This window comes from Cloeon dipterum, chromosome 4, assembly GCF_949628265.1.
Source record: "Cloeon dipterum chromosome 4, ieCloDipt1.1, whole genome shotgun sequence".
NCBI classification, from domain to species: domain Eukaryota; kingdom Metazoa; phylum Arthropoda; class Insecta; order Ephemeroptera; family Baetidae; genus Cloeon; species Cloeon dipterum.
This window is the reverse complement of record NC_088789.1, coordinates 22,549,589-22,692,424: the sequence shown is the minus strand read 5'-3', so window position 1 is coordinate 22,692,424 and position 142,836 is coordinate 22,549,589. Positions and strand designations below refer to the sequence as shown.

At 38.5% G+C, this 142,836-nt stretch overlaps 6 protein-coding genes and 2 long non-coding RNA genes across 11 annotated transcripts; 6 read left to right on the top strand and 2 right to left on the bottom strand.

Annotated features, from left to right (window-relative positions):
• Positions 1 to 15,831: 15,831 nt before the first annotated feature.
• On the bottom strand, positions 15,832 to 16,062 carry LOC135944399 (uncharacterized). Its single transcript, XR_010575327.1, has 2 exons — positions 15,996 to 16,062; positions 15,832 to 15,950 (listed from the first exon to the last, which is right to left on the bottom strand). It is a non-coding gene; the product is annotated as an uncharacterized LOC135944399 (long non-coding RNA).
• Positions 16,063 to 35,265: 19,203 nt separating this feature from the next.
• Positions 35,266 to 41,188, top strand: LOC135942808 (solute carrier organic anion transporter family member 74D-like). The gene is given in 12 exon segments (XM_065489127.1): positions 35,266 to 35,449; positions 35,452 to 35,766; positions 36,699 to 36,929; positions 37,321 to 37,542; positions 37,827 to 38,123; positions 38,742 to 38,906; positions 38,962 to 39,157; positions 39,447 to 39,591; positions 39,647 to 39,951; positions 40,317 to 40,420; positions 40,481 to 40,582; positions 40,643 to 41,188. Coding segments are annotated over 12 exon segments (2,373 nt in total). The 5' UTR covers positions 35,266 to 35,349; the 3' UTR covers positions 40,834 to 41,188.
• Positions 41,189 to 45,282: 4,094 nt separating this feature from the next.
• LOC135942447 (solute carrier organic anion transporter family member 74D-like) lies at positions 45,283 to 48,408 on the top strand. Its single transcript, XM_065488566.1, has 10 exons — positions 45,283 to 45,289; positions 45,378 to 45,599; positions 45,654 to 45,944; positions 46,577 to 46,741; positions 46,827 to 47,022; positions 47,118 to 47,256; positions 47,472 to 47,656; positions 47,800 to 47,903; positions 47,958 to 48,059; positions 48,116 to 48,408. The coding sequence occupies exons 1-10, from the start codon at positions 45,283 to 45,285 to the stop codon at positions 48,391 to 48,393; spliced, it is 1,689 nt and encodes a 562-aa protein (XP_065344638.1). The 3' UTR covers positions 48,394 to 48,408.
• Positions 48,409 to 51,584: 3,176 nt separating this feature from the next.
• On the top strand, positions 51,585 to 57,920 carry LOC135943157 (solute carrier organic anion transporter family member 74D-like). 2 transcript variants are annotated; one of them, XR_010575168.1, is made up of 12 exons: positions 51,585 to 51,729; positions 52,293 to 52,495; positions 53,145 to 53,615; positions 54,336 to 54,626; positions 54,687 to 54,851; positions 55,563 to 55,755; positions 55,820 to 55,976; positions 56,039 to 56,238; positions 56,991 to 57,094; positions 57,150 to 57,251; positions 57,366 to 57,571; positions 57,632 to 57,920. XR_010575168.1 is itself a non-coding variant. In XM_065489585.1 (11 exons), exons 2-11 carry the CDS (start codon positions 52,303 to 52,305, stop codon positions 57,488 to 57,490), a joined length of 2,001 nt encoding a protein of 666 aa, XP_065345657.1. In that variant the 5' UTR covers positions 51,585 to 51,729; positions 52,293 to 52,302; the 3' UTR covers positions 57,491 to 57,606. The 2 variants fall into 2 exon arrangements, 1 of the variants encoding a protein (XP_065345657.1); XM_065489585.1 differs by lacking the exon at positions 57,632 to 57,920 and having other exon boundaries at positions 57,366 to 57,606.
• A 12,299-nt stretch (positions 57,921 to 70,219) lies between these two features.
• LOC135942012 (uncharacterized) lies at positions 70,220 to 70,805 on the top strand. The gene is made up of 4 exons (XR_010575039.1): positions 70,220 to 70,361; positions 70,411 to 70,498; positions 70,561 to 70,642; positions 70,687 to 70,805. It is a non-coding gene; the product is annotated as an uncharacterized LOC135942012 (long non-coding RNA).
• Positions 70,806 to 71,014: 209 nt separating this feature from the next.
• On the top strand, positions 71,015 to 72,967 carry LOC135943660 (uncharacterized). Its single transcript, XM_065490309.1, has 8 exons — positions 71,015 to 71,117; positions 71,168 to 71,270; positions 71,330 to 71,568; positions 71,620 to 71,679; positions 72,076 to 72,106; positions 72,327 to 72,394; positions 72,449 to 72,569; positions 72,631 to 72,967. Exons 2-8 carry the CDS (start codon positions 71,210 to 71,212, stop codon positions 72,915 to 72,917), a joined length of 867 nt encoding a protein of 288 aa, XP_065346381.1. The 5' UTR covers positions 71,015 to 71,117; positions 71,168 to 71,209; the 3' UTR covers positions 72,918 to 72,967.
• Positions 72,968 to 84,081: 11,114 nt separating this feature from the next.
• On the top strand, positions 84,082 to 133,530 carry LOC135944793 (RNA-binding protein 24-like). Its single transcript, XM_065491994.1, has 5 exons — positions 84,082 to 84,678; positions 100,947 to 101,085; positions 113,471 to 113,528; positions 126,268 to 126,470; positions 129,409 to 133,530. Exons 1-5 carry the CDS (start codon positions 84,307 to 84,309, stop codon positions 129,543 to 129,545), a joined length of 909 nt encoding a protein of 302 aa, XP_065348066.1. The 5' UTR covers positions 84,082 to 84,306; the 3' UTR covers positions 129,546 to 133,530.
• Positions 133,531 to 135,170: 1,640 nt separating this feature from the next.
• LOC135942648 (zinc finger protein 574-like) lies at positions 135,171 to 137,617 on the bottom strand. 3 transcript variants are annotated; one of them, XM_065488896.1, is made up of 5 exons: positions 137,364 to 137,617; positions 136,859 to 137,095; positions 136,577 to 136,653; positions 136,285 to 136,517; positions 135,171 to 136,087 (listed from the first exon to the last, which is right to left on the bottom strand). In XM_065488896.1, exons 2-5 carry the CDS (start codon positions 137,086 to 137,088, stop codon positions 135,416 to 135,418), a joined length of 1,212 nt encoding a protein of 403 aa, XP_065344968.1. In that variant the 5' UTR covers positions 137,089 to 137,095; positions 137,364 to 137,617; the 3' UTR covers positions 135,171 to 135,415. The 3 variants fall into 3 exon arrangements, with proteins under 3 accessions (XP_065344968.1, XP_065344969.1, XP_065344970.1); XM_065488897.1 differs by having other exon boundaries at positions 136,577 to 136,650; XM_065488898.1 differs by having other exon boundaries at positions 136,859 to 137,082.
• Between the last annotated feature and the right edge of the window lie 5,219 nt (positions 137,618 to 142,836).

Here is a 142,836-nt window from a genome sequence, read left to right as displayed (position 1 = left end):
ACTCTACAGCTAAGCTTGAAATTTGACCATTTTTGTCCAAATAATTCTAGTGTTTTAAAAATTTTGGTAAAAATTCACCTGCATTTTTTACAGGTCAAGTAAACTGAAAAATAAAAGATATTGTCTTCCTAAACGACCAAAAAGAAATAAATAAGAAAAAGATTTCCTTGGTTGAGCAAAACAGCTCTCTGTGCGTTGAAGATTTCGATTTGATTTTCATGTTGAATGCCGTGAGAGTTGAGTTTTAAACTTCCGATTATTTTATGCTAAAAATTTGATTGTATGAACATACTAGATGGATTTTAAATTAAAATGCCTTTCTTCATTTGATGATTAGTTTTATTTCGTGCTTTCCTTGTTTTTTTTTTTATTTTTGGTATTGGAATTGTCCTAAATTGAATTACAAACCAAATTTGTTGTTATGTTCTGCCTGTCTAAATTGAACAAATTAATAGTTTAATTTTAGTACTGAAGCACAGCATTCGAACAATTTAGCATCTTTGAATTTTACTAGCTAACATTTCCATAAATTTCATTGCAGGATAAATTTAAAATTTTATCTGCATTTCTACAGTAGGTGCGCGTAAACGCAAATCGCGTAGGACCTGCTTCTCCTTCTAATATATACATTGGATTTTAAACTCTCTACTGCGGTCCCCCTTTATTTTATTATTATACAAATCTATGTTCCATTTATTCTAAACTACGCAACGTTTTAACGTCATCTAATTATGCGGATATAAATATTATAAAATTTGCTATTCTTGCAATCACAACTTTTTTGAACTCAATTATTTTTTAAATTAAATTTTAAGCATTAAAAATATCTCACCTTCTTAGCATGCATGATTAGAAAGATAGTATTGTTTATATTACTTAATTTAAATATATACAGTAATCATTAAGGCATACTGTTACGCAGAACAGAATAATTGCGTTTGATGACATAATGACAACTTGTGAGCCGATTTTCAAATGCTTTTTCTCCTGAAAACCATTTTCAGAAGCGCCTAGTAATTATTTTTTTTCGACGAAGAAACGCTGACACTATCCTCTGACTTGCTTGAGATAAAGAAAACACGAAGGTATACATTGACGTCAAAGCATTTTATTATCTTCGCCAGAAAGTAAGCGAGCATGCGGGTGTGTCGATTATTTAAAAAAATGTTCTAATTTTGATCGCTTTGGTGAACGTAAAAGCAAAACTTTCCTTTGAAAGCCACGCATCAACCTGTCGCGCGGCAATATATTTTAATGATAAGAAAATAAGGTGACATTCAGCAAGTATGGTCACTTTTGTAGCGATTTGCGTGATGTTTCCCTACAAATCAAAAGGAGTGGAGTTGAATTTATAAATTTTTCTTGACAAGTCTCATTTCTCATTTTAATCAGAACATTATATTTTAAAAGTCTGCGGCTCTCACATATTTATGTGTTTAATTATTTAAGTGTTAACGAGTGGACACGACTTATAATTTTTATTCTAAAAAAAGAATATAGTTTTGATCAAAGTAAATAATTATTTCCGACAGAGAAAATTCAAAATTTCCACAGCATAGCTCAGTTCTCAATTCAGAAATTCCCGAAATTTTCAAATTCTTTACAAAATAGTGCACTATTTTCGCATCTATATGGACGAGTCCGTAGCTTCCTCTTCGATTAATCTTAATTGACCTCCCCGCGAGTTGCGAGAATGAAAAGTCTACAACAGCACACTTGAATGGTCACGAAGAAAAGCTCTATATATATTTGAAGGGCGTGCCTCTCATTACCCACGAGCCTCCCCTATGCGTCGTACTTTGACTTTCTTTTTCTGCAAAAGTAGGGTCCGCGTGTGCCCCTGGGCCATTTCCTGCCCCCAGTACGGCAGAGCCGCTTGAGCCGTTAATTCGATAATAAAGGTGTGAATTGGATATGAATTTCTACCAAACTGGAGTCGTCGTTATATTCATGCCCGCACTCGGGTGAGTTTTATTGTGTGATTATGCTAATGATTAATTGATTTTTGTACCGTCAAGGGCGTCAAGTGGCTGAGGGTTGCAACGCTTGAGGCGGTTTTCCAAAAAAACCATATTCGATTGAGGCAGCTGAATGATATATGCAGATTTACTAAAATGTCACAATATAGCTTGTTCATAAATATATATAGCATTTCCTTTGTACAAACTGTTTAAGAAAAATGAACAATTTTTTCTTTAAATCGCACGGTGAAAATGAATTTAATTTTTTCCTCTGGAATTTTCGTTGGATAGAAAGCAAAATTTAATGCTTAAATAGCTTCTAATCGTAAGAAGGGAACTATTTAAATAGATCTATTTTTTAGTAAAACGTTTTCAAGTTCTCTTTGTTTTTTAAAACTTTCTTTCTTATGCACAAAAAAAACTATTTTGACTGAGCACGCTGATCAAAAATAATTTCCAGACTCTAAAGTTAATTGAAACCGTGGGAAAATTTTCTGCTTTTGCAGACGGATTTTGACGTTCAGGTGGCTTTAAACAGCATTTGAAGGCCTAAAATTGATTTGAAGCTCAGAAAAAGACGATCTTTTAAATTTCTCAGCTCGAATAATATTTTTGGAATTAAATGGACTTTTCGTATATCTTTTGCCGATAATTTAGAGGGGTTTGCCTTCTTAGAAACCACTCATTCACTGTTAATGACAGTTTAATACGGCATCAAAGAATATTTAGACGGTTTAAAGTGCTGCCCAAAAAGCTGAAAACTTTTCATTTCATAAAAAAGCATCAAGTCATTTTAATGTCAGAGCCCCATGATTTTTACTAATTTAATAGCTTGCGAGTGAAAAAGTGCACGTGTGAAGGCTGCTGAAAGCGGAGAGGCAAACGCCAAAAATGAAAATAGTTAAGAATCAATGAGGCGTCAAATCCAAGCGACGAAAATCTGCGACAAAAAGCGGTCAATCTGGGTGATTTTTTTTCTCTCTCTCAGCAGTGAAATTCGGCGGCGGCGGCTAGACGACGAGTGAGTCGCTTTGTCGGCAATTGTGCGGTGCCGAGTGCCCCTCGGGGCCGATCGAAATGTTCACGGTCCAGTAATCGGCCGGCAGCGCACAAGCCGAGGAGGCTGGAAAAAGGCTTTTTTGCGCCCGCACGATGGGCTTGGCTTGGCTGTTCACCGGTGGAGATGAGAGGAGGTGCTCAGTGAGCCGCAGATTATAGCTGATGATCTGAAACAACAGGTTATAAAGGATGTCATGTCATCCAACTGCTCTGTCATCGCGCGCAACCATTATAAATATCAAAGAAAATGCGCTCGCCGCGTCTCTCTGCGCTTTTCTTCTACATGTGTACCTTTTTTATTTTCTTTCTACTCGCGGGGGGATGTGCAAAACGGTGCAGCTGCAAATTAATCCTTCCTTTTTTCTCGTGTAATTATTTACTCTCTGAGACCTTGACAAATTTAATCATTAATATAAACTTATTTTACTGCTCTTAAATATATAATTAAAGAGGATGCATAACTGAATACTCCCTGTTGTGCAGAGTTACTCCAACTATACAACACTCCTTGTATAATAATAAACTTGTTACCAGTCGTTAAACATTTAGCAAAATCCAAAATTCAATAAAGAGATCACTGTCTACCTTCTTGAAACCTTTTTCATTTTATAGCAAAGGGGTTCTCGGTCAAAAAACGTATATTTTTAAGAGCTTTGTAAAGTAGGGATTAGTACCCGACAGTCATGTTAACCTCTAACGCAGCTCTTATGCCGCTTAGTTCAAATTGTTGTTTTTTTTTTCAAAAAATAAACAAACACTAAAGGTAAAGCCTGCGTGTTCTGAGTGGACGGTTGACTAGATAGGGGCTGATATTTTGTTCTTCTCACGATTATTTGGTGGAACTAAAATTGCTATCACAATACAATCCGACAAACAACCAACAATTGTGCTGCTAAGAAATCAATCATTTGACAAAAGGATAATATCGAGATTAGGGTCCGACAATTCAGAAAATGACCACCATGACCATACAAAATACATTTCATTGAGGATTGACATCGGCTCGTATAATCTCTCACTCTCCATCATTCTACTTGAAAAACCACTACTTATGGAAGTATATGTTATGTAGAGTTCACAATCCATCACAATCCCCTAATTTAATGGTTTGCTTTGAACATATCGATTTCGACCGGATTCAACCGGAATTTAATGTTTTCCCTAGGCGTATTGTTAACAATGGTGTGAGGTTGGAAGGGCATAAATCTTCTTTTAGCTGAACAACGATGATTTCGAGACAGATCAGTCAGTGCTCGGCCAGCCGCTCCAAAGGAAAAAAATATTTGAAGCAGATTTTTATGAAGGATAAAGTAGTTAAACGTTGTGCAACCACAATAGATGGCTATCACCACCCCCGAATCGAGCCATGCGAGAATACCGTGAGAGCTCAATTCATACGTGGCTTACCTCACGATTTAATTAGAGAAAATTAATGAAAATAATAATGTCTCAAAATTTCTCCTACAGCTGCCAACCTTCAGCCATTTTTCTCAACAAATTTCTTATTTGTTATTTAAAATATGGGTGTTTAATGGCTATCCTTTTTATATAAATACAATAATATGTAAGAAATTGGGTGGCTTAGAATGAATCAATTGCAGAGAAAATAATGTGGTGTTTGTCCTCTGAAATTAGTGCAGTCGGACTTTTCAACTTTATGAATGGTCATTGATCGAGTTCTCTGCTGCTACACACGTAGCATGAATTTTGTTTTGATGATGAAATATTGGTAAAGGGGCCTGCAGAGCTGAAACAGCGAGCTGTATTGTACGGAAGCGTGGGATATTATTTCCTCTGCCATTGATTTACTCGATGAGTCTTATTGTGGCGTACAACACATTTTCAAAGTCCTGTAATTTAATTAAATTGTTTCGTCACACTTCTAATTAACTTCTAATAAATTTTGATTCTTTCCCTAAAACAAAAGACTTGATGAGCTTATTGTTTTTTTCGATTATTTAGTAAAAATTATTGCTTTTGCTGGGATAAAATTATTGGTGATTCCTGGCAATGAAATGTGATTATGCATAATTATTTTTTCAAAGTGCCAACTAAAGTTCGCAGAGTTCAGAATTAGAGGGCCTTTCAAACAAAACATCAACAAAAATAGACCTCCCCCAACGTGAAAATGTTTATCTCAATTAACTATTATTGCCATTCCTTCCTCCGGAAAAAATTATTTTTAACAATGTCACATCCGTTTTTCACGTCCCCCGATCGAGTACCTATAAATAAATTTGCTCCGTACGTTTGCTGCGTCTGTATGTACCGCGCGGCGCAATAATTTCGTTCGTCAGCGAGTGCACATCCTCTGTGAGCCGCGCGGCTCCGCGACCAACAAACAGCTGCCCCGCAAAAAACTGCCGCGCGAGAGATGAATGGAAATATTTTGCCCGCTTTCATCTGCAATTCAGATTCGCGAGAGAGAGCAACTAGCGACGAATTATTGCCGCCGATCAATGGGAATCGTCTCCGACTTGTTTCTCATTGTGCTCTGACGGGAGCACATTATACGCGTATTTTGATTCACTCTGTCATCTCTCGCGCAGATCGAGATCATTTTGCTGCGTGTCTGGATAGAAAGAGAGAGAGAGATATATGTGCACGTCCGTCGCCAACGAGACGCGCCACTCGTTACTTTCTTGCCGTATTCTTGCTACTTAGTGTAATTATGTCCGCAAATATGCGCTGCCAGTCTTGATCTTAACAATTTAAATGAAATCGCTTGCAAATTTAACATTTATAGACAGGGTTCGCTAATTTTGCAATGCGCAAAAATGCACCACTGTTTTTTGCGCAAAAAAAAAACAGCTGGAAAAAACACCGGTTTTGTGTTTTTCGAATTTAACCCCAAAGAGGTCACAATTCGTGCCGAAAAATTAATAAATTTTGGAAAATTACGATGAGAGTGTTAAAATTGTTGCCAACGCCAACACTATTTCAGATTCTATAAATTTGTATTAAATCTTTTAATGCGTTTTTATGTTAATAAAGCAGGGCACATACGACAAAAGTTGTATTTCTTTAATTTTCAACGTATTTTATAGATTCAATGGTATGCTTGGATTTTATTTGCAAGAAAATCGCTTAAAATTAATAACAATCCCTTTAATATTGCTTCAAATCCGTCTAAAAGGAGCCCAGAGCGGTTTGAAATTTGAAAATAGTCGTCTATTTTGTCTCAAAGGCGCCTTTTTCGTTGAAAAGCTGTTTAATTTCCATTCCTACTCATAACTATAAATCAAAAAATCTCTTTTTGATGAACCAGTTTGTATTTATGAACTATTCATTCGGTCTTTCCCCAGACCCAGCACTATGTGATTGATTGTTGGCTCTTAACTTCTTTCGAAAAGTAAGTAGTCTCTCTTGTTGAGAATCGCAACGGGGTCGTTTACAAGCCCGCTGACAATGAGCCGCACGCGCATCTCGAAATCACTTTGGCGAGAGAGAATGAGAGAGGTCGGGTGAAGTCGGTTGCTATTATTATTACGAGGTGGAATGCTGGTGCCGTGGGGTGAGCAAGAAGCTAAACGCGGGGATTATCTGCCCGCGGCCGTCTTACCTTGGCTGCCGCTTTGCCAAAAGGCACGCAGACTGTATTTATTTAAAATGGCATTTTATTATAACCAGAAGAGCCAGGCTGCTGCTGCTGCCGCCGCTGCTGACGAGAGTGGCGAGAAGAACGGCTGCCGAGAGACGTGACCTTCCTCAATCCGGCCGCTATCAGACAGAAAACACGCCAATTATCATTTCTGGCCACCGGCAAATGCCGGCAGAGAAGGATGACAGCGCCTCTCCGATGCAACGCCAGATGGGATCGCAATTTGCTAAGCGTAATTATTTATTGTGCAGCCTTTCAAACATTTTTTGCCCGCTGCGCCTCTCCTGCGGAATGTCCAGCACTTGACATTTTGTATTAACCAGCTTTTTCTCTCGTGTGATCTTGACTCTGCTAATTAGAGTTAAAGCCAACATTTTTTTGTCCATATGAATCACGTCCAACTGGTTAAATACAAGTATTTACTTTCTTCATATTTAAAGTGCTCAAATTTTTGATACAGCATTTAAACAAAAAAAGTTCACAAGTGATTTCAGATGGCATTGTGCTCCAAAAACGATATTAAGTGTGACTCAAGGGTCTCAAAATTGTGTGATTTCTACTTTTTCATGGTATAAATCGGAAAAATTCTGATAAACAATTAATATAACCGTGGTTAATTTTTGCACATTGCAAAATTGGCTATCAGCAGGGTTCGTAAATCCCCAAATTTTTCCGAAACATTATCATTTTTATTGAAGATCAAAATTTCTCACGATGGATGACCAAAAATAGGGATTATTTAAGATCAGTAAAAAGGCCACTGGTTTCACTAAGAGACCAAGAATATTAACAGGCATCGTAATTTTCCAGAATTTCTGATTTTTGGCGCGAAATGTGGCCTTTTTGGGGTTAAATTTGGAAAAATGCGGAAATGCCCAAAACTGGCGGTATTTTCCAGTTGGCTTTTCGCGCAATAAACTAGTACTGCATTTTTGCGCATTGCAAAAGTAGAGAACCCTGCTTATCCGACCAAATTTAAACATTAATTTAAATGAAAACACAAAATAAATGGGTCCCCAGTGAATTCTTTCTGCTGTATAAGTAGAACATTTTATTTAATTCCCTTCTCGCTTGCATAACGTCGCAAGAATCACCATACTTTGGATGAATTAAGCGCCAAGAGCAAGTTATAAGAAGACCGCACTGATTTGCATGAAGAGTCTAATCCGAAAAGTGGCCCCGTCTTGCTTTATAAGTGCGTCCTTGGCAGCCGAGAGCGACATCGACGGCTAATCCGCGTTTCTTTTAATCCACGCGTGTAATTGTAAATTAAGAAGAGAAGGAGGCAGTGCTTGCTTGATGGCAGTGAGTCATGTCCCTGCTAGCTCTCAAAAGAGGCTCAATTTGTGCTTCTTAAGCGGGTCTCAGGGGACGGGTAGTGAGGGGGAATAATCTGGCACTAGAGATTTGATTAAGCAAAAGGGGGATAAATAAACTGTCGCCCTCCCGTCCGTCCGTTCGCCCCAGTTCCCGTTCCCATAGTATTCGCGAGAGCAGCACGCACGCACTTAATACTTCAAAAGCGAGACGAGCGCACCTCTGCGGCCTCAACAACCAGCTCTCCGATGTTGCGGAACAAACTGATTTTTCTTGTTTGCAAATAATTTGATTTCCGGCATAAAATGTATCATTTAGAATATTGTTAGAGCATAACTTTCTCATCTCACAGGCGAGAACTACGCACTGACATTGATGATTATTAAATAGCGGATTATTTTTACATGTTCAGATGACCCATTGAATTCGAAAACATGCAAGTAAAAAAATTAACGTTCTAATTACAATACAAAATTAATTAGAAAAAACATCTCTGGTTCACTTCATATTTTTTCTCGTGATTTCTATTTAAATGATATTTTTTGTGAAATTTTATTGAAATCATAAAGCTGAAGAAACCAAAAAATTCGATGTTTTACTTCTGTACAACCCCACTATATATTAAAATTTATTTTAAATCGAGAACAACATGGTTAAAACAATTTCAGATTGTTATTCGAGACCATTTAAGCATAAACTTGCTCTGAAAAAGCTGATGAAGCAGGTGAAGTTTTAATTTCAGTGATTTCTTGGGCAATTTGTTGAACATAATAAATATATTTACTCATCGATTAGAACCTTATTTTTGCTATTCCCATTTTTAATATTTTTGGAGCAATGCCTTCTGCACTGCACGAGGGCACGGACCAACCTTGGTTCAATCAAAACGAAAAAATTAAAAAAAAAATTGCAAATTTCAGGAATTTGAAGCTCTTTCCCGATCTCACACAGTTTTTAGGCAAAAATATATTTTACATCAGTAAATATCCACTTGGAAGAAACAGATATATGCAAATTAGCACTGCTATTCAATTTTCATAAACAATAATCTCTTTAACTTTCAAATAAATTTGGCTTTTTACACAGAACGTGTGGAATATAATTTGTAAGCAACGTCCCTTTGCGCGAGCACAACAAGATTTTATTGAATTCTCAATAATTTGAAATTTGTCGTGTGTGTGGGAAAAGCACACATGGTGCATAAAATTGCGGGAGCCATTAAATTTGGGTCTCGGGGAAGCAGAGAATTCGCCCGAGTGCAATTTAAAATAACGCTGCTGCTGCTGGCTGCTGCTGCGGGCCGAGAGGAGCGAGCGGCTGGCTGTTTAGCAGTTTGAAATGTGGCTCGATCGCGGGTGGATTTCAAGTGTCATATAAAAAGCAAATGGTTTTCTCCGCTCGCTTATTGTTTCGGAGTAAGATTCGAGCGAGTGAGAGAGCGAATTTGAATAAAGAAGAGATAAGTTACGCCGCGAGCACGTTGGAAAATGGGAATATGGTGAATATATTTTACGGGCGCGTGTGCGCGAAAAACGAAGAGCAGCAGGTATTGAGGATAATTTAAGACGGCCTCATGCAAATTTGCTCGATTCAATTCCGAGTCGCACTTTTTAGGAGCACTGTAAACACGCAACGAGTTCTGTGCACATGGGAATTTTTAAAGTAAATTTTCTGCTTGCAGAAAAATTACGGGTTTGATATCATCCTCTGGTTTGTAATGAATCAATAAACAAAATATTCATTAAATTGTTGGGGTTTTGAATTTCTGGTCAATGAGGCCGAGAATATGGCCTTCTATTAGTTTGTTTTGATGGTAATTTTCGTCAAAATTTAGGACCAAAATAGTCAGGATCTTTGCCTAAAATAAATCAAAGTCTGCTTTAGAAATAAAAACAGCAACTTGTTCAGATTTTCATGTTAATTAAATATTCTCTAGAACGAATGTTGAGCTTACAAGATTTTTGTAACATTTAATTTAAATTTTGAATTGTGTGAAGCGTAAGAAAAAGTGCAACTTACAAAAGATACATGTTTTCAGATTTAAAATTTAAATGTCACAAACTTGAGAAATAAATTGTTTTTAATATTTTCCTCATAAAGGTATCAGCACTACACAATTAGTAGATACGCGTGTTTCTACTTGTCTTCCAGAACGCTAGGAAATAATGGTCTCGAATTTCTCAGGTTATATGACAAAATTTCTCAATGTTTCGTAAGAAATTAGGATTTTCTATACCGTAAAAATGCATTTAACAAAGTTTAAAAATTGACACTCACCTTCAAAATAACTGTAAATCCCAACAAAGCTTAAGCAATACATCTTTGAATCTTTCTTAAATTCGTGCCAGTAAAAATTGTTGACAAACCAAATCCGAATTGCTCGCTGCCGGAGATGAGACTCTAAAGCAAAATTTTCGTATTACACACAGGGAAATATTTCTAGCGGCTTGGCCGTGTTTTTGATATTAATAAAGTGATTTGGCCGCACACAAAAGTGACCGTTGAATGCGTGTGTGTCGCGCTAAGCCTTTACAGGCATAAACACATTCAGCATTAAACTCTTTATGCGAGCAGTTTTGAATCTGTGCTGTGCTGAAAGTAGGCAGCCTGTCGAGCGCAGAGAGCCTCTCTGCGCTCTGATCAAAGGAAGACACGCAAAGATTATTATAAGCCTTTAAAACGAGCTCTCTCTCTCTCATACACACACAATCACAACCGATATTACACGCGTCTATATTAATGCGAACGCCAAGTTGATGCTTTCGCCGTGCGTCGCAAACTGCAAACTCCCGTTCGCTCTACGGGAAGTGCAAAATGCAATTTTATTTTTGTGGTTAGAACATTTAAATCTGAATTAGTTAAGAGGAAAACGTATCAATTTAATACTATCGAATGAAATTTAGTGAAGATACTATTTAATAGTCGTAACTACAATATTCGCCTTTAAATAAATTTAAATTAAATAGTAATTCAATAAAATTACTAATAAATAATTTGATTGTTATAACAATATGGAATGTAAATTATCATTAATTTTGAACAAACAATATTGTTTAAAATAATAGAAAATTTAAAAAATGTGTTTGTTGAAATGCGATTGAGCTCTTGTTCAATTTATTTAATTCGTAGAATTTTACTCTACCGTTTCTCCTATGTCCGAAATACTTATATCAGAGTTTTACAATGTAGCACTGCCCTCGCTAAAACTAAAGCCTGCAGCAGAGTAAAACATAACGCGCGCTCTGTGGGTATCAGACAAATTTGCGGCTGACGCCCGTTCGGAACGGGGTGGAGCAAGGCCTCTTTTCAATTCGGGACTGTCTTTGTTTTATAATGAATGAGGCAGGTTGCCGCTAAAAGGCCTGTCCTCTTGCTGACTGAGCTCGCTTTATTCTCGTTCAGATTCGAAAGTGAAAGCTGATGCGCCAGTGACGGAACACTGACACGTATGCAGCTCTCAAGACGTAAAAGCCACGCGGGTTGCATAGGAGGAGTCCAACAAGGCGTCCAATGCATACATAATCAGCTATATTTATTTTTAATTTCCTTAAAATATTTAAAATTTAAGAAGTAATTTTATTTTCAGTGGCAAATCAACCAGAATAAAGTCTTGCTATTGATTTACCATTAAAAGTTAATAAAAAATGAACATTAGTTCTTAAAAATTGAATTTTTCTAGTTCAATACATTCTTCTTAAATTTTAGTTTTTTTTAAATCATTATTTCATAAAATTTAACATAAACATTGCTATAAACTTTTTCCTAAATAATAATACTTAACTTTTTAACTAAACTTTATTTTTCTAGACGTACTGAATGCAATCATACATTTTGAGTTAAATAACTTGTTTATAAATATTTAAAGCGCCCAAAGAAGTATTTATTTATCTGTATGATAAATAATCTATCCTTCTATTGGGTTCTATTAAAATTAATGAAATGATAAATATTTCAGCAATCCTTAATGTATATTGGCAATCGAAGAACATTTCATTTAATTTGTATATTAAATCGAGCACGGAAACTAGTAGTTAATTGTGCATATCCAAGCATTACAATGGCAGAAAGTTTTAAAAAGGCGCGGATTGATTCGATTCCAAGTGCACCAAAGTAACGAACTTTACTCGGAGAAGAACTACGGGCGCGCTAAGTGTTGAAAGGGTTGGAGCGAGAGGGTGCACGCGGCGGGCGAAAAACGGAAAGGTTTTCTGATCTTGAGAGCACTGATGGAATTAGGCGGCGTGTGTTCCGACTTTGTGCTGCTAATTGAGTTGCTCGCGCGCCGTCTTAAAGATATGGATGGCGAGCGCGTATCACCCCCACGCAAATTGAGTCAGCAATGAATCGAATTATAAACAGCAATTAATTTTGCTGCCGTTCTCCGAAGCCAAATCGAGTTGCAGCCAGCAGCCAGCCAGCCTCTTGCCTGCTCTGCTAATTGCCTTGCCGCGCTGCAGAGCTAATTTCCGGTTTGTCCCCCGCTGCTGACCACCGCATGCACGGATATCTCTGCTCTGCTCTGCTCCACTCTGCACCTGCGCCCAGACGCTTTGCTTGATTTCTCCCCTCGTCAACGTAATGCGTTTATTTTTCTCTTTACAAAGAAAACCCCGCATGCCATGCTTTTATTATCCAACGGTTACAATTTTGACATAAACCACAAGTGACACACGTCAAATTTTCCTATTTAAGAGTTTGTTATTACGTATCGGAGGCTACCATACAAACTTTATAAAATTCTTCTACCGTTGCTTGACCTCGAAAACTCTGTTTAGGCTTTAGGCAACCGTGATTTTGTTGTCCTACTGCCGTTTCTTCCAGCACCAACAGACCCGCCAATTTGCTTTTTCTCGTTGCATGATACGCGTGCGCGTGTCTTCCCTTCACAGAGTCCAATCGTCAGTAAGAATTAAGCTTAAAACCATCTAAAATCGAATAATTACGTCTAACAAAAAAACTTAAAGTCGAGTTTTTCCAAAAATTTTAATTTCAGGTGGAAACTTTAATCCCCAAAATCGTCTAGTTTTCACTAATTTGGAGAGCAGGAAAGGTGATTGAAGTGGCAAATTTTAAACTAATTAATTAAGAAAATATAACTACAAATGCATCAAATTTGATCAATAACGCACTGCTCTTGTTTGTTAAAACACTCAGACTCTTTTTAATTTTAAATGCTGAAGAAGCATTATTCAAAACAATGGTCGATAGCATATTTAATTATTTATTTATTAGATTCAAGATGTTCGGAGATCACTCTCAATTGCGAATTTCTGTAATTCCTACTTAGAACTTGCCATTTGTCAATTTTAATAATTATATCAGTTTTGGAAGATATTTCTTTATACTAATTTAGAAAAATGTTTGTATGATATTTCGTACCTTAGATCCAAACAAAAATAAATTACTTAAAAGGGGGAATATAAAATTTGCCTTTTTACTGGTCGTCTAATATTTCGAAAAGAAAAAAAATAAAGTGAAAAACGTTAACAACTACCTTAATCGACTAAGACAAAGTCTAAAACTGACTATTTTGCTAGGAAAATTTCTAAAAAAATTTGCAAATTAAATTTGTCAAAAACCTGTTTTACAATAGTTTTTGTAAATTTGTTTCTCTAAACAAAACTAATTAGAAAAACGTGAAACTTTAAGTTTTATTTAAATTTTGTATTATTAATTAGGAAATATTATATGGTGCGTATTAAATTTTATTTAAAAATTTTCATTAATTTTAAATTTTTACTTCATTTTAAGCCTGTTTTAAGAAAATAAAAGTTAACTAAATTATTATTGATTTTGAATTAATGAATAAATACATTCACCACTTCAATGACATGATAATTAATTTTAATCAAGATTTTAGGGTCGAAGTAGAGGATTTTATTAACTTATCAAAAGAAAATAGCTCCCTTAACAGACACATAATAACACCAACTAGCACGTTATGCCACATACAATATTTTATCAGTCGTTTTCTTTCAATTTCTAAAACGTCTACATGGCTGATGCAAAAAAATTGCTTCTCATTTAGGGGATACTCATTTTGTGATTCCTCCCCCCGGTCGCGTAACGCGTTTACTCCGGCTTTTTAGATACTCAAGTTGGTTGATGTAAAAATAAAAGGAGCAGTTGCCCGCCGCCGCAGAAATTAAGAAAGCAAAAAGAGAGCGTTTTTAATTTAGACGCTTCTTATCAAAGGGGCTACTTATTATAATATTTTTCTTTCCACCGGGCGAATTATTTTCTCCGCCTTTGACTGGCGCGCGTATAATTTGCGTTTTGCGGCCGCAGACCAACACACAGCATCTGATTTATTTTTTCTTCTCTCTGTGTTGGAGTAAGAAGCTGCGCTGCTCAAATTAGTGTGTTTCTGCGGGACGGACGCATTCCCAGGGGTCCTGATAGCGCGCGGAGGTGTACTCTGCTCTCGTCGGCAAATACCCGCGCAAAAAGCCGGAGGAAAGCTGCTGCTGCTGTTGCTGCGAGCATCATCTTTGCTCTGCTTGCACACCGTCTAATTACCTAATTGGCCGCGCGCGCTTTGATTATCAGCCAGCAATTGATCACATTTTGCCGATTGTTTGTTTGCTCTCCTCCCTGCGCGCTTGTTGATTCGCCATAAAAACAAAACTCCCTGAGAGGGTGTGTTTATCTACGGAGTAATGTGTATTACGTACAGTGCTTCTCTTGATATAATTTATCAAAACCATTTTACTTTGATCACTGACGCATGGCACATTTGCAAAAGTGTTACTAATGGAAAGTATTTTTGGTATTAATTTTTGAAATTCACTTGGAATGAAGAGAGTTTTAGGTCTTCAATAATTTGTTACGTTTTATAACTAGATTGGAAAATTTAATTTTAAAACTTGACTTTTAAATTTCTTTTTTAGCAGTTCTGACCTTTTACCAGCGTTAATTTCAATTTAATTGGTCTGGAATGTCACTATTGTTGAATTAATAGCATGGTTTAGCCATTAAACCAAAGGTTTGGTTTAAAATATTTTAATATCAATTTTCAAAAGATGATGAAATTTAATCATAAAACTTATGCACTCAAATGGATCAAATATGAAAATAGTTTGAAATGTTTCAGTATAAAATCTTTTAAAATGTTCAATCAGAAACGAACCAAGGTAAAATTATTTTCTCTGTGCATTTGATCTGGTTTCAACAGTTTTTATTTTTTTTAATTAATGTCGAGAACAGTGTAAATATGCTTGTTACTTTAATATTACTTTAAACACATCGAATTTGGCAACTACAAGAGATAAGAAAAATTTTATTAATTAGAAATTTTTAAAATTTAAATTAAATATTACACAAATAAAAGGAAAATTGACAAAAATAAGTCAAAAAGATGTCAATTAAATATTAAAAAAGACCAGTGCTGAAACACTGGACTTGCTAATTTCACACATTTCTAAAAATAATTTCAGCTTGTACTTGTTGTCCTGTAAATATCCACTAATTTTGTGAACTGTTAAAAAGAATCAAAATAAAAAAATTCAATCCCGGAAATTTTCACTAATTTAGCCGGTCGAATTTTGTTTGATCCAATTTTTACCTTTTTTGAAGGTTTTAAACAAACTCTTTAGACTTGGAATGAAGTGAATAGTCTTGAGAACAGTTCAAAACACTCAAAATTATATTATTTGTTTTTGTTTTACGGTCCTGTGACGATGGAAAGCTAAAAAAGATGTCAGTAAAAATTTGCATCAAATACAAGTACAATTTTTAAACATACAATTTTAGATTCAATTTTTGGTTCTATCATCAAAACCACATGACAATCCGATTAATTTGCGGAATGGGTTTGCATTTGGATGGCGGGAGTGTATCAATTTGAGCAGGTGGTGAGAGGTTAGCGTGAGGCCAGGACGAAACAAGTGGAGATGAGTTGAAAACAAATAAACTGTGCTGTGCTGCTGCAAAGCGAGCGAAAATGATAAACGCGCGCAGAGGGCCTGAATGATCTGCTGTGCACGCGCGCAGGCTGCTCTGCGAAAGCTCGTCTAAACAGCCTTTGATAAAACACAATTAATTACGGGAGCACTCACAGCGGCGTAATCAAATTGACCCTGCCGCCGCCGAGCGCGTGGGTGGCTTGCTGGGTGGGTGGCCGGGTGGGTCGACCCGAGCGCCAATAGCCGCCTCTCATCTCCGCCAGTGCAAATAGGGCATCCATCGGCCGCTCTGTTGATGCTGATGCTGTTGCAGGTGACTTTACTCCGCTCGTCAAAGCGGACGAGCCTCTGGTCATCTCGCCTCTTGAAAAGACGCGCCCGTTAGTGTATTTGTGTAAACTCTCATCCCCGGGTTCACCCTTCTCAAATCGACTCGCTTTTCTGGCTCCTACAACCGAAATAATATCACATATAGAGGGGAAGGAGAGATATATGGAATTATTTTCAATCAAGATAATGAAGATTTCCATTTTGAGACGTAAAATCATAAATAAAATTTGCTAAGAATTTAAAAATGCTGCGATTTGTTAGAGAATAATGTTTATTTTAAAAAATGGTTCATAAATAATGTAAATCAGGTAAACAACAAAAAACCCGCGAGATTATAAGCTAAAAACATCTCCAAATATCATATATCACGATTTAAAATCTGGCTATAGCATACGCCTTATGGAGTGAGGGAAACTGTGCCGCCGAACAGTCGTTCAGCGCGGGTGGCATAATATCCGTTTCATTTTGGCCGATGCCCCGGACAAAGTCGTGTAATAAACATTGCGTCAAACTAGCGAGGCAATCAATTCACACATTTATTTTTTCCTTTTTTCCCCAAACTGAGCTTTTGAGTTGGGCATTAATTCTTTCATCCATGAAATTGAGTTCTATTAGCTGTGATGCTGAAACTTGTGGGAAAGAAATATAGAAATAGTCGTCATTTCCGACGCAAAAAATGGTCTTAAATATCAAGCTTTGATTAAAAGTCAAATTTTCTTAAATATTTACAGTGCTTTTTGACAATATTTTTGGCAGATTTTGACTACACTCGTCGAGTTCTATCCAACGGCGTTTTTAATCTTTTGTTTAAACTCTCTGTTTTAAAATAAATTAATATTTCAAGTAGGGAGACAGTCCTCACCGTTTGAAACGTACATTCTAACTTTGCAACAAATTTTCTAGCAAAAAACTACAGTATATTTTGGCTTTAACTGAATCTTTTGAAAATGTTTTTTGCATTGTCAAAGAGGGATTCAATCTTATTTAATTAGCCATTTCAGTGCACCCCGTTTCAGATTTTTGCAGAATTTGAAATGGGGTGCAGAGTCGCGTCGTGAGCCAGCAGCCGCCTATATTAGGCGAGCCGCCGCAGCCGCCACGAGATTTAGGCGGCTAGGCCGGTTTAGCCAACAGCCGACAAAAATTGGGTGGCTCAGACCTCTATCCGTATATTCTTCGATTTTATGGCTTAGCGTACTTAAACTTCTTGTTTGTCTCCTCAAAAATTAAAAGTTTTTTAGCTGTTATTCTGTTTTGCAAGTCTCATCACGGTTGATTATGCGCTCCAACCCTTTCACGAAATGCATTGCCAATTATGCGTATTCGCGCTGAGCCGCCGATTATTTGGTTTTGCACTTAGGCGAGACAACACGCGCGCGCCTACCTAATGCGGCACACCTGGCGCAAATCTTGGCAGCGCTCGGCCAAGCGTAATTAATGCTAACGCGCGCGTGTCGCGGGTTGCATACACACGCACTTATCCTCGGTGCTAATCAGAATTGCCGGCGTTGGTTCGCACCACGCCGCACCGCACCGCACCGAACGCCGACACGGAAGAGCAGAGGCGGGAACGGAGGCTAATATTATAATAAGAGGGCAAAGTTGAGAGATGAGGAGAGCGGCGGGCGCGGGCCAAACTGCTAAGTAAGAAGCAAATAATCTTCTCAACACCGCAAAATCCCTGCTCGCAGCAAGCGTCTTAGTGCTGTACACTCGACTGGTTAACACACCTGTCTTCATTCCTCGCCGCGCGCGCTCTCGCTACTTTCTTCCTCGCCCCTTTTCTTATACGTCGTGCACCATATAAAATTAAATCCTCCGCCCGGCCCGCCTGCGCTTCTGCACTGCTGCGCTGCTTCATACACAGTTATTTGTTTATCGCACGGAGCGAGAAAGCAACACGATGATACGTCCCGTGGAGGAAAAAAAGCTCGGCTCTAATTAAGAAGATTTGAATTCCGGCTGCTTTCATTGCTCTCTCGCTCTCTCTACATACACGTTGAATTCAATTCTCACTGCTGTATGCGCGCGTCTAATTCGCAATCTGCTCGCTGATAATAAACAAAAACACGCTGAAAGAGAGGATATTCTATTTATTCGTTGTGCTCGCGCGCCAGTGAGACTTAATTCCTCTCCTTCCCTTTCTCTGTATTTGCGCCGGGTATTAATTTATTTATGCAAACGCGCGCTCTCATACACACGTACATGCGTAGGCTTCATCTCTTTCATTAGAGCAGCGCGAGTATTAATCGCAAAATTTCGCTGAACCTATAATTGCAAATTTTTGTATAATCAGATTAAAATTATATTCTACAAAGACCTAATTGTGATCAATATGATGTTGAAGAAAACATATTGGGCTAATAATTCATCAAGCATATTAATTAGAGTAAATTATCACTGATCAATTTGGAAGTCGCTCTGATTCTGTGCGAGGAGCTGAATATAAAGTGGAATGATACAGGGCAACAATTGAAAATTATTTGAATTGTTTGATGCCATAAACAATGGATCGATAAACAATTTGTTCAACAATTTGCAATAATAAAAAAGGACCTTCCTACTGTAAAAATTCAAATTTTGCCCATTTTCTCCAAAATTTACAGTGCTTGAACATATTTTCTTGGCATATTCCAATCCCTCTCGTCCAACGGAGTATGCCAGTTATTGGGGAAACTCTTGGTTTTGAAATTAAATCGGATTTCAAGTAAGGAGACAACCATTACCATTTGAAAGGCACGGTAACTTTCCAGCCAATTTTCTCAAAAAAAATACAGCGCTCCTTAGGTCAATTTAGGCTTTAACTGAATCCTAAGGGATGAGTTTATGCATTGGCAACAAGCATTTTCCAGGCTTTTGCAGTATCATTCCTCTTTAAAGTGGATCGATGCAGGGCCACTAAAATTCTTAGAATTGTTGGCAACAATGAGAAGTTGATTTAAAAAAAAATGTTCTTCAATGTGCAAAAATCAGAAAAGTACATGCCTAGTTAAACATACAGTTAAAATTGAAATTTTTGTCAATTTTTGCCAACATTTAAATCACTTGACCAAATTTTAGAGGCAAATTTTGATTATTATGGCCGATATCTATCCAACGGAGTCTGGCACTTTTTGGAGAATCTCTATACAAGTTTTGAAATAAACTAATTTTTCCGTCCTCATCTTTTGATTGCTAACTTTGCAGCCACTTTTTTAAGAATTTACCGTGCAATTTTTTGAGAACACGGATTTTCCGGGGCTTTGCAATATCGATCTTCTTAAAGGGAAATTTTGCGTAGAAATAAGCCAAATTCCTCGTTTCCGTGTTATGCTTACAATTAGTTCACTGTTGCAACACTGCAGACCTCATCAACTGTAACTACTATTCTTCAAAACCAAAAAACCAAATTCATGCTATTGAAACCATCCTACTGCGCTTCAAACGAGAAGAGATACGAGTGACGATGTCATGTCAGCCTTACCATTATGTACGATTGAACCCTCCCTCTGAAAAATTCACAAACTTCTTTGAACTCTTTTGACGGTCGCAACTGTTGTCCTCATCAAAAACAATTGTTTGTACGTTTGTCCTATACAAGAATATAGTTTTAAAATGCAAAATAATATATTTTTTTAATTCATATATCAATTTGATGAAATTAATCATCAATGGAGAACGGAGAATCTTCGGCAAACCAGCAAGACAGCATTAATTGGAATTATTGGAAACTATAGTTACACATGTTCTCGAGACAATTTTCGTTATCATCGTTAAAAACGTTATGTTTTTTAAAATGTTACCACCTTTAAATCCAAGTGAGGACTGTGTTTTTTCGGAAAACAGTTTACACAAAAATGCCGTAAACACCGTTTTGTTAACTGTACATGTTTTTTTTTTTTGTAAATATATATTTGACATTTTTATTATTAGATTTTTCATGAACTCTGTAGATATGGAGTCTCTTTCACCAAAATCAAACTAAATAACCCAAAAAGAAACAAACACCTTTAATTTTTAAAATGAGATAAAATGCAGAAGAAATTTGCTCTTTTACATAAACTATTTTCTCTTGCCTCTCTATTCCAATAGCAACGGTTGACATCACAAGAAGAGTTTTAGTTCGACGAAGCATCGCGAGAGATTAAGCAACGTTGCCTCTTAAGAACAGAGGCTTGAATTTTTCCTTGGCGTGACGCACGTGTCCGGGAAGCATTTTTCTCATTTCGCAGTTAATCCTCCACCTTGCTGGATGGGAGTGAATTGTAAACAGAGCGCTCGCTGTTTCTCACTCAGCCGGCCGCGTCTCAATTTAAAAGTGGGTGTTAGATCTGCTCTCTTTCTTCTCTTGAGACGCTCATAATAATGAACTCTTTCGTTCGCCCCATGCATAAATGAGAAACGGCGGAGCGGGATTTTCGTGCGAATGCGCTTCCCAATCAGCGCTGAGCAAATTTAAAAATACGCCGCGTGAAATTGATGAGCAACCGAAATTAAGTGCCGCCTGCCCCTTCCTTTCATTTTAGCAGAGGTGCGCTGCTGCGAATTTTTATTCCCTTACTCGCTGCCGGCTTAATTGCCTCAGTCAGATCGAACCTCCGCCGTTTTAATGCATAGTAATTTGTCCTGTTTTTCTAATCTCCCCGCCATTTCTCTCCAAGCACGCACTTTGCTCAATTAGTTTTTACGTGAATTCTAAAATTAAACTGTCTGCCGACTAGCGATATTTTTATTTTATCGCGTTACCAATTTCCTCTCTAATGGGGTGATCTCAGTCAGCAATGGTTCTAAGAGAATTTGCCGCGTGGTATTTATTTTCAAATAATTATGAGTGATCTCCCACAGTTTGCTTCCAACCTTGAAATAAATCTTTCATTATTAGAAGCTGTTTATATTGGAAGTTGTCAGTTTAAAGAGGAATGATACTGCAAAAGCCTGGAAAATGCTTGTTGCCAATGCATAACCTCGCCCCTTAAGATTCAGTTAAAGCCTTAATTGACCTAAGAAGCACTGTAATTTTTTGAGAAAATTGGCTGGAAAGTTACCGTGCTGTTCAAATGGTAATGGCTGTCTCCTTATTTGAAATCCGATTTAATTTCGAAACCAAGACTTTCCCCAATAAGTGTCATACACCGTTGGACAGATCTCAACGAGAGGAATCGGAATATGCCAAGAAAATATGTTCAAGCACTGTAAATTTTGGAGAAAATTGGCAAAATTTGAATTTTTATTGTAGGAAGGTCCTTTTTTATTATTGCAAATTGTTGAACAAATTGTTAATCGATCAATTGTTTATGGCATCCAACAATTCAAATAATTTTCAATTGTTGCCCAGTATCATTCCACTTTAAAAAAACGTGTCAATTATAAATTTCAAGTTCTAAGAGTCACAGTAGTTACAAAAATTACGCACCGTTCGACTCTTTTTCAAATTCCATGTTGTGTAAGAGTGGTAAACACTCAAATGAGTTGCGCAATGTGGCTTACACAATAAAAAATCGCTAAATTTTACACTTTTAACCCTTCAGAGAGAGTACCATCAAAATTGCAGCGATAATTTGTATTTCGGGTCAGTAAACTGCCCTCAGTTAGATTTTATTTTGGTTGCTATCTCACTATATAGCCTTATAAGCTGGCATGTTGTTATGAAATTTTCAGGGGATGTGTCTGAGGGTGTGTTAATGAAAGTGCAAATACTATACCAACCCCTAACTCACCCCTTCAAATGCTACACCTCCTAAAATGCGATTTTTTCCTCTTTCTTGAGAAACATGAAATTAATATATAGGCTATTTAAGTCAAAACTGACTCTAAATTCAAATTCCATTCTTCTTTCAATCATACCATCTCCGACAACTTATTGCAGCCCCCAAACACAAGCAAATACCAATTCAGATAAAAAATAATTCAATTTTCTCACATTGATTTTTGTGTTTGAACTATGTAAACAAAATTCAATATACCCTAAATTTAGCAACCCCCATCTCCCCTTCCTCTTCTGTTTTCGTCCCCTAATTGCATATTATCAAAATTTTCTGATGATTGGCTGTGGAATGATCAATGAATCAAAACATGACGTTAGAAAGAATCTTTTTGTGTCAGGCTGACTCTTACCCCAAAAAGGACACTAAACAACCCCTTCACACTGGGACATCTATACCTAAAAGCGCATTCAATCCAGTGTCCTCCCGAACGCAAATTTCATTATCGTTCATAACGTGTGTACAAAATAAAAAAAAACAATGTCAAAACTCTTTGACTTCGAGATCAATACAGACAAAAACTCAATTAAAAAGGTTAAAAAATCATAGTTGAAACTAGTATTTAATTTTGTTTCCAGTTAAATATTTATCTCCGGAAGAAAAGCAGGTAATCTGCCGTTTATTTCTTGGTAGATTGCAGGATGCCTTTGCACGAGAGTCTTTGTGGCAGGCAATTTTCTTATTGTTAAACACAGATGCTGCACAGGTTGCATAGCTGCAAAGCAGCTTTTTGGCTTACCACATTGCGCTGCTTTTATTATTTTCCGTTTTCATTTTGATCCGCGTGACCCCGTTCGGCGTCAAAAATGTTGAGCAAAAATTCTGCTACTTGTTCAGAGAAACAAATCACGTATCATCCGCAGTGCAAAGATGGGTCTCTCGGTGGCGAAGAGCGGGCGTCGAAAGAATCGCTTCTAATTCTCATTTGATATGCCGAGCTGCAGGAGAAGTATTAAAAAGAAGAGGAGCGCGAGAGAGAGAAAAAGAGCAAAAGACGGTGCGCGCGCGGCGTATATGCAAAAGAGGTCGTCATCTTAATGAGAGAATATAATACAGCGTATTAAGAGGTTGTTAAAAATTAAGATCATAAAAAGATCGCTCGCCCTGCATGTTGTAAGACTTCATTTAATGAGAAACTCTCAGGCGGGCGAGCCATAGAAATTTTTCTTTGAGCAAAGGAAGGCGACCAGCATCAGCAGCCCTTTTATTTTTACCACCCTCTTTCTTTGCTCTTTCTCGGCTCTCCAATCAAGACTTAAACCTCGATACGCGCTCGTCGCTAATAGCTTAATACCCGCGACGACGCTATTTTTTACCATTTCCATGGAGGGGCACGCAGCATTTTTAATCTGTCGGCGATTACGCGCCGAATTAATCTCCTCTGCTCGAGAGAGCGCGCGGCACAGAGTGCTTGTTTACAATGAAGGAGCCGCCGCGTGACCCCGCCCGCCCGCCCACCCGGCCTGGAGGCTCGCACCCTGCCCTGGCAGCGCCCCTCGCTACACTCGCCATGCAAGCGGCGACGATTTTTCATTATACGTGATCTGATACTCAACTCCGGGCTTCCGCACCTCCTTCAGCACCAACCAACGCCAGCCATCCTCGCCTCTCTTAACGAGGTGCTTTCTTTTAAAACCTTTTCTCATCTGCATAGCCATTATATTTTCGGTGATAAATTTGCAACCGAGATTTTGCTTTTAAGCCCACCGAGAGAGGCGGAAAACTTGCAGTTTTGAGATGCTCTCATTATATTGCTGGAGACCAAATCATGGATAACAATATTTAAGGAACAAAAAAGAAGGTTATTTGTTAAATCAAAATTAATGAAAGGCATAACCCGCTCTCTTGAGTACGAGAGCTTTTTATTTAATTTTGTCCAAGCAGACCAATTTTCCCTGTTAGCTGACCATCTTGAATTAATTTCTACTCGGAGTAGAGACATTCATCCATTTTAAAATAAAACAATTTACTTCTAGTTTGATGAAATGCCGTCAATTTCAGTTTCAGTTAACTGCTACAGCCCTTCTCAATGACACAAAAAAGTTGTAAAACTTTTTTTCTGCAAAATGTTGGAGTATTTTCTGCTCATTTTGGTTTCTAAATAAAATTTTGGAAATTTGGCCCAGGATTTTTGACTTTAACAAATGTTTTCCATGACATGTGAAATATTTTTTGAACGTTTCAGAGTGATGTACTTTTTTTAGATATTCCTCTGCAAACCCCGAAAAATCAAGATTTTTCAACTAATTTCATTCGTTGCAGATATTTTCAACCCCTATTATTGGGTTCTGACCATCAGATTTGCAAAACGAACGAGAAATTCAAAGCACACTTCATTTTTTAGATTGCACCACTGAGATGTTGAGGTCTGAAAGTTGTACACAATTTTGTCCTGTAAACCCGTGAAGATGAATAAATATTAGGTTGAAAAATGTTTCTCATGCAATCTGCTATTTGAGACTGACTTCTGGTGTAAATATTTTCGACCTAATACCATTTGTGCACTCAGACCTTTGATATTTAATTGCTTTTGTGATATTTTGGACAATATGATTTAAAACAAAATTGAGAAACGCAATACTTTATCTCTTTGTTGCTTTCTTTAAGATGCACATTTAACTCCTTTCATCAATCCTATCATCAAACGAATAGCAAATTTAAGGTGTCGGTCATTTGTCATTTTGAGCCTTGTTTATATTTTTTCTTTTTGTAGCTTTTAAAACAACTATACTGTCATTTCTTAAAAAACTTCGATGCCCCTCAAAAGGAGTCCTATAAAGGCACTTATTTTGAAAGTTTGGGAGCTTTTCCAAGGAAATTTAATTTGAAACTTAAAAAATATGACTCATGTATTTAATGTAATAAATAAACATCATCTACAAAATCTTGCATTACACCAGTTGTACAAGCCCTTAGTTTGAAGCCGCCTATAGATGGCATCATACCATATACTTTCGTAATAAATTTAATTTTAAGGCACTTTCGCTGCGATTTCAGACTCAATCCTGCCACTGTGCATTCATCACTTGCTATGTTTTCTTTTGGCGTGCTGAAAACCAAAATCGGTTAAGCCAACCGCCGTAGAATCGTGAAAACTATTTTTTGAAGTATAAAATCTTTTCCAGCGTTTCTACGGCGAAAGACTGGACTGATTTTGATTTTCAGCATGTCAAAAGAAAAAATTTTAGCTGAAGAATGCACTGTAGCATGATTGAGCCTGCAATGGTAGCGGGAGTGCAATAAAACTAATTTTATTATGAAAATATTACGGTGGTGCCATCAGTTGGCAGCTTCGAACACTAAGGGCTCATGCAACTGATGTATTAAGTAGTGTCAAACTGTCAGCTGTCGATTTAAGTTATTTTTTTGTTGAAAATAGACCATCATGATTGTGGGTTTCATTGTTTTATGGCAGTTGCCGCCGCCAAGATTGCGCACAGTAAAATTTCTCGGGTCAATGTATTTTTATCTCACAATTATGGCCTTCAAAATAAATCCTACCACCAGTATTGCAATATCGCAATATCAGAAGACGGCAAACACTTTAGTTTTTATTTAGTTGTTTTGGTTTGCCTCTGTAACTTATTATATAACATATGATCCAACAAAGAAACTGTTTTTTTATCAGACGCACACATGGGGAGAAAAACACACACATGAAATTTCGTGAAGAATAGAAAAGCTTTACTACCTTGAAATTTATTTCGCATCTTTTTACTTCTGCCAAAGAGAATGTCCCTATAGCTTTTAAACACATTCTAAACTGGGAAATAATTTAATGATAATTTGTCATTAAAGCCTGTCTGATTTGAAAGCAGTTCAGCGTCCTAAAGGAGCACAAAAAATTTCCTATCAAGGTTTTTTCGTGTCATAAGAAGCATAATTTAACCCTTTAAAATATTTTTGAGTTATGGATGGTATTTTTGGCTTGTGGAATTTTTGTAAGGTGGAAAGAATGAGTGGTAGGTTTTTATCATATATTTAATTAGTTGTTTAATTTTTATTGTACTTATGACTTTGAGTAATTAAGTCTTTAACGTCCATTGTGATTAAAAATGAAACTAATTGTAAGTGCTGCAGTATTAAATGTTTCTTTCGCAGGTAAAACAATCCTGTTAACGCCTGAGTGGCCAGACACATGAAATATTTTTTATTTTCTGGCTTCCAAGCCCTTTGAATTTTTATGAGGCAAGCAATAAGCTAAAACCCAACTTCGTGCCATTCCAATTATTCTCGTTTTAGAGGCAACAACAGAAGAAATAAAATCCTCTCGACAAGAGCAAATTAATCTGCTGTGCTGAATGAAATAAGCGATCGGGCCATTTAACAAAATGTGCGTCTGGTTGATCGCATGCTTGCTGCGACTGGAGCCGATTTTATTTACCCTCTTAATTATTCGGTCCGAAGACGCGGAGGACGCAATTATTCTTAATGCTAAGAAGCAGGCTTTTGCTTTTCCGAATCATTCCTCCGGCGAAATAAAATAAAGAAGAAGAAAGCCAGAAAGGATTAAGTGCTGGCGGGGCTTCTCTCCGCTCTTGATGAGCGAATGCAAAAAAGCGTCTCCTCTGCGCTGCTGCGGTCTTGCTGAAAAGAGAGCAGAGAACCGCGCGCGCACACGCGGCTGGTATTAAAAATGCTGCTCCTTTGCATCGGGGTTTCTTTATTTTACTCCCTTCATGCCAAAAATAATACGACACTTTAATCTCGTCAGTTTCAATGCGGAAAATAAATGAAACGCTCGCTCTTTCTCGGCGCTTGATACCCCTCATCATTAACAACATCGCGTGGAATAATAAAAATTACGCCTTAGAAAAAGGAAGGCTCTCGCTGCTCTGCCCTGCTCCTCTCGTGCGAGCGCGCGGGCAAAGTTAAATCTTTGTTCAGAAAATGATGGAAGCAAAATAAAGTCAAGTTAAAGTCCTCCTTTAGAAAACGTGGACAGAATAAAGCCCGGCGCCCGCTTCTCGCCAACTTAAGCCTTTTTTCTTGAGCGCCGCGCGCGCGCCCGCTCGCTCGTTCCTATTGTCATTATAATTTAAACGCCGCGTACAGTTTTACGATGTCAAACCGAGCGTGATGCCTTAAAATACTCTGCGAGGCTAGTGCGTATCGAAGAATTCCACCAAAACGTACGTTACCTATAATTATTCGGTTTTATTTTAGTACTCCTACGTTATTTTTTTAAGAAATGCCAAAGGGCAAACTCAAACTTCCTGATTTGTGTCACGACATGTTTTCCAGAAATTCATGTTATATTTTAGCGATTGCTCTCAGAAATCCGATTTACGAAATTCACTCCTAAAGAGTTTGGATATTTGGCAAAAAAATACAGAGTTTGCACAGTTGTCCGTCCCACTTTTCCGAAAATAAAACAAAAACAAGAAATTTCCCGTTCTTTCCAGATGACTTATATGATGTGAAATATTTTCTAAAATTCTTTACAAATTACCAGGACAATTTAGGTCAAAAGTCCAATCATAGGCCATATCTGAACATGGAAATGACTCGGTTTGGCTTTAGAAAAAGTTTACATTCGTTAAATTTTAAAGTGTTTTTAGTGTTTTAAAGAAGGTTAGTTATTGGGTGGATTGTGAAGATTTGTTTCTAGATTCTTAACTGGTTTCTCGTTTTGTTGTTCTGATTTGAAATTGAGAAAGTCGATATCTAGTAGGAATTTAACACAAATATTTTGAAGAATTACGAAGCACGGAAGGAATCATCAAATTGCGGTGTATTACGAAATATGTATTTCAGAACAGCACGTGTAAACAAAAAGTCCGAGCAAGTTTCAGTCTAGATTGCACCCAGGTTAAATATACCAGACCAATTCTGAATAAATATTATTGTTAGCCCTTCTTTTTAACTGCAATATCATTGCAATGAAATTCGTTCCATTTTAATTGAATCTCCTAGATAAGAGAAACAAACAGCAAATACACGGTGCACTGCATGTGTGCGTAATGAGAGAATCAGTTTCAAAATAGCCTGAATAGATAGATTCCCCTTTATATACACTGAAAATATTTAGTAGTGAAGCACAAGTCTAAGATTTTTGAGACAATTTTGAGAAATATTTTATCAACAAAATGATGAGAAAAGCACCGATTTCCACAATTCTACAGGTTTTATTTTAAAAAAAACCTAATTCTAACCTTACTAGTAGAATACACATTATTTAAAAAGATAGTGAGTCATTTTGACCTCAAGATGAGTCAAAATGTATGTCGGCTTTCAGAGATTTCACTTTCAATCTTATGGCAGGTGAAGAGAGGCGCTAAAATAACCAAAATGGCATGCATTTTTCTCTTATTTAAAGCTATGTCAAAAGAGGTCTGAATTGACGTATTTCAGCTACTTTTAAGTTAAATTCAAGACTATTTTAACTGTTTTAAATCTGACGGTATGTAGATGAAAAGGGGAGTAAAAGTAACGATTTCTTTTTAATCCTGAGAAAAAACACTACTTTACTGTTTTAAATTATATTGTTTGAGCAATGACTAGCACGAAGTACTTGAGGAAAAAACAACACCCTTTAATCGTGCCGTCCACTGTTCGCAAAATTTTAAATTCTAACGATATGTTCATCATATATGTATGGAAAATATTTGGTAAAAACCCGAAACTTCTCGTGCGATTTTGTATAATGTAAAATGATTAATATTCATAAAATATTTTAAGATTGTAAATTGACGTATTTTAAGAGTCGCCCTTGTAAACATTGACTAAGAAAAAGTATTAAAACTAAACTTTGAATTAACATTTCTAATTTTTTTAGTGTGGTTTTCATAAGAAAGTCGCCAGATATTATTTTGAAGTTTGAGTTTATTTTAACTATCCCCTTTGGCATCAACAGTAAAATTATTTCAATTGACAAGACGAGTAAAAAGCCCGATATTTTTTCTTCTCCACTTTTTTGTCAATAAAAAACAAATTATACTTTGTCAAAATCTCTGTTCCATTCAGGAGATTTAAAAAAGCGAGTGAAGAAATGTCTTCTTTATCAAGTCAATTTCATTTCATGACATTTCAAGGCCAAAGTTGTGTAAATATTTTTTATTTTTCTTGTGCCTCTGGTGACTGGTGAGTCCACCGGTGCATTTGGGATTAATTTTGCAAGTGCAATAAATTTCGAGCATGCGGTGCATCCGAACTGTGTTGACATGCCTGCTTTGTTGTGTATTTAATTGTTCAAAAAATACAATCGGCCGAGCAAACGGCACGAACGTCCTACAAACGTCGACTGCCTGCCATTATCAAGGGACGGCGTTGCCCTTGCGAATGTGCAAACGCACACATGGCAAATCCCTGAATCTACACCCGCGGCCGGCGCGCGAGAGCAGAGTGCGCGCGACAGCAGCCGACCGCGGCCATAAATAAATCTTTTCGCGCTCTCTAGCCGAAAGAACAGATAAATCTGGAGCACTAGAGCGCAAAAATCGCTTGCGTGCCCTATCACACACTGATGAAATATCTGAATTTATCGCAGTTTGGACAACGCAGGAGGAGAAGAGCGCGCGGCACTCTGTTGCTCTCTCAACGGATATGCCAACTTAAAACCAATGATTTATTACGCAATCGAGAGATAAGAGGAGTTAAAAATCGACTTTTTATATTTTGTAGACTTTCTTCGTGCATGTAATATATCGAAATATATTATAAGAATGTGTCATCAGTGGTTTCTTCACTCCAAACATATAACACGACATTTCATGTGTATAAATATCGTCAGTGGAATAGTCTTTCACCAAATTTGTGTATGAACGAGAATTCAAGTGCGTTTAAGAAGAAAATTGAAGAAGCAATATTATCAAGCTACCATGAATCATTACTTCCTTCCAAATGTTGTTCCTACATAATTGTATCATTACTTTATGGATGTGTGCTGCTTTGGGGCAGAGTTGCCCTGTCAGCCCATAATAAACTTAATTTTGAAACTAAATAGCTCAAAGTAAACATTCTGTCATATGTCCTTTTCTTTTCACTTAAAGATTTAATTTTCCAAGCAATGCTAGGTAAATTTGGACGGCAATAGATCGCAAATTTGTAAGTGGCAATTGATTTTGCTATCAAGAGTTGGGGAAATTCTATTTTTTAGTTTGAAGCTTGGGAAACAGATCGTTCCCTGGTTTCTCAAAAACCTCTGAAGGTGAAATACTATAAAAATAAAAAATAAAGGCTGGAACTCTTCATCAAGTCATCTTGAAATTTTCATCACTCAACTTATACCTTTTAATCTTTAACAACTGTTCACTTTTCAACAAAGACTCTTTTCAGAAAAAGCTTAAAATAATCATCACCTTTCGTGACCTTTTTCAGAAAATTCAATTTTCAAAGGTGATATATAGCCACCTCTGATTTATTGATTTTCAAGAAAAGTACACAGACTAGTTTCATAGTGACAATAACAAAATTTGTGTGGTAGTCGTAGTTAAAAGCCACTCTGTTTGTGTATGACCTTTAAATAAAAATGTACCTAGCGCGTGGCGTAGATGAAATCAAAATGTTCATGTCCTGCTTTATTTAGCACACTAAGTGAAGCCAAACTGAATCATTTGAGTTATAGTAAAACCTTTATGGTCTGACCCAGGTGTAACCCTGAGCTTTAAAAAATTGTCCAAAATCACCCTCCAAAATTCTGCTCCTCCAATTTTAGTTAAATGCAAAAAAGGAATGCACCGCTTGATAATTACTCGGATGGGGCTGAATTTCAATAAATTATTTTTTTAATATATTTAAACCTCAAATCTTGGACTATAATAGTTGCTTTTTGCAGTGCGGCATGTTGAAATCAACTTGAGATTAACTATTTTGAAAATAAAATAAAATTTTACTGCCTATAGTAAGCGGACCAAAATATACGATTTGATTTGAAATCTTTGTTTTGCTCTCACACTGTCCATATTTTCTCATGCTTTCGTTCTAAAAATTAAGTTTTTTCTGATGGTTCTCTATTTATTTTTTGGCTCTCTAAAGGATTAAATGGACTCGATAAACTTATCTCATAATTTTTGTGAATTCTAGCTATGGATTGATGAAAAAAATATATTTTTGCTTAATTTACGTTTTAAAACAATATTAAATTTATTAATCTATCTATATCTTTAAAACAACATTGCATTGGAATAAAAATCATAAACATCGCCCTCTTTCATATCTTATAAAAAATATTTTAGCAGGAAACTCAGTCTAAAAGGTAAAATTTCCGGCCGTAAAAACCCCGACAAAAAGGCTGGTTGATAGCAACGCAGATTCAGCTTTACAAACCCCGCAAATACACGGAAAATGAAATATACATCTGCAGTGCAAGAGAGGCGGCGGTGGCTGCCGAGGAAAAAATGGTACTCGTGTCGTATCTGCTAATTGAGGTCTTCTGAGCAATTAAATTGAGCAGAGACAACATCTTAATAACGCTAATGGATTGCCACACGCCAGTTTGCAAGAAACTCTCGCAGGGAAAATAATATCAGCAGCAGCAGCAAACTGCGGCTCTCCCATATTTTGATACCGCACCAGGGAGCGTGTGTAAGCGAACGTACGTATTTCGCGTTGGCGGAGAAGAGCAAAGCAAGGCGCGTATTTCATGCAACGAGAACGCCGCCGCTATGCCGCCTGGCAAAAAAGCAGCCGAGTTCAGAGAGAAAGAAACTATGGCGGAGCGAGACATGCTTTTGGCATCGTAGCAAATGAAAGAGCAGCTTCCAGTGATTTATTTGTCCTTTGCCTTAGCCAAAAGAAAATCTCTGTGCAAAGCAATAAAACACACGCCATCTCTTCCTCACCGCAAGAGGAAAAATCGTTCTCGCCCGCAGATGATATTTGTTTAGCCAAGTACGTAGAGCGAAATTTATGTTCAGCATTATTTCAGGTTGCAATTGCAACTATAAATATATAAATAAAAAAATGTTTTGAGCACTCTACTATTCTTTCAGAGAGCAGGGTGATTTCTTTTGTACATGGAGGATGACTCGCGTTGTTTGCAAATTTCAGTATTGAAGCTGAGTTAAATTTACTATTTTTTAATAAAAATAAATTAATACAAGCATATATGATTAAATAAATTGTTTATTTTAATTTCTATACTTGCTGAGAGTGATAGGTGACTTTCAACAAAATTACATGGCCTGTTATCATAGGACACTCCAAATATTTTCTGGCAGTAGCAGGGCAGTCTCAATTCTCCATTAGTGCTCAAAGCTGTCAACAGATAGCGCCATCAATTGTTAGAAATTTCGGGTAATTCACTAGTTCAGTGAGCCCTTTGTGTTCCAAGCCAAGCCAACAGATAAAGCCACCGTATACTTTATATTTTTAAGGCACTTTCACTGCGACTTCAGACTCAATCTTGCCACTGAGCATTCTTCACTTAATATGTTTTCTTTTGACGTTCTAAAAACCAAACTCGGTTAAGCTATAACCGCCGTAGAATCACGAAAAACAAAATTTGTTTAAATACAAATCTTTTCCAATGGCTGGATTGATTTTTGTTTTCAGCACGTCTAAAGAAATACTTCTAGAAGCAGAATGCACCGCAATAGGGTTGAGCCTTAAATCAAAGCAGAAGTTTTTAATCGAAATAAACAACTGGCGCCATCTATTGGGGGATTCAAACACTAAGGACTTACGCAACTGGTGAATTCCGCAGCAATTTTAGTGCATTCTTGGCATGAAAATATTTCATTTTATAGAGCTGAAAACTAAAATCAGTTCAGCAAATTGCAGTATAAAAATTGAAATTAATTTTCAAGACAAAAAATACTACCGTTTCTTCCTTCATCATAACCTGAACCGATTTTGGTTTCCAACACACGTCAAATGGAATCTTTTCACGACAAGAATCTAATCTGAGATTGGGGTAGACGTAAAAGAAAATTTAAAATCAGCGGTGGTGCCACCTGTAGGCGGCTCCGAACATTAAGATATTTTTAACTCACCACCTGCAAAAACCCGTAGTGTTTGAAGCTGCCAACAGAGGGCGCCACCACATATTTACAATTTTAATGCACCTACGTAAGTTTGATTTAGGACTCAATCCTGCTGCTGCTGTGCATTCTGAAAACAAAAATGACATGAAAAATCTGACGTTCCTACCGCAATTGGCTGGCCTGATTTTTGTTTTCAACACATCAAAAGAAATCATTTTAAGCTTAGCGAGAGCATAGTTGAAGGGTTGAATCTGAAATTGCAGCAGATCTGTATGAAAATCGTGAGTAATTGTTGGTTTTTAACACTTGTTAGGGGTTTACGCAAATGAAAATTGTGGATATCAGAGCCACACATGAATCAAATTAATGTGTCAACCTCTAAATTGACAAATTAAAATTTTTGCAGGAATTAAAGCGACATTTTTAAGAATCAAAAGCTCCAAAATTGCTATTTAAATTCAGCTTGACGTCAGTGGTGGAATTTTCTAGGTGACTGATTCAATCAAAGGGTCTGCAAGTCGAGTTGTGAGGCGCGCGGACACACGCGCAGTGCATTCAACTTGGGCTGCCGTGCGCGCTGTGTTTGGTGAGCTAACATCAGACTCCGGGAGATTACAGAGACTGGTGTGGTTCAAGGGTCACACGTCGGCTGAGATATGCGCAACGAACAATTTAGTTCACGCTTTAATACAAATAAAACACAGCAGCCACGGTGCCAATTTCGACGCAGCTTTTATATGCGCTGTCCAGTCGCCGACCTTCGCCACCGATCTACTCAGACACAATGGGAGCGTCTACATAGATGCAACAACCACCACTCCTTGTCACTCAAGAATATAATTTCATATTTTATATTAATTGATTGGAGGTCGAATCAATCCCGATCGGACCGCGGACTGGTGGTTTCACAATTTTTGTGAGATCTGATATCGGAAACGGCTATAATGATATAATTAATATCTTTCCTCCTATTTAGCGGTTAAAGGGGATTGATACAAGGTTAGGAATTGAATATTATTTTAATTTGTTTTGCTACAATGGGCAGTTGATCAATTTTTTAATTTTTAAAAAATTTTCTACAGCGAAATAACTAAAGGAGGACCTTGCTTTAGTTTAAAATCCCATTTTCTCCGAAATCTACCATAATTTCTTTGCAGATTTTGATTCCTTTTGTCTATCTATCTAATGGTGAATGATAATTTTTGGGGAAACTTCTTTTTGTGAAATAAAATAAGATTTCAAGTATTAAGTATTTGAAAATCACTTCAAACCTTCAGTCACTTTTCAAAAAATATAAATAAACTAATTAGATAATTTTTGTTTTAATTTAATTCTAATGGATTAGAAAGCATTGGCAACAAGGATTTATCAGCGCTTTGCATGCAGCATCAATCCTCTTTAACCACGAGAAACTGAATAGAGTTGCAATGAACTTGATCTATTGAGAAAGCTCGTCGGTTTCAAAGCAGACGGCACGAGAGCCTAACATCCTCCAGATTGGGACTGCTAGCTCCACGTGCTGCAGAAAAATCGCCCGCGCAATTGTACGTGAAGGTGCGTGAAAACAAGTTTATCAATTCCGCAAACAAAAGACGCAGTTGGAAGCGAGTGAGTGAAGTGCAGTCGCTACCGCACACAAACATTACAATGCACCCCCATAGCTAGGAGCAATGAATGAAAAATTGATGCATCTTTCAAGGCTGGAGTATTTTAAACGCTGCATCGAGAGATAGGAAAATCTTTGCTTGTTATGTAATTATGTAAATATGTGTAAGGTCCTGTTTGATCTCGTGTGAACGAAAGAAAAATACTTTCTTGCCTCCGGAACCCTGAGAAAAGTAACGACTCACAGGCGAATCCTTCTTGTTATTCTAATTAAAAAACAAATTATTGACTTGACATATTGATGTAATTAATGAAAGAGAAATAGATACATAATGTTAAATTAAAAAAAAATATAAATTTTAACTCAAATTATTCCAATTTTCTTACAAATACAAATCGCTTGACAAATAAGCTGAAAACAAATAACATATTTATTTGTCACAAAACAATATTTATTTAGGTTAATGTTGTAAACAAAGTATGTTTTTATAGATTCATGAATTAGTTTTGCGTCTCATTTTGATTAAATTGTCGAGTCTTTTTTAAATATGTAGCAAAAAAATCAATTGCACATTTTCTGTACAGAAAAAGCTCGAGTAATTAAAATATTATTTTAAATCAACAAGGAAAAAGGTTTATTCTTGTTAGTAATGTCCCATTAAAGTAAGTAATTATCGATTCCATTTAGAAAAAACATATTTTTCAGCTGGCCAAGGAGGTTTTTTTTACCATCACTGATTTTTCTGGCATTTGATTTCATTGTTTTCGAAAATTGTTTCCCCAACAGTTCGTGCTGCTAACAGTCTCCGCAGAATTTCAGCCTAGAATCCGCGAGCCAGCTCGGGTGCCTTGGGTTAATAGGCGCGGGCGCTGCGTCACCCGACGGCGTATTTATGTGCGTGCAATATGGATTGTTATCTGAAGCGGAGATTGTCCTCTGAAGATAGAAAGATACACGTCGAGGCGCAGAGCGGAGGCTGGGGAGCAGTTGTCGACGCAGCACGCTGCTTTTTGGCCGGTGGCTTGGAAATTGGCGCTCATCAGGCATGAAGTCGCCCCCCAAGATGCAGCAGCAGGAGCAGGACCAGGAGCAACAACAGCCCTGGCTGGCCGACGACGACGCCGAGGACGCCGAAGCCGACACCCGCTGCGGCATCGGGCCGTGCAAGAGGCTCGAGTTCTTCAACAAGTATTTCGCCAATAAAAACACGTTCATCTTAGTGTACGGAGTGCTCGGCTGCATTTACGGGTCCACCTACGCCTACTCGAACGCGACCCTTTCCACCATAGAAAAGAGATTTAAGATTCCCAGCAAAGTCACAGGTAGGTGCACCTAAGTGAAAACAAAAAATATTTGTTTGTTTTTTTTCGTTTATCTCGAGGGAAGAGACAAGAAAATAATGAATTATCACAAAGTGCAATAATGATACATGTTTTCGATTGTGTGATCTCTTTCGTTTAATTTTTTTTTAAGTTTTGTCGGTTTGTTTGCTTGTGGTCAAACATTAATAAAATGACTTAAAGCGTATATTTCACATTATCAGTAAAGCTTTTAAAAGCAACGCGACGTATCATAATGTAAATATAAAACTAAAACCTTTACGATGTTAAATAGGAAAATAAGTCTCTATAGATGAAATGTCTATAATATATAGAGCTTTTTATTGTTTGAGCAGTTTTTTTTTTTTAAAAAAATAAAAAATGCAAGGAAAAGTATGCTTATCTGGCACAGACATTAAAAAATATTTGTAACACTTGCCCTACCAATTTTGAAAAATATTTGTTTCTGATTCCATCTGTTTTCCTTATTTATAATCCTTAAAGTGGTTGGTACTTTATTTCATAAATCCCTTTGCAAGCATAATTCGATTTTTTTACTTGAATTCAACATTTTAATTGCAATGAAAAATAGAGTAATACAAATCTTCTTTTGTAATAACCCTCATCAGGAAAATAAGAATGAAAAAACGATCCTTTTCTCCAGACTCACACTATTTTTTATTTTATTTTTTAATTAAAAAAATACAACCTTATGTCCCGAACGCAATTATGCAATTAAGCACTTTCATTGTTGAAACCGCACGAGCATCCACCCGCGACCTTGTAATTCTATATCTTGGTATTGCAGGACGTCGCGCAAATAATTATATATGCACGATCAGGTGCAGCAAAATGATATTGTTTGCAGTTGAAAAGCACTCACGTCTGGACGGCTGTAAACAAATTTAAGCTATAACCCGACTCTCGACTTTTAGGTGTGATATCAGTGGGAAATGATATCAGTTCACTGTTTGTTGCTGGCCTGCTTGGCTACTACGCCGGCAAAGGTCACAGGCCAAGGTGGATGGCCGTGGGCATCTTTTGTGTGGCCATGTTCTGTTTCATCACCCTGCTGCCACACCTAATCTGGGGTCCTGGCGAGGACGCCCTCGGCCTCACCCTTGAGGAAGGCGGAGTCGGCGACTCAACAGACTATGACGTCCAATGTGAGGATTACAATACGCATTATAAAGTTAAATTTTAATAAATAATTACTAGCTATTTATATATATTTCATTTGCTATCAATAAAACAAATTTTATTTAAATATTTAAGATCAAGATAACGATATCATGCAGTAGTAAGATAGCTAAACTCCTTTATTTATTTGTCCTGTTTCTCTAAAAATATGTCGTGTTTCACAATAATGGATTGTTTACAAAGACAATAGGTTATCTTAATAATTTAAAATATCATTTACACAACACTTTCAGCTTGGAATTACTATTATACAAGCATTGTTTTCCAGCTGAATTCAAGAAGCTATAGCAACAAATAATTTCCATCCTTAGATCCATGAATTAAGAGATTGCATATTTACAAACAAATAATTTTCAGTAATCATGAAACGCAAAACCCTCTGTCGGGCGGGTTTGAACGACAGCTTGGCGGGCGCTGAATGCTACACGCCGGGAAACACGGAAGAGAGCGGCATCGCGCCGGCCTTCCTGCTCTTCCTGGCGCAGTTCATCTCGGGCATCGGCGGCTCCCTTTACTATACGCTGGGCACCTCGTACATGGACGACAACATCAAGAGGTCGAAAACGCCGGCCCTCGTCAGTAAGCTTGGCCTTTTTTACCCCTTTGATCGAGATTAAAAAGTATGCATGGATGTGCAAAATATATTATACAATTGGTTTGGTATAAAATTAAGACATCGTTGGATTTTTGCAATCAAAGAAGTGCAGGAAATTGTGACGTAATCACTAAACTCTCATTTTATTTTAAATCAAGGAAATCGGGGAACATATCCTTTTCAATTCCAGTCACGATTTTCTGGCTTTTAAAAGCCTATTTCGATAATTCAAATTTTTTGAAGTAAAATATAATGTGAATTTTCGCAGGCGTGACCTACTTCATGAAGATGCTGGGTCCGGCAGTGGGCTACTCGCTCGCCTCGTTCTTCCTCAAAGTGTACATCGCGCCCGATTTGACCCCGAGCATCACCAACACGGACCCCAGGTGGCTGGGGGCCTGGTGGGCCGGCTGGGCCGTGCTCGGCAGCCTGCTCTTGGTGATGGCCTTCCTCATCTCCATGTTTCCGCAGACCATGCCCCGCACGATCATCCGGCGCCGCGAGGCCAGGGCCAGGGGCGAAAAGGTCGAGCAGAGCGCCAGCAGTGAAAAAGCATCGCTCTCGGGTAAGGCGAACTTATCTTTCTGTCTATTTATTTTTATTTGTAATTAATGAATTAATATTTAAATGAGTATGATAAATCCTCAGAAACAAGATCAATAAGATAAAATATTATTTATGATTTTGATAAAATGTACCTTTCTATATAAATAAATTTAAAATACAATTGCAATCAAGCACTGCAAAAGAACACGGACCAAAAAGTATAAAAAAATTGGAAAAAAATATCTAAAAGCAAATAAATAAAGTGTTCCGGTTTGAGAAGTTTAAAAATCAACTTAAATCGATTAATCCTAAATTTATTTTCATCATGATTTGGGAAACAGAATTTATCCCACTGGAAATAGTTTTGAAATTTTTTAAGACAGAGGTGTGTGTGTGGCACGAAGTTGACGGCACTCTTGGGAGACATCACACTGTTTCTTTTTTTTATAACATTTTTACAATTAACTGTGAGTGATATCAATTGTTTTTTACGGTTGAGGAGGCAAATTCATTGGTTTCTCCAGTGGGTTATTATTTTGCCTTGCTGGTCAAACAGCTGTTTTTTCTAAATAGAAAATGATTCATAACAAGTTTTTCTTGTTAACATGTCGAATTAATAAGCCAATTTTGCCCGCAGACATGATCGACACCGTGAAACGACTTCTGAAAAACAAGATCTACATGTGCAACACTCTAGCAGCAATATTCTACATGTTCGGCTTCATGCCGTTTTGGATGTACACGCCAAAATACATTGAAGTGCAGTACAGAGTGTCTGCAGCAAGGGCCAGCTTCTTCACTGGTAAAAATCCCCAGGCGCAAAAGAAAAATAATTACATTATATAAACTCATTTAAGGTTCCGTTGGACTCGTCTTCTCCGCGTTTGGGATCTTGATATCGGGATTCGTGATCACGAAATTCAAGCCGAGCGCCCGATGTCTCGCCTTGTGGAACGTGTTCGTTTCCATTATCGCGGTGTGCGCGACGATAACCTACCCCTTCCTCGGCTGCAACGAGAGCGACTTGCAAAGCAGGCAGATGGTGCTGCACAAGTAGGTGACATTGTGAATCGTGCTCAAATTCATTGCATTGCAAATTATTTTTGCGAGTTTTTTTATCGCAATTTAGCGCATTTTCCCAAAACAGCGGTGCATTTTATTGTAATCATTTAATTCTAGACAGCTAAAAATTCAATTTCAGTGCCATTGGTTTCACAAATCATTAATTTTTCAGCATTTAATAGAATTTTATAAATTCCTTTCGTTTTAATTTTCTTTTTTTACAAAATTGGAGAGCCCAACGTGTCCTTCGTGATTTTAACAATCACGTTGTTATTGCTAGGGATGAAGTGCAACAGGCGTGCAACCTGAATTGCGACTGCGACTTCGTCAAATACTCTCCAGTCTGCTCCGAGGACGGGCAGACCACCTTCATTTCGGCTTGCCACGCCGGTTGCAGAGATTTTGTGATGGAAGATAACAAAAAAGTAGGGTTGGAAATCTTAAATTATAAATAATAATAATAAATTGCCCATTTTACAGATTTTCACCGACTGCTCTTGCATCCCATCGCCGATCGGAGCAGCGGCTTTTCAACTCAGCGAGGACTCGATTGAAGTGTCCAACTTTTCCGTCCAGGACCTTGCGTCCAACAACGACTCGGTGTTGACCACGAGCACACCGAGCTCAATCCTCAGCAATCTGCCTCAATTTATGGGTGGAAGAGCCTTTTCAGGACCTTGTCCTGTCGACTGCACCTTTATGTTTTACTCCTACATCGCCCTGGTGTGCCTCCTAAAGTTCACGGGAGCGTCTGGCAGGACCAGCAACTTTTTGGTTTCAGTCAGGTAGCGACGGGAAAAATTATACTCAATTTTTGTTAAAACGAAAACTTGGTCTTGAGTTTTCATTGGAAGAATTTTTTTATTTATATATATATATAACATTGAATTTTCAGATTAGAAAGGTAGCCAACCTTGAGTAATTGTGTTTTTTTCTGAACGAAGGTTAAATGAATGAGGGAAGTAATATTTTTAAATAATATTGACCAATTTAAATGTGGGTGCAAGACATATTAAGGTATTTAAGTTTGCAATCTGGGAATTTAAATTATAAAAAATCATGATTCTCTAAAAATTATCTCGGATGATTAAATAATACTGTCAATTTGTTTTTCGCTCTTTGATATAATAAATAAAACAATGTTTTTCAGGTGTGTATCAGAAAGAGACAAGGCGACGTCACTAGGTTTCGGAATGATGCTATTTAGCTTCTTCGTGTTCATTCCTTCTCCGATCATTTTCGGTTACATAATCGGTAAGTTGCACATTATCTGCACTAGGAGGGGTCACCGTTATTTATTTGCCTTGCCAACAGACAGCACGTGTGTCGTGTGGGGCAAGACGTGCACTCGGAAGGGCAACTGCTGGCTCTACGAGGGAGAGTCGATGCGCTTCATCATGAATTTCACGGCCGCAGGTGCGAACGTCGCGCCGAAAAAAATATCCATTCATCATTCTTATTCACTTCTTCTTTCAGTGTTTGTCGCGATTGGAACGTTGTTCGACGTCGGCACGTGGTACTACGTGAAAAATCTGCAAATCTTCGAGGCCAACCGGGACGAAAACATGGGCACAAAAGAGGAGCGGGAGCTGATTAATGTACAAAGGGCTGATAATGGAGAGCTCGCCAAGCCAATAAGTGCCGCCGACCACGCGGATAGCGAGTGAAGCGAGTACCAATTTACGAGGGAAAACACCCGTTCGTGATCGATTTCTCAACACACTTCCGTGATGCCCGCAGTGAGGAAATAAAAAAAGAAGAAAATTCGCTAATTCGCATATTTTTTCTCACTGACATATGATTCGAAGTGTAAGGAAAGTGCTCAGTACTTGGTAGCTGGATAAGAAGAAACATTCTAAACACGGGAAAACACGCTCAGTTGCTCTCGTCAGTATTTTGACCGGATAATTTGATTGTGATAAGATTTTTGTGCCTCGTATCTTTATACAAATTTAAAATAGTGTTGTTGTTAATTATTACCAACGTATTGTAAAATATACCCAAAATAAAATATACATCGTACTTGTGTTTAATAATTATTTAGGATGCAGGGTTGTATACCAAGGCAATAATAATCAGATCTTGATGCTTTTAACTTGTTGGAAAAATACACTGTTTACTCCATTTTCCGTCGGGACAAAGTTTACTCTTCATTACAATTTCTTCAGAGATATATTTTACGAAAGGTTGTTTAGGTCCGAAAATTGTTAAACGCAGACAAGGTTGAACAACCTCCAGCCGAAACAAATAAACAGGCAAAGCGAGGCATTTTAAATTCTGATAATACGCTGTGTTAAAAGCTTCATGTTACCATTTTCAGCGCGAAATTTTAATCAGGAAAACATCCGGTGCGTATTTCATAGCAATTAATGCACTTAATTAAAACAAACTATATTTACCACTTTCTTTTAATATATATGTATTAAATAATTCCAGATTTTCCATCTAATCTTAGTTTATTTTTGTTTAAATATTTACAAGAAGCAAAAAAGTATGCAACGTATGTTTTTTCAAAAATTATTCATTCATGCCTTGAATTCATTAAAAAAATACAATTTGTCTCAGTTTATTCTAAAATATTAATAATGGAGGATGAAAATACAAATTTGTTAAATAGAAGAAGACACACTAATTCTAAACTGATTATTATATTAAAATTAGTTAAAATGCGTTTAAAGTCGCTTCTATTAGTGTTACCAGATCATTGAAAATGAGCCCTTTTAAATAGAAAATAATAAAAATCTATTTAATTTAGCAATCTCGCCTGTTGCATCCTACGGTATTGAAGCTATTTGGTCTCATTTAAATTTAAATGATTTCAATAAATTAGAAAGTGCTAAATCTAGATTCTTTAAAAAGGCACTGGGCGTTGATAAACGAATGCGTTCGAGATTGGTTTATGAACTTGTACAGACCGACCTATTCGTTAATGAGCTAAAATCAAAATTCTCTCTCACTTGTTCCGAAGCTTTTGTCAAGTTTGTAAGTAATATGAATATTAAAAAGCAAAATATTGATCCAAATTTCTATTATACTCCCGCAATGTTAAATACCGATTGGAAGAAAACGAATTGTAAGGATCGTTCCATGTTAACCAGATATTCATTTCATGGGTATCATTTTCTTATTTGCACAAATTCTTGTTTTCACCTGGATGTTACCGACAAATGTAAATGTAGTTATTGTAATGCTGATCTGTATAGTATGTACCACATTCTTGATTGTCCTTTAAAACCTTTGACTTTAACCAAAGCTGCCTCATATAAATGCTGGAAATAGTTGTACGCCGTTGGCGTTTAATAAATATTCTATTCTAATAAAAATCTCAATATTTGCTATCAAAAGAAACCAGTCACATACTAAAAGGGAAAAATACAATTTAAGAGGGGATAAAACAAACCATATATGAGAGTAATATTTAAACGTTTTTGAACAAATACGCGCAGCCCAAAAATAGCTAAAAGAGATAAATGAAATAAATATTGTTGGTTTTCAAAGATACTTTGGTGTCAATAACCTGGATCAACATTTTTTGGGAGTTAATTTCAGTGTCATTGCCTGTAAATAAACAACACAAATGCTTTTGCCAAATTTTCAACAAAAATATTTATTCAATGGTTCGTGTCAGTTCAGTCAGTTGATAAATTTTGTAACTGCTGGGTAAATTATAAGTAAATACCAAATGTAGGTGGTAATCTAACGAGTATTTGGATACTCGTTAAATGTATTTGATAAAATGTATTCTTTTCGCCATCTGTCAGAGTGATTGAGAAATATTTGTGTCTGCGTCAATATGTGAATTCGTGAAATTGGTGTAAGCCGGCAGGGAGCTTGTGCTCAGCAGAAGGAGAGCGCGACTGGCTGTGTCCACTCCCAGTTGTTGGAGCCGACCCTTAAATAACATTTTTTCTGTATCCCACTTAATCATGCTAGCATAATAGGAAAGCGACCGATCGCGTTTCGTTCCTGTAAAACGCAAAAAAACACAGCTTCAATTTTATTCTATTGTTAGATAATTGTTTTTGTTATTTTAGTGGAAATGTACAAAAACATCAGAAAATTATCCCTTCAAACTATTTCAGGTAATGGAAAGGGGAGTAAGCCAGCGAGATCAGTCGTCATAGATACGCCTAAGCACGTATAGCTATTTGAGCATTTCGAGTCTCAAAATCAACCACCTTTTGTTACCCTGATCACAAAGCGATCCTGGAAACGCGACTGCCTCTGAATGTAGCGATTCAATAACGTCTGGTCCCAAGCGCCTGCTTTTCAAATATATATGAAAGGGATAATCGGCTGGCCACCTGTAGGGCGGCTGCCTTAATACTGCCCGATATTTTTTCCCCTCATCACATAGAAAAATATAAGTTCTCTCTTACATTTTGACAGCGTGGGTGGGGTGGCTGCATGTTACTTCCACATATAAGCAGCCGATACAGTCAGTCGGACACGAAACCTCTCAGTATCGGCATTGTGTTTGATCCAGGTGGACTTGTTGTTCCGTGCAAAGCAAACTGAAAAATTCTCGAAAAACTCTGTAAGTGCGTGTGAAGAAATCAAGCCGATTATTTTAGCGATGCTGCTAACAGAGGGAAAGAACACGCTCTGCGGATTGGGACCGTGTTTTACGTCCAGATGGCTCACCAAAAAATTCGCCAACATTACCGCGTTCATGTGCGTATACTTGCTACTCATCGTGTTTTCGGATGCCGCTTTCAGCTACCCACATTCAATCAACACGACCATAGAGAAGAGGTACAAAATTTCGAGCGGAGTCATAGGTATTTACCATCTTAATCAATATATAATATTTGCTAGAACACATAGAAAAATAACTTGTCTCGCGCAGATACCTTTTTTAAAGGTACAGACGAAACAAACTGTTTGTTCGAAGCCAATAATCTAAATAATGTGAGTGCTGATAAACGTTTTTATAAATTGACCGGTTGAATAAAAGGGAAATTTCAATTTAAATATTTAATAGATCCAGATAGAGGCCGAAAGGTACAAGAAAATCAATAGAGGAAAAGGTCTAGGGTGTCACATGTTGGATAAATGAATCTCAATAATGTTCTCGTTAAGCAACATTGCGTGCATTCAGTAGGTGGATGGGTGACCGCCTGCATGCCGGCTGCATTTCTCTAGACTTGCTGGTTTGCACCTTCCCAGAATGCGGGATTTAACATCACGGGACGAATGCCTAGCGTTTCTAAAAGTCCTCGGTGCGGAGGCAAGTGGCCCTTCAGTGGGCCTGGTGCGCCCATGTTATCCGTTCGCGGTGAAATTGGGACCCGGGTTTCAGAGCATTCGTGCTAGTGCAGTGTGCGCTCTTCCCGCTCCGAGGACAGGGATAAAAAAGCAAAAAAAAAGAACAAGTTTCGGTAAATTTTTGCATAAATTCATCTTGTCAAAAATTAAATAAATTCACTTTGTTTTGACCCATTATCCCAGATCTATGAATTTTTCCTATCGTCATAAGAAAAATGTACACATTGCACTTACAAAAACAAACAGACAATAACCACAGCAATCTGAGGCACGCTTTGTACTCGCCGTGGCACTCAATCTAAACATTTTCTTTTGCCTTTTCTTACCACTTAATTGAATTCCAAAAGGAAATTACATCGTTTAGATTTTATTTTAAATAACATAACTTGAAAATGAAATTTAAATTGTCGAATGGCTCTGAAGCTCTGCGCTGGTTAACTAAAGGGTAAACAGCCAGAGAAATTATGAAAGAATTAATGTAATGACCCACGATCTAGATATTATTTTGCTCTCAGAATTTCTGAAATTCAAAGCCATTCGAAAATTTCGTAACGTTATACATTTTTTAAAAATATATATTATTTTTTTGTGGCAGATTTGGCAAAGTTATTTTTAAAATTTCAGGAGCTATAACGGGGTTTAATGACGTGGTGGCATCGTTTTGCGCTATCTTTGGTACGTACTACATAAGCAATCGACACCGGCCTCGATGGATTGGCATAGGAACTTTAATTGTGGCCATTCACTGTTTCGTCAATTTTCTGCCGGCTTACATCTGGGGGCCTGGCCAAGACGCGGAGAGTCTCACCGAGGAGCATTTCAACTCATCTATCTCTAACTCTAACAACATGCAAAGTAAGCTAAATATTTTTGTCTCAATACAAATTTTATCATTTTTTTTTATTAATTATTTTTGCATTTTGCTTAAAATTCGTCATTCCAGCGTCGCTGAAGAGTAACACGCTTTGTCGTCCTGGGTTGAACGACAGTTTGCTAGGAGCGGAATGCAGTTCAGACTCGCAAGATTCCGGTGGCTGGATCACACCATTGCATGTCTTTTTCCTCGCACAGTTTATCAATGGGCTTGGCAGCTTTTCTCTCTACACCCTAGGCAACTCGTATTTGGACGACAATTGCGAAAAAGCCACGTTGCCAATATTACTCGGTAAATGATATGATGTGTCTCAATTTGAAAAGCGTTTAACCCATTATTTTGTAGCAATCACTAACGCTGTGAGACCAGCCGCACCAATGCTTGGAGGCATTATCACCAAATTCTGCTTAAGCACGTTCGTCAGCCTAGAACTAACGCCAATCATCACCCCTTCGGACTCGCGGTGGATCGGTGCCTGGTGGATGGGATGGCTTATTCTTGGCTTCTCCTTGCTTTTCGTCGCCGTGCTAATCTCCATGTTCCCAGAGACTTTGCCCACCATGGCCGGACGACAACAGAATGTCTTAGTTGAGAGCAGAGATACGGCCGAAGCGTCAGAGGAAAGAAACCTTAAGGGTAAGCATTGCTGTGCACAAAAAAAATCCTAAAACTCCAGCCAACTGCACTTTGACATTTTTAATTATTTTCTTTCAACCTCTATATCCTTGATGGTTCAACTCTGAGAGAGTTGCGAGTTTTCTTTGCTGTAAATTCACCAGTTGCATAAGCCATCAGTGTTCAAAGCCGCCAACAGATGGCGCCACCGTGTACTTTCATATTAAATTTAGTTTTAAGGCACTTCCGCTACGATTTCAGACTCAATCCTGACGCTGTACATCCTTCACTCAATATTTTTTCTTTTAACGTTCTGGAAAACAAAATCAGTCAAGCCATTTGTCGCAGAAACGTTGGAAAAGATTTTTTATTTCAAAATTTTTTTTTCAAAACTGCACGGCGATTTTGGCTCAACCGAATTTGGTTTTCAGCACGTCAAAAGAAAAAATATTAAGTGAAGAATGCACAGTGGCAGGATTGAGTCTTAAATCGCAGCGGAAGTGCCTTAAAATTAAATTTATTATGAAAGTATACGGTGGCGCTATCTGTTGATGGCTTCAAACACTAATGGCTAATATACAACTGGTGTATTGATTTCAATATTGGTTTCCTTCATTGCTGATTGAGTAACTCGAACAATATTTTTCTTTCAGACTTTTGGAAAACTCTCAAACGATTACTCTCCAACAAAGCCGCCTTGTATAGCATGCTATCCATGGTCTTGTATGTGAGCGGAATTCTAGTTCCTGCGTCGTACATGGTAAAAAATTATGAAGCTCAGTACAGGATCCCTGCTGAAAATGCCGGTTTTTACTATAGTAAGAAATTTTTACAACGCGTTGTTCTTTCTTAAAAATTTCAAAGTCAAATCGGATCTTAATCCGGTCTAATTTGTAATTACAGTGATTTCGACAAGTCTACCCTCAATGATTAGCGTTATACTTTCCGGGCTAGTAATGTCCACATTCAAGCCTAGCGCCCGCTTTGTTGCTCTCTGGGGCATGATGGCGACTGCGTTTTCCTTGGTTGCTTCTTCCGTCTATCCCTCTCTGGGCTGCCATCAAACAGACTTGCAGATGCAGAAGATCGATTCACACTCGTAAGCATAAAAAAAATAAATATGCAACCTGCGAAGCGTAGCAGCGTTGCCTGCTGCAGACTGGTTTTTTAATCATGGCTGTTTGGCGTCGACAGACGAAATCCATACCTCGCTGAATGTAATTGCGACTTCGTGAAATTTTCTCCGGTGTGCCACGAGGCTAACCAAACCAGTTTCGTTTCGGCCTGCCACGCCGGCTGCCGAGATTTCGTGACTGAAGGAGAAAAGATCAAGGTGAGATCAATTTTATTGCAATAAATTTTCAAGTGATCTTTGGAATTGCTAAACGTGCTGCAATTGTTAAAATAGGGGGATGTTTTCCCTCTGGATACTAAAAATTGGATATATTTGGTTTTAATTTCACGTTTCTGTAGTTCTAGATTTTGTACCACCTGAGGGACCTAATACTTATAGCCTTTTGGCATCGCAATAAACCTTTTTTGCTTCAGGAGTACACGCAGTGCTTCAATCTAGTAACTCAACCCTCGGCTGAGATTGAACTCGAACACACAGTTTCTCCAGGATTGTGCCGACCAGACTGTGAGGACAAGTGGATGCTGAACTTATGGCTCACAGCTGCTATTGCATTTGTGACCAGTTCTTCCAGGACCGGCCAAACGTTGACTATACTGAGGTACAGTTTTTATTTTGAGCTCCATTTTAATTAAGTCAGCATGGATAATATATTTAGAATGTAAAGAAACGTTTGGTAATTACTTAATTAATCTGCACATGAAAGCTTCCAGAAATTCAGAAATGCGTGTGTTAATTTTGCAGATGCGTTAAAGCGCGAGACAAGGAAATGGCCCTCAGCTTGGTGATAGCGCTTATACACATCCTACCGATGACCCTAGCACCTTATGCCTTTGGCAAATTAATCGGTTAGTAGCGATAGTTTCAGTCGTGGCTGTTAATTTGACCATAATTTTTTACAGACGGAACATGCATCATGTGGGAGAAGACATGCTCAGGACTTGGAAATTGCTGGCTCCACCACACCGAGGACATGAGATATAGCTTTTACAGTTTGGTGATAGGTAGAAGAGCTTTCTTATGTCTTACAATTTTAAATATTAATTTGATCTTTTTGTAGTATTTCTGATGTTGCAACTCATCTTCGACTTCTTCGTGTTTTGCAACGTGGAGGATGTGAAAATTTTTGATGACGAGGAAGAAGATGACAAATCAGTCGACGGGGATCAAAATAGAAACGAAGTACTTGGACATGCGTTGACTGACAGTGACGGCTCCGCCGAACTTGAAGAATTTGCCGCTGACACTAGAAACTCCCAAGTCGAACAGAACGAGTCCCGTGAAAATGGATTCTCACGTGATGAACATAATCAAGTGTCCTTTGTTAGGGAAATCTAAATCTCAATAGGACAATTCCACAGACGATGAAATCTGGCAATTTTGACCATCACTATAATGGTGCTTAATGCTCAGTTCTTATGTTCCTTTTATTAGTTTTAGTTAAGAGATTTTTATTTTTTTTAAGTCAATCTTTACATTTTTGAGGCGTGCAAGAAAGACTTTTGGAAATTTTGTAAATGGATGACGCTCTTATTGATATTGGTCTGTAATTAGTTGGATCATCTTTATCCTCTTTCTTAAAAACTGGGATAGTTTTGGACAATTTCATGTTTTCAGGGAATCTCCCTTGGTGAAAAGATACGTTTATCAAATGGGTTAGCGGTTTTACAACAAATAACGCGATCCTTTTCAAGACTGGTGTTTTTAAGACATTGACAAAACTTCTTTGTAGCTTAAATCGTGTTGGGGGGTTTTACATCGAAAGCAGTGCTGGTTGAATGAACAATTTATCTACCACGAAAGTGTACAATTTTTACATTTTTTTAAAAATGTAAAAAAGAATAAAACATGTTTGACATAAAAAGTTAGTGTTTTTATCAAATGGTATTCCAGAAATGGTAAAGTGTAAAATGAATTAGGCAATACAGCCGTTCGATCGTCACACTCGAGTGATGCTGTTTGTTTTTACTTGTCTGTTGGTGACAAAAGGCTTCAGTTCTGGTTAACCATTGCAGAGGTGACAAATTATTCAAGATTTTTTAAATATTTTTTAAAAAACGGAGTGTGAATAAACTCTTTGTAAATTTCTTAAAAAAGAGGGATATCAAGAATTCAAACAAAATCTTTTATTTATTAAATTTTAAGATTTTCAAGCTCCGCCTGAATTTGAAAGAATTACCGACTGATGTAATAAAAAAACTGAGGAATTCAGATATCATAGTTAATAAGGCGTGAGGGATGGATTCCTAAGGAAATTCGTCGGCTGCTCGTTCACCGTGGAGAACAAATCCTCCATAAATTTGGCCGTAAGCCGGTGGAGGAGCTGGAATTGGGCAGCATCCAGCATCCAAGCGGCGGCGGCGGTGACAAAGGGGTAGGTGGGTGGAGGGCGATCAGCCCCCGCGCCGAGAGCCGAGAGCGGCGTGCAGCTACACCCCTATGTGCGCGCGTTCGCCGCTTCCACTTTTCTTTTATCGATTCGCCGGGCGGGCGTTCGCGGAGAACGCGCGCGGAGGCCCGGCTCATGCGGGTTGCGTTGATCCAGGCGCACATTGGCTGCCGAGATGAGCCAATCCTCAATCTGCGCCCGGATTAGCACTCGTCGGATTTGAGCTTAGTCCGCCCGGCAGACCGCATTGGTCGATCCGCGCCCGCGATTACTCGGAAAGCCAAACCCTTTCCCAGATTTTCCTTCTTATTCGCCCGAGCGGCTGCGGATGAGGCAGAAAATCAATAAGTGTAAGGCTCGGCCGGCAACCCGCCGCCGCGGCCGGCACGACGAATCTCGACTCAAACCAAACACAGCGCGACTCTTCCGCCCCGAATCGATGCAGCTGCTTTTCAGCGGAATTTTCCGCGCATTTCAAAGAATGAATGAGGCCTACAAATACAATGACGGTATTTTTCTCGACCCGACAATAAGAGCTGCCAGGCTGAAACGGCGAAAACACCATGGAAACCGAGGCAAATAAAGCGGATCAGGGTGAAGATATTTTTCTGAATTCCAATTATTTTGGCTCCAGACACTCGTACAGCGCTCGATGCGTGCGCTCTTTCCTTTGTTAAATACTAGACTGACCGAGGTACATATTTGCTGTGTATGCGAATGCTGATGGATATCAATAGGAATTGATGGAATCATGGGAACGCCCGCTTTACAAGCCAACCGAGACCAACAATATAAAGAACGTAAAGAACACTTTGCATTGTTGGATATAACGGCTATAACGAAAGAAATTCATTGACTTTATTGTTTGTTTAAATTAACATCAGTTTATATGTGTGTCTTTCATGATTGTGCAATTTAGATTTTGCCGATTAATTTTGAAAAAATGAAATTATTTTTCTCTCTATTTGGTTTCCTGTCTAACGGTGTGCGAATTGGATTATGACACCCTTTTGTCAACATAAATCCTGATTTTCCTTAAAGAGATAGTGCTTTTAAATAAAGTACAAACTTTCGAGTTGATCTTCTCGCAAATTTTAACGGTAATCTGGGAAAATTTCAGCTATTACCATTTTTTAGAGAGTATTTCAATAAATTAAAGAAAAAGGATTTTTCAAATATTTCTGTACAGCTTTTATTAAATTCAAAGATCCCACCTAGTAAAAATAGTTCTTAAAGGGAGAGATAAAAAGCCAATATATCGGATTAGTAGTTTCAGCGGAAGACCATAAACTTAAACTCGTAAAAATTAGAAAACATGCAGACATTGGCCTAATTAATTTTTAATTCTAAGTCTTCCATGGCAGGCTCCTAAAGATAAAAGTGAGTTAAGCTAAAATGTAAATCGACGATTGGCTTCTAAGCTTATGAGGCCTGCGGGCCAAAACATCTGCTGTACAGTACAAAAGCGTGTGTTATTTAACTTTTTCTTCCATAAGAATTTATTCACTTTGCTTTGTTATTCCATCTTTAAAAGCCATTCGTAAAATTTTTCATAAAATGGCTTGCGTATATTTTGTTAAATTAGTATTTAGAATAGAACATTATCACTAATTCAATTAAATGTTGAAGTCTCTGTATCCTAGTGGAGAGAAAGGTTTGAAATTATTTTTAATATTGTTTTAGACGTTCTAATTTATGCTGCAGTAAATGGTAACCTTTTTACTTTAATTCATGATTTTTATGAAACGAATTTTTCTGAACAAAAAGGTGCTCTAACAATTTTATACGATCTTGTAGCAATAATGTTTGATAAATATCATAGACTCATTTTTATCAGGTTTAAAAGGTTTTCAAAATTAAAAAAATTAAGTGGCTCAAATCAGACAACCTGAGAAGCAAATAATTATACATCAAAGAGTTACATAATTCGTTGGTGTTGGGTAACCCACATTTGTGTATAAACTAAATTTAGAAATCCAAGATTGTAGACGTTGATAATCGAAGGGAGCGATAACAGCGTGCAACCGAATATAATAAAATAATGTTCCCAAAGCGACTGCATGCACGCGCAGCTTATCTATTCTATTAGCGAACAAATCTCTCGTGTGTGCTTGTCTATAAGCGTCATAAAAGACAAGTCTTTATATCATTAGCGATGGGTCGGTCATTTGGCACACTCGCTCAGTATCAGCCGCGGTCGTCCGACGTTGAGTGGTCTTGATTCGCGCGGAGCTGCATTCTCTGCTCTCTTTATCGCTGCCCCAACTCTGACGACACCTTTTAAAGTAAGCTTTTTCACCTGCAAATACACAAATTATTTTTTCCACACCCCCAGAAACAGAATTGAAAGAAAATATTATAGGGTCAATAATTTTCAAATTTTGTTAAATTCCTTGGAGCACACCTTCATTTTTTATTCATTTCATTTCTCCCTTTTTCAAAACAATTTGTTGTGAAGAAATTATTTGATATTATTATAAGCTTAACTAAGCAATATTATTGCTTCGCAAATTATAATTTTTATCATATATTAAAAAATATTTACTTAAAGGGATTGATTCCTTCATGTCAGTCAACGTTTACACTGTTTGAATATGTGTTTTCAATCAACCATCCAGTATTTGATGCGTAATTAATATAGAAATGTGCGATTCAAGAGCACACATGACACTCATCGTGTTGAGTTTATCAGTAGAATGACGGACTCTGTCGAAAGCATACAAACAATCCACCCGTACCATCAGCGCCTTTGTTCAATTATTGATTTTTAGCCTTTGCCTCGAGCTTATCAACACGCGGGCCTCGCATTCCATCGCTTCCGCGCACTTTAATTGAGATTTGCTCGCAGATTTTAGGGGATGCCGGCGCAACATGCCACTTCTTGCGGTTGGTGGTTCTGCAGACCGCGATGGTTGCAAGGGTTCGCCACCACTAAAACTTTTTTGGTGGTCTTCGGCCTCCTGGGCACTGTCCAGACCATGTCCTACGTTTACTTCGTGGCCACACTCACCACCATGGAGAGGAGGTTCAAGATCCCCAGCAAGACGACCGGTAACTTTTTTATTTAATTGCGTTGTCTATTTTATACTATTTTTCTGTGATGTCCTCAAATCGCACTTTGATTTACAAGATAATTTTTATCTTTTTTCGCTGCAAAATCAGACGATCCAACAAATAGATTATGTAACCATTTATCATAATATCAATAGCCCGCAAAATCAGAACTATTTGAAAATATCTTAAAATTTTTTGAGTTGTAAAATATTTATTTAAAAAAAAACTGGATAAAATAGAATTATTTTCAAGATGTACAGCCAGCATTGAATAATAATTCAAAAATTCATCCAAACATGGAACATTAACATAAATAATATTTATTTGTTTGTTTTTTACAATTTAATTTAAAATCAAAAGATTAAAAATAAATAATATTGTGAAAAAATCTAATTCTATTTTAAATTTAATTATCTTACTTACACTAAAACTTTTTGATTAGTCTTAATTTAAAAATTCCCTTTCTTGCATAAAATTTTAAATTTATAAAAGATTACAAATAATACAACAAACTGAGTTGAACGAAAATAATCATTTTGAAAATAACCTTTTTGTCGTTTGAAAATTAATTTATTCAACACTAGAATTAATTTGAGCTGATGTTCAATCATACAATGGTTTATCTACAACGTGAACTGAATGGCAGGGCTGATGCTGAGCGGCAACGAGATCAGCCAGATCCTTTTGTCACTGGTCTTGACCTACTTTGGGGGCCGCGGCAACCGTCCGCGCTGGATCGCGGCTGGGGTGGCCATCTCGGCTTTGTCGTGCTTCATCCTGGCCTTGCCGCACCTGGTCTACGGGCCCGGCAGGTCGGCCCTGGCGCTGACCAAGGAGTTCCACGGCGAGGTGAACAATACGTACCTGCAGAGCAGCATCATCGCGCTGACCAGCCCCATCTGCGGCACCGCGTTCTCCGAGCGACAAACGCAGATCGAGCAGAGTTGCACCTCCGAGGACGAGAACAACAGCACTGACGGCAATTATTCGCTTGTGCCCATCCTGCTTGTCTTCCTCTCGCAGTTTGTGCTCGGCATCGGCTCCACGCTCTACTGGGCCCTCGGACAAATCTACCTCGACGACAATGCGGGCAAAGCGAAAACGCCGCTCTTTTTAGGTACGATAATAAGTGATTAAAATTTATTTTATATTATAGTTTTTGACCTTATGAGCTATTATTTTTTAAGTTGATTTTTAGCCAAGCCCAAATTTGTCCTAAAAATATTTTGCTCGTTTTAGAATAATCATTTTTTCTGCAGTATAATTAAATATTTTAAATTCTAAGATATTTTTTCATGTGCTTTCTCTGATCAGAAAAAAATAAATGTTTTACTTGCACCTAATGAATGAACATTAAAAAAAAATATGCTTGTTGTAGAAAAATGTTTAGTGAAAGACACCAAATTTGAGTCAACTTTTTTTCTTGTCACTTTCATCGAATTTGGAGTTAATTTATTTGAAACTACGTCCTTTTGGACTAGCTCCAAACATAAATTGATGGGTAATGAGATCTCATTTTTCTGATCTTCCTAGTCCTTTTTAAGGGGATTTCAAGCATTCAAGGCCTGCTACAGTGCAAAAAGCGCTGTAAAAATTAATTAATTCCTTTAAGACGAAGGGTGGATGAGGGATGAAAAGGGTAGAGATTTGCCTCCCTGAAACCTTTTTGGCTCGTTAGGGGGAGTTAAACGGTATGCTGTTTTTGCATTTCTCGCGTTTTTCAATTTTCACCACAAATAAGCCAGATTTTGCTGACACCACCCTTTTAATATTATTTATTTAATAATTTTTAAAATAAATTCTGTCATCATATTTTAACTGATTTGTATAAATTTAGGTTTGACCCTGGCTCTGCGTACCCTGGGCCCGGCGTTCGGCTTCGTCATCGCGTTCGGCTGCCTGAACATCTACATCGACCCGTTCGTGACGCCGACCATCAGCATGTCGGACCCGCGCTGGCTGGGCGCCTGGTGGCTCGGCTGGATCTTCCTCGGCGTCATGATGCTCGTGTTCGCGGTGCTGATCTCACTTTTCCCGCACGAACTGCCGCCCAAGGCGAGCAAGAAGGGCAGCAAGCTGCAGGCGCCCCTGCTGACACAGCGAGAGCCCGAGAAACCAGGTTTCAAAGGTGATGCGACAACTTTCTTGTTTTATTTTGATTTTTGACAGTCGTTTGCTAACTGCGCAGAATTCCCGAGGGCTCTGAAGCGGATTTTAAGCAACAAGCTGCTGATGACAAACATTGCGTCTTCCACTTTTTACATTCTTGGGGCTTCGGGTTACATCACCTATGTCACCAAGTACATGGAAGTGCAGTACAACAAAACGGCTGCCAACGCCGGAATACTTGCAGGTACGTCAGCCTCTTTAACAGTTAAAAATATTTTTGGTTATAATTCCACATGTTAATGAATTTAATTTACAAATAATGGCTCAAGATATGTTGGAAATTAATTCAGCTTTAAAATATGCTCTATGAGGGAAGTATTGAAATAATTCTAAATTATTTAATTGTTATTCTCTTATATAATACTTTAATTATTTTATTTCTGACCATAGGGGATGTGAAATCAAGACGATTGATTTTTTTTCTGAGGTTTTAGCCAATCAAATGAGCAAGAATAATGCAATTTTAAGAAATTTAAACCACACCTGAAACGGTCTAAAACTGCATATACTTTCTAGAGGTGTCTAAAAATCGACCAAAGCCATTTTATAAGCATTAAGTCCAAGGAAAAGTGCATAATTATTGTTTTGCGTTGGGAAATTTTTCTCATGATCTATTTAGTATAGAATTTTGATCGGTATTCTAGTCAACAAATTTTGTTCCCGTGATGGTTGAAAAACATTTTAGCTTGTGCATTTCAAAATGGCAATTTAGATTGAAACTTAAATTTTTTCGAATGTGCCATTTTCATCAAAACACACGTGTACATTTATTTATAAAAAATATCTAAATTTCAAAGCTTCATTGACCAATAGAAAAACATTTGGCTCAGTCATTTTGCTAATACTTTACAATACAGCTCGATTAATCCTATCTTTATCTCAATTTTGTTTCAAGGCACATCTGGGCTGCTCGCGATGACCCTCGGCTTCCTCGTGTCCGGATACGTCATTTCAAAATTCCAGCCAAGGGCTAAATACGTCCTCGGCTGGAACGTGGTTACCGGTCTCACGTACATTTTAGCAGAAATTTCATTCATTTTTATCGGCTGCCCGGACGTCTTAGTCCAAGGCTTCAATACATTTGGCGAGTGAGTAAACAAAAACAAAATTAATCTGGGTGGTGGATAATATTAACCTCTCGTCGCATTTCAGGCCGTTCAATCTGACTTCCGAGTGCAACGCGGCGTGCAGCTGCCCCGACAACCTGCATTTCTCGCCGATTTGCATAAACGAAACCACCTTTTTCTCAGCCTGCCATGCTGGCTGCCAAAATATATTCGAGGGGCCAGAGGGAACAAATCGGAATGTTGTGAGTTGACACTCAGATTTTAGTTTTTTATGGGATTTTTATTAAACCCTCGTGATTTTCAGACCTTTTCCCAATGCTCGTGCGCCGCGTCCAGTTTTTTAAAGCAGTTTACAGATTCTGAAAGTTTCGGCGATTTGCTGGCAACCGAAGGAACGTGCATTCCCGAGTGCCCCAACATGTTCCTTTGGTTCCTCATTGGAACCTACATCATGCACATGATCGGAAGTTCAGGCAAGGTCGGAAATATTCTAGTCAATTTCAGGTAAGAACCAAAATATTTCGCAGTTTAATTTTTAATTTACTCTTATTAATTGTTAGGAAAAATTTTTTGTTTTATATGTTAAAGTAAAAATTTTACATCCAAGTAGTATGCTTTAATAATTTACTAAATTTATGATTTGATTAAAAAATAATTGTGAATTATTGGCTTCTTCCCTTTACTGAATAACACTCTTTTTCATATCGTTACCCTGATTTGATTCTCATTTTAACTCAGGATTGAGCTTAAAGAGGAATGATACTGGAAAAGCCTGGAAAATGCTTGTTGCCAATGCATAAACTCATCCCTTAGGATTCAGTTAAAGCCTAAATTGACCTAAGGAGCACTTTAATTTTTTGAGAAAATCAACTGGAAAGTTACCGTGCTTTTCAAATGGTAATGGCTGTCTCTTTACTTGATATCCGATTTAATTTCAAAACCAAGAGTTTCCCCAATAAGTGGCATACACCGTTGGACAGATCTCGACGAGAGGAATCGGAATATGCCAAGAAAATATGTTCAAGCACTGTAAATTTTGGAGAAAATTGGCAAAATTTGAATTTTTACTGTAGGAAGGTCATTTTTTTACTATTGCAAATTGTTGAACAAATTGTTTATCGGTCAATTGTTTAAGGCATCCAACAATTTAGATAATTTTCAATTGTTGCCCAGTATCATTCCACTTTAATGTATGTATAATATGTTGTAACAGACGGTATGTTTTATTTTGTCCCAATCTAAATTTGCCACTTCAGATGCGTAGATCCCATAGACAAGGCGTTCGCACAAGGTCTGGCGTTGGTGGTGATCAGCCTTTTTGCATTTATCCCAGGGCCGATTATATTCGGAGCTCTAATTGGTAAATAACGAGTGATTATTCACGTGACAAAGAAGTCTGAATTCTCGTTTGATAGACGCTTCCTGTTTGATTTGGGACCAGTCGTGCGGCAAGAAGGGCAACTGCGCCCTTTATCAAAGGTCCTTCTACAGATATTACATGAACGTCGGCGCAGCAGGTAAAATATTTCTGATTCAACTAGGAATTATTATTTATTTTTACATATTTACAAAGAGATAATTTTGGAAATATTGTAATGCAAACAATTTCATAACAATTTCTGTTTCAACAGCAATAACGAGCATAGCTGTGGTGCTCGACGTGGTGGTGTGTTACATGGGGAGAGATCTGGATTTATACGGAGAAGAGGAAGAGGAGCAGCCGCAGCACAAGAGACAAATTCACCGAAAGGCATAGCACTCAACCTTTTTTGTTACACTTTGTTTTTATCGTTTATGAGTAAAATGCGGTGAAGCATTTGAAACGCGAGGATCTCAGGTTGGCACAATAAATAGTCAGTTTATTTTCTCAAATACTCGCTGCCCTTTCATTTGTCAGCGGGAAAGTCGAGCAATTGCACGCTGATTATGTCTTCAGAGCGGAGGATGGCCTGCGGAAGCACGCCGAGCGCCGTTTGCAAATTGGACACGCAAAAGTTTTGCACATCTCGGTCACAACCCTTCAGCTCCGCACGCACCACCGTTTTCTCCAGCATTGTGAATTCACACTTTTGACCTACAACACAAAAACAGTGTTTTTTATTTTATATGGAAGGAGAAATTGGAAATTTAAATTATATATTCAAAATTTTTGTTAATTTAAAAATAAAGCTGGAAATAAATCCCCACTGGTATTTATGATTAATTTTAATTATTAAATCCAATTAAATCTTATAGATGGTAATTTCCTATGAAAAACATAAAATAATTATGACAATTTAATCATTTTACAAAAAGAAATTATTTAAAATGAATGTGAATTACTGCTTAAACGGAAATTGATGCAACCTGCAACACACTACTGCACTACATTATCTCATCGCGTTCTAATGCTTGTTTCGAACAAGTTCTGCCCTCTGCCGACGGAAATTTTAAATGTCATAGGGGTGTAGTAGTTCTGGCATTTAACGCGTTAGCGACAGCACCACACTGGTAGTTTTGTTTGATAATTTAACATTATACAATTTATATTTCGAGCCGATTAAAAAGATTAAATGGTTTTAATTTATTCTTACCAACGAGTGCAGTCATTATTCGAAGGAATCTTTCCCTCATCTCAGTGCGAAGCTTCTGAATTGCTTCAGAATTGTCTTCTTTTGGCGCCTCCGTTTCCATGCTGCGTCCGTCTGACAATAACAAACACAAACCCACTTTCGAGCCGGCTTATTTGATTTTTGGCGCGAAACAAGCTTGCCATAAGTTTTAAATAGGATAAATATTGGAGTTGTTGTTCAAACGATTTTTAAAGCAAAGTAACTATTCAAGTATTCAAGCAAACAATCGTACACTCCGATATACCAATTATAAGTTTGAATGCGGAATTAGTGGTGAAACATCGCTTTAATAATGTGGTATAACGCTCAATCAGTTCGGATAAAAATGTGTCTAGTAATCTTTTCATCATAAATTGTCATAAGAATCTAGGCAAATAATTATAATTTTAATTTGGCTGCATCATTTTAATTTTTTGACCAACATATATTTTTTTACTCCATTTATAGAGCTATCAAATTTGGTTCTCATTTGTTCAAATTTGTTTGGCCCGTTTTAAGAGCTTAATATTCTTTTGTCGGCACATGAAAAGTTGGAAAACTGTCTCTCTTATCAAAATTAATAGCTTACTTGATTTTTTTAAATAAAGTCTTTTGTGTGATCATCTTTGTGTTTATAGTGCAAGACATTCAAACCCAAGGTTATGCTATTGCTATTGTTCAAAATGTTTGTAGGTAAATTCACAATAAAAATATGTGACTGGCATTCTGCAGGTTTTGTTCACTCGGCTTAAAATTCCAGAAATTCCAAAAGATTCTTCGAAGGTATATAGGATCAGGAGTTGCCGGAAAAAATGTTTTTCAGGACCACCCTGTCGGAAACCTATTTCACACGCTATTTGATGATTGAATAACAATGCACATCCTGCGTGTCCAATTGAACATTTGGGTGGCAGAGGGAGGCAAAACAACCCTATATGTCATGTGAATCATTCCCCACCGGACAGAAGCATTTGACCTGAGCTTATAGGGGAGGTTTGTGAGATATTTCCGCATTCTTTTCTCATTCATCTTTTAGCCTCCGAGCAGCGCGTTTCGATTTTTGAATATCTCTCTTCAATTTATATCTCAAGATGATGAAATCTTGCGTTTTGCTCTTCGCGATGTCCTTACTGACCCTTGCAGCAACCATGCCTACTGGTGAGAAAGGTGTGTCCTTTATAACAATTCTCTAGTTAAATTTAAGAGTATAATTGAAACATAATTAACTTAAAGTTATTGAGTTGTGTGACAATTAGAATGATCTGGATGGGCTTCAGGGTGATCTTGCGCGGCTTTGTAATTATTATATGTTGTAAAGTATTTGGGTTTTAGAAACAAACTTATTTTAAACTATTATTGATCTCAGTCAGGAAGGAGCAATTCGTTTTTTTTTTCTAAGGGAACGCGAGGTCAATTTGTCACGCAATTTGTCGCAATTTTATGTAAAAATTTCTAAAAATGAGAAAACATGCCATAAAATTAATTCATTTGATTATAAATATATATGGGGGAAAACATATATTTTCCTATATTTAATTTTATAAAAGAGGTCGAGTTCTAAGTTGTAGACTGTTTTTCCTGAGCTTCAAATTCCAATCGTAGCGGTATGAGTATGAACTGCGCAATTTTAAGCCATATTAAATCCTCACAATGGGAAAATTCGTCCCAAACAGTCTAAATTGTTAGAATATCTAATGAAAAATTCATAATTATGTTCCAAGTCGGGAAATTTTTCTAGAGATTGTTTTTTTTTGTAAAACTTATTATTAAGAAATAATATTTTTGATAGGTTTTCCACAAGGGAGGCAGTAAAACATGTTATTTTTTGAACTATTTTATAGTTTTGCATTTTTATCTACTGTGTTCTGAATGTGGGAAGGTGCGGAGCATAGTTATTTGCTCTGCTGATCCGCAATAAAATCACTTTGAATCTAAAGCAATCTACATCGGCTCAGATACAGTTTTGTTTCACCAAGCATCAGTCTCAATACAGTCAATTTTTTGCGGGAAATCTTTCTAAAATCACAACACGTTAATTATGAGTAGTCAGGCCCAGATGGCCCATCGGACGCACCGGGCAATTCCCCGGTGGGCCGCGCGGTCCACGTGCGCCGCTATACCGGCCAACCAAAACTCGCAGTTTCTAAAAAAAGGAGTTATTCAAATTTATTTATTTTAGCAACTCCAAATCTTAGGTTCTAAACATCAGAATTGCTAAAATTACCTCGCCTCGACCTCCACTTTAGGGGGTGCATACCCCCATTCAATTTCAACCCCATTGATAAGATTTTGATAGATGAAATTTATTCATGCTTCCTCTGGGCTTAAAAATATTTTAAATTACCAAAAACTGCTTCTGTCTATCTTCTCTCTAACTAAAACAGAAAAACATTTTTAAACTAAATTCAAATTTTAATACAAAAATGATCCATAGCTTAAACATGTTTTACTTTTTTCGATGGGGGTTGAAGTAATAACTTATGGGTGGAGGGTTCAGCTGGTCAGGGGAGGTCGAAACGAGTCCAATGGTGGGTAGTTTTTGTAACACTGATGGTTAAAACCCGAGATTTGGAGTTGCGAAAATAACAAAATTTGAAAACTTCCTATTTTGCGATTTAATCGGTAAAATATTCGATACCAGTCCGGCTCAGTGAGTATTATGGACAACTATAAGTGACCATTAACTTAAAATTATGAATTGAGGACCAGCAGTACCAGAATCTAGAAAAAACAGTTGCATCAATGCAATTATTTTTAGCTTAACATTCCGCTTTATCCCGTGTTTTGGATATGTATTATTTTTTTGTTTTGCATGTCCGTTTTTATTTAATTAAAACACCGGACTTAACGTCATTATACATTTTTGCGAAGTCACAATTTGATTGATTCTGGGTTGTTTGACCCACTTGCATATCATTTTGACGAGTCGTCCTTGTGGATTTATGAGTATTATTGAGAAAGTGTGTCAACTCACTATTATTATTTTTATTTGCTGGATTGCACCTTTCCAGCAAGTGACTATTTTAAGGGGCAGGGTGAAGTGATCTCACGGAATCTAAATTTTAGAATGCATTTTAAGCTGATTTAAAGTCAAAATATTTTTTTATCTAATCTTAATTTATGCAACTTTTATGTTATATGTGTAATTATTTATTGTGTTTAGTTAGATAATTTTGTTTTATTAACTCTTATCTTATTTCAGATATTCCGCTTGCGGATTTGTTGAAGAATTTGCAAGATGCTATTGCTGCAAATATGTCGTGCGCAGAGCTTTCAAATACAATCGACAAGTACAGTCTCAAAGCCAAGAACGGGGAAGTGTTTGTAGATCTTACTGAATTCATAGCGGTACGCTTCCACTTCTTTTACTGAATTTTCAGATATAGTTAAAATGACATGAGCGTGCGAAATAAACAAAGTAGCAGTCCATGATTATTTTACCTAAATTTGAATGAATTTGAAACACATATGCGTATTGTACGTGACACAACATATTGAATTAATTAAAATTTTATCATTCACAGAATTTCAATAAGAAATGCCACTCTGATGATGACAGTGAAAATTTGCAAGAAAGTAAGGGCCTAACTTAATTTAATTCAACAAGTGAAATTTTACTTACAAATTTTTTCGTGTTGCAGATACCGAACGGTCTAGAACAGAACAAGATTTGGATGAGATTATATTGGCTTCGTATTTGGGTTTATTTTTTCAAATAGAGACATTGGTAAGAAAAACTTCAAAAGATCATTCAATTCTTGAAATTTAACTCTTAATCTAGTCTTAATATTTTAGTAAAAAATATTTTTTTAAAGTTAACGTTAAAACGTTAGCTAAAATGATTTTTTCTCATATGACATACTTTTGAAACATTTTTTTATATCAGAATGCGTAATGCAGTAGAGATTTCACGATCGTATTTTTAATTCATTTTTTCGTAAATAAATCATTTTTATTACCGAATAAGCATAGCGTCAGCCTATTTTTGAACTGAATTTTTTTTTTATAATTTTCATGCATTACAGTGCATTATTTAACAAATTTTGAGCAAATTATGTTATTAAGTTACAACGTGCGTTTCATTATGTAATTTTACTTCTATTTTTCAGGCAGAGTTCGAGGAGTTCTTAGAAGGTGAGAAAAAACATGTTGTGGTGTTATTAAATATTTTTAATTTACAAAACAATGAAAAGGTGTCGAAGTCAAATTAAATACTAACAACTGTAAATTAATTTTTGTTATTGAAATTAATATTTTAATAAAGCCCCTGTAAAATTTGAAAAAAAGACATCAATTTCACTCTATTTTTTTATTGCAGAATTCTATGATGGACCTAAAAATTATGCTCCTACGTTAACTAATAAGACATCACAACCTGGCTCTTTCGGAAATTTCGTGGTAAAGGTGGTAAGTAAAAATTTCACTGTCTGTTAAACGTGAAATCCAATACAATACTTTCCCAACGAGTGCAAAAGATATTAAAGTAATTCCATTTTTTATTTTTAGGTGGAAAATGTGACGGAAATGTGGACGGCCGTGACGAACTTCTTTACGTCAGACTAAACATCAATAATCACGGAAGAAGTGATGTAAGAAAGGAATAAAAACAACTTATTTGCGTTGCAGCAGAGACTACTTTACTGTATATTTTTTAACGTTTTAACCTAGTTCATTTTGTCTTTGAAATGCGTCTCCCCTATTCTAAACTAAGAAGCATTGTTGATACTCCTTAAATTTCACAGTCAGTTTCGTGAATTACTGTTTGAATCTCAATGACAAACACACTGCTTTCCCTCTGACTGGCTGTATCAAATTTCATCATTAGCCGAAAAGTAATAAAAATGCAACGTAATCGCATCTATTGTGACAGGCATTCTGCAGGTTCTGTTCACTCTGAATGATTTTCTATTGAAACGGCTCGATTTAACTAAAAACTTCCAGTGATTATCCTTTTCAATTAATCGTCAATCCATTTATCTCTAAAATTGCCTCTGAAAAGTACAATATAAAACATCAGTTAAACATGAATTTTTATGAAATATATAAAAAAACGCGAAGGAAACAATGAATGAAAAATAAAACCGTCTAAATTGACAAAAACCGACTAATTTCCTCTTAGAAATCGTCTAAAATGCACAGCCCTAGTCATATGAATCTAGGCAAAATAAATATAATTTGAATTTGGCTGCATCATTTTAATTTTTTGATCAACATAAAATTCTTTACTCCATTTATATTTTTTTAATCCCTGTCCGAGGACCGGGAAGGGCGCACACTGCACTAGCACGAATGCTGAACACCGCGAACGGATTGAATGGGCGCCCCAGGCCCCACAGGGACCCAGCCCATGCACTCAAGGGCCACTTGCCTCCGCACCGAGGACTGCATTGAAACGCTAGACATTCGTCCCGTGAAGCCAAATCACGCATGCTGGAAAGGTGCAAACCAGCAAGTAGCTAGTCGGCGCCGGTGCGCCTCCCAGCCCGTTGAGCAATTTGAGCAATTCGAGTCACTAAACTAACCACTTTTTGCCATCTCTGACATTGGGTAGCCAGTATTAGATCTCCCAACTGCTCAAATACCTCCCATTGCTTTGACACTCCTGAGAATGCCTTAAAAATGCGAGCCAACGGTGTTGTTATAGAGCTATTAAATATAGCTCTCATTTGTTGAAATTTTTTCGGCCCGTTTTAAGAACTTTTTCTTTTGTCGGCTCATGAAAAGTTGGTAAACAGTCTCTTTTATAAAAAAAAATTAATGGCTTACATGCTGTGTTTTTAAAAATAAAGTCCTTTGTGTTTTCGTATTTTTTGTATCTTTGTATTTTTAGTGCAAGACATTCAAACCCAGGTTATGCTATTGTACAGTGAATTCACAAGGAAAATATGTGACAGGCATTCTGCAGGTTATGTTCACTCGGCTTTAAATTAGTCACTCATTGTCAGCAGAATTTCAAAAGATTCTTGGAAGGTATGGGATAAGGGGCTGCTGGAAATTTTATTTTTCAGGACCACCCTGTCGGAAACCTATTTTACACGCTATTGGATGATTGAACAACAATGCACATCCTGCGTGTCCAACTGTGCAGTTGGGTGGAGGGGTGCAAAACAACCCTAAATGTCACGTGTATCATCCCCCACTGGCCAGAATCATTTGACCTGAGCTATTGGAGGCCGTGAGCTGTTTCCTTATTCCTTTCTCATTCATCTTTTAGCCTCCGAGCAGTGCGTTTCGATTTTTAAATATCTCTCTTCATTTTATATCTCAAGATGATGAAATCTTGCGCATTGCTTTTCGCGATGTCCTTACTGACCCTTGCAGCAACCATGCCTACTGGTGAGTCTTTTATAACAATTCTCTAGTTTTATTTAAGAGTATAATTGAAACATTAATTAAATTAAAGTCATTGAGTTGTGTGAAAATTAGAATGATCTGGGTGGGCTTCAGGGTGATCTTGCGCGGCTTTGTAATTTTAAAGTAGTTGGATTTTAGAAACAAATATATTTTAAAATATTATTAACCTCAGTCAGGAAGAGGCAACAGTGAACGCATTCGCTTTTTCACCCAGAGTAAATGTGAAGTTTTCGTCACGTGTCGCAATTTTGTGTTAGATTTTCTAAAAATGAGAAAATATGCCATACAATTAATTCATTTGATTATATATATGGGGAAATACTTTTATTTTCCAATATATAATTATATAAAATAGGTCGAGTTCTGAATTATAGACTGTTTTTTCTGAGCTTCAAATTCCAATCGTTGCGGTATGAGTATGAACTGCGCAATTTTAAGCCATGTTAAATCCTCACAATAGAAAAATTCATCCCAAACAGTCTAAATTGGCAGAAAATCTAAGGAAAAATTGATAATTATCATGTTTCAAGTCGGGAAATTTCATGATAATTTCTTTTGGTAAAATTTATAATTAAGAAATAAAAATTTTTTGATCGGTTTACCACATGGAAGGCAGTAAAAAATGTACACGTGTTATTTTTTGAACTGTTTTATAGTTTGTGTATTTGGTGCATTATCTCCTACAATTACAATGCATTTTTATCAAAATTTCACCAAAACGAATGACCAATTATTCGAGAAATTGCTAATTTAACCATTAAATGGCTTAAATGATAACCCAAAACCCCGTCTGAAGCAATCTAAATTGGCTCAGATGCAATATTGCATCAGTCTAAATACAGTCACTTTTTTTTGCGGAAAACCTGTCTTAAATCACAACACGTTAATTATGAGTAGTCAGGCCCGGATGGCCCATCAGACGCACCGGACAATTCCCCGGAGGGCCGCGCGGTTCACGTGCGCCGCTGTACCGGCCAACCGAAACTCGCAGTTTCTAAAAAAAGGAGTTATTCAGATTTCTTTATTTTAGCAACTCCAAATCTCTGGTTCTAACCATCAGAATTGCAAAAACTACGTACCGTTAAACTCGCATCGACCTCCACTAAGTAGATAAAGTGTTTACGGGTGCATACCCCCATTCAATTTCAACCCCATTGTTACAATTTTGATGGTAAAAACTTATTCAGGCTTCCTCTGGGCTTAAAAATATTTTAAAGTATCAAAAACTGCATCTGTCTATCTTCTCTCAAACTAAAATAGAAAAACATTTTAAACTAAATGCAAATTTTAATACAAAAATGAACCATAGCTTAAATATGTTTTATTTTTTTCGATGGGGGTTGAAGTAATAACTTATGGGTGGAGGGTTCAGCTGGTCAGGGGAGGTCGAAACGAGACCAACGGTGGGTAGTTTTTGTAACACTGATGGTTAAAACCCGAGATTTGGAGTTGCGAAAATAACAAAATTTGAAAACTTCCTATTTTTGCCACTTTTTAATCGATAAAATTTTTGATATCAGTCCAGCTCAGTGAGTATTATGGTCAACTTAAAATTACGAATTGAGAACCAGCAGTCTAGAAAAAACAGTTGTTGCATCAATGCAATTATTTTTAGCTTAACATTCCACTTTATCCCATGTTTTGGATATGTATTATTTTTTGTTTTGCATTCTCGTTTTTATTTAATTAAAACACCGGACTTAACATCATTATACATTTTTGCAAAGTCACAATTTAAGCAATAGATTCTGGGCTGTGTTGACCCACTTGCACAATCATATTGACGAGTCGTCCCTGTGGGTTTAGGAGTATTATTGAGAAAGTAGGCCGACACACTATTATTATTATTTGCTGGATTGCAACTTTCCAGCGAGTGGCTTTTTTAAGGGGCAGAGTGAAGGGACTTCACGGAATCTAAATTTTAGAATGCATTTTAAACTGATTTAGGTCCCTATGCAGTTGAAATTTAAAGTCGAAATAATTTTAATTGATGCAAATAATATGTTATATGTGTATATTTATTGTTCATAGTTAGACAATTTTGTTTTATTAACAATTATCTAATTTTAGATCTTTCGTTTGCGGATGATGTCGAGAGTAAGCAAGAACCTATTGCTGCAAATATGTCGTGCGCAGAGCAAGAAAATACAATCAACAATTACAATCTCGAAGCCATGACCAAGGATCAGTTTCTAGATCTTACTGAATTGATAACGGTACGCTTCCACTTCTCTTACTAAATTTTCAGATATAGTTAAAATGACATGAGCGTGCGAAATAAACAAAATAGCAGTCCATGATTATTTTACCTAATTTTGAACGAATTTGAAACACATGCAAATTGTACTTAACGCATCATATTTAATTAAAATTTTATCATTCACAGAATTTCATGCTGAACTGCTTCTTTAATGAAAACATTGAAAATTCGCAAAATGGTAAGGGCCTAACTTAATTTAATTCGACAAGTGAAATTTTACTTACAAATCTTTTCGTGTTGCAGGTACCAAATCGTCTGGACATGTAGATCTTTTGACTGTACATGAAGGTGTTGTGAATGCACTTAAAGTGGCTTCGCGTTGGGGTATATATTTTCAATTAGAGTCAATGGTAAGAAAAACTACAAAAGATCATTAAATTCTTGGAATTTAGCTGTTAATTTAGTCTTAAAATTTTAGTAAAAAATTTAATTTTTAAGTTTATGTTTACTAAAATGATTTTTTTGTCTCATTTGTCATAAAGTCTATAAAGAAAAGGGGCGCGAATAGGAAGTGTGCTGGGCTGCAGCGCTACTCTGCTTTTTTCCCTATGCTGGACATGTTAAATGCCCTCGCGGGATCGCTCCTCAAAGCGCTCTCGCTGGGCAAAAAAATCTTTCATCGGAGCCAATGGAAAACCGAAGATTTGAATTTTAACATAATGTCAGAACCAAAAATGAAAAATGAAATGTATTCGCTAATTTTCTCAAAATCTTTGTTCATTTTTCGTTTTTGGTTCTGACATTATGTTAAAATTCAAATCTTCGGCTTCCCATTGGCACCGATGAAAGATTTTTTTGCCCAGCGAGAGCGCTTTGAGGAGCGATCCCGCGAAGGCATTTAACATGGCCAGCATAGGGGAAAAAAGCAGCAGAGTAGTGCTGGAAGCCCAGCACACTTCCTATCCGCTTCACTTTGCTTTATACACTTTATTTATTTTTTCGTAAATGAAACATTTTTATTGCTGATTAAAGCAGCATTAGCCGAATTTTTAACTGAATTTTTTATAATTTTCATGCATTACAGTGCATTATTTAATACATTTTGAGCAAATTATGTTATTAAGTTGCATTATTTAATTTTACTTTCTATTTTTCAGGCGGCACAGTACAAGGAGATATTTATAGAAGGTGAGAAATTATATTGTGGTGTTATTAAATATTTTCAGTTTACAAAACAATGAAAAGGTCTCGAAGTCAAGTTAAATACTAACTGTAAACAATTCTTGTTATTGAAATTAATATTTTAGTAAAACCTCTGCAAAATTTGAAAATAATCATTAACTTCACTGTATTTTTTGTTGCAGGATTTTTGTGTGAAAACGATGATCCTAATGAGACATCACAACCTCCCTCTTTCGGAAAATTCATGGTAAGTAAAAATTTCACTGTCTGTTAAACGTGAATTCCAATACAATACTTTCCCAACGAGTCCAAAAGATATTAAGTAATTTCATTTTTTATTTTTAGACGGAAATGATGAAGGAATTGATGGGCTAACCTACGCCAGACAAAACATCAATAATCATAGATGAGAGTGATGTAGGAAAGGAATAAAAACAACTTGTGTATGTTGCAGCAAATGCTAATTTACTGTATATTTTTTAACGTTTTTACCTAGTTCATTTTGTCTTTGAAATGCGTCTCCCCTATTCTAAAATAAGAAGCATTGTTGATACTCCTTAAATTTCACAGTCGGTTTCGTGAATACTGTTTGGATCTCAATGACAAACACACTGCTTTCCCTCTGACTGGCTGTATCAAATTTCATCATTAGCCGAAAAGTAATAAAAATGCAACGCAAGCGCATCTAATTCGGTGAAAAACAAGAGGAGTCATCGTCCCCAGTAGCATATATTGCCGCTCCGGTTCTATACAATATATGCATAAATGAAAATTGTCTGTGTGCGCGTATGAGTCGGAGAGGGCGGCGGGCCGGCTGATGCTTCTGGGTTTTCAGCTGTGTGTGCCGCACGAGAAAACCTGATTAAGTTAGAAATCCCATGACAATATATTTGCATAATTACATACAATGCGCGGCGCAAACGCAGAACGCTTCAAAGCCAGTGGGTGTTTCGCATCACCCAACTCCTTTACAGCTTAGGGGCAGTGTAACATTATTTTATATAATATTTATCATGACGCAGAATAGTTGTTCTTAAATCTTCATATGTGTTTGCATAAATCATATTCACAGGACGATTTTTTCTCAATTTTAACAAAAACACCCTTTGATTTAGGCAGTAAAGTGGGGCACCAAATTAATTTTATTTTCAACTGTACGTCATTCCTTTCGTGTGATAAAAAACACAGTCAAAACAACTTATCTTTTTGCATTTATTTTTAAAACGTGTATTATATAACCTTTGGGCTCCATCAATTTTAAATATTTTTTGCGGTGGATCCATAAATCCTTTAAATACATTGCCGTGCTGTAAAGCTTCGTGTGAAAAAAATCGATTCTGAAAAATTCTGCCGAGGAAGACTCGGAAGATTTATTGGGGGTTAAATTTTAAAATAGTCATAAATGGGTAAAATATAATTAATAAATTATAATTGCAAAAACTGCCCACCAAATTTACTTGTCTTGAGATGTTCACTTATGGAGCAGGTGGAATTATTTGATTTAAATGTTGTTGCAACGCTTTTGCTAGAACTTGCATAATAAATTTTTATTCTTTTTAAATTTTGGAATAGATTGTTCTATGCTGCGGCTGACGTCAAAAAAAGAGTGATGCAGTGGTGCTGATGACGAACATTAGACATTTCCTGCCTTGACAAAACATTTACTTAGTTTTCAGCAAGCGCAGATAGAAACATCACGAATCACGATGGTTAAGAACGTGATAATACGCCTCTTCTTTCTCTTCTCAATTTATCTAAAGGTATATATAGTTCATATTATATAGTTTAATTTTACCTAATTCGTTTTAAAATAATTATCATGCGTAGCTCACGGCAAGTGTTGATTATATGTGTCAAATGAAAGAGTTGGTTGGCAGTATGAATTTAAAAACAATTTTGAAATGGACAGAATTATAGCAAATTATTTTAGTGCAAGAATTTGCGTGGCGGCACGCAGAAACTCCATTTAATTGTATTGCAAATTGCCACCACGCATTAGCTGCAATCTCCGATTCGACTTCACGAAAGGCAAAGTACCTCGAAAGAGTGTTTTCACCGTTTCAGAAAACAATCGACTGCACGAAAGAAGTACATTATTGCATGTGTGGTTTTAATATTTTTCAGTCTGACATAATTTTTTAAGGAAAGAAGAGTAACTGCACCCTGCAAAGTCAAGAGTTTGATTTATAATTTTTTTAACCATTTTAAATCATTTAATTGTGAAATCGGTTTTAGCTAAATCCCTAGAATTTTACCAGCTCCCGGATTTGCCTTTGATTTATTTCCCTTCGTTTGCTAAGGTAAATTTTAAGATAATTTAATAATAGCAAAAGTATAAAAATAGCAAAGTTGCGGAGGTTCGAAGCTGAGAAATTTTGCGCCCTTCATGGTTTAAATTTTGGAATTGATGAGTCGCTCATGGGATACTTAACAGTTGGTAAAAATTCTGGTACTCACATCATCTCTGGAACACGAACAACAAAAGCGTCACATGTTTAGGTTTTCCGGAAGTGAAAATATGGATGGTTGATGTTGAAAAACAGAATACGAGCAAACAAGTCACCTGCCGAGTTTTTGACAAGTAAAATATATTTTACTTTGGGAATATTATTGGATTTTTAAAAGGAAAAAGGGTTCTAGTGGGATAACCCAGGAGAACTGCCAAAATAGAAATAATTTTGTGTGTGTTTTGCCGAAAAACTGCCATATGGACAGATGCTCGACAAATTGCTCTAAGGAGGCATGCAATGAAATAATGGTCTGTTTGGTTTTTAAGTTGTTGAAATTTAATTTTATATTGAAATGTAGCAAAATGTTAATAGTTGCGAGTCTAATTGCCCAAACACATTTTGCGGAGAAGAGGTGTCAATTGTAACTCTTTTTTTCTTAAAAATTACATGAAAATTTTAATTCTAGAAAGCTGACAAATTCGGATACAGTATTTGGGTTTCAAATTTATTCCAACATTTTGATATAACATATATTTTGCAGGACCAGATGATGGCGAATTTATAGAAGCGTGTGGAAAGCAGTACATTTTTTCAAGAACTCCTAGAGTATTAACAAAACAGCTGAATTAGAAAAATATCTCAAATTTAACAAAAAGTTCAACCAAAATACGACACTAACATTTTGCTGCACGAAACACATGAGTGCTGGAAGTGTTTCTTCTTTGGACGATGCCAAGTGTTTGGCCCGCGAAATGATCAGTAACATTTACACTAATCAATTATTCTGGTTTTAATATAAATTCATTGAAAATGATCAGAAAGAAATATTAGTGACGTGCCTTTCTGGACAAGCGCGAGGCCGAGCAACTGCTCTGATTTTTCCACGTGGTGTGCGCTGGACGGGTCGGGAGAAGTCGTTGACCAAGCTTCATTGCAGATTATCAACAAAAGTATCAACCCTAAGAAGCAATTTGTTACAGTGAAGGCGAATGTGCAGACAGAGTCTCTGACTTTTGAATTTGAAGACCCTGCAGTCTTGGCCAGAGCTATGTGTTCGGTAATTTAATTATAAATTTAATTTCTAATTATCTCATTCTGATCTTCTAAGCGACCGAGCTCTCAAACTTGCACAGAATCGCTGTGTTCTCCTATGGGTTTTAAAGAGCAGGTTTGATTTTTTGGTTCATTTCATAATTCTAAATTCAATTCTCTTTGCAGATAAATTTTTACGTGAAATATCTGCTTCATTTTGCTGGCGACCTTATAAATTTCAGCATTTCTATTTTTATAATTCTTATTTTTTTAACTTATATACTTCGATCCAGGCAAACATGAAAATGATGCATTGAAAAGAAATATAATTTTTAAGTAATATCTACATTTTAACTGAAATTTTAAGTCAAAAATTTCAACGGTATAATTATGCAAAATTGCAATTACATTATGTTTTAAGCCACCAAACACAAAGTATTAGCATAATGAATCTGATTTGAAGTGTGAAAAATTGTAATTGCGCTTTTACACTTTATGCTTACTAATATTTACAACATTTCCATGTTTACAGTTTGATCATACAAAGAGCCTTCATAAAACAGGTACTATTATTACGTTTGAATTATTCATAGATCTTATAAGCGATATTAAGAAGCTATCCCTTAGCTACACATTTTTTTACTTCCATATACTCTTCTCACCTAAGCATAAAAATTATCCTTTGATTGAATTAAACTTGCTTATCCCATCAAAAGAAATCATATTTTTATCTCTGAATTGATTGTCTACCAACGCAATTTTGATTTTTCCATAAATTTACAGCTTTTTACAGGGCAGATTGTAAATACATGTATGGCTGCAATAAAATATTTGACTTGTGTTACATGCCAGTATGCATTTCCCATATGAATGCTAGGACAATTTATCCAAATTGCTGATTCCAGAGCCCGCGGCCCTACTATTTGGCTTCTAAATGGGGTCAAGCAACCTCTTTAGAGTATCGCATGGTATTACTTACACTGGAGACTGAAGAAAAAATGGATTGCATATTAAAACTTTTGAAAGGTCCTGCAAATTGCTTAAAAATTGTGTTTTTAATTTTTTTAATTGAAACTGTCCAAAGCAGCAAACAACATGAAGACTGGAACTTTTCATGTCAATGCTGTGTCCTTCGGCTGCCCAAAATCAAACAGATGGTGCCAAATTCCTGAAGATCCCATTCTAAACAACTCCTACATTCCTTGGGGAAAAGGAGAACCTAGCATGGACCCGTCGAAGGAATGCGTCTTAGTGAAGTACGATGCGGACAAAAAATCTCTCACGTTTACCAAAAATTCTTGCAAAGATGCTACTAATCTGCGTATTGTACAAACTATTGATTCTTTTCCAGAACATTCATTTGGAACATCTTAAATCAAATTGTTTATTGTCTAGAGAGAAGGGATAAATAGTTTTTAATGATAAATTAAACATGTTGTGTACGGTGTACGTGTATGGAAATAGATTAATTTTAATTTTCCGCATTTTTAACCTCGTTTTTCTGAATTTGACCCCCACAAAGATCATATTTTGCACCAAACAAGGCAGAGTGTATGATATTTCATATTAAATTTGATGAAACCTTTTCGTACAGTCAAAGGCAATATTTATTAGTTTTTTAATTGTTTTGAAAAAAACATGCAGATATTCGCGACAAAAAAACTTTTTACATAAAAATGCGAGATTTTGCGAATCTTGCAACGAGTTTTTTTTAACCTTTTCTGAATTTTTAAACAATTGAAATAAAAAAGGAAAGCCCTTTTCACAAGTATTTCCTTGGCACGTGTGAGTGAAAATTGGGTGGATATTATACCTTTATTTTCGTTTCTAACTCTAAAAGCGTGTATATTTCGATTTTTGCAGTTATTTTTAACGCCAATTTAGGTTTTTTAACCATTGGAATTGATAAAACTGCACATCTTTAGACTCTTCCTGACTTCTCCCAAGACCTGGAAGAAAATTACAACACCATTGGTGAGGATGTGGGTGATAATATTTAGTTCGGACAAGTTTTATACCTGCTTTTGTTGTAAATCCGAACCCATTATTGCAGCTACCTTGGAACCACTAAATGAACTGCTTGGGCGGTTTATGATGGCCGCCACAGGGGGGCGGAATTTCCCAGCGGCATCTCAGGAGCAACGGCATCTCGAAATTTCATGAGTTTCCTCGTTTATATGGGCAAATTGCTGAGTCACGTCGGGCTGTCACCTAATGTGGCTGTAGGAAAAGCGCGTCATTAGCTTCCACCTTCACTGGCCTACCCTGACGTGACACAGGCCTGAAGTGCGGCCAACGTGAGAGGACCTGTGAAACATAAAACCATTCATTAAATACTTACCACGCCTGGACCTACGTGGAAACTCAGGAAATTATGAGATAATGCTCACGCTCCTGGGATACCCCATCGAACTCGCATAAAAATTCAACTTATGTTTAAAAATAGGCCATTATTTAAATATTTAATTAATAATTTCATGGCCTTTACATAATACAGTTGCCAATCTCAAACATAAAAATCACCTCTTGATTTTTTATTTTTTAACTAAACACATTTTACCTGAAAAAATCAATTAAGTCCAGCAATTATCGGCAGTTTCAACAAGGCTGCTCACATTGTTATTATTTAAATTAAATCGAAAAAATGATTATTTAATGATTAAAACAATACCTCCTGTCGAAAATTGGAAACGGCTTCAAATGATTTGCGATAGTAATCAATAAAAGTTAACTGTAAATTCTATCAGTGTCACGAAAACTAAATTTTCTTTAAAGAATATTTTGAATATTCCAATTTTTTGCGAGCCTTTTCCACTGCCCTGGGATCAGAACTAAAGCTGGCGCGATTTTAGTTTGGCTGTTGCTAGCTAGCTAAGTATACGTTTGGCTGCGAGCGCAGGCTCAAGAATCGCGTCCGTGGTCCATATTATTATATGACACGCTCTTTATTTTAAATAATTGATGGATAAAATGAAGGGGGCGAAGGAAAAGCAGCCCTTGTCGTTGGACGGCCGCGCTCACTCGCTCGCTCGCTCGCGTTCATTATTTTCCATACAAAGTAGTCACGACGAGAGAGAGAGAGAGAGAGAGCATCTGCCCATATCTTATTTGCAGCAGCGGCAGAAAACGAGAAATGGAACTCATCAAACAACAACCCCTATTTTTCAGCTTTTCACTTGCACATGCTGCGCGCGACTCGAACGAAAGTACTCTCCACGCTTGCCGCGGTACCCTTTCACTCGCTCTGTATGCCTGGCTGGTTGGTCGTTTTTTTTCATCGTGCAGCGTGTGCATTTCGACTACAGTTCAATGACACGTGCATGTAAATAACAAAAATGCTGCCAGCGCGCATACAATGTATGCAAAACGCGGGGAGACGCAGAGCAAAGCTGCTGGAAGCCAAAAAGATTAAAGGGTGCAGCGCCCGTCCCGCCGCCGGACGTGGCTTCATCCCTTGCTTCTTCCCAGCATCAGATTAGTGCTCGGCCCAAATAATTTGTGAATCGGCCATACTCATGAGTCACACGCCTCTCGCATTATTGAAACCAGAATCCATAAGCTGCAGATTTTGTGAAATGCTGAAAACTAGATCATAATAGATATTTTAATTCAGGAATAATCGTTACAATCCTAGGATACGTAATGTATTTAATTTTTAATTATAAACTTAAACAAATTTTTAAAGCATTGCTTTGCTCTAAGTTAAAATACGAGTTGTTATGTTACATAATTTTTCATTTTAATAATATGAATAAATACTCAATTTTTATTTACGTCTTATAATTATAAATTATTCAAATCAATACTAGGTAGAGTTAATTATAGTTCTAGTTATATTGTTAAAACTGATTTATATAAGTATTTGAGCTTCACTCGTGTTTGATCATACTAAAATAATATTTACTTCATTTTTTTCGATGAAAGCTCCGAGAGTTTGATGTTTTACTGAGTTCAAATTAAAACGTTTTGGTAACAAATTTCTTCTGCAATTAACTGGTACATTCACAGATTCACATTGAAATTAAGGGGACAAAGGTTTGTAGCTAAGATATATCGGTATATACTACAAATAGTATTTATAAGTTAAAATAATTAATTTTCAATCAAATGTATATGAAAGTCGCTTGAAATATGTACAAAAAACTATACTTCCATAACCTCGATTTTCAGAGCGAAAAAATTGTAGTGCCTGCCAATAGGTGGCACTTTCCTCCACCTTTTCCCTGAGCTGTGAACGTGTGAACCTTTCCTTAGTGTTAGTGACATTACTATACTTCCCTATAGCGTGAGACGACGTCATATATACTCACGCCGCAGACGTTCTGCTCAATAACATTTAATTCGCTCGTCTGTGTAATTGAGAATTATAATCTATGAGCCCAATTGTAATTGACTGAACCGGATTAACGGGTCCGAATTTGAGGCATTAATAAAGGCATTCGAAAGAATTTGAGGGATTTACTTCAAGCATTTCCCTCAAAAGCATGTTTTTTCGAATTTGAATGCCATTTTTAAATCTTTGTTGCCACATTGATGAGCCACATTTTTATAATATAATGAATTTTCAAAAATTTATAACAAGTGTTTGCCAGATTTTTGTGACCTGCGTAAATTTGACTACTTACAAAGTTGATCTCCAAGGGCAACTTGTTTATATAGCGTCAAATGTAGAACATTTTTGACACCAACTTTTTATTATTCTGAACCTATAGGGGAAAGTTATTATTCTCTGAAAAAATGACTTTTGAAAAGTTGTATTATATATTTTAAGCCTTGTGTAAAAAGCCAATATTAAGAATTTGACCCATAATCTTTAAGGACTCGACATAATAATATGTAAATTAGGGCCACCCATCCAAATCTGAGGACCCGTGCCAACAAGGTGTTGACAATTTTATTTAAAACGCTGTTTTTCAAAAAAAAAAAAAATGTATAAATTAAATTTGTCCATTTGGATAGTGCTTTAGTAAAAACAAAACAGAACCCAGGAGTCAGTTTTCCTTTCGATTCAAATGTTTTCAAGAGGTAAAACTGATTACACGCGATAACAGCCATCGCAGCTGTGTGTTTTGTGGAATGGTTTCCTAGAGAAAAGAGTTCGAGATTAATTTTATCTGTTGACTGCATGTTGTGAGAAAACGCTTTGGCGCAGTGCATCCAGTATGCGGCGAGGAAAGAATGGAGTGTGTTTTATCAGCCCCTTTGGCGAATGCGTAATTAAGGATGAAATGTGTTTCTGGATAAAATCGTTATTGCTAGACCATCAGCTACGCGATAAGCAAATCGGCTCGACGACTCCTGCCTGATGCAGAGAGCGAGCAAAATGTGCAGAAACGGCCGCTGTTTTACAACTCCACGCGAGGGAAAGCAGCGTGCGCCCGAAGGAAAGGGCGGGCTGCAGCTGGCGAATGTAGGAATAGGAACTATTCAAAAGGAATAAAAAAAATCGCAAGGTCTCTAGTCTCTCCTATTATTTAGTGAATTTAGCTCACGCAAATTCATACCTGTCTACGGAAAGAAATTAACTTACAGAAACTGACTGTGTTCATTCGCCGCGAATTAGAATTTGAGATATGCAAGTGACTCTGTTTCATCAAAATTAATATAGAACAGTATGTAATAGGCCCAAGAGTGCCATCAGATGAATTGCATTAACAGCAATTTTATAATATAGAACGAAACGGCTCGGAAAATTTATCTAATATTATAAACAAATGTCTAGTCAGGATTACAAATTATATATTCTAAGACTATTTTAATTGCTATTTTAATTATATTAATTAATTAGTATCTTAAAATGAAAATAAATCTCAATTTATTATAATGATATATAAAATTAAACTTGCAAAATAAATATAAATTAAAATAATTTTTAACTGTTATTTATTTTATAAATTAATTTATTACTATGTAAAATTTTACTTTTTTGCTTTAGGCAATACAAAGTTAAAATGATTCAATTTTTACTTAACTTACTATATTGGTTGTCTCTACGAAAATGATCCCAAAACTTAACTAACTTACAAGGGAAAATGTCGCGGGTATTAGAAACAAACCATAATGCTTAAAATTCAATTTTATGATCGGTTTCCAACAGAGCAAAATAACCTAACTCAACGGCATTTGAAATATGAAAGCTATAATGCAGTGGACAACAAATTGGGAAGTAGACTCATATTCATTGGTCGAAGGTCAAGGTCACTAAAATTTGGCCGAATTCTTAAAATCCCAAATTATATTTTAGAAAAGTGCAATAATCAAAAAGTTACACAGACATTTAATATTCCTTTAATTGTAAGGATTTAACTCATATATTTGTTTTTGTGAAAGATAAACACGTTTTTCGGGGCATAGAAACAAACAGGCAATTTTCAAATTTTGTTCTCGACCTGATTTCAGGCAGACATGACTATCTGAAAAATTTTAAATAATTAATATACTGACTGATTTGGTTATCCGCCCCTCAGAGGTTCTTTGGTAGTGGTTTTTGGACTGTGATAAACTTGCCATTATTGATGTGGTTTAATTTCTTCCATTTTTCCTTAACTGAAGACTAATTTTAAGGTAAATTTACAAATTTTAAGGAACTTAATATTTTCGTAAGCCAAATCAAAATCTATCTAAAGAAGTTTTATTAATTTCACCATCAATAGAAAATAAAAAGCTCAAGCTTTTTATTTGCGACTTGATCGCTTTTGTGCAGTTTGCTTTTTTAATGTAATATTTTCTTTATATTAATAATTAACAAGCAAACAAACGTGTGATAATTTGCTTTCATTTCGCTCGTTAAGAGACGCATTATTATTTTGTTCTAGCATGAAACGCTTGCTGTCAGAACAAATAAAATAAATGACACGCACGCATGTAATGTTCCCGGGCTCCTCCATATAGCATTTTGTTAAGGAAACATAGCAAGCTGCTGGATCAACAGTTCGTCTAATCCGCTTTTGTTGTGCCCGCGTGTAGTACATAATGTACAGGTGTGTCGGTCTGCCAGCAGCTCGCCGCCTTTTCTCCACTCTTCGCGCACAATATATGCACCGTTAACGTGATTTTGTAAAGAATCCCGGCTGACAATTTTCTGCTCCCGGAGCAGTTTTCGATCTTGACCAGCGTTAGAAAGTGGCGGAAAGAGTGGATGCAAGTTGCAAGGTCCCGGCCGGCGTTTATACAATGGCGTATCAAAATAACACGTTGCTGTCGCGGCCGCGCGGCCGCGGCACTGCGTGTGTGTGTGACGTAATGATTTGATGACGAAGCAGCTGTTTACCTCCCCCTCGGACAAAAATTTTATTCCATTATAATTTTTTCCTCGCCGCTGCTGGAGAACTGACTGCGTTGCAGCTGCATATTTTCAGCGCGATCAGGGGGTTTGATATTTCATTTTAAAACACTGGCTGGCTGGTTGGCTGGCAAGGCTCGACCGGCCCCGCGCGGTCGCCGCACTCTGCGCGAAGAGCGCAACACCGGCCCCCGATCTCTTCCTTCATGAGGATATAATGATGCACGCGGTCCTCTCCAACTGCTGACGAGATAGCACGCTATATTGTATTATATCAAAGTGTTGCTCTTTTCGAAGGCCGTTTTGCACGTGCTCTTCGTTTTCTGTTTTGCCTGTCTAATCTGCGAAATGAACTGCACTTAGGACTGATTGTTTCTCTTTTGCATTAATCGCATTAATAAACACCGTATATCTGTGGTGATTATTTTGACTTTAATGATTTAACAAAGTCTACTCCTTTAAGCGCACAACTTGGAATGGAAGGCTAAACATTGGAATTTTGTGAAAGAAATCTTAAACGACACGCTCCTTTACTGCTCAGTAGCTGTTTCGACTCCGCAGGTCTCATATCAAAAGAACTCTACCTCCAAAACAAAATTTACAGTACAGTAAAAATTTACCACAGTACTCAGGGTTCGCAAAATAAAAACGCATTTTCCCGATAAAACCCAACTGCATTGCAAAAACCTTTATTGTTTTTTCTGCAATTTTGAGCATTTACCGATAAACAAGCATTTTTATTGAAGATCATGAATACATTACCAAAAATAGGTATTTTTGCAAAATCAGTATAAAAGCCACTGGTATTACCAAAAGACCGAAATTTAAACACTTCATCATCGTAATTTTCCAAAATTTTTGACTCTTTGGCGCGGTTTATGACCTTTTTGAGGTTAAATTCAGAAAAATTCGGAAACCCCAAAACTGGTGTTTTTCCAACTGTAAAACCAGTAAAACGCAATAAACCCGTGGCGCATTTTCGCGCATTGCAAAATTGGCGAACCTTGACAATACTAGCTGCAGATTCAGAATCGGAAACGTCAAGCTTTACTCATTTACTGAGTCAAATTGAAAAGAGAAACGCGTAATGAAAATCTATAGCCAACCCCGCAACTCGCAATAACATTCCTCTCTCAAAAATTCAACTAACAATAGGCCAAAAATTCCATCCTTTCTCATGTGAGCTACTTTCAAAGAGTGAAAAATTGCTCCCAATATCCCGAAAATAATTCCAGGAGGAAAAATAGAAATGAAACCCATACGCTGAAAGAAATGTATCAAAAGTTATATTTTTATGCAAATTTCCGATAAATCGGATGCCAATTTCGGTATGCTGTGGGTTGTGATTACTCCCTCCTGTTTTGGACAGGCTGAGAGGAGTGCAGGAGACATGAAAACACGTGTGACCCACGTGGATTTCTATTCTAGCTTGGTCTTAAAACTGGTTCGAATCGTAAAAAATACCTGGTCGAAATAACTCCATAAAAAATCGTTTTTATCAATTCCAAGTGAAGCTAAAATAAGGCCTATAATAAGTATGATCCAATTATAATTAAAAATAAATATATTTTAGCACCTTCTTCAAAAACAGCTAAAATCTGAAGATCTTTCCAGGCCGAATAGATTTATCATTTGGCTATTGAAAGGCCATCCAATTTGTAGTTAAATTGAACCATTTTTGTTCTTTGCAGCTTAAAATTCAGGGGACTAAATGCTAATCATAATTCAATAACTAAAATTAGAATTATTTAAAAAATATAAAATAATTCCAATAAACTGGATTAAAAGAGGGATGTTGAAAACTTTAAATTTCTCGCCGATTCAGAAAAAAATATCAACTGGTGATTCTCGGCCAGTCAGGGAATCTCTTATTAAATCAGTTTACAAAATGCAGAAAAGATAAATAAAACGTTCAAAATTTGAAATAATTGTTTCATTTGTCGATTTTAATTTTGTTCTTGTATTTGCTTCAATTATTTTGAAATGGATGATTTACACAGAGGCCAACGGCCGTTTATAGAGCAGTTAAGGAACCGTCTGATTCGAATAAAAGTAACTAGTTCAAACCAACAAAGTTGCTGTTTAAAAATAGAGCACAAGTTTGCGAAAAAACGGTCTTAAATTATATTAATGTCCTCCGTTTGCGCGCGCGCGCGTATATATATATATTATTATATACTGTCGCGTTATTCAGCGTCAGTCAGGTTTTTCGTCATAAATACAGATGAGGTCGTGGCTCAGGTGTTGAGCAACAAAGTTTGCGAGTTATAATTGCTAGCTCAAATTTAATAACAACAAAGGTGTGGCAGACCAGAAGCCGCTTGTGTTGCTTTGTTGCTTTTATACTTACTCTTTCGCTCTCTTTTTCGCAAAGAAAAAAGCCTTGGTCTAGGACGCTGCATGGCTAGCAGGCTGACGATAGAGCGGCGAAACATGACGTTTATTGCGACCAGAAGGATAGCGGCACTTTTTTATTCAGCCGCGATCTTTTCTCAGAAATCGCCGCGGACGAGTCAATTAGGCTTACTCTAAAGTTATTGAATTTACGATTACGTGTTATTTTTGTATTTAATTTTTCCATTGAAATACACATTTATTTATTGAAACAAAACAAATTTATCTTTCCATTAGGAATTTTGGAAAAAAAACATCTCATTCCGTCTTAAGATGAAATTTAATCAATTAAAAATAAATTTAAAATTAGGTTCTATGGTATCCAATATTCGCTTACTAATAAAATTGAAATTGCGTTTCAGTGGAAATTAAAATATTACAAATACATTATTATAGTTCATGAGTTATTTTAATTAATTAACGAAAATTCAAAATTAAAAATGCTTAAACAAAAATCTCATTAAATAGAGAGTGCACATCTGTCGCTTTAATTAATTATTCTTATAAATCCACAATAATTCTCGCTGATATTAAGAGATTTATTCTACAGTGTCGTGGCAGGTGGGTCTGCTGATAAATCAGTCGCAGGCTGCATAATTAAATTGGCACATGATTTTTGCCTGCTGCTGGATGCAAACGGGTTTCGCCGCGCCGTTAATTATGCAGGCATGGTTTTCTTCCGTTTTAATAGCTCGAGTCAAAATTGAAAACTAATTTCTGTCCCGCCGGCTTGTCACTAGGATGGAAAAAAGGTGTAGACGCAGACAGGAGGACCATTTTTCAAAAGGAATTACGCACGGTGAATGGTTGTGTCTGGAGGAAGCAGCAGTCTTTGAAGACGGAAAGGGAAAGGAGGATCCGATCCGCTAGCTAGCACCGGTCGGTCGTGAAGGTAAAAGTCCCCTAAAATGCAACTTGATAACACAGACCTAGCTCAGCGGCAGAAGCATTCACATAATAGGGGTAAAACTTGTTTTTTCTCTCTCCTTACGTAACACACACACAAGCACAAGCGGCGTGAGGGGAGAGGGAAATAAAATTCTCTCCAAAGCACGCTTGTATTTACCCGCACATAGCCTCGGGTGGTGGAATCGAAGCATGAAACCCGCCACACAATCAAATGGGGGCTGAAAAGCATCCTTAGTAGCTCTTAAAAAACGCAGCCGGTGTAATTCTGGCTGAAATAGAGACGACTTTACTTTAAAAAATGTGTTAAAAGCTATATTTTGCAAATAATTAAAGGTATTTTAAGTTTCATCACTACTTATATTTTTTTCAGAGAATTGAGAAAGAAATTACGTCAGTTCTTTAAACTTTTTTTCTCTATATTTTGCAATTAAAACGATTCAAAGAAATTGTTGAGTAAAAATTGCTTAAAAGAGTATTTTGTTGCAGCTGGAAAATCCTTGTTCCAATGCATAAACCAATGACACCTACCTGTACGTTTTATGAGGAAAGCGCTATACATTCTTTTCAAATGGTGAGGACTGTCTCCCTACCTGAAATCTTATTTTATTTCGCAACGGAGTTTCTCCAAAATGTGACATACACTGTAAATCTCGACTAGAAGAATCGAATCATGCTATTTCAGATTTGAACTTGACAATTAACTATCGCATAATTTTAAAATTAAGCGATGTGACCAACTACCTTTTGCAGCCAATAATTCTAATAATTTTCATTTACGTTGCCCATTTCAATCTAATTTCAATTATCTCGATAGTTTTGTTGAATGCCAACAAGCGTTTTAAAGCTTCAAGAGAGCGAAAAAAGTTCAAAGCCTCTAGCAGATGGTCAAGGGGCAATTGGAATTTCGGATTTTGTTCATAAAATGCCAGCAGGTCTCAAGATCATGTTTACCCGTATACACCAAACCCACATTTTATGGGGCAAATTCTTAAAGCTATATGACAGTTAATATTCAGTTGTAAAAACTAAAATAAAAATAGTTCAAAAATTTTAAAGGGCTTCAATTACAGATTTATAATATCACGCGTGAATTTCTAAAGTCAAATTATCCGTAAAGTAAAGGACAAATTTCCTATCAAGAGGCGTAATTAAAAACAGGCAAATTTCAGGAAATTTAGCAATGGAACCATCCTTCCTGAACACTGCCACCATTTATTGGATTTGTATATTAGCTCGTAATGAATCATTTACTTAATACAGTGATTTGTTTTAAGACATTTTAAAACAGATAATACGTAGTCTAAGGATGCTGTTACTTATAAAAAATGTTTATTTAACTATAATTAAACTTAGTATACCAAAGCATATTTAAACTATTTTATATTTAAACAAATAACATGTCTTATTAGAGCATTAGTTGATAAAAACCAAAACAATAGTTTGATTTTTTAATTAAAACAAACGAAATATTAATTATAAAGGATTTTGATGGATTATTCAGTTTTTATGTATGAATATAATAAATATTGTATAAGCTGATTGACCATCCGAGAAGAATTTTTGTAAGATTTTAATTAGGATATTCAAAAGCAAGAGTAACTCTGCTGAGACTTACAACCCGTAAAATTTTTATTTCACTCAAATTGTCAACGCTAAAAATAAAACGATATAGAAGGGAACATTAATGATATTAGCGATGGGGAATTTTTCGGAAAAAAAGTAATTAATTGGTGGAGCGACTAGGATCCGCCGGCCGGCGCGCACGCATGGCTAAAAAGGAAGAGGAGGAAGCGGCGGTGGTGGCAGCGGCGGCGCTGGTTGGCGTTGGTTGTTTCTGGCAGCGCGCACGGCGGCAGCGGCACTCCTTCCAAGCGAGAGCGCGCGGCGTGTGTGCGAGTTGGGTCTGCCGAGTCGAAGCGCACAGCAGAGCAGAGGCAAAGCAGCACAGCACAGCCAGCGGCGTGCCGACCGAGACAGCAGCCTTACTTACAGCCGAGCTCCGCGCCAGAGTGCCATGCAGCAGCAGCAGCTCTGACCGCCCCGCGACACCAAGGACAACCAGCAACGCGCGTGCGACCCTCCAGTCCGAGAGACTCCGCGACTGATTGACCGGCCGCCACCGACCGCCAGATTCGTCCTCGTGTGTCCGCAGCTTCGTCCACCATTCACGCGTACGGGATGTTGATGCCAGGAGGCGCCGTGCTCGGCGGGGCCGCCGACTCGGTGATCGGCGCCGGCACGAGCGCCGCCGCCGGCGCGCCGGCCGTCTCGGCCGCCTCCGACCCTGGCGCCGTGCAAGCGGCCCTCTCGGCGGCCACCGTGGCCGCCCTCACCGGACAGGTGCCGACATCGGTCGCCTGTTCGACGGCCAGCAGCACGCCGGCCGCCGTCCAGCAGAAGGACACCACCTGGACCAAGCTGTTCGTCGGCGGGCTGCCCTACCACACGACCGACAAGTCGCTGCGCGAACACTTTGCCGTTTACGGCGACATCGAGGAGGCCGTCGTCATCACCGACCGCCAGACCGGCAAGAGCAGGGGCTACGGATTCGTGAGTACCCATTTTGTTTTTTCCCCGTCTTTATGCCTGCTGAGCCGGGCCATGCAGGGGGTGCTTTTCGGGGGTAGCACCCCTTGTCGGGAAGCATTTCCCTCGCGCCGCGTCTCGCCGCCACCCTCGCACTCTTGGCAACTCTGGTGGATTAGCCAAGTAAAAACGTCTAGATCCACACACAAACTAAATTGATCCAGAACAACAACAAAAAAATGTTTCTTTTAAACAGGAAAGTAATTTTTGTGTTTAAGTTAAATTAACTTTCAAATTTCAGTGCAAATGGTAGTGGGATGTTAACTTTACCATCCAAGAATAAAAAAAATCCCAAGTTGGAAGAAATTGTTTTCCATTTATTTGCTTGTACGGCCAGAAGCTGAAATTTAAATTTCATATAGAGCAACAATTAAAATTGTTTGCTATGATGAGAAGTTACAATTTGCAATATAGCAGAAAGAGACCATGCTAAAATTAAAATTCAAACTTTGCGAATTTTCTCCGAAATATTGAAGCGCATGACCATGTTTTCTTGGCAACGAGATTAACATTTTTTTTGGGAAACTCTTTATAGCTGCAACAATGATTTTCCGGAGTTGTGCAAGGAGATCCAATAATTGATTATGTAATTGATTCTTTTTTCTTTTCTTTTCAAACTTTAAAATTTCCTCCAATTTCGTTTCTACATTTTTTTCAGTTGAATTTTATTTCATCATCCTTACAAAGCACGAGTGTTTCTTTTTTAATCCCATTTTTTTAACTGCATGACGTCAGGGTAGTTCCCCTGACAGTCTTGAAAAAATTGTTAGAAAGCTATCCTACTTCCAACGATTAAAAATTCCTGTTCGCCCCAGCGAAATATGCATGTTATTTAACAAAACGTGTTTGGAATGGCAGGAATTGCAAAAATTATACGCCAGCGTCTTGGACTAAAACCGCAAAATGTAAATGAATTTCTAATATTTCAACCTTTTCCTCGAGCTGCCATATTGTTTTGCATCCGCCTGTTTGCGTTGTTATCAAATTCAGCAAAGGGGAAAGTCCGAAAGTGGCTGAGCACACGAGAGAAAATATGAAAAAACCGCGCACTTGGTCAGGCGTCGTCGGCACAATTCGCATTCTACATGCACACGCATGCATGTATCGGCCACATAATACACTTTAATAGAGTGCATGCACACATTGCCGCTGCTGCCACCGGTGTATGTACAATTTCAGGCTTATCTGCTGATAAATGAAATATCGCACTCGCGTCCCAGCAGAGCGCACGAAGCCTCGTCCTTTTGCTCCGTTCTGCTCTGCAATTATTAATGAAAATGTGGCTTTTTGAGTAAATTTAATTGAATTGCAAAAAAATAAGCCACTTCGTGATATACAGTCACGGGGAAATTCGTACTCGATGCGCGAGTGACTCATTTATGGCAATGGAAAAATACTTATATGCAATTGATTTTACTCTGTAGTATTCCTATTCAGCAGACTGTTCGTGTCGAGACCCTTTATTTGGATTCTATTTCCGAAGCACTTGTAACTCGAAACTAATCAGATCAAAACTTGAAACATAGGATGATGCAAACGCAAACAGTTTTTGCAATATTATAAAAATTCAAGTTTTTTAGTGTCAATTTATTTTTAAATTTGTTGCGTTCATACACAACATTACCTTAGAAATACTTTTTATGAGATTCTTCGATTAAAATAAAATGGTTTTTGTTTGTAAAGTTGAGAGAAAATGACCATAAATGACATTTAATCTTGACCAACGACCTCAAATTTAGTGTTCATTCGATCAGGCTTGACGAGGAAAATCCAGTACCTTAATTTTTAATTAAACAAGGATTTTCAAAACATAAATCAAGCTGATGAAAATCAGGATGTTGAGAAAAAATGAAACCAGGTTTCATCCTCGTTGTTTTCAAATTCTTCGTTTTAATTGTCGACCAGTTTCAACGCCGAGAACCGAGAACGAGGATGAAGCCTGATTTCATTTTTTCTCAACTTGAAAACAAGCTCGAGTGGTCGCCCATTTCAAAATTTGTACCCATATTTCCCGGTTTTGACTCACATCTGGTGTGAATTTTCTGTTTTTCCATAAATGAGCCAAGTTTTTCGCTCGTCATATCAAATATAACAGCGGGATTCTGTTTGCCGCGTGTGATTTTACATCCAGAACATCCCATTTGGGTCAGCGTCATAATAACAACAGTCATGGAGCGTCCGTCAAAAGCTGGCTGACGCACGTAAACAGTTCCAGCAGTTTGAAAGCTATATTTTTTGTTGTGAAAAAAAATGCCATCCTTTTATTCACAAAATGATTCCCTGCGTGGATGATGGCAAAATAAAAATTTTAAACCACTTGTCTCCCGCTAGAAATTGTTTTCAATTCGACAGTTTACACAAAAGAAAACGGAGAAGTTTGTTTGCACGTGTGTGCCGAGGCGAGGAATGAATGGAAACTTATTCTTGCAGAACACCTGACTCGCGCCGCGCAGAGCTACTGGTCAGTTTAGCCGCGCGTGTGTTTATCCGGCAACTAATGCACCTCTCTCGCTCGCTCGCTTGAGATGAGGAAATCCGATAGGCTGTGCGCGAACGTTACGCATTTCGCTTCGTGCGTGTGCGCCTCCGACCGAGCACGCAGCAACAAACAAACAAACATATATTTTGAAATTAGAAAAAGAGGACGATCAAAAGTGAAAAGGTGGATTTGAAATTTAAATCAAAGGGAGACAATGCGCACCTGATCGGAAATGTGGGTATGACAATGGCGCGATATTCTCACACGACATACGTCCGTCGCGTATCTTGGCCGGAAAGGTCAAGTAAATGCAGGCTCGGTGTGGAGGAAAAAGTCGGTCTTTTAATATTCAAATGAGCCCTGTGGCCGGTTGCTTGATGAGAGAACTCGGCTCATTATTCACCGCGGCCGCTTTTGTCCGGTCGAGAAGAGCTCGAGACCAGATTCCCGGCTGCGTCGTCGGTCATCGTGTCGTCGGCCGGTGCAAATCTCCCGCTAGCCGCTGCCGGTGCCACTTTGTTAAGCAAACTGCGCTTCATATGCAAAATACACTCGGCCAATTATCCGACCTGCCTTCCCTTGCGGCATCCGCGCGCAGGCCAATTCTCGAAAGAGCTGTTGCACACACACGCAACCCAAGCCACTGAACCGGCCAGGCATCTGCTCTTTTTTCACTCGAAAACCGACCTGTGCTCGCAGCTTTCCTTAAGATAGGGCCTCCTCTGACGAATTAAATCGCTGACGCCGTGGAAATTCGGCTGGTATCTCTCTGCCGGGATTGGTCAACTTTCAAAGGTCAGAATGAGCATATTTTATTATGTCTGAAGTTGAATTCGACCAAATATGTAAATTGTGACAGAGAGGGATCGGCTAGATTTCCGCGACCTCAACAGGATCTTGACAAGTCAAAAATGAGAAATATTTTGCATTGCTGGCTCTAGGAAGTGGTCCATTGAATTAATTGTTTGTGGAATTAAGCTACAATTCATCTTTAAAATGTGCAAAACTCAAACCAGGACAACTCCAGGAGTTAATTTTCAGATATTGGCTAAATTTTTCGAAAATTAAACGGCCTGTCAATTATTTTTTCACTTGATTTATATTCCTCTCGTCGTGTGCGAATTTGAATTAAATTTCCCTTTTGGGGAAATAAATCATAATTTATGTTTTCAATCAGAAGCCGATAATCTCGGAAATTTTAAGCTCCATACTTTTTCAGTAAAAGAGCCCAGAAATTCACCGCATAGAAAACGTTCTCCTCAAGAAATGGGAAAATTTAAACATAATTCAAATTTTATGCCTGTGGCTCGTGAGGCTAGCAGATAACTTTTTAAGAATCTCTGCCCCTCACAGCTGGGCATCCATTTTCATCGGCTCCAGTCCGATCCGGAGGCATAAATTTGATAACAAGCCCAGATAAAGGGGTTAGTAGTTGTGTATTCAGCTGGAGAGAATGGGCTCATGTTTGTTATTTGTCACCCCGGCTGGCCGAGCAGAGCAGCGCGATAGGCATCGGGACGCTGGCTCTTATTTTTCATAAAATATGGTGATGTATGCGCGCGGCGGCGACGGAAAAATCGACTAACTGTTGCGCCTTTTGTTCGGAGCTGAAAGGTCAGCGGGCGCACCACCACCGCATCCAGCATTGGACACCGCACACTTTTTCCTAAATTGAAACGAAATTGCACCGGTGCCGCTGGCCGTGAGAATCACCTTTTTATCTTTATTGCTTTTCCAATTTGCCACGCCATCCAAGCACAGAAACACACGGGTGCGTATTTTGCGCCGGTGACGCTTTATCGAAATTAACGTGTGGCCAACTGGCCAACCAAGGCCGCACTTTCAAATAATAATAATGGACGCCGACACTGCTCAATTTTTCATGTTGACGAATAAGAGAGCGGAATTGTTTTGCCATTTCATAACAATTAGTGTTTTGTAGGGAAATTGCCATTTAGGAATCCTTTGAAAAATATTTTTTCCGTGGAAGACAGCTCATGCCTGGAATTTTAGTTTTAAATTGGATCTTTACAAGGCAACAACAAAAAACATTTTAAATTGTTAGCTGTGACAAGTGGTCCATTGAATTTATTTATTTAATGCCGAATTTCTCGTAAAATTAATCAGTTAGTCAATTATTTGATTTCTCTTGTCTTGATCTTTCAAACGGGGTGCGAATAATAGCAGTAGATTTACCTTCTAGTGAAATTAATACTAATTTTCAAAATGGAGACAGCATGCCATTCTCACAAGCAGAATTTCACCAGCAAAACTATAAATTCAATGATGCAGTCAGTATCGAGTTAGCACCAAGAGGAGAAATCCTCTGAAATCCTGTTACTCAGTCTCCCTGGTTTTATTTTAGAGTCGAGACATTTTGTTGATTTTCTTTCTTCAAAATACCACCTTGAATTTTAACTTTCCTTTTGAAGTGGAATCCCGAGCTTGAATTCTGGCAGCTCACTCGTCAACTCTCACTGTCTGGGCTGGCAACGCTGCTGAAAAACTGCAAACATGCGAAGATTACAATTTCACACAGCTGCTGGTTTTGCCGGTGCGGCTGGCTGGCGGCTAGGGAGGTCGGGAATTAACCCCGAGAAAATATTTGCTTGCCTGCGCGTCGCACTCGCAGAAAAGGGGTTCAAGTGCAGTACAGAGCGCGCGAGTGTAAAAATTTCTTGTGTAAATTGCTACCGTGAGTCATCCCAGCAAGAGAGAAAGAGCTACTTGAAAGCTGCTGTTGCTCGTCAGCCAGCGCCCTTGCTTTTCATCCCCCGGCGTGCATCCCCCGCCGCAGCATGACTCAGCCCCCCGGCCGCCGCGACATGCACGTAATTGCGCGGAATTAGGCAATGAAATTTTCAGTGCGCGTAAAAAGTTTTCCGATTGGCATGTTGCGTCGGGCTGTAAAAGCAGCTTTTATTAATGCAGTTCATATATTCTGCGCTGCGGTGAACCCTTTTGCCGCTGCCCCAGCCAGCCAGCCAGCTCGCTATGCTTTCCTCCTCCTGCGAGAGTGCGCTTATCAGTTTTCCTGCCCGCCACTCGTTCGGTATTCCAGCAAACCGCAGATTAGAACGGCCTCTGTAAATAATCATTTTTGTTTGTACAAAATTTTCATGTTTGCTCTGCTTCTGAAATGCTTTATATCAGCCGGCCAAGTCGAAGGAGCAATTTCAAAAGGGAACTGATTTAAAACGGAATTTGTTGTCGAAAAAATTCAATTCATTGTGTTCATTGTGTTGGAATTTTTGTCACCTCTGTCAAGTCCAGGTAGTGGCTAGTAAATTGAGACGTCGTCAGGTGTACAATACAAGCGGCCTCAGTTGCCCTGATTGTTATTCCTTTCCTATTGTTCGGTTTGAAGAGCATGTACAACGATGGATAATCCGGCAAGCAGCCCAATAATCATTTTAAAAAAATCAACACATCGTTTTCTATAGAATACCACCCTGAGAAGGGATTATGGCCGCTTATTCTTTGTCCAGCCCTTGTTTGCTAACGCGTTGGCCGATTCAAAAAATTCCAACTACACTTTGGTTTACAATACACTTTGAACTTCACAAAAAAATAATTTGTGGTTTTTAATAATCAATTTTATTCACCTTTTCCCGCAATTTTATCAAAACTCCTTCTCTTTGGGGTTAATTAGAACACAATTATCAATCAATTAAATTGATAATTAGGCCCAGAAAACTTGACTGCTGCATTCACTCTATTGGAGCAGCTGGGTAAATGGCCGATAAGTTGCTGAACTCGTCCAGCTGGAGTCCAGGACCTGCTGCGCTAATTGCGGCGAGCTGAGAGAAAAATGCTCAAGGTTGCATGCTCGGAAACGGCGATCGAAGGCATATAAGAGGCAGACCACGTGCACTCGGTGCCACGCAGGTGACACGAAACCTCGCAAGTCTGAAATTTTACATCCTGCCCACGGCCGAGCCAGTCAACGGCCGAAATAATCAATTAAACGTCTCACCTGCGCTCTCTCGCCTCTCGCGAAAGTTACGCAGCGCGTATTCCCACGGTGATAAGTGGGCCGGTCCGCCCCTGACTGCACGGCGCTGGACACGACACTAGTTTATACTTTTACGTGTATTGATTATCGCGAGTGGCGAGATAATAACGCAAACACACGCCGAATTGAATTATTTAGAGCCAGCCTGGCCTATGCCTCTGCTGAGGGTTTCAGAACTCGAAGCTGCGAGCATATACAGTTTGCATTCCTGATGCTCGCAGCGCTCGCTAATAAAAAGGAAAGGGTGAACCCGCGCGGCCGGCACAAGATAACGCGCCTATCTCGCGCGATAACGAAATTGTCCATGCCTATGTACTTTACGGTACATAGGCAGGCAGGCAGGCAGGCACCACAGCACATATTTGCCCTGCGTGCGGGGTCTATCTCTGGAAATGAATTTGACGCACTCCGTCGATATTATTTTCTTTCCACTCGGCAAGACTGATATGCGCGTCTGCAATGCATTTGTAATAAAAAAACGCATGCCCTTCTCCCATCAGCAATTTGAATTTTACGACGCGGGAGCGTGACCCGCGGAGATGTCCTGCCCTTGCATCGCTGTTGAACATTACTTCCAGCTTATTTAACTCGGTATTTCGAATTTCAAACTGTCTTTTTCTTGAAATTAGTATTGTGAAATCAGGACCGTGTGGAATGTTTTTTTTTTCATGGTTGAATTACGGAAAATGAAGCTAAAATTTCAATTCGATCCGCAACATTGATACAGGGCAATAATTGCAATTTTTTAGAGTTGTTGGCTATACAATGAGCAGTTGATTAATAATCAAAAGATGGCCTTGCAAGAAATAAAATTCAAATTTAAAAGCGCTCGACCATATTTTCATGGCAGATTTTGATTCCTCTCACATAAATCTATCCTATGGTGCGTATGCCACCTTTTTGGGGAATCTCCGCGTTACGAAATGAAATAGGATTTCAAGTAGGGACACAGTCCTCACCATTTTGCACCCATCCACTTTTCCCAAACATTTTCAATGCTATACCAAGGCCAATATCGGCTTTAACTAAATCCTTAGGATTAGTTTCAGCATTGGCAACAAGGATTTTCGTTGATTTTACAGTATCAACGCCTTTTAAACAAAAAAATCTTCCAATAATTACAATTCCAGTTTTAAAATAAATTTAAAGATTTGAGAAAAAACTAAAATTTGCAAATTGATCTAGCGCATTTTTTTTGCCTCAACAGCAAACCTGGCTCTGAAAATACCCACCAAAACATCCACTGGACGACAGATTAACTCAACAAATTGTTTTAAAGGTGACAGAGTCCAAGCACCCTGACGGTCATATCTACCTTTTTTTACCTCTTTTTTAAAATTTTCTTCAGGAAGCCAAATGAAACTGCTCTCGTCATAATATCCTTATTTCCATGCACAGCTTCCCCTTTTGACTAAATGCGCGCTCGGAAATTAAGATTAAACATGCAAATTTAATCTGAAACACCATAACAGTCTCGAGGGGGATTTCAGCTTCCTCTGCTTCAACACTTTTTATTTCCCTCCACCAAAATTGAAAGTGCGAACGGAAAACAGGAAACGTGTGCTGTTGCAGATAAAAATTCTGCGGTCGAATTGTGTTCGCGAATCAGAAACAATATTATTTCAATCTTATCGTCGTCTCTCGGTTGGAGTTGCAAATTTGCTGACGCGTGTATATGGATGCTGCAGTTTACATAAATTGGTATACGCGAATGTGTGTCAAAGGATCATCGAATCATGCTGATGCCATACCGATCTCCATTTCGGATGACTTACGAATGTCTCAGAGCATCGTCAAAAGAAGGCTCGTTAAAAAGCGATTTCGCTTTCATCTCGAAAGCGAAGCGTCACCAGCGTTAATTAAGCGCCGACTTTCTGCATTTCAATATAGCGCCGATCAATCGGAAAAGCAGAGGTTCCATAACCCTAGATATATTTGCGTCGCACGGCCATGTGCTTGATGCGATAGAGGCTTTTGTGCCGAGAATAGTGTGCGAAAGAGCGGGCTCGGCAGACGTTCATTAGAACACAAAATAATTAAGCAGATGAATGAGAGCAGAGAGGGGGCAAAAAATGCAATTATCGCGTCTCCGAGCAGAGAGCACATTCACTGAGTGCTGGTTGGTTCGTTGGTTGGCTGGTTGGTTGGTTTATACTTATAATGAGAAAGAGACACATGATGCGGACACAGAGCGCGCAGGGAAACATCTGCTTCAGACAGGTAGAGCCAGCGTGTTCCAATTTAATTCACACGAGCACGCCACGGATTATATTTTGAACACGTCGCATCATTTTGCTCCTCTCTGTGATTACACGTGTGCATTACATGCTCTCGGCTGCTGGTAATTGAATATACAACTCTCTCGCGGCACGGCCAATCTCTCTACCTCTACTGTTAAAGGATGCGCTGAAGAAAGACGTGCCCGCATTGCAATATTGGTTTTCTCTTATGGAGAACCCAGAGAATCTTTTTTTTTTTGGAGGGTAATACCCTTATAAATGCTCTTATTCGGTGATAAAACTACTCTTGAAGTTGTTAAAATAAATAATTTCTAAAAGACCAATTTGGATGATTTCTTTTTAATTTGTTAGAATTTTTGGCTACTTTAAGCAGTTGATCAAATAGTAAAAATTAAACAATTTGTCCTATACCTTGTGCATTCATTAGAAGAGAACATTGCTATCATCAAAATTCAAATTTTGCCAATTTTTGTCCAAAATTGAACATATTTTTGCTTGGCAGTCCTCGCCATTATTTAAGAAGCTTGCAAACTTTGCAGTAGAGGTCTCAGCCAGCCGCGCTGCACCAGTCGGCAAATTTTGGGTCACGTGAGCAGTTGCCAGCCGCCGTGAATCTGGCTAAGCTGCGCCAGCCATGCCAGCCGCTGGTAAAAAAGGATCAAAAATCAAAAAGTGAAGGAGAAAAAATGTCTTTTGGACTATTTGGCCGCTAAGCACTATCAAACCTCAAATTCAAAATATTGCCAGTCGCGCCAGCCGCCGGTGAAAATGGCCAGCCGTCGGAAGGAAAATTCGGCTAAGCCGGTTCCGCCAGCCACCTCTTAAATCTCGCGCTGAGACCTTTACTTTGCAGCCATTTTTATCGTAAATTTCCAGTGCTCCCAAGAACAAATTTTAATGTTAATTCAACCCTCAAATACAGAGCAAGATGGATTTTTTTGGTATCATTTCTCTTTTAGCATCAGATTGTTTGGCGATCAATATGATTCTCACAAGCAAACGAATTTTCGTTTTATATATGGTCATGATTTTTCCTCCCAAAATATGTTGAGGCAGGCCTCTGGAATCTCTTGAGAAGAAGGTGGCGATGAGAGTCGTATATTATTTGGCGGCTGCAGACCCAATCTGCCGCTGGAGCAGCTTCGCCAGGCGGGCGGGCGGCGGACGATAATACGATGCCAGCGAGCGAGACGAACACGAAATTCCCCCCTGCGAAGCGTTAGGGAGCGATCTTGATGCACAGACCGCCAGTTCCTAGGGGGCAAAAATTCAACAGGGGTGCCAGTTTTAGGTGAAGGCTCTCTCCTCACTCTCTATCTCGGCTAGCTCACTGGCTGGATGCATCGATGATTGCCACTTACAACAATGCTGTCGGCCCCAACGCCGCTCTATTCTTCCCCAGACTGCCGCTCGCATATAATTTATGCCGCCGACCCAGCTGTACTTCTTTCTTTGTATGCCCACTGAATCCAAGTTTATAGCTATTATAGCTCAGAGGCGTCTGGCCAGTATCAAATATATACGTATATATCTAGTTTAATTATTTCCTCTGCTCATTGCAAGCTGGGTTGCGTTTTGCTTTCCACTAGGTATATCTAAGAATCGTTCTCGATTCAAAATCCCTGACAAAATATTTACTTTTAATACGTATTTTGATCAAGAATAGCAAGAAATGTGTGACAGAACGTTTGGTTCTAACTACCGTGTCGTTAATTGCTAAAGTTGGATTGCAATCTCATTTCATGTTTCTGGCGCTAGGGGCATTTTGCTCCAAATTAGCAAGTTCTATTTGCACTGAGCAAAAGTTGGTTAAGCCAAGGCGGCGTTTCCCTTAAGCACACACAGTAGATTCGCTTTGATCGTACAAAGTTGAGCAATAATTAATTACACCACGGCTACAAAGAAATGCACGGCCGATTAATTGCGCGAGTGGAGCAGACAATGAGCATTCAAGTCGTTCTGGTAGAAGTGTGCCGCAAACATGTACTCTGCCCTCTTTTGAACCAAGTGTACGTACATTATTTGAAAAGTTTCGCCGCGCTTTTATTTGTTTAGCGAACTGCGCCGCGGCCGGAGCAAGTTTTCTGATAAAACTCTCGCTTTTTGGCCGGGCCGAGAGTGAAACTACGGCGGCTGATGATGAAGATTCCATGCGCACCGTGCGAATTCACAGCATTCCGAGTGCCGCTACATTCGCTTTGCTTTTTACGACGCACCGTTAAAAAGTTGTAAATTAGCAAAGGTGTCGTGGCGACGAAACGCCAGCACCCTTAAAATGCAAAACTAACTTAAAGTGGTCTCTATCTGGCGAGGGCGGGACTTCTCTGCTTATGAGTGTCGCCAAATGCAGAAATTCTAAAATTAAAGCATGCGTGGAGCAGACCATATATCTTCATCAAATTTTAAATTTATTCAAAACAAAATTATGCAAAGTGCAGCAGATGATAACAAGTGGCTTGATAAAAATGGGAAAAAATTCGTCGCATTATTTACAAATTGAGTTCAAAATTAAAAAAAAAAGAAATCTGGAGATTTCTCGAGTTCCATTTCATGATAGAAAAATCCAGAAAATGTTTGTAAATTGCTGTTAAATAATATAAAATTGGAGCATCGATTTTGCGGCCAATTTACCAAGGTGGTTTTAGCTGTCAACAGATGGCTTTTAAAATTTATAGGTACTTCAGATAAAATCTTGCAACTTTTCAATCTTCGCGAAAAAAAGATTTCATTTGGGGTGCTGAAGATAAAAATTTCGCTCAGCCAATCGCGGTAGAAACGGTGGTAGAGATTTTTTTTGTCTAGAAACGGTTTTATTTAAGATTAACCCAAGAATTAAGTTAAATTGTATATAGGAGCTAATTTCCATCTTTTCTCCCCGTGAATACTGAATTTTAGATGTCAATCTTGGCATCATGTACAGAGATTTGCTGTCATGAGCTGGACCTGTCGTGTTGGATTCCACTCATATCGGGGCAAATTGACAGTGCGATAACACCATCAGTCAAACGCATAACTCGCACCGGCCACACAGAGTTTAGACAGACGAACCAATTTGCCAGCCCCCAGAAGACTGAATTAATGCAGCAAACTCTCCCAACTGCGTGTCGAATGGAGAAAATGTCGTATTATGTGTGTATATGTGTTATTGGCCCGGCGCAGACGAAAGGGCAGGCAGACGGAAGAATTACTGCGCGGCAGACGCGCGACGGGCTGATTGGCCGATCGGAATCGGCTGCATTAACGATGCCAGCCAGGGTGCGAGAGCAGACTGATAAAAGTGCATTGTTGCAGCCGCACGGCGGGCGCGTCTGGCTGCGTCGTCGGCAGGGGCGGCCGGCCGGCACAAAAAAACCAAATGCGCGCGGCAGACTTGGCCCAGACGGGATGACGTAATCTTACTACCCCATTTTATCTGCTCCCCCTACCTATTTTCGCAGCTGGATCGCCCCTCGTGCTTTGCTCACACGATTTTGGGCACGCAACTGCAACTGCACATGCACTCTCGCCGTCTAATAAAATTCTTCCAGCCAGCTTTCAACGAGCTGCCGCCGCCGCTGAGATACGCAGCCATGGGGAACTATTTATCCCTTTCCTCCTGAGACTCGCTCCCGCCGCGACAGACATGAAAAAAAAATGATTCGGGAACGAGATCGAATTTTTTTTCTAATTTCAACCCTTGAATTGCTCTTGCTGCAGTCGAGGGTTTTTTTACTGTTCTAACGAGAGAAAAATAAAAATTTCGCGCTCGTAGGATTAAATTTATCACGTTAGATGTAAAAAAGGGACACAACTCGCCATCGAAATGGAATTCCTAAATCAAACAGTTATTTTACACAATACCGTGAAAAGGCGCTGCACCGATGGTGCATTGACAGCAGCCCCGTATACGTCCGTATACGTCCGGCGCGTGAAATATGAAATTGCACGGATGCACTTTTATTGCCGTCTTATACAAAACGACAGCAGCTGCACGATCGGAATTTGAAGGCTTCTGCGAACGCACAGTCTTCCCGCAACAATGCTTACGTGCGCTTCCAAGCTGCAAGAAATGGAGTGGAAATTTATCTCTTTCTATTGTCTAGAAGGTTTTCTTTGCAACAGAATTTTGGATGTAACTAAAATGTAAATTCTGAAACCAAAAAGAAAATAGCAAATTTTCAAAGTTAAATCAGTTCAGCTAACTGTAAATTTTAAAAATTAGCATAATTTTTGCATTATCCTAAACTGACCTGACATAAAATTCAAATTCCTAGGGAAATTCCCGCCAGTTTAGCATATTTGAGAATTCATCAGTGGTCAGATTTTTTACTGATTGTGAGGTTATGAATTTTCGTCTGAGCCATTCTCCGAATTTTTAATGAGAGAAAAAGCCTACTGGTAAAATTCCCTTAACTTTTTTTGTATTAGGAAAATATTTCGAAGAATATTACAACAGACTTCATTTTTAGTAATTGAATTAATTGTTTTTGAAAACTTAAAATGGAAAGTATTGCCACAGTTTGATCAATTGTCACGATTGAATGGCATCAGTCGTTTTATTCAGGGGCTGAAGGCCTAAATAAATAAGTTGGCTATCAGAAAGATGCACGGAATTTTCTTTTAGATTTTATTATAAGAAGAAAATGTTGGCACTTCGAGATTGCTTCAAATGACGGATGGAAATTTTGTTAGGTGAAATTTTGTTAGGGAAAGTTACATCGCAGGGAGCGTGAGTGGTTGAAAGTTTTCGTCGAACGTTATTCTTTTTTACTGCTCAAGAAATGAAAACTTTCACAACCACCCTCTATTGATTCAAAATGAACAGCATGAATTTAAAGGTTATACGTAAATTGAATTTTCCTGCTTCAAATTTCCCTCCTATAGCCGCTCATCCTTTGTCAATTCCGCGCAAACTGAATCAATTTCGTAATTTCTAAGTTCTAAAATTGATTGAATAACTGAAAGTTTCATTCTGGGTGGTTAGGGTCTCAAGTGATCACTTCTGATCATTGGAAAAAAAGGAACAAAAGGAAATATGCTGTGACCAAGGGAGTGAAAAGCCGGGCAGGTTTTGTCGAACACATTTCCAAAGTGGTTTTTGAAAGTGTGCTCGAGACTGTTGGGCTTTTCAAGTCGGACTTGTTCTCGCGCGCGCGGCTTATATATTAAAGGAGTGCTGGGCTGGATTTTTTTCATTCGCCCTTTATCATTAAGCAAACAGGCAGCAGCTAACCAAGTAAGAGGCTCTTTCTCTCTCTCATTTGTTTGACCTCCTCCTCAAACACACTCTCTTCCACGTACATGCAATATGCACGCCCGCGAACATTGCGCCGCTGCTTCTATACAGTGTGTGTACAGTTTGATAGCGCGCCGCCGAGCGAGCCCTGCTATTGCGCTCGGGGCGCACACGCTTTTAAATTTTTAATTTTCAATTGATTTTCGTCCCTTTGTCACGGAATATTACGTCATCATTATCATTACAAAAGCCGAGCGAGCTCTACTCTGCTCTCGCTCGCTGGGAGTAATGTGGGCTGCTGCTTTTGTTCCTGCCAGGGGCTGTTTTTGTGTCTACACGCGCGCGCTGGAGGATTGTGCCGTGTGTGTGTGTGCGCGAGTGTGGTTTGATGAGGACGTGAATTGTAACCTGAGTCGGCTGTGTTTCACTGCAGGGTGACAAACACACGTACAGTACTTTTGCACGCGAGTACCCGAAATCGCGCTTCCCCCGCAATGCCCATCATTTCCGAAAGGCGCTGCTCCGGGGGAATACACATGCTTTCATAATAAGCGTGGATGCGTATTCAAAGCTGCACCAGCCGAGCCGGGTGAAAATTGTTGCAAATTAAAAAAAATATATATATTCTTGCTCTAAACACGCCGATTCCAAATTAAAAAAGTATACTTGTCTTTAAATTAACCGTTTTGCACTTTTTTCTAATTTGCTTACACATTTTTGCTCAATTCGAGCAGAATGAACGAAATTCCAAACCTCCAGCTTATTAGACGAGGTCAAAATGATTCTAATTGTGTGCACATTTAGCAATTCTGACGGTTAGAGCCCATAATTTAGCGATTAAAATATGTATTTGAATAAAAAAACCTGAAATTTCTGTTATTAAATTTAAAATGTTGAGTTTCATGAAAACGGAATTGAAGAGACCACTTTAAAATTTTCCCAGTAGTTTAAAGATATTTTGGGAAGACTTTTGAGGGGCTTTTCCAATTTTTAAAATATTATGTTTTTTTTAAATTACGAAAAACACTTTCGAATATTTTCGTGACATTTAATGACATACATCAATGACCTCAAATTCGATCGGGCATGACGAGAGAATTCCAATACATGCCCTACTTTTGAAAATATATAGTGTACACTTTCTGGAACGAAAATCAAAAGCTCTTTCGTGTAAAATTAATTTCAAACCAGCTTTTTTGAACATGAAATTCTCTAGAATTTGATATGCTGCTTACAATTTTTTTAAATTCCTTGGAAATTAAGTGAATATTATTTTTTAGAAGAGAATCAAAATTTAATTTCTAGGATTCAGCCGTAAAAATGTGGGAAGTAAATTTATTTTTAGCGTATTTTCCTGGTAATTAAAAAGTGCAAAATCATTATCCTACTCTTGAACTTTTAACCACACGAGACGTTAACAAGAAGCCCTTAAGACCACAGTTACACGGCTAATTAATTAGTTAAAGTGGCTCTCGAAGAGCCAATTAAACGGGCAACAAGGCGCGATAATTCGAAGCACGCACGCCCCGTTGAGCAATAACCAAATCCCACGTATATGCTCTGAATTAGCATACATACGCGAGCGTGCGAGACTTTCACACACATAATGGCTGGGTATAGTTTTGCGGTTTTTGAGTTTCAAGGCGCCCGATACATGCTTAAATTGTTAGGAAGAAGAAGAAGAGACGCTTTTTGCGCGACGTCTAAAGCGCGCCGATAACACGGCTGACTCCGGCGAGCGACCTTTCGCCTGGAACCGCTCTTATCAGTCAGTCGAGCCTCGCTTTTAACACACTTGATACTCGGAAATTTACTGCCAAATCAACGTTGCGCTCGAGCTCTATCTTGTACACGTGTTGAAATTTTTTCCTCCTAAATGGAAGTGGGAAATCGGTGATGATAAGATTTATCCGATTTATCTAATTTGCTCATTAGCAAATTTTAAAATCAATTTTCTCAAGCAGATTTAATTAAGATGGGTTGAATTACCAAGTCAACGTCATTGACTAAAAGGCAAAGAGTCAAGTGAATTATTTTATTTAATGACCTAACCAAGTCAACAGCTCGAACGTGCAGTTTTTTACTTTTTATTTTTAGGTCAAAAAAACATGATCTTGTTTTCGGGTTTAATTTCGACGCAATATGAACAACTCTTTGAAGCGGATTTTCTCACAAATTTAAAATAACATATTTAATATCATAAATTATTTCAAAAATAATTTTCCCTCCATTCATCTTCCTGACACACCAAATCAATATTAAAAATGCATATTCTGTCCACAGGTAATTATGGGCGACCGAAGTGCTGCTGAACGAGCCTGCAAAGACCCAAACCCCATCATCGACGGCCGCAAAGCGAACGTCAATTTGGCCATTTTGGGCGCCAAACCGCGAGGCAACGTTACTCCGGGAGACCAGCCAGGTAGGCCTCTTTCAATATTTTCAAAGCGTGTCATCGGTGGCTGAAATTCGCTTTTCCGTGCGAGCGGTGAGAAGAGCAGCGGGCAGGATGCCGTGGCCGTGTGTTATTATCCTATATTTTTCAACATCCTCCCTCTCTCTTTCTCTCTCAGCGCGGTTGCGATGGCTTGTTCTCTCTCGTCCGTCGAGCCCGCATTTCCCGTGCCATCGAGCAAATATTTCCATGATAATGATTCGCCAGGCCGTGCACGTGAAGCGCAAATGAATTTTCGCCGCGAGCCAAATGACATACTCCGCCAAATTTCGATTATTGCAGCATGGTTTTTATTCGGGAGCGAAAGCCAAAACACCAAAATCCTTTTTCGGAGCTTGTTAAAAACAATGCATGGCAATCGCAAAAAAAATCAAGTGCTTAGTATTGCCAGGCGGCTTATCCCAACATATGGGATTTTATTTTTTCCAGAAAATATCAGACATTTTTACCAAATTTTTCCGGAAACACTTGAATTTGAACGTTTGGACGTTCAATATTATTATCGTAACTCTATTTTTCATCATGAAAAGTCTCAATCAAAGCTTAAAAATGTATTAAGAAAGTTAAGTTTAAATAATGGTCTGTTATATTAAAAAAATGAAATAGTAAAATATTTGAATAAGTTTTTATGTAAAAACAGGTTTGATAAGGAAATGACGCTGACGCAAAGCAATTTATTTATCAAAAAATGTGTTTCCCTTGTGACTGGTCAAAGTAGGAGAAAACAGATAGAATTTGACACCAATTAATCTGAAATCGTATTTTCTGTAATTATTTATTGAAAACATTTATGTGAATCTGAATTTTTTTCTGAAACAAAATGCACAGCAATATTTTCGCCAATTCCCCGCACGCTGCATTGCCGAACCCCGAAATTAACTCGCTTTTGTAATCACCAATGCGGGATTGAGCATTATTTTTTATAGGTTCGGACGCGAACGAACGAAAAGCTGCTGCTATGGTGATTACACGATTTTTCCGGTACACAGACAATCGACCGCACAACAATGACCCACTCTCACACACGAAGTGATTAATTCCACCCTCTCGGCGGAGCATCGGATATTCGGGCGGCTCTTCCCGGCACACAATGCGCAGAGCAAAAAATTCGTGTATGAATCGCTTTCGCTCCCCCGGCACAACTCTTTCCCTAATTAAACGTCCTAATCCCTTTTTGATTAGCACAATACGACGAGAGCGCAGCGACGAGTGGCCCGTGAACGCAAGCCATTCTCGCAAACTGCGGTCCTTCGAGCGGGATGATCGCAAAGAGATGGGAACAAAGTGCAGCAGCAACAATTGATTACGGTGTGCGGGCGAGTGTTTCGAAAGAACACAAGGTAGGCTAGCCGGCCGGCCGACTACACACAAACACACATTGTATACGTGCAGTGTGTATGTGTATTCCATCAAGATCGATATACATAGAGAGCAAGCAAAGCGAGCCAGATATAATCAGGCCCAGTAGCACACTCGCTCCACTATTTTTCCTGCCGCGCGCTGTTCCTCCAGTTTCATTTTCAGAGGGGGCCTGTGTGTATGTGTATGCTCAGCGCGGTGTGTAGTAGTGACTGACCCGCCAGGGCCGTCTCCCAATCAGGCCTATGCAAATTTTAAAAGCTTATGTGATTTTTATGGACTTAAGAGCACACATTTGCATCCTGATTTCCTTTTTAAAAGCGAATTCAAACCAAATTTCACACACAAAATATTGCTACAACAGATTCTCTTCCGGATTTTTTTTTAATTTGGATGACAAAAATAAATTATTTGGATGTATTCGGCCAAAAATCTGAAAATTAAGGTGCCATGGGAATTTTTGGTATCGGTTACCACGAAAAACATCAAGTGGGGCCGATACATTGTGACGTCATCATCAGCTATCCAGAATGCGCCCCTTCCGTCACTATGATTGCTGTTCCTTGCTGATTGTTTTGTTTAAATTTCATCAAAACGAAGGAAATTCAAACAAGCTGCCCAACAATCACTAAAAATTTACGCAACCTTTTTTGCCGTCTCCTGAGGAGTGATGACGTCACAATCTACTGGCCTCTCTCTTTGTTTGAAAACAACTTTTCATTTTCAGCTTTTTTTGTATTGATAGTTCAAGAATTTTTTATGGCATTCAAATCGTTCAAGATTAATTATCAATTAATAATTAATTTTAGAATATCGAAAAATACATTTCTATCATAGATTTAGCCCTTGATTTTAATTTTTGACAGTGTCAATCGATTCCTGAGGTTGGAATTACATTGGGCAGCCAAATCCTAAGGGCGACAAATCGAAAGTACTTGCTAAAACGTAAAAAACGTTATTTTAGCGATTTTTTGTTTGAATGAACCCAGCAAAATCTGCCAAAAGAACGAAGACGATCAATCAGAGAAGGGAACTCTGTTCTCTTTGATTGACTCTTTGGCATAGCGCTGGTTTAAGATCAAGATAGCAGAGCCCCAGCGATGTGAGTCAAGCAGGAGGTACATCTTCTGTTGGCTTACCTGCCTTTTTGCTTGCGCTGGCTCTCGCTGTGGCACTACCATCGCTACTCCAATAAGCGAATCAGAGCAAAATTCCCTTCCCTGATTGGTCGCCGGCGTTATTATGGCACTTTTGCTCATTTTTGACCGAAAACCACCAAATAACGGTTTTTACGTTTCCATCGATTTTGTGTTGAATTGCCGACCAATTGATTCGTCTGGCCTGCCTAATTTGACCCTCAGAAGTCGATTGGCACTGTCAAATATCAAATTCCCGTTTTACTTTGAACAAATTGATCTTTCTTTCTTTGCAATTTTTTGGCCGTGCATGGACTCTATTTAAATCACGCAATGCAAAGAAGGGAAATGAATTATACCGAATGCAATCAGTCCAATTGTTAACGTCAATCAAGGCCGCTTTTTAAGTTGTCCACGATTTCTATTGTGGCATTTTCCCCTAGCTCTGGAAGTCACCCACCAACTGACAAAGTGCTCCGCTCGCGTATGGAGCTCTAATAAGTGCATTTCAGACGACGAGAGCGCGGCGGTGACGAAAAAGCTCGGGGTCGACAGCTGCAAATATCGGCGGCGGCAATAATTCACCAAGTTGGTCTGGCCCGGCCCATAAACGTAGACACGCCGCCGCCGGTCTATTCACCGAATTCCGTCTCGAATGAACTGTTTATCCAAACGCTAATCCAATTTCGTTGCTCTCTGTGATAATCGAAGGGTTTTGAGGCCCGATTTTTCGCACCCCGCACTCATTTACAATCGGTGTCGGGGGATGCAAATTTTTGCCGGTGCAGCCAGCCACCCCTGTCTGCTTTTAAATTATAACGTATGCACGCGTGGAAGCAGGCGACGGGGATTTTAATCCGCTCGCAAAACTAATTAGGGACAGCACACGCGGGGCGTGTGTTATATATAAGGCCCAAAATAGATGGCACGCAGGATGCAGTTAAAGGGGCCTTGCCAGGATCGGAAACTTGGTAATTGCATCGAGAAATACGATAACGTGTAAGACATAAAATGTGCTCCTATAGGTCGTTCAAAGAGGCTGTGGGTTTAGAGTTTATTATTCGAAGATGAGCTGTTATTGAAAAATGCTTTGAAAATATTTTTGTTTGCTGCTTTTGTGGTGTAAGAAAAATGGCAGTGTCTTATCTACCATAAGTAGTGAGTTACTGCCAAAACTGTTTCTGCAAAGCTATTAAAATAGGAGGGGTGGAGTAAATTGTGAAATTGCCATAAAATCCACTAATAAAGCAATTTAACGTATATGGGACTGATTCAACCTGTTGAGTGTGAATTTCCTAAAAAAAAATCGTGAGTTTGGAATGAAAGTGGATGTACTTTTTTCTGTGCACTGATGCACACCTGTTTAACACCGAAATGAGCACTAATCAATGAAATTAATCCTTACAGGGATTGGTTTATGCATTGGCAACGAGGATTTTCAGGGATTACCACTTTGAAAGCCTAAATAACGTCAAAGAATTGACCAACCTTGAAAATTTGTATGTATTTGCTCGAAAATAGGTATAAACGGAGCTCAAATAGACCAAATAAAAATCCCCTTCTTTTTCGTAAAAAATACATCAAAATTCCCAATACAAAATGTTGGTACCGAAAAATTGCGGAGGAGTATCATCTGTGTGGCCAACAAAGACCCGCCAAAAACAGCTCAGCGTCAGTCACGTGCGTGGGACACCAGTATAAAAATCAGCGCATTCGCCGGGGGCCGATTGGAGATTTAGTGCTGGCTGGTCCAAATCGAGAGATGATGAGCTCGCGAGATTGAGTCTCGCTGGGCGCGCTAGCCGCCTGCGCTAGACAAATAATCCGTGCATTGTAATGATAGTGTATATAAAGTACCGAACACACACACACACACACATACGAGATGCAGGCTGTGCGCGTGTGAGCCAAGAATAACCCAAATTAGAGAGCGCAACCCCCGGCGCTGGATCGCAGCTGTTGTGAGCTTTTCTGTGGTAAATCTCCTTTTGCTTAAACACACACACACACACACATACACACGCATTTTTATATCTCTCTCGGCCGCGTGCTGAACGCGCCATTAGTGCCCGAAAGAAAAATGAATGCGTCGCTCCGCTCTCTGGTGCGCGGCGGGAAAATAGAGAGGCCTTCAAAGAAAACAATTTCGCCCCGCGCCTAAACGCACGGCAGCCGGCACCGCGCTGCGCCACATCACATTTTTTATGGGCAGCATGCACTTTTCGCCTCCGTTATTCATCTCGCCCTTGATGGCTCACTTACTGCCGACGAAATGTTTACGACCGCCGTCACCTGGGTACTTCCGACCCGCATGGACCTTTTTTCCTATTAATTTGAGATTTTAATTGAAAATGAGAAGATCGATGCTCGGGAAACACCGCTTCTAAAACGCAAAATTCAAATTCAATTACAATTGCATAATTTAAAGAAAAAAACTTCAAGAAATACAAATAAAACTAATTTATATTTAGTTTTTAGGGGTGTTAACAGCAATAGTCCTGCAAAACTGCAAAATATAGACTTGTTTTACTAAATAAAAACACTTTTCGGCCACCATGAGGCCACTTCATCATTTTTAAACGTCAAAAGGCTAGTTGAAATGTGTGCAACTTTTGTATTTGCAACGCAAAAATAATAGGTACGATTGTAGAAACATAAAAAAGGGCTCTTTTAATATGATTTTAGACCAGCTAACCTTTTTTCCGCTATTCATATTCCAAAATGAAAATCTTGAGAAGAAAATCAAGATTTCAAAGCAAATCGGTGATTTTTATCCGCATTTTCTTACAATAGTATATTTTGGTCTTTTCCTTCAAACATATTAATTTTAAGGCATGATTTTAATACAGCTGTCACAATCTTTATTAATTTGCTATTAAATAAAAATCCTTAGAGAAAATACTACGTAATAATTTCTACGTATATTATAAGAAGTAAATTTTTCCCGTTATTTAATTTCATATATAAAAAAATGATCTCCATCCGTCACGAGCACAATAAGAAATTGATGCCAAACAAATTTGACGTGTGGACCCTCTCATTGATGGACCTCTCAAGTTGACATTGAGGAAAATATTCCCTTTAAAGAGATTAAGTTTGAAAAAGCTGTCGTCTAACAACAGTACAAATAGGTTAGATACCTGGAAAGTGAGCTGCAAGCCCCAAAATTGAACAATAACAACACGCCACAAAAGCCGACATATGCTGTCAAAACGCATGGAGTGCGAGTAGCGGAGGAAGGTGCGTGCCTTTGCTCTCGAAACTGACAATAGGGGGATTACGCACGAGATTTGACGGACAGGTGAGGCTGCGCTGCCCCTCCAGAAGTCAATATGTATATTTTGCATACGGGACAAACGGGCTCGTTATCAGTTTTAAACGCCGGATTTGCAGTGGCCGCGGCGCAGACTTGAGTGACGTGCGCGCGCGAGAGGTGTTTGTGCGCGAGACGAGAGACGAGAGCAGCGCAGCATCTTTTTGTGTGCACACGTTTGCGTCGGCTATGTGATTGCAGCTATTTTGGTCTGCGCCGCGGATTTCGGCCGCTCGCGCCGCTTCTTTCCACATTGCGGCCGCCACACCGGCAATGTAGGACGACGCCGCCGACCATGTCGTGTTGTCCAATAATAAAAAAGAAATGCCCCATCGAGGGCTGTGCCAAATGAATAAACCGCCTCAATTCCGATTGAAAGAGGTTGGAATTTACACAGCTCCATTTTTTATTAAAAAAATAAATTTACAACAATAAAATTGAGAGCTCACTCAGAATTAAGTCTCAAAATAATTTAAATTACTAGGGCTGTGAATTATAGAGAGTAGATAATTTTTTCTGAGCTTCCAATCAACAAGGGATTATCAACCAAACGCGATTCATGCAATTTAGAGCTTATTTAAAAAATTCTGGAACCGTTTAATTATAGTTATACATGATCTTTTTTTCCAAATTTTAAATTTTCAGGTAGATTTTTCTGCCAATAAAATTTCTTACCAATTTTCCTGTCCAAAATAAAAATTTATTTTTATATTAAAAATAATTTACATCTGAAAGTTACTTCAACCAAACATTTTATAACAAAAAAAAAAATATCAGACGCGACTTTGTTTTCATAAGCCCCGACGCAATTCTGTTGCGTAGACACATAACAAACAACGTGTTGGATGCTGTCGTCACAAGCTGGCGCGGACAAACGTGCAAATATAGCGGCGAGTCTCTCTTTCACTCTGTGCGTGTGTGTATTTTTAAGAGCGGCCGCCTGCACAATTGTTTGGCACGCACTTGGACCGGCGTATGCTGATGAAATTCGGCCGCGAATTCGCGGATATGATTTTTCGCACCGGGCAAACGAGAACAGCTGCAGCGGCGTGAGAGCACTTTATTACAGCCGCTTTTGGAGGACGCAGCAGCTCTAGTTTCTATGCGGGGAAAATATAAAATGGCTGCAATAGAGTGAATTGCAAAATTTCTATGCGTCAGACGCAAACGAAAAAATTTGCTCTGCTCAAAAATGAATTTATTAAAAATATTTATTTGTTTTTCGCCGACAAGTTGACATTAAACACCTTTTCCTTCGCGGGGAAAATTGTAAATTTATATTTAGTTTAGAATTTTAAATTTGTATGCTTCAAATTTTAAACTGGATCTTTTCATAGGTCAAAATGTTCTGTTTTGGCAATTAATGATATTTTAAATCAGTCATTCGCTCCATTGTTCCGGAGTTAACATAGGATCGGAGTTTTTGAACTCTCCCTACGATAATAATTCAATAGAAAGCTTTAAAAAATATTGATTTTAAATATTTAAACTCCTTACAGATAAAAATGGTCAAATCGAGAACTTATATAAAATATTTCAAAGTTAAAATTTCGTTATTAACTTTTTCCTACACAAATCAATTTTAAGACCCGATTAAAAAGAAGAATTTCGTAATTCCTGAATATTTGATGCAATAAAAATCATAGACGCATAAATAAATAATTTTTTGCTCAGTAATTGCTTTTCATATATTATCCTCTTCAATATTACATTTTTGCTGTAACGGTAGAGGAGCCAGCACATGAAAATCAATTCGGTCTGGCGGCCTGTGGCGTGGGCGAAAAACGCGTTGGAGAAGAAATGAATGAGCACATTTTGTTGCGGGGCCGGAGGGTCTCTTGTCCAGGCAGGACGCTGCTCGGCCTCGTGTGTGCGCACTCGCTCGTTCAATATACACACACACGTCATATTATAAAATGCACACTAGCGTGACGTGTGGGTCGGCCTCCAAAACGAAAAGTATTGCAAGACATGCACCCTCGGCCGCCGTTGCTGCTGCTGCTGAAATAATGAATCGAGCAGCACACGCGTCGCATTGTTTTTCGTCTTGCCGCTTCCTCCCCCGAGCAGCGGGCGCAAAAAATGCCCCCGCATGCACTTTGTTCTCTTGTCGATGCTCATTAGCGGAAATCGGCCATTTTAGGTGGATTTCCTCACCGTTTCCGTGACGTGACCAATCTTGACGGACGATCTAATTATCATTTAATGCGAGCAGCACGTTCCTCGCCACCGCGGAACATTCCACGCGCGCGTCCTGCATAAATTTGCAGCCCCCGTGCGGCTCGTCGGTACTGAGGTGATGGATTATTTATTTGTTTAACCAAGAGCCGCGCAACTTGTGCCGCCGTCCTATTCTATTCGGAAGGGAAAAACGCTAATTACAACTTGTTCCACACCCCGCAGACACTGACGGGCAGTTAATAAATTGGATTGGAACGAAATAATTCAGAAGAATCATTTGTGTTTCTATTTAAAGCGTTTTCTAAGGTGCTGAGTGGATTTTTCAAATGCCTCTCTTGGACTGGGGAAAATCGTGATTTATTTCTCTAAAGGATAATTTATTTCTCAAGCCATACAATACCGTTAAATAGATTGTAAAGAGACTTATTGAAATCAGACACAGAAAATTACTTTTAAGGCCTGCAATTTTTTTAAAAAAAATCAGTAGGGTGGGGAATTTAAGACGAGTGAAAATTTTTCCTGAGGCTCAAAAGAATTCAGGCTTTTGAACCAACAATCAAAAGAGGACCTTGCTACAGTTCAAATTCTAATTTTTCTGATTTCCTCTAAAATTTACAGTGCTTGGCCATAAGATTTTGATCAATCTAACGGTGCGCGAAAATTTTTGGGGAAACTGTCTGTTGAGAAATAAAAATTTCAAGTAGAGAAACAGCCCTCGTCCTCACCATAACTAACTTTGCAGACGCTTTACTAAAAAATTTACAGTGCTACGGAGATAAATTTTGGCCTTTACGCATTGGGAAAAGGAGTTTCTGGGGTTTTTCAGTATCAATCTTTTTAATTGAATTAGTTGACAACTTGCCAACAAAGTAGTTCTTTCGACCTACGCACTAACACATATATTTTTTAAATTCGCAACTTCTTGGCAACTCAGACAATGTTGTTCACGGACAGAGGCTTTGATTTTGAAAAATCACTGACAATGAGAGCTGTGTATCCAAAAATGACCATTAGGAATTAATGTATAGGCAAAGTGCTGCTCCAAGATGCTGCGCGGTTAGCCTAAGCATGTCGTGAACAGGCGCACTGCTCCTTCTCATTTCCAGTCTGCTGAAAGCGTCTGCTGAATCACGCCGCTCGATTTAAGCTCCAACAAATCATTTCTTTTCGCGCAGCTCCTTCTCGCTCCAACTCTAACTAAATATAGATTTAAATATACACGCGCGCGTACATCACCGAGCACATAAATAAAAAGCGCGCCCGCACGGCCACGCCGCCACTTTTTCTCTCGTTCTCGACGAACCGCGAAAAATTTAGAGAAGAGAGGAAACGCCGAGTCATTAGGCCTCAGCAGAATTCATTTCTGCAATTTTTAGAGCCGCCACCTCCGGGGTGATTGTCCAGCGCAGCGGATGCGCCGGCGGACCCTAAAAATGTGACACCGGCACGCACCCAATTTGCCGAGCTGATAAGTGAAATAATGACCGCCATTCGCATTAAGGCCAACCAACCTTGAAACTGTAGATTTTTCTTTCCTCCTCCGATACCAACACCTTTTCCAGCAGCGAAAGACAAAGGGAGTTTTTATCGCCAGGCCTTGGGCCACCACCAAGGAAGGCAATTAAACACTTTTCTCCGCCGATTTGGGACCTGCATGAAAATTTCACGTCGAACACGTGCACTTTCCGACTGACGTGGACGACCGTCCGAAGACCACGTCAGGTCCGTGCGTGCCCGCTGCGTCCACCAACTGATAATTAATAAGTCACAACGCAATCTCGTTTCCTTTCCCCTTATCTCAGCTGATTTTATGGCTGCCTGCGTTTCCTTTTTCACTCTCGACCTTCTATTTACGACTTTTGACACAAAATTTTTTGACGCACTTGAGATAATTATTTAATTATCTTGGTCGAATTCAAAGAATGATTATTTTTCCTTTTTTAATGGTGAGCATGTTATTAAATAAAATTATATGAAGCAAAAGCTTTTTACTCGTAAAGGGTTGGATATTTAAGCCAATGTTTCGACAGGAAGGATGTCGATTTTTAAATAATTTCTGCATCTAGATATTCTAAAAAGAGCAAGTCAGATGGTTTCTCTGTCGAATTCCGGTTATTTGCGATGAGAATTAGTCGAAATTGGGAAATTGTGTTGGTCCTAAGCGTGACCCACGCTCGTATAGGAAGCCAGCAATTGACTGAATTGCTCGGCAGAATAAAACATCTATTGAAATTCCAGTTGAAGAATATGAATACATATATATGATGAATAACATCGGATTCCATCCTCGTTGGCTAAAAACTTCACAAAGCGACCGCAGTACAAAATAAACAGATTTAAAAAAATGTGGGATATGTCTCTAAACATTTTTACCGCAGTGCAAATTTACCCTCGGTTTAAAACGTACCTACCCTACATATAATATCATTCCCCTTTCCAACAAGTTTAAGCGTCTTGAGTGTTGACAGTTGACATCTTTACTTTGGTCTTTGCTCTATTATTAAATAATTATCTCTACCTGTTGCACAAAGAGCTGAGTTAGAGACGTCTTTGAATGCCTTTCAACCATCGAAAAAAGCAGCAAATTCATGCGAATTTGGAGGATTGTCGGCTGATTAGGCTGGAGAGTCGAATGGGTTGCCTCGGCGGCGCGTAAAGGCAATTAACGGGCGCGCACTCGTCGCGCGTAAACACGCTATTTTAGGCAGGTTTATTTTTATTTCCTCAGCTATTTCTTGATTAGGAGGGTGGCGAACCCGTCGGCAGGCCCGCGACCGGAGCCGAAATCGTGTGTGTTGTCGTGCGGCGCGGCGGGCATTAAATTAAGTAGCGCCAACTGCACCTCCTCCTCCCACAGGGTTGATGGGCAACATTAGTCGCCATATTGGAGCGAGGCCAGATATCGCACGGCTGCGGTGACATATAAGGACCGTCTCTGCCGCCGCAACCACGTGCGAGGAGTCCCGGGCCGTTGCCGCCGCCGCCGCCACCGGGGGCAGGTGGATGGCATCAACGCAGCAGCAGCCGCCGCCGCCCGAAAAAAATTATTGGAGATGAATGAAGCAGAGTGCTTGAAAAGTTTATCGACTCACTTGACGCGCGTTGAGCGGTTCAGTATGCGACTCGCGCCACTCGTTAAATGCGTTGTAAAAAGCTGGAGATTTATGCGAGCTGCATAGATAATGAGAGGCTTATAAGCGCTCGCCCCCCACAACCCACGACACGCCGGCCTAATGACTCTGAGATTATTCCCGCGATCCGTTTTGATTGAGATTCAATTACATAATTGACCAGAACAGCTGATCCAGCTGATTGCTTTTCTCTACACAGGTGCTGAGCGTTAAATAATATCTCTGAAACGGAGAAGTGGACACGAATGTGGTTACGATAGGGAGGGGAAATTCCTAAGAGCAAAAGTATATTCAAGATCGAATTCTTGCAAGGATGCGAAAAGTTGTATTTTGTTAGTGAATTCAATGGGGTAACCATTTTTGTAAGCTCCCAAGAAATGAAATGCACATGGTTCGTTAATTTTGCAATGCGAAATATGCACCATTGGTTTTATACACCCAAAAAACAGAAAATATAAAGAATTTTGGTGTTTTTCTCGTTTTTTCCGAATTTGATAAAAAAATGTTCATATTTCGCGACCTATAAAACAGAGAGAAATTAAATTTTATTAAATATTTTGTGAGACCATGGTACTGAAGTTTATTTTTCCATTTTAATTTTAGTTCAGCCATCATCAAATAATTATGAGTAATTGCGAAAAAAACACATTTTTTGCAATCCACTGGTTTAAAAAACACGGTAAAGCGAGCAACCAATATGGAAGATGCGACGATTTCCCTTCGTTGAAGTTCCTTGTGTGTTAGCGCGGATTAATCTTTGGAAGATTTTCCATTCACCTATGAATGTGGATTAAAACAGGGCAACAATTGAAAACTATTAATTATAATTGTTGGCTAAAATTAGCAACTGATCAAATTTTTGGATATAACAATTACATATTTGTTCTGCAATTTGTAATAGTCAAAAGAGTACCTCATCACAATTTAAATTCAAATTTTGCCGTTTTTTATCTCTCCTCTTGAAATCTATCCAACGGTTTATGCCATGCACCTTTTACTGTGAAACAAAATAAGATTTCAAGTATAGGGAAACGGTGCTCAAACGGTGTTAAACTTTTTGCAGCAACTTTTCCCAAAATTTTACAGCGCTGCGTAGGTCATTATGGGCTCCGACTGATTTATTGAGGATTTTAGTTTATTTGTATTGCCTTAAAGTATTTCAGTTTTAAAATGTCTCTATGAAGGAAAATTTGACGAATTAAAAACTAAATTTTCTTTTTTGTGTGTTGCAGGATTTTCCTTTGCTGGACTGAGGGCAGGATACCAGGCGGTACTTCCAGGGCAATACGGGTGAGCCTTACTCCGTCCGCTTGAATTACCTTTATTCCGATCTACTTCCGGTCGCATCTAACACCCATTTTCTCATGCATACACATTCGCCAATGCCAACCCACATCGCCGAGCAACGCGGAAGCTTTTTGGCATCACTCTGCTCACTCCACCCCGGCTAGGTTTTCTTCGTCCCCCTACCCCCTTCCCCTGGAGAAGTTTGCAAAAAAGACATATATATACACATACACATGAACACGCACGATAAGGAGGAAATTGGGCCTGCTGCATATGCTTTTCGCCGGCGAGCAGGAATAACAAACGCAGTCTGTCCTCGGACGGGCCTGTTTGTTTTGGCTAAACTGACTTAATGACGGTGCTTTATGATGATGAGCTGTTAAATATTATTCCAAACACACATTTCCCCACTTCGCCGACTCACACTCTCATGACACACACACCTTACGCACTTTCCTGCTTTTCTGTTTCTGCCGCTCGCGTTTATTATCTGCGAGCGTCTGATTAAATATGCATCGTCGTCATCGTCGTCGCGGCCGAGCAGCGCTGGGGGAAGTTTTCAATTCGAGATGGCCGACAGATTAGCTCTGAGTGACTGCTGCTGGCGGCTGCACTGGATGCGGAGGCAGATGTCGGTTTAGAATTATAAAAACGTGGCACAGGAAAACAGCTGTGGATTGCTCGGTGCATAAATTCTTGTTTTAATTACATGTGTGCTCAAGCTGCAGATTGGGCTTTCGCTCGACTTCCTCGGCCAAATTTAATCTCTTCTGGCGTTCGTATTGCCAAAATTAAGTATTGGGAAATAGTGAATATTCCTGAAAATGCGGGGCCGATAGTGATTCATTTTTAATTTTACTGATTTTTTTTCTCAATTTATTCGGATAACTGTTACAAAATTAGCACTAATAATTAAATTTGAAACTAATCAAAAAGATGAAGATGAAACTTATTTATTTCCTTAAAAAAATAAATTTGGCCCAAAGTAAAATAAAATGATCAATTTGACTTGTGCACTACAGGATCAAATTACAAACTTTTTGCATTATGTATAAGATATAAAAGATTTTTATCTCCTTTTAGAAAATAAGCCACATGGTGCCTCTCACCAGAAACACAACCCGGTGGTAAAAAAGCTTACGCTTACGCTGATTATACGAGTGGCCCCCGTTTAAAATTAATTTGATTCTGCGAGCACAGGCGACGAGAGACGCGGACGCGTATGTACGGACGGGGGATTCGTTCGTCGCCGCTGCTGTGGTTTCCGAGCGGGGACATGAGCTAATACAGTGTCATATTACCCGCAGTTGTGTAGGATGTGAAAAAGCTGCTGGCTTGGGCTGGCTCGTCATGTGGCTTACTGGCCGAAATTAGACAACGGAATATATATATAAATATATACACGCACACATTTCGCGCGCGCGAGCGTCTGATTTGCATAGTGACACGCGCGCGAGACTTTGCACGCTCCAGCGGCGTTTCGAGAGAAAGAAACAGCCCTGCTGCTGCTGCTGCTTCTGCTGTGAAGTGTCCCCTCGAAGAATTATCGCATCGCCCGATGGCTTTGAAACCGAAAACGAGTCCCCAGTATTTTCGGCTGGAAACCGAGCGAAACGGCAGGCGGAACAAATTTCTGTTTTGTTTTCTCGACTGTTGCCGCCGACGCCGAGTTTGTTCTCTTTAGCTATAGGTGTTAAACATACACATATTAACGCGAGAAATTCCGTGCGAAACAACGAAGCCGCAAAAGTCGAACAAGCTGTTCGCGCCAACGACTTTGTGCCCGCTCGCTGCAGGTGTACTGTTTCGCACCCCGCAACTTTGCTTTTGTCTAGGATGCTCGGCCAAAGAGCTATGTGGCAACTTTTGCCGAGTTTACCTCGCCGGGAGAATTTCTAGGCAAGCTAAAAGGCAAATTATGTTATACGGCATTTAGTTATTCTGTCCCTTGTTTGCACAAAATGAATAGTTGGAAAGGGGCCTCAACCGCATGGAAACAATGTTTTTAAAACAAAAACTTCAAACCCTTCAAATATAGTTAATACAACAATTCTCAAGCAGTAAAACCATTTTGAGAAATTTAAAAACTGAAATAATTACTATGAATTTACGAAAAATTTCAAGCTGGTGCGAAAGAGATCAGGGAAAATATGAATTTTTGTTTTGTTTTCAATGAAAAATATGTAATGGCAAACAATACACAATTAATTTCAAATTGTCTTCTGCATTGCAAAAATTATTTCATGCCAAAATTTCCAACTAATTTGCTTCATTTGAGAACACGGGGATTCCTCGCCCAATTTTCTTCTTTAAAATTGTTTCGAATAACGTAAGGATTTTCTGGCTTGTTAGTTTTGTAGAAGAGGAAATTTTTGTCGCTGGGAAGGCGAGTGTTGGGTTTCACAAAATTGCGTCTCCCGGCCTCTTTTTGATTTGTGCGCTCATAAATGGGAGCAGTCAATCGTTTCCCACGGCTAGCGAGGCAACATCCTCTGCAGGTTGCGACTATGGTGATTTATTTAGGTCTGACAGGCCAAAACGAACTGAAAATGTGCAACATAGTAATTTTTCCCTCATACATTTTCACTTATTTAAAATTATTGTTATTTTGAAAACAGTAATTTTAAAATTCATCTGGATTGATAAAGGGCAAAAATTATAGTAATTTTGATAGTGTACCACAGTTAACAGTTCATCATATTTTTAGTTAGAATACTAATCCAAAAAAATATGCAAGAATCATGCTAGGAAAAAGTTTGTACCAGATTTTGCTGCATTTCTCGAAAAAATAAACGGTTAGTCAATGATTTTTGCTTTGATATCGATCTGTCTCATCGCGATTTATCCAACGATGTGCGAATTATGAGATCAATTTCCTTTCAAGCGATTAAACCATTATTTTCAATGAGAACAGCGATCGCCGCTTGATTAGCATGCAAACTTTGCATCCGTTTTTCTCAAAAACGTGGAGAAAATTCCGAAATTTTGGTGAATTCAAAATTTTGCTGCACATATTCACTTTAACAATAATGATTTTTAAAGGGTTTTTAAATTATTAATTTTTGCTGGTAATTTTCCGCGATACTTCCTGCCTTTTTGTCCGTCTCCCCGCAAATTACCCATATATGCATGGCATAAAGCTGCTTGAGTTCTTTCTCCTGGGTGTATGCGCAGAGAAGGAGCACCTCTTTGTGCGATGCCGTGAGAGACAAAAAAGCGAGGCAGAGACCGATTCCGCTTTGAGTACTGTTGTGACACCCCGGGCACAAAAGAAGGCCAGCGGTGGAAAGTGTCAAAGGCAGGGGGCCGCTGCATTCATTATTTTATTACTCCCGCGTGGAGAATCACACCGTCGTCGAAATCACCTCTTCCTCTCTTTCACTCAATCAGCCCAGGGCGGTGAAAAATAGTACACTTGCGTTCAGGGTGGTCGTCCCAAAAGATTTCAAAAGATATAATAAAAATAAAATAAGTAGTGCCGCCGGCGATCCGGTTTCGGAACGAAACTAACTCTTAAACGTCGAAGCCAACTGAACTAAATTTAGAAAGCAGATCAATATCCATTCGTTTCTTCTTAAATTTCCCTGTTGTGAAATGTGATTTTTGTCATATGAATTTGCAGTGATATTATGCATAAAAATAGAACAGTCGAAGAGTTTTTAGATTTTTAACATTTTAATTACTATTACGTCTTAATAGGCAGCAAAGGTTCGAAATTAATTAAAAAAAAATTCAAAGACCTGCCATGCCTAGAACAAGAGTTTTTTCGAGGGAAAATTATCAACATCTCATAGAAATTAACATGGGGAGCGCATCAAAATGTTTTCTTTCAACCAGATGATTGTTTCAAAAACATGAATTTCCTTGCCTCTAAGGTAAAATCTCCGTAATCAGTGGTCAGCGAGTTATGCACTATCGAAACCCGATCTATTTTCACGCGGAGGAGAACGCAGATATTCTGATTGGCCAGCGGTGGTATACATTATATGGTTGGCCAATCAGAACATCCGTGTCCTCCGCTGCGCAAAAATAGATCGCTTTTCGATAGCGTATCACTCGCTGACCACTCACAACTGGGAATTAACCTCAAAGGGAAGGAAATTTCTACTTTTAAACTATCTTCTGGTCAATAGAAAACATAAAAAATTATTAGATCAATTAGATTGCTTCCCTTATTAGTGAAATTTTTCACCTTTTGGCCAACCAAACCATTCTATGAGGATTAAAATAAGATTGCAATACATTTGCCGAAATTCAATTTCTATTAAAACGGAAGAATTCGTTGTGCCTTTTTAAGAATGCAGAGTAAATAAAATTTATTTTAAAATATTTCACTTTCACTGTTTTTCACATCCCCGGCTGATCCACTTTCCGAAATGGCCGGCTTCCTCGCTTGTTTCTCTTTTTGTCGTGCTCATTATTGTTATTAGCATAAAGCGGCAGGCAGGCAGGCAGGCTGGATGGCTGGCCGCGTCCCCCGGTGGAATACACACTACTTTGTGAGCGCGGGGTGCACCATATGTTTACACGCTTGCCTGAGCCGGGCCCACCGCCGCACATGTCATGCGTCGAGCGGAAGGCCCGTGCGACCACGCACGCATTATGCTTCGTCCGTTTGAGCGCCGCGCGTTCATTGCACCCCGCCCTGCCGCGCTGCCGGCCGCCGCGGCCACTTTTCAGCCTTCCATTCCGTTTCACGCCACCTTTTATTTTGCGAATGCCAAACGCGAAAATCGAAACTGATTTGTGATAAATATGCGCTCGGCCTGGTTTGATTTTGCAGCTGCTGGACAGCACGGACAAGTAGTTGTTGCTCTCGCGATTTTTACTTGATAGCCGCTGCTGTAATGATGAATTGAAATCGACATTCAAGCTTTCAAACGGCAGCTGCCGTCTCTTTTGTGACTTGTTTTTAAACTTTTAAAGTTTCCCATTCGAAAATAGATCGTGAGTACCCTTGACTCGGACTGTAATTATCCCGCGAAAAGAAAAAACCATGACGTTATTGGCAAAGACAGCCGTCACTCGCGGTCAGATTTTTTTTAAAAAAGAAGTAACGAAAATTATTGCACGCATGTGTTACGCGTTTCTGACTGTTCGCTTTTAATTTTGATGAAAACTAGCTGAAATCCATATTGGGCTCTAGATTTAGGAAGAGGATTTTTCATTGTCCAGATAAAATACCGATTATTTGAAATAGTGATGTCTTGTTATGTTCTACTCCGAAATGAAAATTTAATGAGTTTTCTGGATTTGAATTATAAACAATTTTATTTAAAAAATATTTTGATAGCATCATGTTTCCCTTGCTTGGAATATTTTTCGATACCGAATATCTGCCGAACATTTTTTTTTAAATCGCATCACAAAATAAAATTTTCCGCTCCTCCAGGAGAAATTTTCTTTTCCGAAAAATATTTCTGAAATATATTTATTGTTTTTTTCATTGTAGAACACTAGAAATCTATTTTAAAGGCAACCCTTAATTTTACACGCACAGCTCTGCCGGTAAAAATGTATTTTTTCGTACATCTGCCCGAATAATCAACCCTTTTCAAAATTTATGAACTGCAGCATGGACAATCGTGTTTTATTGCCCGGCCGAAAATAATAAAATCGTCACGCAGCAGCTGATGGCGTCGCTGTCCCTCGGCTGCCTTTCAGATCATTCACCCTGATTTCGAGTGCCATATTGTCAGCCGGTTTTTTATATAGAGTTTGCGGACTTATCGTAACGCAGCCAGTGCGTTTTACACGTACACAAACAATAATTATTGCAGTTAATATGGAAGACAGGAAATCGAACTTGCATCTGCCGCAGTCCGCGTGCGATTCGCCGATAAAAATTGCACACCGGAATGAGGAAAATAACACGTCACCCTGTGAAAATTTAATGACACCAATTATAAAGCTGCTGATGGAATCGAAACGACTTTGTCAACCGGTGGTTTTTCTCGACTTTTTTGTGCTGTCTAGTCAGTGCCGGGGCTTTATCTGTGAGCATTCGATTGATAGCAAAGCGAGACAAACGGGGAGGGGAGATTAACGTGGCAAATACACCCCTTCGAGCGAGTTGTTCCATCTTTGTGCTGGCGGGGGATCATCTTCAGTGTACCCAGGAGAAGCGAAAATAAATAGTCAAATATTTGATTGCTCGCGCGCTATCTAGCTATCACAACTTTGGCAGCTAGCTCTCAAAGAGAAAGGCAAACAGCGCGAGAAAGAATCATCACTGCGTTCGAGCAGGCGAGAGGAATGGAATAAAAAAGCAGCCAGCGTATGTGTGTGTTGAATTTACGCCCCGTGCGTCTGCAGCACCAAACTCCAACATCAAACACGTTTTCCAAGGCTGCCGCAGCGCCAATATTATATATATAACACTCACTCGCTCGCTCACGAGATTTTTTGCTCTGCTTTCTTTCATCTCGAGACTTCCCCCTCATTTTGCCGATTCGTCAGCGCGAAGGGCTTCCTCCTGGTGATTGTGTTCAATCGGACGTTTCGTAAATTCCTTTTGTGGCGAGCACATTTTTTTTATCATCCGCCGTTTGTTTGCTTCTCTGGAAGCCGGAAAACACTGAACCAAAGAGCTTGCTACTTTCCTTTCGGGCCTGTGCAAATGTTTGCCCAGTGAAACCGAAATTTCTTCTGCTCTGCGCACCACTTTGCTCAATTCAATGAGATTTGCAAACACGCAAACAGAGATTTCTCGCACCACGTGTTTTTCTGAAGCAAGAGAAGCAGAAAAAGGTGAAAATGGAAAATGAATTTAAAGGGGTAGTTTTTGAAGGGAATTTTAAAAACTCTGAAAGTTAAAATATGACTTGGAATTTTTTAAATTGGCAAACAAGCGTTGGACAAAGGGATCAGCCATTACATTGTGTCCGCATGGCACAGAAATCGATAAATCGTAAATTGCACAGTGAGTGTTGGGCTGCTTTGTGAATTTTCTACTATTTGTTGCCCGTGCCATTTAAACTACATAATCGGCAAGGAACAACAATCAGGGCAGCAAAAGTGGCGTGTCCTAAACAACTGAAAATGACGTCACAATGTAATGGCCGCTCCCTTTGTCCATAACTTGACGGCAAAAACGTCCAATATGTAACTCTTAAAATTTCAATGACCCTTGAATTTTTTGCTGGACTTAAAAAATTATTTTTATTTTTTCATCCGTGTCTTTTAAAGGCCCCTGAATTGAATGGTTGACACAATTCGTAATTATTAAAATAAATTTTGGCTTGATTGTCAGATTACCGAAATGTCTGAACTTTTGTATAGATGTGAAACGTTTTAATCAATTTTTTTCTATAAAATGCCGTCAACCATTCAACTCAGGAGGTCTTTAATATCAATTCTCAAAGTCAAATTTAATAATAAAAAATAGAGCTGCATTATGAAATTTCTGCGAATATTATACGGCAAATATATCTTCGAAGTTTCCAACACATTCACAAAAACACACACACGAACACGCAGACACGCCCCAATCCCCCAAACACCCTCATCAAGCATCATTCACGTTCCAGGACCCCCTATGAAAAGAAAAGAAAACTGAGCACCGCGCCCGCAAATTGAATCATATTGACATTGATTTTCTGCATTTAGCGGATGAGAGGCGATTGCGGTGGTTGGTTGGCGAGCGGTCTAACATTCGCAGCCTCGTTCAATCCGCACTTTTTCCCACTCGATCCAAGCGGAAATAAATACATGTGAGCCAGTTTGCCAAACAGGGTTGGTTGCAGAGTGGAGTGACTTATTTATTCTTACTTTCAATTGATGGCCTCGATTTTGTGCTCGTGTGAACAAAAAAACTACAAATCACGCTCCCAGACACACCTGACAACAAAACCGAACGCGCGGGCATTATTTCTTCTCGATCAGAACCGTTTTTCGATTTCATTCGGGTCAAACTGTTGTAAAAAAAAGAGGACTGTTGCATTCTTGGCAGGAAAATGAATAACAAGATTTATATTGCGTATTTATGCGACTTGCTTTTAAGGTTTTTCTCGTGTAATAGAGGCATAAATAGTGCGCCTAAATTAGGAGAGCCATTTAAAAGATCTTAAAATCTCAACAAATACGCGTTTTAATTATTTTTAAAAAGATTGTTGCCAATTTTTTGCAACAAGGAAATTCGTGTTTGGTTGTTGAGCAATGCACATTTTTTCCACTACCAAAAAATTGGATCGCATCGTCACCAGAGACCGAACCTTGAGATCTTGTTTCAAGGTAGGAGGAAAATATTTAGTTTCAACCGTGATCCAATTTTTCTATTTCATTGCGAGAGCATTTTTTTTTTAATTACCAAGGAAAAGCCTTATGATTTATTTTCCTTTTAAATTTAAAAAAAAATACATTCAATTTTTCTAGGGCAAAGAATGAAACAGTTTGCCTTGCTATCTATCGTGTTCCAAATCACAGTCGATGAACCCTTTGCTGCCACGTTAATTTGTCGACCCATATCAGAAAATTTCCAAATGACCCGAATGGAAAAGGAAGCTGCTTTTCCGGTGTCGGTGCGGATGCCCGCGCGTGTTCTTTGCTGACGTGCGCGCTCGCGAAATGATAAACGAGAGAGAGACTTGCCCACAAAATTTGTTGCCGGTGCACGGGAGTGATGCGTGTCGGGGTTGTTGACGGGTTTGAACGACATATTTTTTCGTTTCTTTTGATGACACCATTTTAGCTATTATTAATTCATTATTACAAAGTGCGAAACTAAATATTTTGATGTGCTGCGTGCTGAGCTGCTTTTTGGTGCCCAAACATCAATTTGTCAGATTTGCAGGTTTTGCCTTTTGCAGTGCTATGGATTTTCTCTCACACATTTACAACACACACAAATTATTTGACACGAAAACCGATTTTTTTTTTAAGCAAGTAGTTTGCTGTTTTCATTTCTGTTTGGTTTCCAGTGATTTTGTGTAACAATTCTACTAAAATCTTCATCGCGGTGAAAGTGTTGTGCACTTTTAAAATGATGAGTTTGATAAAATTCGAAATGAAAGTTCACAATCTTGGCCGTCCAAATAGAAGAACGGCCAGAATAAAAATAATTGCTTCTGCGTTTATTTATTTGTTTACCGCGCGTCCACCTCTGTGAGATGGGCCAGCAATTTATATTTTTTTCCTTCGTGTGCGAAGTTAATAAAGAATTAGAAAAAACGTCAAGGACAAAAGGGAGAAAAATGAGTTTTGGCCGCACATCAAACGCCACCTTAATTTGTTGCCGAAGGAGCTTTGCTTTTTCTGGCCAACGCAGAAAACTAAAATTAAATTGCGGCCGCGGCGTGAATCAGCTGCCGCGCTTGCAAGCCTGAATTCAGCCATGAAGGCAAGTAAGAGCCCCATTAGGAGAGTGCGGCCATCCAAAAACACACGCGGTGCGCTGTTTTTCTTTGTTGAAACCGAACGAACGGCTTTTGACAGAAGAGAATTCGGCTTAATGTTCACCTGTTGTTTCTATCAATCTGGCGCAGTTCTCGCCCGGCTCTCGCGGCCACGCTCGTCTTCATCTCGCCCGCAACTCGGTGCCAACCTCGTTAACTTTTCGGTGGAATTCTCGCCTGGCAAGAGAACTATCAGCCTTGACACATGCACGCCCATTGTAGGTGGCTCGGGAATGCGAATCTTTGCCATTTGTATTGATCGAGACAGTTCGCCACTTAGTTCGCTCTCCATACGATTTGCTTAAATTGAGTTTTGCAAACGCCAGACGAGTCTTTATGAAAATAATTCTATATTTATAAGTGGATCTGTACTGCGAAATACTGAAAAAATATATTTGACTGAAATATTTTTTTAAAAAATTGCTAAAGAGCAAATGTTTTCCATGGTTGCCGTTTAAAATTCTGAGAACATTGGCTGCGTATGCCAATCAAGCGTTTCGTCAGTAGGAAAGTGACGAGTGGAATCGATATCGAGCGAAAAGGTCATTGAAAAACAGTTGTTAGATTTTTCTAGAAATTTGGCAAAGTGTGAAATTCAATTCTAACTTGGTGTTGATTTGATTGTTGCTCTCTTTTGTATATGCATTACATAATTAATTCCACAAACAAAAAATTCAATTGTTAGAGCTGCAAAGATTAAAAAATCCATTGTTGTACTGCAGGCATGGGAATAATTCAAAAATAATTGTAATTAAATACAAAAAACCTCTAACAAAAAAATTGATTTGGTTTGAATTGCACAATGTTGTAGAATTATTGCCATGCTCGCCGTAAAATATCTAATTCCATCCAAAAACCTGTTTATCACTTCAACATTTTAAAATGTTTTCACTGTTCTAGTCCCTCAAGAATAAACTGCAGTCTTTTAGCTAAATTTTTTGCCATTCGAATAAATTCTTTCGATTTCAAACCAATTTGGACCCTCTTAAAACACATAAAAGATCTTTCCGTCTTTATTGCCGTGCGTTGCGTTAGAATTAAGAGGTGCTATTTCGGCTGCCATTGATAAACACCGAATGGTCATCAATAGAAGAAAACATCGAAATAAAGTCAAAGTGGCCTGATGATGCGTGTGCCACTCATAACGTTGGTTGGAGGGCGAGAAAATAAAGAAAAAAGCTCCCGAGACTAAAGTTTTGGCATTTTTCCGATTGCCTCGCGGCTCGTCCGTTCGTTCTTTCTCTTCTCGGCCTCGTCGGTTAATTTCTATTGTTGTAGCCGCGTCACTTGTGGCAAGATAAATGAGGCGAGCCGATTTGAAATCAGGATGGCCGCGTGCCAAATATTGACCGGCCCCGTGCGCCGTGTCTGATTTTTTGAAACCGCCGAGAGGTCACCTTCCACTTGTCGTTTCGACGCCGCGCCATCGCGGTCGTTAGCCCTGTCAAACTTCTAATTTTGGCCTAGATGAGGCTCAAATCACTTTTGGAAAATCGTCTTTGATTCTCCGTCTGGCAACAACGAGGCCGGCCGCGCTGGCTGTTGCAATATTATTTTCAAGGCGGCTGCGGGCGTAAACAAGCAGCGCACTTGGCAAAGTGTCACCGACTGCATTAGCCTTAGCAAACGTAGTAGAAAAAGATTGATTAACATGCAACTGCGCGCCGCCATTTTGGAGCTGTGAAATTAGTCGTCGAATCTGGAGCAGCGCTCGCGAGGAATTATCTAGTCATTGCTCTTTCTCTCTCTCTCTATTTCGAGAAAAACAGAGGCAAGGTGTCGCGGCCCGCACGTGCAACGCGTAATTTTGTCCATGCCTGCGCGTCTGTCTGCCGCTGATCATTTTTTGTCGCCCTTTTGGATCGTCAAAGCCAAAGCGAGAGGGCAAACCACATGATGCGCGTCTCGCGCGCTCTCATATGAAGAGACGATCTTGAAATAAACCTGCGACAAAGAGAGAGAGAGACGCTTGTCACAGACTCACCGAGAAGACCTTCCGCTGCTTTCGTCGCCGAGTCATATTTTGACAATGGCACCAAGTCCGCCCGAGCCTTTTACAAAATGATTGGAGCGAGGAAAGACGAACGCCCACTAGAAAAAACTTATTCACGGAGCCTGGCTGCTCTTTTGCGCATTGAATATAATTTATTTAAAAAAAGAAAAAAATACCAGCTGGCTTAGCTTTTTTTGACTCCTCAAGGCCAGATTTTTGCCGTTTGAACCGCAGGAAAAAATCAGCTTTACATCTTCTTACTGAAGTAAAAAAATATCACCATATATCTGGTACAAATCCAACGCTCTTATTTTTTGCAAACTTTCCAAGCTTTTTGTGCCAAAGATGTATTAAAAATTGAAACGAAAGCTCTTAATTTGGCTGATTTTCCGGAAAATTACCTTAATTGTTTCCGGCAAACTTGGTTATTTCGCTACCTGTAAAACAATCTAACAACACACCAAAAAATAGGACGCTGATCGAACAAAAATTGCAACCCATATCAAATATCTCGTGGAAACACCCATTTGGAAGAATCTTATTTATAAAAAAGTCAGTTTAAGTTGGTTATACCAGTCTCTTTGTTATAAGAATATTTTTTTCGTCTGAAGCAAAATTGGTGAAAAATGAATATTCATATCCAAGATAATAAATGTTATTCAAAACCTCAAAGGACGCATGGTTTTTGCTTTACAAAGGATGTGCTAAACCCCGTGTAAAATTAACAACCAATTTCAGGCGTTCATTTTCCTTGAGTCCAGCCTCCAGTTTGCGTTCGACGGGTTGCGGCGAGCTGCTATGGCCAGTGCAATAAAAAATACAAAAGGCCCCTTTTGTCCGGTCTCGGGGCTTGCCATGTGCTGCATCAATTATTCAGCGCAACACACGTGCTGTCCCATTATCGTTATTGCCATTGATTGACGCAATATCGATCATTTTAATACAAAATGCGTGTGTGTGTGTGTGTGCTGCCGGCCCCATAAAAATACGTTCGTGAACGGCAGCAAGAGCGAGAGTGTGTTGGTTTTGCAACTCGCCAGCTGCGTGCGCGCGGCCATGAAAGGACAAATGGACATCGTTGTCCGCGCGCCAATTATCTCATTCCCTCATATTGCGATCGATCCGGCCAACGCGGGAGAAAACAAACACACTGCAGGGGGGGGGGAGATAGTTAAGAGTTTGACAACCAAAAACTAAAACAATTAAAAAACTGACTGACACACACTTATTTTTTTCGATTAATAACAGGGTGCTGTGATTTTCGTTTTGTGCTGGCGAGAGATTTTGGATTTTTTCCATGCGACTTGGCCACGCGTGCAAAAGACTAACTTGGCCCTCGGCCCGTGCCTTGTTTCAGGGTGCCCCCCGGCTACGTGTACCCGAATCCGTACCTGGCTGCAGCCCCCGGCATGGTGTCGATGCCCCCCACCCCCATCTCGCATCTGACTGCGGCGGCGGCAGCTGCTTCCAACCCTTTCTACACCACAGAGTACCAACCAGCGGCCTTCCCAGGGCAGTATACCAGCGGACTCGACCCCTACGGCTACTCCAGTGCGGCAGGTATGGAACAAAATCCGATTTTTATTTATTTTTCTGCCTGTTAAAATTATTGAGGATTTTCTGTCAATGTATCTCTTTTTGTTTACGGTTTAGTAAATTTAACTTTGCTGCTTTTAAAATGGCAAGCACATTATGAATGCCTAAAATTGTTTAAATTGTATTTAAAAATGATATACTTTGTGAAGTCGTAATATGTTGGGAGAATTAAAATCAGAAAATATTGTCAATCATGGCGTGTTAGTTTTCTATAAAATTAGCCAAATCCGAATATCAACAATGGTTAACACAACTGTTATTTGTCCGGTACTTTCCACCGCATTAAATAAACAGCAAGAAATATCGTTTTTTTGCAGATGATGTAAATTTCGTATTTTTTTACTAAAATCCATGAAAATTGTCCAAAAAGTGCAGGTCAAAAGGGAACAAATATTCCTATGCTAACCCAAAGTCTAATTTCATTCCGTGTTTGGAATGATAAAACCATTGCAACTTAAATAATAAATCAAATTTTAATGGAGACCTTTTACAGAGCAGTTTAAATTTCCAATTTAGCTATTTTAATAATTCAACGATAAAAAATCTTGGGCTAGGGAGCTCTGGAAAAAACAATTTACTTCTAAGAACGCCTTTTCTCAATGTTAGTTGATAAAAAAATCTAGTACCTGTGCAAATTCGACACAAACTTCAGATTAAAGTATTTTTAAGCGTTTATTCTTTTTAATTTTGTCATTTATTAAGTTTTTGGGCTTATCACGAAATACATACGATGCTAGATTTAAATTAGATGGCAATCTAAATTTTATTTTTATTGAAAATAGTGGATTTTCGCATTTTTATACATCTCATAAACAATGAGGATTTATAGGCGGTTATATCCAGTAAATTTGAATAATTGTTGCTACGCGAAACGTCTTTTTACGCAGAATTGTGTTTAAAGAGACCCCATGTCTGTCTCTTAAATGTAAAAAAAAGAAGTCGTTTGTCGAGAATAACCAACAAGGTATCAAGCAGTGTCAGTTGGCTCGTAATCCGTCACGCATCGATTTTCCGTCTTGTTTCAATTTTCACCCGTCGCGCCCCCATCTCTGGCGCCCGCCGTGCAACAGATTGTCCAGGCAACCATTAATCACGCAGGCAGCCTGCTTGAATATCTTAATTCGTGGCCTTTTCTTTATCGCCGACGGCCGTTATGTAGGTGTACAACAGAGAAGCAGACAGACTACCAGTTGCGCGCGGCCGCCTTGCACGTTGCCTACCCGGCCACTTGGCAGGCGCGGTGTTCGTTTTCATTACGTCGGCCGGCGTAATGCACGTCGGTCACGGAAAGTAGCTGCTGCACCCCCAGCGGCGGTGGCGGTGGCGGGGCGCACCCTCCTCGCTGTGCTGCCGCTCTTGTTGATTCATTTACGACAATCATAATTTACACACGTGAAAGCGGCCGGCCATTATTACATTCGGGAAAAAAGAGAGCGCGAGTGAGCGGCAGGCAGGCAAAGACACACAACTATCGCGATCAAATTCAATAGTTCGTGCGTGTGCTTTCTTTTCGGCCGCCGCACTCGCGATAATAACCCGGTCGAGCGTCGCATTTTGGTGAAATATGCACCGCAATTAGACAGATAGCGGTCTGTCCCTCGTGTCCGCTGGAAAATTGAGTGTTTTTTTTTCTGTCGCAACGCCGTGGAAATGAGTTTTTGTTTTACTTTCGCCGCTCGTGCATGTCTGACTGACACTAATGAAGCGCGCGCGTTTGTGTTGTTTGCGCAGGGATAAACACCGTCCAGGCCAAATGGACACTGTTTGCTGATGTACTCTTTTGAGGCGAAACGAAATCTGCCGCAGGAAAATAACTCACAACCAGGATTTTCGTCTTGAGAGTAAAATTTAAAACCAAATTATACTTTAAACTGTTTAAAATTCTGAAGTTTCAATTTAGTATTTTGTAATTTTTTGCCAAATTACATAGCAAACGTTCTGAAATATTTGAAAATGATGTTTTTTATATATTGCACAGCGTTTTCGATTTTTTAATTAATCAACGTTGAGAAATGGCGTTGCCAGGTGAAAATGGTTTTTCCTAAAGTCTTCCAGCAAAGTCAGAAATTTAAATAGTTTTTTAAAAGTCTCACTTTGAATTTTGCCCGTCATTTATTTAACATTGTCTAAAATAAAGAATGGGATGAAATTTTATACTCTTGTAACGATCTTTCCAGAAAAAAGTCCCGCATTGGGAATCTGGATTTGGCTAATTTAAAAAAAAAATAAAACAAACGATTGACTTTTAGACGCTTAATGGACGCGAATCATGAAATTTTAGGACTTCAAACTAAAAAGACAGAATTAAAACCGTTTAAAACGGTCAATTATCCATCTGAATTCCATTGTGAAGCCACACAATACTTATTTTAAACGAGGAAAAAATGGTCTTGTCAATGCAATTCTGAATATTCTGCAAAAATTTAATTTTTTAGGCGAACGAAAGCTGCATTTTTATCCGTGTGTTACAAAAAAGGCCAACTGTGTAACGATGTTTTGAAAATAAATGTTAAAGCCAAACTGAAACGCTTTAGAATAAGTTTCAGAACAAGAAAAATTCACAAGTTGGCTTTAGTTGAATTATTTTTAGTAAAAATATTCAAAATTCGCTTTAAAAGCAATTAAAATTTATCCTTTTAAAGAAAGAAATATTAAAAAAATATCGTTGGGATATTTTTTATCTCTTCTTTGTGTTGTTCTTCCGCGAAAACTCTTTCTGTCTATAATTTTAAATATTTACTGAAATATTCTGACCGTATTCATTTTTTTTTTAATTAACTGTGCATGCCAAAAAGCGAAACCCAATATGCGTTTGTAGACTCGCATGTTTGTGTATGTAGCTGTGAAATCATCGTCGCTTCCGGCCGCAAAACTGACTCTTTCGTGTGGTGACTTTTGGCAGGTGCGGCAGCGGCGGCCAGCTACGTCACCCCCTACACGTACGCGACCCTGCCGCAGGCGTTGCAGCCTGGAACCTTCCCGGGAATCAGTCCATATCAAGCTCAGACAGCTCAACTTCAAGAGGCTCGACTACAGTAAGGTGTTAATTAATGGTATTGAAGAATTTTTGTTATTGTATCATTTCGGATGCGGACGGCCGCGCGCAACCGAGATTGCGACACGCGCGTCGTCACTCGTACACTCACACAAACAATAATTTCGATCGATGATCGCGAGAGAAAAAGCTGAGAGAAATTTTTTTGAAAGTATGAAATTTTCGTTGTTGACCCTTTTTTAAAAAGATGAAACGCAAAAGTGTAAAGAATTCGCGCTTAAAACAAACGACTCCTCTGCGCCGAGGGGCAATGGAAATTAGTACGACCAGTTAGCTGTGTATAAAATCCCTGCGACATATTAATTAATGAAATAATTAGTAAAAACTTAAAGTATATATGCTGAGATGTCAAAGAGCTGTGCAAAGCACGGCGCAAATATTGATTGATTGATGATAAGTTTCGTCCGTTCGCACGGACCAATTTCGTAGTATGTAAATGTACGAATAAATTTAATTATTCTACACAACAGCGCACGCTGAGAACACCACACACGTGTTTAGATGACAAACAAAGTAACAAGTTGACATGTAACTACTGTAATAGGGAAAGAGTCGAGTTGATTTTCTGATCGGAACATTATGTCATTGCCGCAAAGAAAAGATTCGCTTCATTATTTGAGGAGAGATCTCTGCATAACTATTGTCCCTTTCGTTTTGTTGACGGCTAATTTATTAATGTATTGATGAGATGCTGATGATGATTATTCTTATTGCTCTATGGCCTCTATTTTGTTGTAATTATTTTTACACACGCGCATGATGCTGCTAAGACTTAATTATTGCGAGGAAAGATCGATCGTTTTACTTAACCCGAAGCGAATGGAACACGTGAAAATGGTTATTAGTTAATTGATTGATGATTACCCGTCTTTATTTGAAGCCGCCTACTCGGAAGTGACGAAATTATCCTAATAATGTAACGCATACACAACCTTAGATCTCAAAAACGTAGATTGGACAATGGGCGACCCGAAGAATGACATAATTTCACAAAGAATGACTACTCTTTCTCTACGCACTCGTAAATTTGGAACAACTCACATTTGTATAATATTCGTGGTCTTACTCAAAGGTTTATTTACATCTGTTATGTATAAGTCTTGGAAAAGCCGCTTCTCGTAAAACTCCGCCGTAATATAATGGAAAAATAAAACTATATCTTTCGACACCGTACACACTCACACGCATATCTTCCCTGCTGAAGCCCAATCAATCGCAGATGTCAACTGTAAATAATGATGGATATTAATTAGCTAGGAACAAAGGTTGGAAAATCTAACTGCTAGTCATCCGGTACGAAGCAAAAACGCGTCTGCGGCGCGCGTCGAGTGGCTCGACGCGGCAGCGGCGGGCGTGTTTCTTCTTTCTCGCGCCATTCGAGGGAATTTGCCATTTTCAACTCACAGAAAACCTAAAACAAAAGGAAAACACGGTTCAGGCCCAGAAAACCGCGGTGAAGACTGACGCGCCGGCCCGTGACGCGTGTGCGGGTCGGCGATCGAGCTAGTCATCACAAATTACAACACAACTACCTTCAAACCGTGGGGGACGGGGGCAGGGGGTGGGAGAATGCAATCGCTTTCTAATAGCCGAATCGACCGAATTCGGAGACACACAAAATAAAAAGATAAAAAGAAAAACCCGGTGCCTGAGTAAGAAATTTTAAAAGTATGTGGACAAGACAAGGAGTGCCTTTGAACCAAATGCCTCTCTCACGCAGCAAGAAGAAGGGATCACTACTAAACAAACACAGACACATGGAATATTTTTGCGCAATATTTTGGAATGTGGGTGTCAACCGCGAGATATCATAATGTTCAATCGTCCGTCCGATTTTTTACTCGAGAACAGCTCAATCCGCGCGCGCAGTTCTGCACTCTTTTCCCGGTCGAGCTTACACACACACACACACACACACACACACACACACACACACACACACACACAGAAACACGACGATTCCGTTGCGGGGGTGGGCGGGCGGGGGCGGTCGGAGGCGGGAAACGACTGAATTTTCGGAACCTCTTTCTCGCCTCAGCTCGTTATTACCTGACGCGTTCGCCCGCTCTTCTCTTTTGGCGTGACAAATGTAGCATTGTAATTTGGTTTCTTGTTGTCTGGCAAGGGGACAAAATCGGTTTCTATTTGTAGCAGAGCTGCTGCTGCTTCTCTTTCTTTTGGACTCGCGTCGTCTTCGTCGACGTCGAGGGTTCAAGGTGTATTTTAGCTCTCTTTCTCTCCCAAACATACATTCACACAAGCACGGCGGGCCGCGAGTTTCTTCTATTCCAGCACGGTGCAGAAGTAAGGGCTGGTTTCGATTTTACAAAAAGGAAAAATTAATAATAAAGAGGCACTCGTTCGGGGGAATTATCGTCGAATGTTCAACCGACCGACACTGCTTTCATCAAAGCAAGCGACTGAAAACGGTTTTGTCAGGTTGGGAAATTCGCAGTAATAGCTAATCGCAGAAAAACAACCAAATGCATATCTATTGTTAATTCATCTCTACTGATGTCAATGTGTACACATTAAGTTTTAAGAGGAAAAAGAGCGCGGCGAAACTAAACACATGATTACCCGTAATTTTAAGATTCGAATAGCAAGACCAAATAATAAGTAATAATTGTAAACGTGCAAACAATTTTCTAATCGCCAGACAAATTAAACACAAAAAAAAATCCTCTGCGACATTTCGAAATAAATATGTATAAAATTGCACGACTCTACTATTTTCATATATCGTTAACGAAATAATGAGACGCGAAATCAGCTAGCAGTTAAGAGCAATCACTTAGCGCGTAAGACACACTACACTTATATTCTACAACCTTGGGTTGATTAGGTGGGACAGCCAGGTTCTTAGCGAGTAAGACGCCCTGACACAATTTTTTTAGTCTCAAAACATATTATGATGTACTTCAGCCTGGTGTTGACAATACGCATCAAGAGTTGATCTATGTTCAATGATCTTGTAAGCAAATTTGAATGAGGAAACTACCACGCCGAGGAAAACAAAACTGATATGTAACAATGGTCTTAAACCGCGTCTTAGACTGTAAGGCAAAAATAAACTTTTTAATCTTAAGCGATGAATATCATGTCTAGCCGTTAAGCGAAAAAAAGCAATTTTGTAAGGTAATAATTTTATTAAGCTTTTGAGAAGAAAAAAAATAATAATACAGACACCCACACACTTCTGACAAACCACTTTTTTGGTTGCTGTTTCACCACTGACGACACAAATTCAGCATTTTCACCTTTCTCACTCTTGTTATTATTTTTGTAAATTTTTTGTTTTGCCGTTGCACGCTCTCGAGTTGAGTTGGTTATTGTACTTTTAATAATTCTGATTTTTTTTTCCTACGTCACAGCTGCAACACCAAATATTAAAGTGTTAAATGGTAATCTGTTTGGTGATTTGCGCGAATAATTGGAAAACGCGTGTCTTTCTTTTTCAAGGATAACTGCTGATGGATTGATTGATCAGAGAAAGATGTGATTATCGCAACAAACACACACAGCTAAAGCAAATAATATAGACTGGTTCAGTTCAACTTTTAATTGATATGATTACGCGCCACAAACTAATTAAATTAATGCAGATGGAAGTGAATGTTATTGGAACACAAACAAACACACACACACATGATAGACAGACATAACTCTCACAACACAAATGCTGTTATATCTCTATGATGAAATAAATATATTACCTTTCTGACGCCGGGGCCGAGCCAATTTCTCGCGCTCGCGCCCCAACTTCTATATGGTCAAGTTGTTATAATCAATCATATATATTATTATATATGTAATACACAACTATTATCACACTCACGTAAAGAGCATAGCAGTTAAGTGAAAATTTAAAAATACTTCTCTAGCCCGTAAGTTCTACTATTTATTACTGTATAATTATATTTATTAGAAACTCAGTTAATAAAATAAAAGACATCACTAAAGCCAAAACCTGTGTTTTCTTTCCTGCAAAAAATGAACATCCTTCATTCAAGGAGAAACCAACTACCTGTGGAACCTGGATGCTGCTCAAAGGAAAATCGGATTGCTTTGATGGAGACTTCACTAATAAAAATTAAATTTATCAAAGAAAACGCCTTATTTATTTTTATGTTCGTAAAACCAGCTTATATTGATGAAAAGTCATAATTTGAAATTAAAATTTGAGCAACATTAAAATGGAAATTTTTAAAAAGATATACTAATTTTATCAAATTGTAAAGGATTTGAAAATCCTTGGTGACATTGTTTGGATTCATATAAGGATTCAGTTAAAGCGAACATTGTCCTAGTTAAGCTCTGTAAATATGGTAATTATAAAAACGTGGCTGAAAAAGCATGATTTTCAAATGGTGATGACTGTCTTCCTATACTGGAAATCTTATTTTATTTCACAAGAGCTACCATAAAAAAGTTTCATACACACTTATTTATTGTTAGCTAGAGCTAGAAGAGACGAGTCGAAATCAGGCAAAAATATAGTCAAGAGTTAAAAGGTCTAAATTTTAACTGAAGCAAGCCATCTTTTTCCAACATTTAATGCCAGATAGTTTAAATAAATAAAAAACTATTAAAGCCAACAATTCTAAGTTTTTTTCAACACTAGCCTTTTCATCTATCCCCTTTAAATTTGAAAGAAATGCCAGGGAGCTCTCTAAATGTGAAATTATTTCCAATATCAAATTCTGTAATAGCCTATTCCATATAAAAATTTCATTTTTGGAAAGTATACATTAAATTTTTATTCCTGCGTTTTATTTTCCCAAATGAACGTAAAATAGTTCAAAGCAATATTCCAATGGCTCAAAACAGCAGACGGAACGAGTTCAATGTTCTCCAAAAAGCCAGGAAAGAGTATTCCAAGGGAGATTTGTGAGTTGCTGATGGGTGGGTCGTCGGTGTGTGGCCGCCGCACGCTCTCTCCAAAAATACCAAAGCCGATTGTCCGACGAGTCGCTCGCGCGATACGTGTACACAGGCACGTTTGCATAAGATGAAATAATGCAAGATCAAAGAACGGCTAGGTGTCAATACCCCGTGGCATTTGGCTGCGAGACCAAGCACAACATCCTCCCTTATTATCAAACACGTAACTAATTCGCGCCTCCTCTGCAGCTTTTAATGAGCGCCCTTAACATCATCGACGAGTGACGCCAGCGCTTCCATTCAGACTAAAAGACCAGATGATGAAAATGTGGCCTTTCTACTAATTGCTGGTCTTCTCTTTTGCCGTGGGTTAATTATAATACAAGTATATATATAGTGATGGCAATTCTGTCCGTTTAATTTTTTTCTTAAGCAGGATTTTTTTACTATAAAATTAATAGAGGTCTCAGCCAGCCGCGCTGCCGGTGAAGAAGGGTCAAAATTTAAAAAATGCAGGAGAAAAAATGTCTTCCGACCCTTAGAGCCGTTAAGTACTACCAAACTTCACGTTTAAAATATTGTCAGCCGCCGCCAGGCAAATAAATTCGTCTGAGCCAGTCCTGCCAGCCGCCGCCATAAGTCTCGCGGCTGAGACCTCTATCCATTAATAGTATGGTTTTTAAATTCAGGGAAGATGCACAGCGCTGACTAAATATTCATTGTTTAGAATTTCACCGTTATTTTATTTTATCAGGAATAAACAAAAAACTGATTTACAAATATTTTTCAAATGCCCAAAACAAAATAAACCAAGGAGATAACTGCGCGCCTGTTCACCTGTTCCGCATGCTATGAAAGTTTTCATGAAAACTTTACAAATTATCCTGATAAAATTGGCAAAAGAAGCGATTAAAGCTATATTCTTGGTGTTTGTCGAACAGAAAATTAATACAAACAAATCAACAGTCATCTAGAAGCGGACGGTGACCTTTGCAATGACCTCCCAGCCTTCTTCCTGCTTGTGGCTCGGAGCAGCACTGCATTTGTTCCACAGGTGTCTGTTCCTGAGGCCCCGGCAGGCGAAAATGCCCTTGCAGTGCTGGCACTTGGCCTCCATCTTATGCTCTTGAATGTCCGCTGCGACCCTCCACAATCCACACAGGCCGCACTGCACCTCCGCCTGGTCTCCAACACCACTTGTACTGCTTTGAGGATCCTGGACGCGCTCCTCCGGCTCACTGCTGTGGTGGTACTTTCTCATGTGGAGGAGGAATTTGTAGCGGTTCACGCCTCTGTATCCGCAAACCCTGCACCTGAAGTCACCCTCCTGTTTCTGGTGGGTCTTCTTGAAGTGCTGGTCCATCTTGTGCTCGTTGGCAAACATCTGGTTGCACTGGTAATAACTACACGGAACCTTGGAGGTTACGAGCTTGAAGAGGCGATTGTCGGCGTCCTCATGCTTGTCAGTCAGGTGAGCCTTCAGATCATCTTTTCCCAGCAGAGCGTCCTTGCAGCCCATCGGACACTTGAAGTATTGCATCGAATGCACGCCCCACACGTGTCCATTCAGTGCACTTCTGCTTTTAAACTTTGAACAGCAGAATGGACACTGATGCTCAGCGCCATCACTTGTCCTTTGAACCTAAAGCATGGATTGGATTTGTTGAATTATTATTTTCTTTCACAACAAAAATAGTAACATGACTTCACAAATAATAAATATTTGGGATTTTTCGCGATCTTTGTTTTAAAATCATGTTTTTCTAACTATCATAACTTGGTTCCTAGTTGAGATAAATTGAAATTGAAAAAATGTTTATTTAAATTTAAAAAAAATACCTGATGCTTCGGTATCAAGTAAGAGGCGTGCATCACATTTTCGTGCATGGCCTTAAGTCCAATTTTGGAGAATTTGGAGCTGCAATAGTTGCATCTATAAAACGTCTTCTGCTTGGCCTTCGACACAACACTTTTCTGATTGCGATTGGGTTTCTGGCTGCCCTGGGGCAATCCTTTGATGGCTCGCCAAACTTGATCAACAGAAAGCCTATTCAGCTGCACGATAGGAGCCACTGAAATTTTGCATACATATGTCAGAAACTCTCTTTGAGAAGACACTTTTTAAATTCACCTTTGTCCTGCGGTTCATCGACGACAGACCACCAGGCTAGGTTGGGATCCCCAGCATCGGTGTCCTCATGGTGGCTCCTCAGAAAAAAATTACAAATTTAATTCACGCAATATAACCTGAGTTTCATTATCATTCTAACCCAAGCACAAAAATCGGAAAGGAACCGAAATGTTCTCGCTGTCTCATTTAAATTAAAAATCTGGCGACTTTTTTACAAATTTAAAATAAATATAAATCATCACTAATTTACATTCATAAATAATATAAATGAAGAAATCAAACCTGGCCGAGGCGACACACATGTTGCAGCATTTGCTGTTTTTAGCGGCTTTGCGATTGAAGGGGGTTGTCAAATACTTGCGCCACCAGTTGCACAGTTTGTTCAGGTCCACTCTGGACAGCGAAAGGGAACTGCACGGAACCAGAGTTTGCTGGCAAATGAAGCACACGTTTCTGCCGTGATCTTCACCACTCTCTTCTAACTTGGTGGAGGACATTCTTGGCGCCTGCATACACAAACTTTTTAATCATTAGTTCATGATCTAACAAGCAAAATAAAAACCTTCCACATTCATGAGCAAATATTTGTACTTTTTATGCACCTATCATACATAAATGATAATTGTACATACACAATTCTACAATAAGTGTAGTACATTAATACATACATACATAGACTATGTACATACGCATACATAATTTACTACATACACAATTGGGTGCAATGAGTGCAAACCGATGAGTATGATTCAAATTACATAATAGTTGAAAACCCAAATTAACTTACTCTATGTATGTATTTTTTTACACAATTGAAAGCGGCTGGAGACCAGAGCTGAATTTGGATGAATGATAGCAGCTGACAGTTGACGACTAAGCAGTATTGCACTATGCAGGTAAGCCAGTCTTTCGTGACCTTCTTCTCTATCCTTTCCTAGTAGTCCCAATTCCCGAAATTCAGTTTTCAGTTTTCACTTCAGCTTGGTGTTCTGCTGTCCCGTCCCCTCCACAGTTCCGCAACGAACGCTCTATTTAGTTTTCCGTGTATGTAATGTGTTTGCTAGCTAATGCTAACGAAAAAGCGAGCACCGCAGCACCGGCACCAAGCTGGCTGGCGGCGGGAAACGGGAATGGGAATGGGAGGATGAGGAACAACACCAAAAAGCAATTTAAGTGCTACGAAACGAACGAAATTTCTATTACATACGCTTGTGATTTTACAGTATTACATATTGCTTTTTATCAATTCATAGACTAGAAAATTGTGAACTTTATTGTGTTTTTTTCCTCTGTCAATTCCAAATTTGCAATGAATTCTCTCACTTCTAGCCATACATTAAATGAAATTGTTGTTATTTTTACACTATGTATAAGAGTGTGATTGGTAATGATGAGATTTTATTGGATACTCTCGTTAACATAAGAAGCCGTATGTTATCTTGCACGGCTAATAAAACTAATTTAAATTTAATTTTTAAAATATATTTATTTTATAAATTTTTGTAATAAATTAAGAATTCATTTGATTCGTTGTTTATTTATCAGTCAACTTTGGCATGAAATAGTGCACTTTTTGTTACAGAGACGCCAAAACTCGTTAAAAAAACAATTAAGGATGAATGAATAAATATACACATTTAATTTTATTCAATCAATATCGCTCAGGCTCGGCTAACACTCACACATGCTGATTATTAAAACAACATTGTCCTTAAACAATAAAATTCATAGCATTTTTTACTTCTATTTAAATTGCGGGCCCTTTTGTTTCGGGATCGCGGGGAGGAAAGTTTGAGTGGCGCTCAGCTGCCGATGCTTCTTGAGGCGTCGCGATGGCTGCTGGAGTTTTTTACCGTATGCGAGCGTTAATTTTAATTGGAATGCGTGGCATGGGACGAAAAGTGTGCATGGGGGACTTTTATATTCGCGTTCGCGCGCGCGTGTGCTTTTTTCTTCGCGCGGCCAAGCCCAAGGGAGGCCGACAGCTTCGACAGCTGCCGCGAAATGCCCCTTTCTTAATTCATTTCATCCCCACACAAGTACAAATATATAAATATATATATATTATATGCGCAACACAGACAGACGCAAAGTCGAGGAGGAATTAAATCGACCGGAGATAAATAAATTATTTTCTTGAGGGGAAATTGTATTTCCATCTCCACAGGTGGTTTGCTGAATTTATTTATTTTATTCTGATTGACAAGACATCATGCATGCTCATCGATTGATTAGCATACAAACTCTGGAGCAAGTTTAAAAAGGCATCCTGGGAACATTGTTAGCTCTTACCTAATTTTTCGAGGATATAGAGATGATCAAAATTATTCACTACAATTTTTAGTAGAGATCGGATCTAGTTTAAAATTTTGTTTCATCTTGGAATATGAATATTAAATTCTTGAAATTAAAATTAAACTATTTCTTTGTTTAAGGATGAAAGAAAAATAAAAATATACAGTCTGCAAATGAACAGGGCCAGGGCGTCAAATAATTGCAAAATCCAGATGTTTACAAATTTCTCCAGTTTCGAAATTCTGTAGGCTGACACATTTTTAGCACTGAATTTAAAAATTCCAATTTGCAGAGGACTAAAAAATTTGTATCTCGCACAAGGCCGATGACTCATTCATACATGTAGAAGAAAACTAAAAATTTATTCTATAGTTTACTAAAAATATTTTTTTCTTCGTCCAATTGAAACATTTTAATGTAAAAGATTTATCTTTCAGCATTATTGTCTCTTCTTCTGAGACTTTTTGTACTCTTCTCGGCCTCATTTTTTTCACATGGCCAATACATAATGTTGGGGACAGGGTACAAAACATGTCACCATACATGTCGTCCATATTTTAAGTTTGCTCTCGTATACATAATTCATGTAGAGCAAACTAGATTTTTTTCCTGTTGCGAGGCACTTTCCTGCCAGTAATGCGACAAGTATTGTGCATGAGTAAAAAAGCGTACGCTCTGAGGTGCTCTCGAGAGCAAAAATAAGACTATTCATAAATTTCTGTTTAAAGCACCATACTTTGTAAGATCCTATTATATTGGTGTGCCGCTTTCCCCTCTCCATTGGTTCATAAAAGTGCTTATGTAGTTTCAACCTTATAAGATATAAATTTTCGGTCTTTTGCAAGATTTTTTTGGAATTCTGCTTTCTCCATTACAAAGCAGTCTTGTGGAATTTTAAACATTCTTAAATTTTGTTTTGATGTTTTGGACTGATGCTAACCACTGAATTAAAAAAACCCTTGCTTAAACCTAAAATTTACAGCTTTGTATTTTTTCTAAAAATATCCCCCACCAATAAGAAATTGGACAAAATTTTTATCACCCCCATCAAAGAACGAAATGAAACTAAAAATATCTTGATATGCAGACGAGATGCAATGCCATTCGAGTCTTTCGTAAATTTTGAGGCACGCATCTGGATTTACACAACCCCTGTTAAGTACGTGGTGCGGTTGCTGCTCTTCTTGCATGCACGATTCTATATTTGTCGCGACGCCGTGAGTCTGTTTGCGGCGACGAGATGAGATGCACCTCCATTTGCGTCGTGTGGCATCGCAGCAGTTAATGAACTCGTCCCCTGCTTTTCTTTTTTTTTTATCTTCTGCTCATCTCACTCACTCTCAACGCGGCTGATACGATTTTTATTTCCTTCAAATGAGGCGGCTGAGTGAAGAGCCCCGCAAGAGGCAGCGATGCGTCAGATCTACTGTGAAGAAAAGACAAAGGATGCGCGCTCGTCATTAAAAATCGACTTTTCAGCCGGAATATCAAACCACCCCTCTGCGTGAAATATTATTTTGAGAGGCGTCAATTCGTGCGTACACCGCACATTAATATGAACTAAACTGTGACAACAGTAAATTCCTGCTCTAATTATTATTACTTCATATGTGTTGGATTTACTCATAAAATTCTATCAGCATTGTTAGGTCCACGAGTTTTGTTTATTTTTTAAGCGATGACGAAACGCGACAAAATCGGTGTGTATAAATTGCATGAGATCAAGCAAACGCGATGAAATTTAAAAATTAAATCGATATTTACTATAAAAATTGCGTCATAAAATACTTCGACAACTTATGCATTTTTACGGGTTTTGCAGGACAGTTTTGGAGAGCTTTGAGACCTTATTATGACATGTCCCTGTAGTGCAATTTCAAAAATAATGCGAGCTTTGAATTCCTCTTGCTGAGCCCAATCGAACTAACTTTAAATTAGATGTCCAGGTCAAAGGTTTGGGTTTTCAACAAAATTTAGCAACCTTCCCTGACCAGCTAAATGGTTAACCCTACACCCCAAATTGCTATTTAAACCTTCTTGAAACTATAAACAAAATCTGTTTTTAAAATTTTCTTGAATATTAGGAAATTCCTTTTTTTTTAATAAAATGACAACTATTTTGACTAGCTTGGGTAAGAGCTTAATTATTTTACTCAATGAAATTCTATAACGATCCGAGTCACATCAAATTATCCCTTCTTTAGATTGCATCGTTGTTTTTTTGCTTCTTAAATACTTCAGCAGCAATTCAGGGGCTTAAGCTTGGACAAATTCGAAATACTTTAAATGCTTCTTTGAGTGATTTAAAAACAAATTCCTTGACTGATGACTCTCTTGAATAATTATAATGGCATGTTTGGAAAAAATAAAACTGAATTGAAATTGAAAAAGAAATTTGTTTTCTCTAAAAATTGTATGGTTCCACCAAAAAACGTTGTATTTTCGTCAAACGTGATGAAAGCAGAGGACAAATTTTATCTCATTTTAAAATCAATTTCAGATCGAGGTTTAGTAAAAAATAAGAAACGCAAAATTGATCTGACGAAAATTAATATCACGGCAAACACAATTAATTTTATACGGGCTTAATTTTCTTTAATTCCTATGATTCATGTTCATTATTTTGAAGTTCGAACCGGAAAAAAAGACAAAAAAGCTTATATTATTGTTCCAAAGGAAAACTGGAAAAATTATGAGGAGGTAATAGGAAGCAGATTTTAAGACTATAATAAAAATAATGTATTTTTTCCATTTCACTTTCAGGTGAATGCAATGGTGTCAACAACAAATTCAAATTACGAAGAGGAAGCATAAATTGGGGGTGAAACCAAAAGTAGCGCTGAGCAGGTGCTGGCCAGAAAGACACGGTCCTTCGCGTGGGCAGCACATTCTAAGATTTGCAAAGTGCAAAGCATACTTTTGTCGCACTCGCACGTGCACGCAATTTGGCAGCGCCTTTAATTCGCAGTCTTGCGTTAGTATTCTCTTGATTGGAGCCAATTACGCGGCGGCGTTGTTTCCTGCCCCCTTGGTTCCCGGGTGTGCTCCTCGGCAGAGACAAATTTTCGCCGGCGGCCGGCTTAACGACAGCGAGCGTGAAAAATAAATAAGTCGCCTCACCTTGGGCAAATTTTACGATCTCGGCCGTTTGATCGCTAGCTCGCTCGCTAGTTTCGCGCAAAAAGAACGTTAAGCGCGGTGATTTAGTTACTTTAATAAAGCGCTCTCCCCGGCCTAATAAAAAGAACATGCTTCTGGAAATAGGACCTTAATATTCCACCCATGTTTCTTCGTTTAATTCAAAATAGTTTTAATTCCGAATTCCGATCCGTTAGTCACGACTATTTCGAGAGGAAAATCCAGTTTGGTAAAATGTATTGTGGCACTTTTATTTACAGAAAAACAATACAACTCAATTATATACATTTTAGCTCTACCTAATTGTTCACTGAGATTTTTTATATGCCAAGATTATTTATAGTTTTGTTGGTCTGTCCCTTTTCTGGCAAAGTAGAAGAAGAGGTTAAAAAATTTAAATATTTTTTTTAAATCAATAATTCATATATAATTATGTTCATTAATTATTATTCTTCTTCTTCTTCGTGTCGTTTCAAAGTGAGTTTGTTGTTTGTGGAATCCATATTTACAAAGTACAATAATATAATCAGGACCGAGAAGGAGTTAAATTTCAGAGTTTACCAAATATCTTGGAAAATTTAAAATTATTTCCTTATGATTTTTAATAAGGAAACGATGCTGATCGCGTGATTGGGATGGAAACATTGGAACCGATTTTCTCGAAAATTTAAACCGCAGTCTGGAAATTTTTATCTTTTTCTGATCATTTTATATTATTTTAAAGTGACAGTTGGCAGATTTCGATTCCCCTTGTCGAGATCTGTCCAACAGCGTATGAAAGCTTTTAAAATGAAAATCTTTGTTGTGAAATAAAATAAGATTTCAAG

Excerpts from the sequence above, each read along its gene's own strand:
- LOC135943660 (XM_065490309.1), top strand. The coding sequence starts at position 71,210 with ATGAGTGCTGGAAGTGTTTCTTCTTTGGACGATGCCAAGTGTTTGGCC. Across the intron at positions 72,395-72,448 it reads TTGACTTGTGTTACATGCCA|AGCCCGCGGCCCTACTATTT; the intron begins GTATGCATTTCC and ends TGCTGATTCCAG. Across the intron at positions 72,570-72,630 it reads CATATTAAAACTTTTGAAAG|CAAACAACATGAAGACTGGA; the intron begins GTCCTGCAAATT and ends TGTCCAAAGCAG.
- LOC135942648 (XM_065488896.1), bottom strand. The coding sequence starts at position 137,088 with ATGCAGGCGCCAAGAATGTCCTCCACCAAGTTAGAAGAGAGTGGTGAA. Across the intron at positions 136,654-136,858 it reads ATGTGTGTCGCCTCGGCCAG|GAGCCACCATGAGGACACCG; the intron begins GTTTGATTTCTT and ends TTTTTTTCTGAG. Across the intron at positions 136,088-136,284 it reads ACTTGATACCGAAGCATCAG|GTTCAAAGGACAAGTGATGG; the intron begins GTATTTTTTTTA and ends TCCATGCTTTAG.
- LOC135942447 (XM_065488566.1), top strand. Across the intron at positions 46,742-46,826 it reads AAATGCCGGTTTTTACTATA|TGATTTCGACAAGTCTACCC; the intron begins GTAAGAAATTTT and ends TTGTAATTACAG. Across the intron at positions 47,657-47,799 it reads CAAACGTTGACTATACTGAG|ATGCGTTAAAGCGCGAGACA; the intron begins GTACAGTTTTTA and ends TTAATTTTGCAG.
- LOC135943157 (XM_065489585.1), top strand. The coding sequence starts at position 52,303 with ATGCCGGCGCAACATGCCACTTCTTGCGGTTGGTGGTTCTGCAGACCG. Across the intron at positions 55,756-55,819 it reads GGCTTCAATACATTTGGCGA|GCCGTTCAATCTGACTTCCG; the intron begins GTGAGTAAACAA and ends GTCGCATTTCAG. Across the intron at positions 57,252-57,365 it reads CATGAACGTCGGCGCAGCAG|CAATAACGAGCATAGCTGTG; the intron begins GTAAAATATTTC and ends CTGTTTCAACAG.
- LOC135944793 (XM_065491994.1), top strand. The coding sequence starts at position 84,307 with ATGTTGATGCCAGGAGGCGCCGTGCTCGGCGGGGCCGCCGACTCGGTG. Across the intron at positions 84,679-100,946 it reads AGAGCAGGGGCTACGGATTC|GTAATTATGGGCGACCGAAG; the intron begins GTGAGTACCCAT and ends TTCTGTCCACAG. Across the intron at positions 101,086-113,470 it reads TACTCCGGGAGACCAGCCAG|GATTTTCCTTTGCTGGACTG; the intron begins GTAGGCCTCTTT and ends TGTGTGTTGCAG.